This window comes from Lampetra fluviatilis, chromosome 59 (genome assembly GCF_964198595.1).
Source record: "Lampetra fluviatilis chromosome 59, kcLamFluv1.1, whole genome shotgun sequence".
NCBI lineage: Eukaryota > Metazoa > Chordata > Hyperoartia > Petromyzontiformes > Petromyzontidae > Lampetra > Lampetra fluviatilis.
The window spans coordinates 1,173,029-1,317,207 of NC_136333.1; the positions used below are offsets into that span (position 1 = coordinate 1,173,029).

Sequence of the window (144,179 nt, forward strand, 5' to 3'; positions counted from 1 at the left end):
ACACCGGACAAGCCGACCAAGGAACCTCCGAAACAGGCATGTCGGCACGCACCAGACACTCGGCAAGGCTTTACACCTCACCCACCACCTGTGTTGCGCGATCCTATTGTTGTTGTTAAAGAAAGGCCATCGACGGGGCCTTGTCATTCAGTTACGCAGTGGCGCAAATTGGCACGGAGAGTTGTCGCGGCCGCTACGGGTTCGTCCACTGTACCGGGGTCCATACAAGGTGTGGACGTGCGCATTTTGGTCGACTCGGGAGCGTCTGCGACTATTATATCGGATGTCATTTTCCATCTGTTGGGCATTCCGCCGGGGGCTGTGCGTCCGGTTTATGGGTCTTGCGTCGCTGCGAACGGGGGTAGTATGGGTATCGTGGGCCAGGTGGATGCTAAGATATCTATAGGGGATGTGTCGGCTTCGGGCGTTGTGTTAATATCGAGATCTTTGGCGGTTCCTTGCTTACTAGGCACGGATTTTTTGGCTAAGATGCCCATTTTGATTAAAATCAATGAGAATTGTATTGAATTGCCGGGGGGCCATCGAATCTCGTTTCTGCCGTCGCCCTGGGGGCGACCTGCTTCGGCCGTACAGGTGCAGGCGCTGTCCGTCGCATCTGTGGACATCCCACCTGGTTCACAGATGCTTATACCCTTGCGGTATCGGAAGCCCCTGCCCAATCGGCTAGGAGCATTAGGGGTCTTGTTGTCACCATCCGCCACGATAACAACGGGATTGGCGTTAGTTGGGGCACAGACCATCGTCCGGCCGGATCAATTACCGGTTTTACAGGTGCTTAATGCGGGGGTGGAAAACATCCGTGTTCCGGCCGGTACGGTTGTGGCACATGCCACTACGGCGTTTGCGACGCACGATTGTCCGCATCGCCGGGGTGTGGTCGCTGGTGTTTCCGAGCCAAGGGGTTCGGATAATCGTTGGATCGCTACCTTATGTGACGAAAATTCTTCCCTGTCCGTGGGGCAACGTGATGCGCTGCGTAAATTGTTGCTGACGTATTCGGATGTGTTCAGCTCCGACGATTTGGATTTGGGACGCACATCGTTGCTTTCCCATCACATTGAGACGGGCGACGCTGCCCCTATTCGGTTAAATTCGCATCGGATGAGTCCAGCGGAGCGAGAACACGTTCGGGGGGCGGTGGAAGACATGTTGGCTGCGGACATTATATCGCCATCTAACAGCCCATGGGGCGCTCCTGTGGTCTTGGTTAAGAAAAAGGATGGCAACTTGCGATTTTGTGTCGATTTCCGGAAATTGAATAAGATATCGGTGGCAGATGCGTACCCCCTGCCGCGTATGGACGACTCCCTTGACGCATTGTCGGGGGCTAAGTTCTTTTCCACACTGGACCTCTCTTCGGGATTTTGGCAGCTTCCCCTTGACGAGTCCTCACGGGAGAAAACCGCATTCCGTACGCCGCAGGGGTTATTTCAATTCAACTGCCTCCCGATGGGATTGAATGCGGCCCCTGCTACATTTCAAAGATTGATGGAGCTCGTTTTGACGGGGTTGCAGTGGGAGACGTGTCTTATATATTTGGACGATATTATTGTGTTCAGCCGCACATTTGAGGAACATTTAACGCGGCTGGAGACAGTGTTCACGAGGATGCGCTCTGCCAATTTGAAATTAAAACCAAAGAAATGCCACCTACTGCAACGGTCCGTCCGTTATTTGGGGCACATTGTGAGTGCAGAGGGGGTGTCCACGGATCCGGAAAAGACGGCGTGTGTCCGGGATTGGCCGACTCCGGCCTCTGTGGGGGATGTTCGGCGGTTTTTGGGATTTGCCTCGTATTACCGAAGATTTGTGCCGGGGTTTGCGACGATTGCGAGGCCCTTGCATCTCCTTACGGGTAAAGGACGGAAATTTGTTTGGGGAGAGCCGGAAGAGGCGGCCTTTCGGAGTCTGCGTGATCTATTGGCTACGGCCCCGACATTGGATTATCCCGATTTTGATCGCCCTTTCATTCTTGATACGGACGCGAGTGACACAGGTATTGGGGCGGTATTATCACAGTCTAAAGGGGGCGTAGAGCGCGTCGTGGCGTATGGTAGCCGAGTCTTGTCGCCTGCGGAAACACGCTACTGTGTCACTCGTAGAGAACTTTTGGCGGTTGTTTTTTTCCTACGGCAATTTCGACCGTACCTTTACGGTCGTTCTTTTATTGTGCGTACGGATCATGCGGCCTTGCAATATGCACTTAAAATGGACCAGCCATCGGGACAGTGGGCACGTTGGTTGGACACGCTGCAGGAATTTTCCTTCCAAATTCAACATCGGAAGGGAGTGCGCCATGCGAACGCTGACGCACAGATTACCAGGGCGCGCCCCATGTAAATGTGCGTCGGGGACGCATAGGTGTTCGCCGATTCTGAACCCCCCTCAGCCGCTTTCGTTGGCCGTCGGGAAGTCGGATACTCCGATGGAACCGGGACCGACTGATGGGGTTTTGAATCTGCCGCGGTCTGTCTGGATTCGGGAACAGATGATGGACGAGTCGTTGTTGTCCATGCGGAAGCGGTCTATGAGGGACAATGGGAGTCCGAGTTCGGCTGTGGGGCCGCGAACCGCTCTCCGAGATGGTCTGCTTATGTGGCAAGAAAGGTTCCAGGAAAGCTGGCGTGTGGTGGTACCAACGTCCTTGCGATTTGAGTTGATTAGAACTCTCCATTGTGACACACTATTGCATTTAGGGGTGCAGAAGACCTTGTTGACGTTACAACGTCATTATTTTTGGCACGGCATGGCGACAGATGTCGTAGGGCACGTGCGCGCGTGCCCTGAATGCGCCCGGCGTAAGCCGCCTAAACATCCTTACGTGCCGCCTCTCCAGTCGATTCAGGTGTCTCGAGTCAATGAATTGGTGGCACTGGACATATTGGGACCCTTCCCACCATCGGCGAGGGGAAATAAATATTTGCTGGTAGGGGTTGAGTATCTCTCCCGTTGGCCGATGGCCTGGCCGTTGCCCGATCAGTCGGCCGCGGCCATCACCGACGCCTTTTTGTTTGGGTACATTATGGACAAGGGGGCGCCGGAGAGACTCCTCACGGACCAGGGCCGAAATTTCTCTTCTAAATTATTGGCTGAAGTGTGCGCAGGCCTTGGGACTAAGAAGATACGGACATCTCCATACCATCCGCAGACGGATGGTATGGTTGAGCGGCTGAACAGGACATTGTCTGCCATGCTTTGCCATACTGTGAGTGAACAGCAATCGGATTGGGATCTGCACATCCCCGGAGTGCTTTCGGCGTACAGGATGACGCCCCATGCGGCTACAGGGTATTCGCCGTTTTACCTTATGTATGGTCGGGAAAACGTGCCTCCGGTGGATGTGCAATTGGGTACTGGGGTGAAGGGACCTCGTAAACCACTCCCTGAATACATTCAAGACACGGTTCGCCGGGTTACGGAGGCGCGGGAAAACGCCCGCGTGGCTACGGCCAAAGCCCAGGCCCGGAACGAGCGGTATGCTCGGCGGTCTGAGGGGGAGTGCCCCTGGAAGGTGGGAGACCTGGCCTGGCTCCATTGCCCGCAGGTGCGGCCGGGGACCTCTCCTAAATTGCACAAACCTTGGCATGGTCCTGTGCGCCTCATTGAGGTTCCCAATCCACAGTCGGCGCGCGTTCAGTTTGGTTCTCGCCGTTGGGTTGTTCATACGTCGCGGTTGAAACCATATGTTGCTCCCCTACGTGATGCGTCATCTCCCAATGTTGCCTTGCCGGGGTCTGTTGCTGCTGACTCTGACTCTTCCCCGCCTGCGTCCATTGATCTTGCTAGAGCGCCTGTCGTACCTGTTCCAGACAGGCCGACCGTGACACCGCGGGGGAGGAGTGGGCCTGTTCGGAGGGCGCCTGCCAGGGCTGCGGGACCTTCAAGCCCGGCGACCCTTCCGACCCCGCTGCAGGCGCATTCGCGGAATACGACCAAGACTGATTCGTCAGGGACACGAGACGTCGGTGGACTTCCAATCGCAGCAGGGGAATTACCCCCTGTCATTCCTCGTGTTCCATCGCGTCCCCGTTCTACAAGTGGGCCGCCGACCGTCCGGGACGGGCCGGCGACCCGCACTCGTTCCAAATCGCTTACGTTTCGTTGATTGTATGTTGTTATTGTTCTTGTTCTTGCCGTCGTATTTATCGCATGCTTTCGTACGTTCGTCGATGTTACTTGTGTGTTGTTCTTGTTGTTATATTGCATGCTTAGTGTCCTTTAAGGGGGAAGGTCGGTTCACCGCATTACGCTTTGGTGTTGTTCAGCCGAGGTCGGCTGGGTTTTTTCTATGGGGGAGGGTGGTGTAATGCGGGCGAAAGCGACCTTCCGGATGTGACGTCACGAGGAGGCGGAGCCAGGTGACGTGGGTGAAAGGTAGGGGGTCCTTAAGCGGGTAAACCGGAAGGAGAAGGCAGTCGGGGTGTGAATGGAAAGGTGTGGGGCCACGCGGGCGTACGAGCCGAGGGGGCACCGTCAGAAGCGGGAGCCAACCCTGGGAACAGTAGGGAGCTACTGGGAGGTGTAAAGCTGCAGACAGAGATAGGCAGTAAGGCTGTGTGTGAGGGGCAGCGGGGTGGCTGCCAAGAGTCGCAGGAGCGACGAGAAGGCGAGACAGCACGAGGCTGTCAGAGCCGCAGCAGGAACAGCCAAGGGGGCTGTGTGAGAGTACAGCAGCGGAGCTGCTGTGGGGCTGCAAGAGCGACAAGAACAGCAGCGGGGCTGCTGATGTGGACTGGAGTGACATCGGAACCAGCACAGAGAGAATAAGAGAGACAGCCGTGTGGGAACGCAGTACGGACCGAATAAAGGACACTGAGCCAGAGATCGTGGTCAAGTCTTTTATTACATAGGTGTAGATGCCACTGGTTCTTTACGTTCTGTAGATGTAGATGCAGCTGGTTTTTCACGTTCTGCAGATGTACAGTGAGGGAAAAAAGTATTTGATCCCCTGCTGATTTTGTACGTTTGCCCACTGACAAAGAAATGATCAGAAAGATTTCTGGCTCCCAGGTGTCTTTTATACAGGTAACGAGCTGAGATTAGGAGCACGCTCTTAAAGGGAGTGCTCCTAATCTCAGCTTGTTACCTGTATAAAATACACCTGTTCACAGAAGCAATCAATCAATCAGATTCCAAACTCTCCACCATGGCCAAGACCAAAGAGCTCTCCAAGGATGTCAGGGACAAGATTGTAGACCTACACAAGACTGGAATGGGCTACAAGACCATCGCCACGCAGCTTGGTGAGAAGGTGACAACAGTTGGTGCGATTATTCGCAAATGGAAGAAACACAAAAGAACTGCCAATCTCCCTCGGCCTGGGGCTCCATGCAGAACTACACGGGAGGATCTTGTCAATGATTTCAAGGCAGCTGGGACCATAGTCATCAAGAAAACAGTTGGTAACACACTATGCCGTGAAGGACTGAAATCCTGCAGTGCCCGCAAGGTCCCCCTGCTCAAGAAAGCACATGTACATGCCCGTCTGAAGTTTGCCAATGAACATCTGATTGATTCAGAGGACAACTGGGTGAAAGTGTTGTGGTCAGATGAGACCAAAATGGAGCTCTTTGGCATCGTCTCAACTCGCCGTGTTTGGAGGAGGAGGAATGCTGCCTATGACCCCAAGAACACCATCCCCACCGTCAAACATGGAGGTGGAAACATTATGCTTTGGGGGTGTTTTTCTGCTAAGGGGCAGGACAACTTCACCACATCAAAGGGACGATGGACGGGGCCATGTACCGTCAAATCTTGGGTGAGAACCTCCTTCCCTCAGCCAGGGCATTGAAAATGGGTCGTGGATGGGTATTCCAGCATGACAATGACCCAAAACACACGGCCAAGGCAACAAAGGAGTGGCTCAAGAAGAAGCACATTAAGGTCCTGGAGTGGCCAGCCAGTCTCCAGACCTTAATCCCATAGAAAATCTGTGGAGGGAGCTGAAGGTTCGAGTTGCCAAACGTCAGCCTCGAAACCTTAATGACTTGGAGAAGATCTGCAAAGAGGAGTGGGACAAAATCCCTCCTGAGATGTGTGCAAACCTGGTGGCCACCTACAAGAAACGTCTGACCTCTGTGATTGCCAACAAGCGTTTTGCCACAAAGTACTAAGCCATGTTTTGCAGAGGGGTCAAATACTTATTTCCCTCATTGAAATGCAAATCAATTTATAACATTTTTGACATGCGTTTTTCTGGATTTTGTTGTTGTTATTCTGTCTCTCACTGTTCAAATAAACCTGCCATTAAAATTATAGACTGAGCATTTCTTTGTCAGTGGGCAAACGTACAAAATCAGCGGGGGATCAAATGCTTTTTTCCCTCACTGTGTGAAGGCCGGCACGGCACACGAGGGGGTGGGTGTCCAGCACTACGCTCGGCCGCCTTCGTCTCCCCAGTGGCGATGTTTACTACACAGCGCACCAGGTACTCATTTGAGGCTGAGTCGACCTAGGGGAGGCTCAGGACCAGTTCAGATAATCGTCACCGGTGTTGGCCGTGAGCGGGAATCGAACTCGGGTTGCTGGGTTCGCATCCTCGCGTGCTAACACAAAATACACACACACACAGACACATACAGGCACATACACAATATACAGACATGCACAAAATACACACACAGGCACACACACAATATACAGACACACACAGGCACACACACAATATACACACACACAGGCACACACAAAATACACACACACACAGGCACACACAAAATACACACACACACAGGCACACACAAAATACACACACACAGGCACACACAAAATACACACACACACAGGCACACACAAAATACACACACACAGGCACACACGTAATATACAGACACACACAGGCACACACACAATATACAGACACACACAAATACACACACACACAGGCACACACACAGGCACACACACAATATACAGACACACACAACAACACACACACAATATACAGACACACACAATACACACACAATATATACAACACACACAATATACAGACACAATATACAGACACACACAATACACACACAATATATACAACACACACAATATACAGACACAATATACAGACACAATATACAGACACACACAATATACAGACACAATATACAACAAACACAATATACCGACACACAATATACAGACACAATATACAGACACACACACACTACACACACACATCAACAACAGACCGAGGCAAGCCCCCCCCCCCATTCCCCCCACCCCCCGGCGTGACGTCACAAACGAGCCGTGACGTGACGCGCTGTGACGGCTCGCGCTTGTCCAGCGGCAGGGCGCGTCGCTTCGGCCGAACGTCGACGACGGCGGAAGGGGGCCGAGGGCTCCCCACGAGCCCCCCCCCCTACCCCCCTACCCCCCCCTACCCCCCCCTACCCCCCTCTAGCCTAGCACCTGGGCCCCTCTACCCCCTCTACCACCTCCTCCCACACCACCCCCCAAACCTCTTCGTCTTTGACCGCCCGATATTGTAAACAAAATGACGGAAAGTGCACTCGGACGCCTTGCAAGGCTGTCCTCCCTAATGGAGCATCTTCGCCAGTTAGAAACATTTCGGCTGGCCTGCCTACGATCCATCCTGGGTTTAACCTGCAGGCTGGATTGTGTGAGGAGCTCACAAATCCATCGGTGAGCTCCTCCGGCAGGCAAGGCTGCGTTGGCTGGGTCCTGTAGCCCGCATGCCCAGCCACCGCATGCCTGAACAGCTTTTGTTCGGCCGGATCGTTTGGGCTAAACGGGCGCGGCACGGGCTAGAGAAGAGATGGAGTGACGTGGTACAGGAGGACGTGGAGCTGAGTGGACTTGCCGATGACTGGTACCAGCGGTGTCAAGATCGGCCTCTGTGGAGGAGGCTTGTGAAGGACGCTACTGAGCAGTTGGAGGCAGTCGCCCTCCAACAACAACGGAGGGCGGAGGCGCGACGCTCACAACATCGTGGCTAAAACACGGCAAGCAGGCACAGTAGGGGGCACAGGTGGTGCATCAGCCAGTCATCTTGGTCATCTCGGTCAGTCGACCCGTGGCACCTGGGTCTGCCCCGTGACCTTCTGCCAGCGGGCGTTCGACACTTCACGTGGCCTCAAGGTGCACATGGCCTGGCACAAGTGTCGTGGTGACGTCACCGCCACTTAGTGGCGAATGGCGGTTGTTGTTGTTGTGAGTGTGAGGAGTGAGGTCGGTCTGTTCTCTCTCCCCCTGTTCCGCGTGGGGTTTCCTCCGGATTCTCCGATTTCCTCCCCTGACCCCCCCCCCCATCCCCAGTGCGACTTCAATTGAGCAGCAACCTCCTGTAGCGTCGAGGGGGAGCCGAACCCCCTGGCTCGCCAGCATAAGGCAGTACAGCAAGTGGACGAATCGCCATCGGTTTATTCCATCTTGCACGGAGTGGAGGGGGGGGGATTGAGTGTTGCTCCCTTGCGCGAGGGTGGTTTCCTCCTGCTCCAACTGCCCCGCGTGAATCACAAAGGCGGCTTCGTGATTAAGCGGAGCTGAAAACATCTCATGAGTAAACAACCCCTAGGTGCTGGCAGCAGTGGGAGCCTCCTGAAAAAGAGTAATTGGACTCAGTGTGACTCTCCTCGCTCGATAGAAGACGAGATGAGTATTAGCCTGAAAAAGAGTTGTTAGCCAAGGCAAGTCCTCACCGTTCCCATCGCTACTGGTGTCGTGCGGTTGGTGACAGCACGTAGAGCTGCTGCACTGAGCTCGCACCCTGCACCCCCCCTTCACCCTGCCTACTCACCCCCTCCTCACCCCACCACTCACCCCCCCCTTCACCCTGCCTACTCACCCCCTCCTCACCCCACCACTCACCCCCCCTTCACCCTGCCTACTCACCCCCTCCTCACCCCACCACTCACCCCCCCCTTCACCCTGCCTACTCACCCCCTCCTCACCCCACCACTCACCCCCCCCCTTCACCCTGCCTACTCACCCCCTCCTCACCCCCCCCTTCACCCTGCCTACTCACCCCCTCCTCACCCCACCACTCACCCCCCCCTTCACCCTGCCTACTCACCCCCTCCTCACCCCCCCCTTCACCCTGCCTACTCACCCCCTCCTCACCCCACCACTCACCCCCCCCTTCACCCTGCCTACTCACCCCCTCCTCACCCCACCACTCACCCCACCACTCACCCCCCCCTTCACCCCCCCTTCACCCTGCCTACTCACCCCCTCCTCACCCTACCACTCACCCCCCCCTCTTCACCCCCCCCTTCACCCTACCACTCACCCCCCCCCCCCTTCACCCCCCCCTTCAACCTACCACTCACCCCCCCCTTCACCCCCCCCTTCACCCTGCCTACTCACCCCCTCCTCACCCAACCACTCACCCCCCTTCACCCCCCCCTTCTCCCCTCCCACTCACACCCCCCTTGACCCCCCTTCACCCCCCTTCACCCCCCCCTTCTCCCCTCCCACTCACACCCCCCTTGACCCCCCTTCACCCCCCTTCACCCCCTTCACCCCCCCCTTCTCCCCTCCCACTCACACCCCCCTTGACCCCCCTTCACCCCCCTTCACCCCCCCCCCTTTACCCCGCCACCCGCACCTCAAAACCACTTCGCCGCGTGTGTACAATGCAACCAGCAGCGTGATTGGTGCACCTAGCCTGGCACGCAGGCACACACATGCACACACGTATGACAACGTGCAGCGTGGTGCACCTAGCCTGGCACGCAGGCACACACACGCATTCGTAGTCGTATATACACAAATACAAAGATCGCCCATATAGCCTTAACAGAATGTTGGGGGCAAGTGCTGTTAGCTAGTAGCAGCTATGAAGGCCGGCACGGCACACGACCGGTGGTTGGTCATCACCACGCCAGGCCGCCTTTGTCTCCCCAGTGACGATGCTTACACATCGCACCTGCTCTTCAGTTGAGGCTGAGTCGACCTAGGGGAGACCCAGGACCAAATAGATGTTGCTTTGAGCATGCGGTGGCTTGGCATGCGGGCTACATGACTCATCCAATGGATACTCGTTCGCCGGAGGAGCTCACTGATGGGACTGCACACAATCCAGCCCGGTCAAACCTGGGATGGATCGTAGGTAGGCCACCTTGAATGTTTAAAATCGGCGCAGATGTGCCTTGAGAGGGCTCCACGTTTCGCAAGCATTGAGAAGGGAGGGGGGCATGACCGTGGTCGAGAAGACCCGGAGCTTCGTGTGGAGCGACAGGCCAATGGAGCTTCCACGCAGCAGCGTTAGGCAGCCGATACAAAGATAATACCGCCCGACTGATTCGGAGTGAGACCTTGGCTGTCAAACCGGAGCTGGGTCAAGAGCAAACTGCCCATGTACGAAAGCGTCTGCACTCTCCCCACATCTGTCCCATCACTCATGGACTGCCCGATCACTCATGGGGAGTTGACGGAGGGGGGAGCATTCGATGACATAAAACACCTGGGCAGGTGCTTTGATTTTGTGGGACTGATGGTAAACAGTGTGGGGGCCAGAGGACATTCCTGTCGCATCATCCCAAGGGGAACACACAGACACACACATCCATGACACACACCCATGGCACACACACACCCATGGCACACACACACATCCATGATATACACCCATCAATGACATAGAAAAAAAATAATAATAAAAAAAGAAAAAAATTCTTAGTTTTCTATCTACGTGACTTTACCGAATGAACCAAAGAATATGAAAAACAAAGATCCCCCGTGTAGCCTTAACATACCGTTGGGGCAAGTGTATAAGCGAGCACCCACAGCCGCCTTTGTCTCCCCAGTGGCGATATTTTTACACACCGCACCAGGTACTAATTTGAGGCTGAGTCGACCTAGGGGAGGCTCATTACCGGTTCAGATAATCGTCACCGGTGTTGGCCGTGAGCGGGAATCGAACTCGGGTCACCGGGTTCGCAGCGCTAACCGCTACACCACCGCTCCCCCTATGCATCCATACAAAGACAAAGATCCCCGTATAGGTTCAACAGACTGTTGGGGCAAGTGCTGTTAGCGAGCACCTTCTACACTAATGCACACACATACACACACACACACAACACACACACACACACACGACACACACACACACATACGAGGCCTTCATCCAGCAGTGGACAGAGCAAGACCTGGCTATGATCGAAAGTGGAGGGGTTGATGGGACGGCCCCTCCCCTCGTTACGGGGGGGGGGGGGTTTAAGGGGGATCAAAAGGTATGCGGCCTTTGAGGATCTCAAGGTTTCAGGGTCGAGATCTGACACAGACGCACACAAAGACAAAGATGCTACCCCACTCGTATAGCCTTAACAGACGGTAAGGGCAAGAGCAGTTGGCGAGCAGCTCCTATGAAGGCCGGGACGGTACACGAGGTGGTGATGTGGCCAGTACCACGCCCGGCCGCCTTTGTCTCCCCAGTGACGATGTTTACACACTGCGCCGGGTACTCATTTGAGTCTACGTCTACCTGACACACACACACATACACAGTTTGTGTTTAAAGATGATGATGGCGATGATGATGATGGTGATGATGGTGGTGATGGTGGTGATGATGATGATGGTGGTGATGATGATGGTGGTGATGATGATGGTGATGATGGTCATGGTGATGGTCATGGTGATGATGATGGTGATGATGATGGTGGTGATGATGGTAGCAATGATGGTGATGATGATGATGGTTCTGATGGTCATGGTGATGGCAATGATGATGATGGTGATGATGATGGTAGCAATGATGGTGATGATGATGGTTCTGATGGTCATGATGATGGCAATGATGATGATGGTGATGATGATGGTCATGGTGATGATGATGAATAATCCGGCGTCAATCCACTGCATGGGGTTGCCGCGTGAGGTTTTTTGTTTTCTGACCACACTTCACCACGCCGGTCAGTGCCGGAGCTGTTTGCCCCCTGCTGAGCTTGCAAGCTCCCTGCTGCTGAACCCTGATGACCCACGCGGAGGAGGTTAAACCAAAACTCATAGGCGGAGTTTGACTTCTATATTTGGGGGGGGCGAGGTGGGGGGATATAATTAATGAATTGCGTTTACAAAACATCTTCATTGTAAACGGTTGAAATTTTTTTTAATGAAGGTGACCAGTTTGGGAGAGGCTTTACCCCACCCCCCGTGCCCCCCCCCGCAAACTCCGCCCATGCCCAAACTATAAACTATTCTAGATTTGAAACTTTCGTGACTGCAAGGATTCATACTCTTAGTTCTTTCGGTAAAGTCACGTAGGTAAAAAAATGAAATTATTTTTTTTTAAATTAATTTTAATTTCATTTTTAAACTATTGTTTTTATTTTAACCAGGTAAGCTCCCCACTTTAGCGGCCACGTGCAGCTCTTTGTCGGAAGCGGAACTGGTCACCGCAAAACGGCAGCTCAACGAAAGCGGAGCTCATCATCGTCATCAGCGTGTGGACATTTACAGCAGCAGCAGCGACGACGGCGGCAAAACAAATTGAAAAAATCCTGATGTTGATTCTTAATGTGGAGGGTTCACACCTGAAGGGCACCGGAGAAAAATCCACGCGACCACGGGGAGAAAGAGAGAGGCACCTCAAACTCCAAATATACAGCTGCAGGCGTCAGGGTCGGGATCGAACCCACGACCTCCTGTACACCAGGCGAGGTAGTTAACATCTCCTAGCCACCGGGTTGCTGAATGAATTCCGTAACCTCGGAGTGACGTGGTGCAATGGGCAGTGTTGAGTCTATGGGCAGTGTTAGTCTATGGGTAGTGTTGAGTCTATGGCTAGTGTTGAGTCTATGGGTAGTGTTAGTCTATGGGTAGTGTTAGTCTATGGGTAGTGTTGAGTCTATGGGCAGTGTTGAATCTATGGGCAGTGTTGAGTCTATGGGCAGTGTTGAGTCTATGGGCAGTGTTGAGTCTATGGGCAGTGTTAGTCTATGGGTAGTGTTGAGTCTATGGCTAGTGTTGACTCTATGGGTAGTGTTAGTCTATGGGTAGTGTTAGTCTATGGGTAGTGTTGAGTCTATGGGCAGTGTTGAATCTATGGGCAGTGTTGAGTCTATGGGCAGTGTTGAGTCTATGGGCAGTGTTGAGTCTATGGGCAGTGTTGAGTCTATGGGTAGTGTTGAGTCTATGGGCAGTGTTGAGTCTATGGGCAGTGTTGAGTCTATGGGTAGTGTTGAGTCTATGGGTAGTGTTGAGTCTATGGGCAGTCTTCTTGGTTCTTTCGGTAAAGTCACGTAGAAGGGAAATAATAGAATAATAAAATAATAACAATAATAAAACATAATATAATAATTCTCACGACGTTTCGGCCACAACGCAAGCAGCCGTCCTCAGGGGAAGAACAGGTCTGAATGAGCACCACCATCCTTGGCAGCGTATATTTAAGCTGGGTTGGAGGGGGAAGGGCGCCTTGACAAAGGAATTTGCATAATTTGCATATCAAGAGGAATTTAGCATATTTATGGGAAATGCAGATATGGGATTAGTCACTACTTGTGGAATGCGTAGGAGGTGGGGGGGGGTCTCAAAGTCATATTATGCCCGTGCATTATGTAGGATTAGCAGCATCAAAGGGAGGGAGTAGGGTTAGCAGTAATAAAGAGAAGGAATTTTAATAGTAAGGAGCTGCAGCAGCTAAACCACCACGTAAAAAAACTAAAATATAAACTACATCAGTATCATCAATATACTAAATATACTCTCCAATAAGCTGAGCTACTAACAGTAAGTCATACATTACAATTCTATGTCGCAAAAAATATAATATGCCTCCAGCTAAAATTTTTTAGCTGGAGGCATATTACACGGGTCCACCCCGTAATATATACTGCCATAGACAAACCCAACATTAAATGATATACTGCATTACTATACACCACCCTATACCTTAGACTATACATTGTAATATTACACTATGTATTATTCTACCCACCCTACTGTATACCACATTGCTGTATATTCACTATACAATTACAATACTATATATTACGTTATACATTATATTAAACATTACACTTTGATGCTATTTATTATTATACAATCTGCTATACACTATACTATTGACCATCGCGTGAAAGGTACTAAGAGGAAGCAACGAAATATGTAAATGGGAGAGTGGTGGTTGGAGACTTGCAGCGGAGCAAAGAATCCATTCCCTGCGGAGAACACAAGATACATAGTCAATGCCAGTGAGTGGACTGCGGTCTGAAAGTCACCGTAAACGTGAACATAATCAGTTAAGATCCGAAATGGTTTATTACGTCCTTCCAATGATTTCTGAGCCAAAATCCATCTTCTCGATTGAAATTGTCTCTGTGTTTGTATATGTGGATCGCCTCATGCACGAATCTCTCATGGTAGCCAGATGGCTTGCAGAGAACCTCTGTCTTGGAGAAGTCAATGTCATGTGAGCCCACGGCTGAGGTGTTTGTCCTACCGTGTTTCAGGTCTGCTTTATGTTCACGGATGCGGTCCAAGACATGTCGTTTGGTTTCTCCAATGTAACTGCTACCACAGAGGCAACTTAGTTTGTAGACGCCAGGGTACTGTATGTCTGAAACCACATATTTTACAGACGGGACCAGATCACGGATTTTATGTACTGTATTGAATCAGACCTGGATCTTGTGTTTAATCAGGATTTTGGAGATATTTTTTGTGACCCCAGCAATGTAGGGTAAGGTGATGGTTTTGAAAGGCTCCTCAACAGGATCCTTCTTGATGGTTGGAGTGATGGCTTTGCGGATTGTGTAGTCGGAGTAACCATTAGCCTTAAGGGCTTGGCGTACGTGTTTGAGTTCACTGGCAATGTGTTCCTGGTCGGAGATGCATTGGGCTCTATGGTATAGAGTCTTGATGAGGGAATTCTTCCGGGATGGATGGTGGTGGGAATCCGGTTTTAGGTAAGCATCCGTATGGGTGGCTTTCCTGTAGACAGAGTGGCTCATTGAACCATCAGGTCTCCTTTTAATTAGGACATCCAAAAAGGGTAGCTTGCCATCTTTTTCGACTTCCATGGTAAATCTGATGGCTGGGTGTATGGAATTGATGTGGTCGAGGAATTGGTCTAGAGCAGGCCAGCCATGTGGCCAGATGACAAGAGTGTCATCTACGTATCTCTTCCATAAGGTCGGGTGTAGAGTGGCAGTCTGGATTGCGTCAGTCTCAAATTTCTCCATGAACACGTTGGCTACAATCGGAGATAGGGGGGAGCCCATTGGGGTGCCCTCAGTTTGTTTGTAGAAAGTTCCATTCCAGGTGAAGTATGTATTGGTTAAGCAGTGTCTCACCAAGCGGGGTACCTCGGTATTCAGTCCTTGATGAACCAAGTCTTCAATGATTGCGATGGTGTCAGGTACAGGAACTTTGGTGAATAAGGAAACCACATCAAAACTGACAAGCAGGTCGTCTGGGGACAGGGAAATTCCCTTGATTGTCGATACCAAGTCAGTAGAGTTTAGTACCGCAGAGGTGGTTTTTCCAGTGAAAGGCCGCAGGATTTCAGACAATAAACGAGCCAGTTTGTAGGTGGGGGAGTTGATAGTAGAAACGATGGGACGTGCGCCGCTCTTTCTCCAGCTGAGCTATCGCAGACGCCGGATCTCCAATCGCCCCCCCACCCTGCAGCTAACCACTATGCCACCGCTCTCCCACGCACGTTCACATTCATCCACAGTCCTCTATCAACAAACTCGACACATTTGCCAAAAATCACCGTGGCCATAAAAGTGAATGTCGTGGTTATGTGGTGGGCGACAACTCTGGCAATGATCCTTCTGCAAATTACACCAAAAGCAAAGATCCCCCGTGTAACCTGTAACAGGCTGTTGGGGCAAGTGCCCTTCAGCACCTATGAAGGCCGGCATTGCACACGAGGGGGTGGGTGGTCAGCACCACGCCCGGCTGCCTTTGTCTCCCCAGTGGCGATATGTATTACTCACCGCTACACCAAGTACTCATTTGAGGCTGAAGCAACCTAGGGGAGGTAGAGGACCGATTTGACCTCCCCCCCCATCGTCACACGGCATCACAAAAAGTCAGACCTTCCCTCAAATATGACGTCACAAAGCTCTGCCCCCCCCCCCAAAAAAATAAAACACGCTTTAAATCGTTTTAAACTATTGTCATTGTAGTGCGTATTTAATGTGGCGCCGCACTCTGATGTTGTAGGAGAAAACATTTATCAAAAGTATATTTAATTAGGTAGAACGTGTTGTCTATAGTTATTTAAATTTGCGCCGTCACATTTCTCAAGCCCCCCCCCCCCTTCACACATTGACCCCCCCCCCCAGTTGCGTGACGTCATTTATGGACGGTCCCTAATCGTCACTGGTGTTGGCAGTGGCAGAGTATCCTAGTAGCAAAAGTAGTCACAAATCCTACAGGCCCCGCACTTTCAAGGGCCCCGCGCTAAATGCTTTCAAGTTATCAATTCCGGTTCAGTGATTCTGCACTTGCTCTATTACTATAGTACTATACTGCCTTAAACTTTTATAAACGACTGGATGTTTAAGGTTAGCGATTTATATTATTATCTGGCTGTATAGCAAATGAAAAAATACTTTACTACACAGGTAAATAATTGTGTTTTAACATTTACGTGTTTTTGTATTTAGGGAATCTTTATCACATATGCTACAGGCCCCACACTAGCTTAATCCGGCACTGGGTGTTGGCCGTGAGCGGGAATCAAACCCGGGTCGCTAGGTTCGTAGCGCAGCGCGCTAACCACTACACTACTGCTCCCCACAACATACGTACACACACACTATAACACATACGTACATACACACACGCATAATACAGATGTAGTTTGGTAGAACGACACTACTGTATTGGCTCGGTACGGGGGCTGTAGGCAGGTGTCATTGGGGATGGTGTCGGGCCGTGACACTCTGCGTGAATCCAACAGGACACGTGACCGGATAAAGGGGGGCCAGGGGCCCCAGGGGGGTCACGTGGTTGGGGTTCGGGCCTTGCCGAAGGATTGGGAAGGGGGGCGTGGCCTGGGGCGGAGCCGGCCACGTGGAGTGGTTAATAGCGGGGTGTGGACGGAGAGCTGGGCTGTTCTGTGCTGTTCTGCTGCTGTTCTGCTGCAGGGTCATCTCTGGGATGAAGCTCTCTGGTCTCCGCTAGTGGACCAGGCAGCGTGTTGGGCTGTCCTGGTCCAGTGATGTCGTACCCGCACGGAGATGTAGTACCGCACGGAGCCAGGGCCGCCGGATGGGGGGGAGCCCCTGTCGACATGCGCGTCGACTCGGGGTGGTGGCGACCAGGGTGACGGTGGCACGCGACAGACGGACGAGCAGCGGCGGCCAAGATCGTCGTCTCGTTCCAGAGGCGGCCGTGTCACCTGCTACAATTGCGGCCACCCGGGGCATGTGTCATCGGGCTGTCGCGTACCACAACGGCGTCTCCCAGCATCGCCGCCATCCTACGCTTCCCTAGATCCTGAGGCGAGTCGCAACGCACTCCGCACTCGACCCCTGGCCTCATCTCACCCATCTAGGCACTTCGGCTCGCGTCCCGGTCGCGCGTCGGTACTGGGAGTCCTATTCGTAATTGCGAGGTTCGTCAGCTTCGACCAGATCAGTGGTCGGAGCTGGCCCATCGAGTGGTAGCAGCGGCCGCGGGTTCATCTGCCGTGCTTGGGTTTATTGAGGGTGTGGAAATTAGGATGCTCGTTGACACAGGTGCATCGGCAACTATCATCTCAGAGTTAATTTACAATGTTTTGCCCCCCAAGTGTCAGGTTCTAGACCCTGTTGATGCACCGTGTTTCGCCGCTAACAGCGGCTCATTCGGTATTATCGGTCGCATTACGGTCGAGGTGCGCATCGCTGACATTCTTGTCTCCGCGTCCCTGGCTGTTCCATGTTCACTGGGAACCGGATTCCTATCTAAAGCCTGATTCCCACCACCATCTGGCCCAGAATCGTTCCCTCATCAAAACAGTACACCATAGGGCCCACTGCATCTCCGACCAGCGCCACCTAGCCAGTGAACTGGAGCACGTACACCAAGCCCCCAAAATGAATGGATACTCAGACCGCACAATCTGCAAAGCTGTATCCCCAACCACGGGGAGACAACCATCTGAGGACCCAATCAAAACCATCACCTTGCCACACATAGCAGGAGTATAGCAGGTGTTACCAAAAATAATTCCCAAATCTTAAACAAACAAAAGATCCAAGTCCGATTCAATAGAGTACACAAAATCCGTGATTTGATCCCATCTGTGAAGAATGTAATTCCTGACATGCAATACCCTGGTGTCTACAAACCAAGTTGTGTCTGCGGCAGCAGTTACATCGGGGAAACGAAACGACATGTCTCGGACCGTGTTCGTGAACACAAGGCAGATTTGAAACACGGCAGAACCAATACCTCTGTCGTGGCTGATCATTGTTATAATGCAGTGGGCTCGCATGATATTGTTTTTTCCCAGACCAAGGTACTCTGCAAACCTTCGGGCTACCATCAAAGATTTGTCCATGAAGCCATCCAGATATATAAACACAGAGACAATTTCAACCGAGAAGATGGGTATAAGCTGAGCAATCATTGGAAGGACGTCATTAACCAAGCAGAGTCGTCACTTGCTGTGGTGCTTCCATCCTTCCTGCCGTTTGGCTGTTGTCTCCGACTGAGTTGCATTGCCCTGTTGGGTGCCTCTGCATTAACGGGCTGGGGTCTCACTAACATAGCCACCTCTGCTCACTTAGCCTCGATGTATCGATGGTTCTGGCTGTGTGATGGGCTGTGTCTCTCACTGGCGCGACCACCGTTGCGGTGGTTCTCTTGTGTTGACGCGCTTGCCTCTCACAGCGCAGTTGGCAGCGCCGCAGCTTGTTACACATAGGCATGACATTAACTTGTTAATCTCCCTAATCTATCTGCCTAATCTCTCCCATCAACATAGTGCTAATCTCCCATTAACACTGCTGCTGTGCGCATATACGGGAACGATACTCTTATGTGGCGACGGAAGCTCATTTACTTTCACATGCTAATCTCTCTCCCTAATCTCTCTCTCCCTAATCTCCCCCATGAACACAACTGACGTGCTTGCGTACGGGGATGGAACTCCTTTCCAGCTCGGACTCCGCTTTCTTGCCCTTGGCCAACATATATGGCCTCTTGTTGTAACAGCTCTCTCGCTGTGTTCTTCCTTGTTCAGCAGCTCCATTGCTGGATTATTTTTTCCGCCTGAGGATGATCGCTGGTGTTGCGATCGAAACGTCGTGATATAATTTTTTTTATTTTATTTTTCTACCTACGTGACTATACCGAAAGAACCAAAGAGTATGCGACTGTTGAATCTAACAAAACGTTGCTGTTGAATCCACCATTCAGGCAGCGATTTAATCCACCAACAAGCAACTATTTAATCCACAAATATATACCCACTCTTTATTACACCAAAACGAGATGTGGCTCTTTAATTCACCAACACGCTGCTTTTCAATCCACCAACATATAAACTCTTTAATTCACCAACACCGGACTCTTTAATCCTCCAACACGCGACTCTTTAACGCACCAACAAGGTGCTCTTTAATCCACAAAAACGCACTTCTTTAATCCACTTACACAATACTCTTTAATCCATCAACACTAGACTATTTAATCCACCTACACAATACTCTTTAATCCATCAACACTAGACTATTTAATCCACCAACACAATACTCTTTAATCCACGAACACGAGACTCTTTAATCCACCAACAGGGGGCGCTTTAGTCCACCAAAATAAACTCTTTAATTCACGAACCCAATACTCTTTAATCCACCAACACAACACTCTTTCATTCACGAACACAACACTCTTTAATCCACCAACACAACACTCTTTAATGCACTAACACAATAATCTTTAATCCACCAACACAACACTCTTTAATGCACTAACACAATAATCTTTAATCGACCAACACAATACTCTTTAATCCACCAACACAACACTCTTTAATGCACTAACACAATAATCTTTAATCGACCAACACAATACTCTTTAATCCACCGACATGCTGCTGTTTAATCCACCAACACGTGGCCCTTCAATCCAGCAACATTATACTCTTTAATACACCAAAACGCAATTCTTTAATCCACCAAAACTCTGCTTTTCAATCCACCAACACGGGTCTCTTTAATATACCAACAGGCAGTGCTATAATCCACCAACACAGGACTCCATCAACACGAGACTCTTTAATCCACCAAAACACGACTTTATAATCCACGATCCTCCAACACACTGCTCTTCACTTCATCAACACGCGGCACTTTATTCAACCAACACAGCTCTCATTAATCCACCAACATATCGACTCTTTAATCCATCAACATGCGACTCTTCATTCCACCAACACACCCCTCTTGAATTCACTGATACGCAACTCTTTATGGCACCAACACGCGGCTCTTTAATCCACCAACACGAGACTTTAATCCACAAACATGCTGCTGTTTAATCCACAAACACATGAATATTTAATCCACCAACACTGGACTCTTTAATCCACCAACATGCTGCTCTTTAATCCACCAAGATGCAACTCTTTAACCCACCAACATGCTGCTCCTTAATCCACCAACATGTAACTCTTTAATCCACCAGCACGAGACTTCAATCCACCAACACGATGCCTCCACTGCAAAAATCTCGTGCAGGTGTTATAGACAGGTCAAAGGCTGCCGCCATTTGGACGTATGCCCGCTGGAGAGTTGACCGATCACCTTCCAGGATGGCCCGGACCTCCACCAACGCATCGTCGTCGAGGGCCGTCGGCAGGGCTTGCAGGGCCTCCTATTCAGTCCACCCAACAGATAGTTTCGAAGCGATGATGGAACACCATCCAATCGCCTCCCGCCGCCCCAAACTCCCGAATGGGAGGCAGCCATCATGGTCGGCACGCGGCTCTTTGAATCGCCGCCTTAACGTCGTCCCACGTCCCGCTCTAAATAGTGCCTGCCTGCCACGCCATGCCCTCCGCGGGCAAAATGGCGCCCGGCAACCGCGTGGTCTCCACCGCAGGAATCGCCGCTGCAGGCGGCAGCTCTGACACCTCTCCCGGCCCACCCTCAGCGACGCCCTCCGACAACGCCGTTCCCTCTGCTGGCGAAATGGCGGTAGGCAACCGCGTTGTCTCTGCCGCGGGAACCACTGATGCCGGTAGCAGCTACAGCGAACTTTGCGGCCCAAAATGGCCGCCGCCGGCCCCACCGTGCCCTCTGTGGGCAAAATGGTGGCCGGCAACCTCGTGGTCTCCGCAGGAGGCAGCTCCGACGCCCCCCGCGGCCCCACCTCAGTGGCGACAGCTGACAACGCCGTGCTCTTTATGGGAGAATTGGAGGTCGTCAAACACATGGTCTCCGCCGCGGGAACTGTTGCTGCCGGTGGCAGCTCCGGCGAGCCCCACGGCCCACACCAAATGGCACCCACCAGCCCCACCGTGTCCTCTGTGGGCGAGATGGCGGTCGGCAACTGTGTGGAGTGAGACCCCACGCACGGAGCACGGCGCGGGGCGGTGCGCGTTAACGACCTCCAATTAGCGATCGCTCTCAGCCTCATTAGCAGCGTGACATAGCGGGGGGATGCGACCCCCCCAGCCCCCCCCCCCCACCGCCCCCTCCCCTCACCAGCTCCCATTCTATCCCAGTCGGCGCACGGCGCCTCCCTCATTACCAGGAGGAGACCCCCCCCCCCCCCCGTGCTGCGTGCAATCGGGGCCGGGAGTCAAACCATAGCGGGCAGGGTGGGGCGGTGGCGGTGGTGGTGGTAGTCCACATTGCCAATCAGAATCATTATTTAGACTGGAGGAGGGAGGTGGGAGGTAACCCGATGAGCTATGAAGCTCTTTGTTAACAGATGTCCAGTAGAGGCACGGGGTCAGCAAGTTATATCGTGGCGCTCCAGAATCCGGACTGGAGCGTAGACAGAGAGAGGCACAGAGAGAGATAGAGGCCACGTTAAGCAGTGAGTTTATCAAAATCTTTATTGAGACTGGAGGAGGAGGAATCTGATGAGCTACACAGCTGTTTTGTTAACAGATGTCCAGTAGGGGTCCGAAAGGTGATCGCACTGCACACGAACTGCTCATGAAGCGTCCACACCAGAGGTTGCAACCGGGTACCCGATACCCGTACCCTACCCGATACCCGGCTACCTGTACCCGGCCGGGTACGGGTACCCGTTTGCGACCCTGGTGCGGCTGGGTACGGGTAGGCCGTGAGTCACTGGTGAGTCACCGTTTGTCACTCATTTCCCAACGTCTCGTCTCTTCTCACAATTCAAGTTCCTAGAATCAACCAACCCGCGCCTGGAACATGGCTTCATCCCAGAGGTCGCAATCGGGTACCCGATACCCGTACCCTACCCGTACCCGGCCGGGTACGGGTAGCTGGGTATCAGGTAGGGTACGGGTACCCGTTTGCGACCCTGGTGCGGCCGGGTACAGGTACGGGTAAGGAATCAAAACCCGTTTGCGACCTCTGGTCCACACACAACACGGGAGGCGAGCGCACGGGACCAGGGACTCGAACCCAGGCCTGCTGCGCTGTGAGGATGCGGGATGGTCACTGCTGCTGTACTGCCCGGCAGACCCCAGCGGCTAAACATGAGAAGTCACTCCCGTGCATCGTTATCCATCCCGCGCACGTCTGTGACTCCACGTCATACGTTTTGTTAGCTCGATAACAGATGTGTTTTTTTGGGTTAGATCGCGTAAATATATAAATGTTGTGTCGTTAAACCCGCCACCACCCGACGCAGCCAATTAGTGAGGTTTGTCACGTAAATGGAACTGGGCCAATTCGTTACGAGTACAGCACTAACCAGTGTGTTGGAAAGTAAATCCACAACATGACAATTTGAGTACGACGTTTCGCCAGTAAATACAACGAGCTTGATCAGGCGACAGCCAGACTTGTGGAGAAGATCCTCCTCCAACACACCAGCGTGGAACGAGACAGGAGGAAGATGTCTCCACGAATCTGGCTGCCGCCTGATGATGCCGGTTGTAATTACTGGTGAAACGTCGTACTCTGATTGTAATTTTTGCGGATTTACTCTCCAACACACCGGTTAGTGCTGTACTAGTGTAATGTGAGGATATATCCGGGTTGCTGATGGATCACACCTCGTTACGATGATTGGCTCTACCGGTCCTGGCCCATAGCCAATGGGGGGAAGTCTAGGGGCGTGGCCCTGACGTAATGGGAAGGTGACATCTGTAAGTAGAGGATTGGTTCTGCTGGCTTTAGCCACAGCGAATGGGGGGACAAGTCAGGGGCGCGGTCCTGGGAACGTACGATGGAGTCTAGAAGATTCCATAGAGGCTAACCAAGATTGGTGGAAAGGTACCACGTGACCCGGGTATTAAAAGGGGTGGAGACGGACAACATGTGGTCAGATCTGGAACGAACGGAGGGTGAGGCCACACTGCAACGGGGTCCAGGCTGCCACGTGGCCGCGCGTGTCTCTCTCTCTCTCCCTCTCACGCTGTCTGTCAGCAGCGTGAAGGAGTGTTGTGAACGAAAGACAAATAAAGACCGGATTCCAGAAGTCGCTTCCACGACCTTTATTACACTAGTATCGATTTGGCACACTCGGTTTACGTAACAAACCTTACTAATTGGCTGCCTCGGGTGATGGCGGGTTTAACGACACATAACCCAAAAAAAACTGTGCTGTGGTTGATATTGGTAGCAAAAGCCTCCTCCTATGTGTTGAACGGATTTTGTTAGGTTTTTTTATGACTTCCACTTGTTCATCATCAGCTACGCGGCCGTCCGACACAGGAATGCACCATCACCAGCACTAATCACGCGCAACCTCGTGGGCCGGTTTCGACATTCAGCGCCTCATCATCATCAGCAGCAGCAACAGCAGTGGCAGGAGCCGGGGCATGGTCGGGCCGTCGCTTGAGTCAATGCTGGCGACGTGCCCAGATGTCTATAGGGGAGGGCGCTGCTCAGAGGTCGCAAACGGGGTTTGATTCCTTACCCGTACCCATACCCGGCCGCACCAGGGTCGCAAACGGGTACCCGTACCCGTACCCGGCCGGGTTAGGGTAGCCGAGTATCGGGTAGGGTACGGGTATCGGGTACCCGGTTGCGACCTCTGGCGCTGCTCCCCGTTAGATATGGGTCCCAGTTCGACGCTACGTTACGTAACGCGCAACAATGGTGATGCTGTGCTGAGATGAAAGGTGGTGGGTGGTGGGTAGTTGGGTGGCGGGAGGCAGCGATTTGATGGTGGAGGTTAGGGGGCACATTGGCGGTGGGTAGGGTTCAGGCTTTGAGGTTAGGGGGTTTTAAATTGTAGCTATGGTTTAAGGTTAGGGGTAGAAGTTTGATAGATTGGGGGGGGGGGGGGGATGGTCAGAGTTAGGACTCACTGGATGGGGGTTCGGGTAAAGGGGGTTAGAGTCGGAGTAAGGGGGCTCCGAATGGGTTCAGGGTCAGAGCCAGGGTCCGGGTTCAACCGAGGGAATGTGACCATGGCGGTAGAGACGGAAGGAAGACAAAGTTGGCGTGTTGTGGGGTTGAAAGCGTTGGGGGGATTTGGGGGGGTGTGGTGGGGAATGGGGGAAAGCGTTGGGGGGGGGACACACCAGGGTGGGTTAGGGTGAGCGTCATCGCCTGGTGAAGCTGTTGCTGATGCTGGGTGTTGGTGTTGTTGTTATTGTAATCGCCGGCGAAACTTTATGGTGCTCAAATCGTAAATGGTGTTGTGGGGTTAACTCTCTCCAACACACAGCCGGTGTAGTCCTGAACCAGTCAACTCATCGGCACGTCTTTGTTTACGTGACGAACCACTTACTAATCGGCTGCGCCGGGTGGTGGCGGGTTTAACGACACATTTTATGTTTGCGCGATCTTATCGCCCCAAAAAAAACTCAATTATGAAAAATGTTGGTCGCTAAAGTGTGTGTGTTACATTTTGGAGTTCGGGCTCGAGGTTGAGGGCTACGGTTAAGGGCTACGGGATCTGGCTATAGGTTCGGACTAGGGGTTGAGGACTAGGGGTGAGGACTAGGGGTTGAGGACTAGGGGTTGAGGGATAGGGGTTGAGGGATAAGGGTTAGTGCTAGGGGTTGAGGACTAGGGGTTGGGGCTAGGGGTTGAGGACTAGGGGTTGGGGCTAGGGGTTGAGGACTAGGGGTTGGGGCTAGGGGTTGGGGCTAGGGGTTGGGGCTAGGAGTTTGGGCTAGGGGTCTGGGCTAGGGGTCTGGGCTAGGAGTTTGGGCTAGGGGTCTGGGCTAGGAGTTTGGGCTAGGGGTCTGGGCTAGGAGTTTGGGCTAGGGGTTTGGGCTAGGGGTTTGGGCTAGGGGTTTGGGCTAGGGGTTTGGGCTAGGGGTTCGGGCTAGAAGTTCGGGCTAGCAGTTCGGGCTCGCGGTTTCGGCTATGGGTCCAGGCTAGGGGTTGGGGCTAGGGGTTGGGGCTAGGAGTTTGGGCTAGGGCTTCTGGATAAGGGTTCGGGGTCAAGTCGGGTTGGAGAATGATGGGGTGTGAACATCTCGCCACGGTTGCGAGATGTTGACTACCTCGCCTGGTCTACAGGAGGCCGTGGGTTCGATCCCGACCCTGACGACGCCTGCTGCTGCTCTACAGCAGGAGTTTGCTCGTGTCTCTCTCTCTCTCCCCGTAGTCGCGTGTATTTTTCTTCGGGTTCCTCCGGTTTTTCCCATCCACATTTAGAATCGACGCCCCGCGTTTAAGGGTATTTTTGGCTGCTGCTATAAATTCCCACATAATGATGATGGTGATGATGATAAGCCCACTTCGTTGAGCTATCGTTTTTGATAGCCAGGTGGTGTCTGTAAAAGAGCTAAATATAGCAGCTCAGCCTTACCTGGTAAAAAAAAAATAACAAAAATCGTTTCGTTTTAGATTTGTCGCCAGTACTGCGGTGATGAAAGCGGGGGGGGTGGGTGGGTGGGAGGTGGGGGTCACCTGCAGACCCCCTCCCCCTGACCCCCCAGACGGTGACTGGGGGTAAGGGGGTGGGGCACGTGACCAACACGTGGACGCGGAGCGCACGTGTTGCGGTGACGGTGACGATGATGATGATGATAGGGATGATGATGGTTGACGATGCCGGTGGTGACGTGTTGTTGAGCGTGGAGGTGAGTGCGCGTGTTCCCTACGTGCCAATTAAGTGTTTAGCGGCACACGGTGCGTGTGTGTGTGGGTGGGTGTCACCGCCGTTTGTGTGTGTGTGTGTCACCCCGGTGTGGGTGGGTGTGTGTCACCACCGTCTGTGTGGGTGGGTGTCATTTGAAGATGTTATAGGGACTGGCTGAGCGCGCGTGTGTGCGTGTGTGTGTCACCACCGTCTTTGTGTGTGTGTCACCACTGTGTGTGTGTCACCACTGTGTGTGTGTGTCACCCCCGTCTGTGTGTGTGTGTCACCACTGTGTGTGTGTGTCACTGTGTGTGTGTGTGTCACCACTGTGTGTGTGTGTCACCCCCGTCTGTGTGTGTGTGTCACCACTGTGTGTGTGTGTCACTGTGTGTGTGTGTGTCACCACTGTGTGTGTGTGCCACCACTGTGTGTGTGTGTGTCACCACTGTGTGTGTGTGTCACTGTGTGTGTGTGTCACCACTGTGTGTGTGTGCCACCACTGTGTGTGTGTGTGTCACCCCCGTCTGTGTGCGTGTGTGTCACCCCTGTCTGTGTGTGCGTGTGTGTCACCCCTGTCTGTGTGTGCGTGTGTGTCACCACTGTGTGTGTGTGTCACCACTGTGTGTGTGTGTGTCACTGTGTGTGTGTGTGTCACTGTGTGTGTGTGTGTCACTGTGTGTGTGTGTCACCACTGTGTGTGAGTGCCACCACTGTGTGTGTGTGTGTCACCCCCGTCTGTGTGCGTGTGTGTCACCCCTGTCTGTGTGTGCGTGTGTGTCACCCCTGTCTGTGTGTGCGTGTGTGTCACCACTGTGTGTGTGTCCTGTAATTCGTGTAAAAATATCGCGGGCCCCGGGTCTAAATATACGGGGAGGGCGCGTGTGGGCACGCACACGCACGCACGCTACAAAGACAAAGATCCCCCGTATAGCCCGCAACAACAACAGACTGCTGTTGGGGGCAAGTGCTGATGGTGAGCGCATATGACGGCCACAATGGGGATTCATGTTTATTCCCGCCACGCCCGGCTCTGCTTTGTCTACTCACTTAAGGCTGAGTCGACCTAGGGGAGGCTCAGGCAGGACCCGGTTCAGATAATCGTCATTGGTGTTGGTGGCCGTGGGCCGGAATCGAACTCGGGTTGCCGGGAGCGCAGCACAGCGCGCTAACCGCTGCACCACCACTCCCCACCACAACACACACACACCGAGACAAAAGACAAATATCTCCCGTGTAGCCTTAGCAGACTGTTGGGACAAGTGCTTTTAGCGAGCACCTATGCACAGACACACACACGCAGACACAGAGATACACACACAGACACAGACATACGCATACACACACACAGACACACACACAGCCACACACACAGACACACACGGACATACGCGTACGGACATACGCGTACACACAGACACACACACAGACACACACAGACAGACACACACAGACACATACAGACACATACAGACACAGACACACACAGATATACGTGTACACACAGACACACGCAGACACACGCAGACACACACACGTACACACACACACAGACAAACACACACACATACACACACGCAGACATACACACACACAGAAAAACACACACGTACACACACACACGTACACACAGACACACAGACACATACACACACACAGACAAACACACACAACAACAACAAACGCCATTCGCCACTAAGTGGTGGTGACGTCACCACGACGCTTGTGCCAGGCCATGTGCATCTTGAGGCCACGTGAAGTGTCGAACACCCGCTGGCAGGAGGTCACGGGGCAGACCCAGGTGCCACGGGTCGACTGACCGAGATGACCCAGATGACTGGCTGATGCACCACCTGTGCCCCTACTGTGCCAAACCCACACAGACACACACACAGACACACACACAGCCACACACACACACAGACACACACACACGTACACACACACACGTACACACAGACACACACACAGACACACACACAGACACACACGTACACACACACAAACACACACACAGACACACACATACACACACAGACACACACACACGTACATACACGTACACACACACAAACACACACACACAGACAGACACACGCACATACACGCGCATTCATGCAACAACAACAACAACAGTAGCCGTCACCCTCCTCCACTAAGTGGCGGTGATGTCACCACGGCGCTCGTGCCAGGCTAGGTGCACTCATAAATATACACGGTACACACATGTATATACACAAACACAGATACAGAGATATGCACTCCTCGTCAGCAGTGACACCTCGTCAGGAGTGACGTCATAGTGACACCTCGTCATAGTGACACCTCGTCAGCGGTGACACCTCGTCAGCGGTGACACCTCGTCAGTAGTGACACCTCGTCAGCGGTGACACCTCGTCAGCGGTGACACCTCGTCAGTAGTGACACCTCGTCAGGAGTGACGTCATAGTGACACCTCGTCAGTGGTGACACCTCGTCAGCGGTGACACCTCGTCAGGAGTGACGTCATAGTGACACCTCGTCAGTAGTGACACCTCGTCAGGAGTGACGTCATAGTGACACCTCGTCATAGTGACACCTCGTCAGCGGTGACACCTCGTCAGGAGTGACACCTCGTCAGTAGTGACGTCATAGTGACACCTCGTCAGTAGTGACACCTCGTCAGTAGTGACGTCATAGTGACACCTCGTCAGCGGTGACACCTCGTCAGGAGTGACACCTCGTCAGTAGTGACGTCATAGTGACACCTCGTCAGTAGTGACACCTCGTCAGTAGTGACGTCATAGTGACACCTCGTCAGTAGTGACACCTCGTCAGCGGTGACACCTCGTCAGGAGTGACACCTCGTCAGTAGTGACGTCATAGTGACACCTCGTCAGTAGTGACACCTCGTCAGTAGTGACGTCATAGTGACACCTCATCAGCGGTGACACCTCGTCAGTAGTGACGTCATAGTGACACCTCGTCAGGCACCCACGAATCATTGCGATCGCCCACGTGGGGAGAGCGTCATCCAGCAGCGGATCGTCCACGACGCCTGATGACAGCGATGACGACGACCTCTTGCCACCTCTTCACACCTCACCCTTACACCTCGTCACCATCCCAGCCCCCCCCCCACCTCATCATAAACCAGCAGCGGCACATCGTCAATCGGTAGGGACACCTCGTCAAACGTCGTCAATTCACTGCGTGGAGGTCACGCTGCCCCCCCCCTCTCCACCCCTCCCCCCTCTCTCCCCTCCTTCCTTTCTACCCCCCCTCTCCCCCCCTCTCTACCCCCCCTCTCCTCCCCCCGCCCCCCACCCTCTACCCCCCCCCCCCGCGTGGTCGCGATAATGACAGAGTGTGGGCAGAGCGAGTGAGTAAGTGAATGATGTTCACAACTCACCGTCTCTCCCCCAGTGACTCCCTCTCTCCTGTCTCTCTCCCCCAGTGACTCTCTCCCTCTTCCTCCTCCCACTCTCTGCCCCCCCCCTCCCCCCCAATCTCCCACTCAGTCTCACACTCGTGTCTCTCTCCCACTCTCCCACTCCCCCAATCTCCCACTCAGTCTCCCTCTCCTCCCACACCTCCCCCTAACCTCTCTCTCTCTCTCTGCTATCGCCCCTATTGCTCTCCTCGTCTCAGCCACCTCATCTCTCTCGGGCTCCCACCCACCGCGGATGTCCTCGGCCCGGCATAGTAACGTCCCGTATCGTGCGCTGTTTTGCCATGCGTCCCCCGCTACTGGATGCGTAAACTCCATTTGCCTAATCCCGAAATCATAGGTATCATCATCGTCACGATCAGCAGCAGCATCATCATCATCACGATCATCACGATCATCAGCATCATCATCACGATCATCATCAGCGGCGACCACCACCCCATCCCGGAGCGAGAGAAGAGGCGGATGAAGTGTGTGGTGCAGTGCTGGTGGTGAGCAGGGAGTTTGAAGGTAAGACACACACACACATACACACACATACACGCACACACACAGACACACACAACAACAACCGCCATTCGCGGTGACGTCACCACGACTCTTGTGCCAGGCCATGTGCACCTTGAGGCCACGATGAAGTGTCGAACGCCCGCTGGCAGGAGGTCACAAGGCAGACCCAGCAGGTGCCACGGGTCGACTGACTGAGATGATCGAGATGACTGGCTCATGCACCACCTGTGCCCCCTACTGTGCCAACTTGCTGTGCTTTATCCACCCGGCGCTCCGCTCGTTGTTGTGAGCGTCGTTCCTCCGCCCTCCGTTGTTGCTGGAGGGCGACTGCCTCCAACTGCCCAGTAGCGTCCTTCACGAGCCTCCTCCACAGAGGCCGATCTTGACACCGCTGGTACCAGTCATCGGCAAGTCCACTCAGCTCTACGTCCTCCTGTATCACATCACTCCATCTCTTCTCTAGCCCGTGCCGCGCCCGTTTAGCCCACTCGATCCGGCTGAACAAAAGCTGTTTCGGCATGCGGTGGCTGGGCATGCGGGCTACATGACCCAGCCAACGCAGCCTTGCCTGCCGGAGGAGCTCACCGATGGGACTTTGCCCAGATCTTTCAAGGATTTGTGAGCTCCTCACACAATCCAGCCTGGTTAAACCCAGGATGGATCGTAGGCAGGCCAGCGTAAATGTTTCCAACCGGCGAAGATGCTCCATTAGGGGGATCCACGTTTCGCAAGCGTAGAGAAGGGAGGGAATGACTGTGGCCGAGAAGACTTGAAGCTTCGTGCGGAGCGACAGACCAGGTAGCTTCCACACAGCGTTACGCAACCGATGAAAAGATATTGCCGCTCGACTAATTCGGAGTGAGACCTCTGCTGTTAAACTGGAGCCGGTCATAAGCACACTGCCCAGGTATGGGAAACTCTCCACTACTGCCCCATCACCGATTGGGAATTCTGCGGATGGAGTGTCCGATGGTACAAAATACTCAGGCAGGTGCTTAGTTTGGGTGGGGCTGATGGTAAGGCCCCACAGACATACACACGCACACACACAGACAGGCACGCGCACAAACACACACACACAGACACACACAGACACGAGCAAAAACACACAAACACACACACACACAGACACAGACACACGCACAGACAAACACACAGACACGCGCACACAAACACACACACAGGCACAAACACACACACACACGCGCACAAACACACGCGCACAAACACACACATACACGCGCACGAACACACACAAGCGCACATACACGCGCACAAACACACACACTTACACGCGCACAAACACACACAAACACACACACACACATATACACGCACAAACACACACACACGCACAAACACACACAGACACACGCACAAACACACACAGACACACGCACGAACACACAAACACAAACGCGCACAAACACACACAGACACGCGCATGAACACACACACGCGCACAAACACACACACATACACGCGCACAAACACACACACGCGCACAAACACACACACAGACACGCGCGCACACACACAGACACGCGCACAAACACACACAGACACACGCACACACAGACACACGCACACACAGACACACGCACAAACACACACACACAGACACGCGCACAAACACACACGCACAGACACACACACACAGACACTCGCACACAAACACACACACACAGACACACGCCAAGCACACACAGACACACGCACACACAGACACACGCACACACAGACACACGCACAAACACACACACAGACACGCGCACAAACACACACGCACGCGCGCGCGCGCTTATGTACAACGCAAAGGCAAAGCTCCCCCGCATAGGCTACGTGTGCTGCTGGGGCAAGTGCCTTGAGCGTAGGGTTCGCGAACGTCGGTTTTGGACGTGTTTTTTACATTACCGATTTCGCCCCACGCGGAGAAATGTCGAGTGAGAATCAGAGCATTGTGACCGCTTTCATTGAGCGAGCCACCCGAGTCGGCCTGCGACCCAGAGGGCCACGGTTTGACTCCATCTCCGGGCGCGGCAGTTGGAACCACGTTGAGGCGGGCGGGATTGGGGGGTGGGGGGAGTGGGGCGGGGGGTGGGGGGAGTGGGGCGGGGGGGGGCGATTTTTTAAAACTCAGCCAGCGACGTGCCACGGACGGGTTCGAGCACAGATAAGTCAATCGGTGCCGTTTCATTTCATTTAATTTATTTAATTTATTTGGTATAGTCATGTGAGCCATTCGGCTCTTGAATCGGGTGCAACCGCAACAAACAAAAAACACATGAACAAGAAAACATCTCAAAGTGAATATGCGCAAACAGAAAAGTTCAGGAAAAACTGCAAAGTCTTCCAGATAAAAAAGCACCGTACACCAAAGCTGTGTGCAAAAACCCCAGTGGGATGTAAGTCAAACAACAGCAACAACAACCACAAGACAACTTAGATTAAAGCCATCATTCTAACTCCGTACAACAACAAACGAACATGGCCAAACCAAAACACTTTTAGAAATCACCAAAAATAAAAGCCATAAGCAATGTGACAGTGTTCATAGGAACTGTGATCGGAATTCGGTGAAGTGTCGTGTTCCCCAAACCTCTTCCACGACATCTGCCCACCTCTTCCACGACGTCTCGTGGACAAGTAGGCCAAGTACCCTGCCTTTATCTCGAGCTGCTTCAAGTGCAGCTTCCTTACAGCCAGCAGTGGAGTGAGCAAGGCGGCGTATTTGCAGGGCTGTGCCTCTCCAACTCTTAACTGCGTAGCGAGGGCGAATGATGGTACATCAACTCAATAATATAAATAATCCCAATAATCTAAATAATCTCAGTAATCGAAATAATCTAAATCATCTCAATAATCACAATGATCTAAATAATCCAAATAATCTCAATAATCACAATAATCTAAATAATCTCAATAATCACAATGATCTAAATAATCAAAATAATCTCAATAATCACAATAATCTAAATAATCTCAATAATCACAATGATCTAAATAATCAAAATAATCTCAATAATCTGAATAATCTCAATAACTCAATGATCTCAATAATCTAAGTAATCTAAATAATCTCAATCATCTAAATCATCTCAATAACCTAAATAATCGAAATAATCTCGATAATATCAATCATCTCAGTAATCTAAATATTCTCAGTAATCTAAATCATCTCAATAATCACAATGATCTAAATAATATAAATAATCTCAGTAATTTAAATGAGCTCAATAATCACAATGATCTAAATAATAAAAATAATCAAAAAATCTGAATAATATAAATAATCTCAATAATCTAAATAATATAAAAAAAATTAATAATGTAAATAATCTCAATAAACTAAATCATCCCAATAATCTACATAATCTCAATAAATTCAATGATCTCAATAATCTAAGTAATCTTAATCATCTCAATTATCTAAATCATCTCAATAACCTAAATAATCGAAATAATCTCGATAATATCAATCATCTCAGTAATCTAAATATTCTCAGTAATCTAAATCATCTCAATAATCACAATGATCTAAATAATCAAAATATTAATCTCAATAATCTAAATATTCTCAATCTAATTATTATTTAAATAATCTCAATAATAGATAATCTCAACAATACAAATAATGTAAATAATATAAATTATCTCAATTATTTAAATAATCTCAATAATCTAAATGATATCAATCATTTAAATAATGTAAATACTTTTAATCATCTCAATAATCTCAATAAACTAAATCATCCCAATAATCTAAATAATCTCAATAATCTAAGTAATCTAAATCATCTCAATAATCGAAATATTCTCAATTATCTAAATAATAATCGAAATAATCGAAATAATATCAATAATCTCAATAATATCAATGATCTCAATAATCTAAATATTATCAATAATATAAATTATCTAAATAATCTCAACTACCCCAATGATCTCATACCGCCGTGCGTTTTTTGCACGAGCTGGTGACATTCATTGCAGACAATCCGCTAGGAACGGGTTACCGGTTATGAACTTTCAGAAACCGGTGATTGACTTTGTAAGCGCTGACGCAGTTAACGTTGTCCTTTAAGAGCCCGAGTAGAGAGACAGAGACAGCCACGGAGAGAACGAGACACAGGGAGACGGTGGCATAGACACAGAGACACACGTGGACAGAGGGACATGCAGAGAGAGACACGGAGAGAGAGAGAGAGAGAGCGAGGCGGGGAGACACAGACAGACAGAGACAGCCATGGAGAGAGAGACACACAGAGAGAGAGAGAGAGGCGGGGAGACACAGACAGACAGAGACAGCCATGGAGAGATAGAGACACAGGGAGACGGTGGCATTGAGACAGAGACACACGCGCACAGAGGGACATGCAGAGAGAGAGACACGGAGAGAGAGAGAGAGGCGGGGAGACACAGACAGACAGAGACAGCCACGGAGAGATACAGACACGGGGACACAGGGAGACGGTGGCATTGAGACAGAGACACACGTGGACAGAGGGACATGCAGAGAGAGACACAAAGAGAGAGAGGCGGGGAGACACAGACAGACAGAGACAGCCATGGAGAGATAGAGACACAGGGAGATGGTGGCATAGACACAGAGACACACGCGCACAGAGGGACATACAGAGAGAGACACACAGAGAGACACACAACACAGATGCAGCGAGACCCGGAGAGAGAGGGATGGAGGCACAGACACGTGGACTAAGAGACACGCAGAGCCTGAAAGAGACACTGAGACAGAGATACGGACACAGCGACATTGAGACGCATCGGGCTGAAGATGCGGAGTAGGTTAAACAGGCAGCACAGACAGAGAACAAGTAAACCCGTAAAAACAAAGTTTTTCACTATAAATCCTTTATATGCGTGGCATCGGGGCGGCTAGAGTCCTCTCGTCCTCTGGCTTGAGATGGCTGCCACCTATGGGTCAGATGATTGTCTGGCAGCATTAAACAATTGGTAATTAAATATTTACAATTTTTTCCCTAAACAGTGTAAAATTTTGGAATTTTTTTTTCACGAAAATGCATTGTCACGCACAACGAGTCTGTGTGCAAAATGTCAGCTCGATTGGATCACGGGAAGTGGGTTAAAAAACGACCGAAAGATATGCACGGTCCTAAGCAAGCAAGCGAACTTAATAAAAAGGATTAAAAAAGAAAGACGCACACACACTGGAGCCATGCACTTTACATCGAGATTTAAAACTAATTTCTTTAGAGCTGCTTGTTGTTGTGTTCCGTTTGTTGTCCTTCCCCCGCACGTCCGATTATCACGGTCGAATACGTCCGGTGCGAAAGAAGTTCAACATACATACGTACAGGTGCAAGCGCTAATCTGAACCCCAACCCTGATTTGGGCGTCGCGGTGGCTAGGAGATGTTAACTCCCTCGCCTGGTATGCAAGGAGGTCGTGGGTTCAATCCCGACTCTGACGCCTGCTGCATGTTTGGAGTTTGTGGTGTCTCTCTCATCATCATCATCATCATCATCACGGTGGCTAGGAGATGTTAACTACCTCGCCTGGTATGCAGGAGGTCGTGGGTTCGATCCCGACCCTGACGCCTGCTGCTGATATAGAGTTTGTGGTGTCTCTCATCATCATCATCATCACGGTGGCTAGGAGATGTTAACTACCTCGCCTGGTATGCAGGAGTTCGTGGGTTCGATCCCGACCCTGACGCCTGCTGCTGCTATAGAGTTTGTGGTGTCTCTCCCATCATCATCATCATTACGGTGGATAGGAGATGTTAACTACCTCGCCTGGTCTACAGGTGGTCGTGATTTCGATCCCAACCCTCACACCTGCTGTATACATGTGGAGTTTGCGAGTGTGTGTCTATCTCTCTCTCTCTTTATGGTCGCGCGTATTTTTCTCTGGGTCCTCCGGCTTTCCCCTCCACATTTAGAATCAACATCGCCACGAGTATTTGACTGCAAATACATTTCATGCGCGATGATGATGATCAACTACTTCGTTGAGATTTCATTTGTGATTGCTACATAACAAAAAATAGCTGGTACAATTGTAAATGTTGTGGGTTTACTCTCCAACACACAACCGGTTGGTGATGAACTAGTAACGAATTGGCCACGATTTGTTAACGTAATGAACCCATTACTAAGTGGCTGTGTCGGGTGGTGGCGGGTTTAATGACACATTCATATTTACCCGATCTAACCCTCCCAAAAAAAAACTCTATTATGGACATTTAAAAAAAATCGTTTAATCCCTTTAGCTTTCTAGCTAAATGGACCTGTTCTTCACCTGAGGACGGCTAATTGCGTTGTGGCCGAAACGTCGTGAGAATTATTTTATTATGTTTTATTTTTATTATTTTATTATTTCCCTTCTACGTGACTTTACCGAAAGAACCAAGAATATGAATCCCTGCAGTCACGAAAGCTTTACATCGAAACTTAACTAATGGTTTATTTTTTTATCTTACAAGGTAAAGTCCATTGAGTTATTAACTTCTTTTTCAAAAGCGACATGGCCACACATTTTACAACTCAACTAGTTTTAATTTTAGCAGGTAAAGGCACCACTTAGCGGCTATATAGCACTTCATTAGAATCGACCCGTCTATCACAAATCGGATGAGCTATGAAGCTCTTCTCCACAGCTGTCCAGTAAATGATAGCTCAACAAAGTGGCTCATCATCATCATCACCACGTGGAAATGTTCAGCAGCCAAATCACTCTAATCCCGTGACGTTGATTCTAAACGTGGAGTGAAAAACCGGAGGACCCGAGAGAAAAATCCACGCGACCACGGGGAGAGAGAGAGAGACACTCAAACTCCGAATATACAGCAGGCGTCAGGGTCGGGATCGAACCAAAGATCTCTTGCATACCAGGCGATGTAGTTGACATCTCCTAGCCACCGTGATGATGATGAGAGAGAGAGACACACAAACTCCGAATATACAGCAGGCGTCAGGGTCGGGATCGAACCAAAGATCTCCTGCATACCAGGCGAGGTAGTTAACATCTCCTAGCCACCATGATGATGATGAGAGAGAGAGACACACAAACTCCGAATATACAGCAGGCGTCAAGGTCGGGATCGAACCAAAGATCTCTTGCAACCAGGCGATGTAGTTGACATCTCCTAGCCACCGTGATGATGATGAGAGAGAGAGACACTCAAACTCCGAATATACAGCAGGCGTCAGGGTCGGGATCGAACCAAAGATCTCCTGCATACCAGGCGAGGTAGTAAACATCTCCTTGCCTCCGTGGCGCCCATTGTGGGGAGTTACCTACTTGCTGTACTGTCATCCTGTACTGCCACGTGGATGTTCTCGCGTGTGCTGTGATCTCTGAGCGGTCCACCAACCCCGACAACTCCAACACCCGGTGATTTCCACCTTGTGGCTCTGATATTATGAAGCCACTGGAGCTTTGTACTTTTGAAACAATTTCGTTTGACGAACTAATTTCTTGAGGAGAACAGTTTTTTTCGTGTTTAGTTTGTTGTACTTCACCGCACGTTCGATTAGCACCGTTGGCTACGTAGGGTGCGAAAGAAGTTCAACATACTTACTGCCCACAGACTCAACACTGCCCACAGACTCAACACTGCCCACAGACTCAACACTGCCCACAGACTCAACACTGCCCACTGACTCAACACTACCCATAGACTCAACACTGCCCACAGACTCAACACTGCCCACAGACTCAACACTGCCCACAGACTCAACACTGCCCACAGACTCAACACTGCCCACAGACTCAACACTGCCCACAGACTCAACACTGCCCACAGACTCAACACTGCCCACTGACTCAACACTACCCATAGACTCAACACTGCCCACAGACTCAACACTGCCCACAGACTCAACTCAACACTGCCCACAGACTCAACACTGCCCACAGACTCAACACTGCCCACAGACTCAACACTGCCCACAGACTCAACACTGCCCATAGACTCAACACTGCCCACAGACTCAACACTGCCCACAGACTCAACACTACCCACAGACTCAACACTGCCCACAGACTCAACACTACCCACAGACTCAACACTGCCCACAGACTCAACACTGCCCACAGACTCAACACTGTCCATAGACTCAACACTGTCCATAGACTCAACATTGCTCATAGACTCAATACGGCCCACAGATTCAAAAATTCCCATAGACTCAACACTGCCCACAGACTCAACACTGTCCATAGACTCAACACTGTCCATGGACTCAACACTGCCCATAGACTCAGCATTACCCATAGACTCAACACTGGTCAAAGACTCAACACTGCTCATAGACTCAATAGTGCCCATAGACTCAACACTGCTCATAGAATTGAAGCTTTCGTGACTGCAGGAATTACTATACTCATTGGTTCTTTCGGTAAAGTAACATATGTAGAAATACATTAAAAATAAAATCAAAATAAATCACGACGTTTCGAACGCAACACAAGCGCTCGTCCTCAGGTGAAAATGGCGTAGACCACACAGCGAGGGAACACACCGAGAGACATGACACACAGAGTACACAGAGAACGGCAAACTGCACGAGGCAATTACAGCAAGAAGATGTGAGACACAAACTCAGCACACCTTAGAAATATAATGCGATGCAACCCAGTTGGCCAACAGCACTGTTAGACACTGAACCTGGTTGAGCACGTATTTCAAAAGGCTGCTAAATCTTGTGTTCATCTTCTAGGTTGAACACTCCAATTCATGGTGAAGCGTTGAGCTTCTCAGCTTCTCAGCTCAATGGCCTCTATGTGAGTCTATGGGTCTCTATGTGAGTCTATGGGCCTCTATTTGAGTCTATGGGTCTCTATGTGAGTCTACGGTTCTCTATGTGAGTCTATGAGTCTCTATGTGAGTCTATGGGCCTCTGTGAGTTTATGGGTCTCTGTGTGAGTCTATGGGTCTCTATGTGAGTCTATGGGTCTCTGTGTGAGTTTATGGGTCTCTGTGTGAGTCTATGGGTCTCCATGTGAATCTATGGGCCTCTATGTGAGTCTATGGGTCTCTGTGTGAGTATATGGGTCTCTATGTGGGTCTACTAGTCTCTATGTGAGTCTATGGGTCTCTATATGAGTCTATGGGTCTCTATGTGAGTCTATGGGTCTCTATGTGAGTCTATGGGTCTCTATATGAGTCGGTGGGTCTTTATGGGGGTTTATATACAAGTCTATGGGTCTCTATGTGAGTCTACGGGTCTCTATGTGAGTCTATGGGTCTCTATGTGAGTCTATGGGTCTCTGTGTGAGTCTATGGGTCTCTATGTGAGTCTACAGGTCTCTGTGTGAGTCCACACGTCCAGAGTTACCACCGCGAGGCCTCTGGGACAAGTCACGTGACACCTCCTCCTCCTGCTGCTGAGCCAGCCACGTGGACTGAGTTGAGACCCCGTGCCCGGGGTTGTGACTCGTCAAGTCGCCAGGGTCTCGGGACGAGGGGGGGGGTGAGGGGGGGGGGGGCTCTCCTCAGGATGAATCTGGGCCCTTGTTTCACTCAAAGGCTGTGGAACCAATGTGGATGTCACGGCCGATAGAACCCCGACACCACCGCCTGCTTCATCTGCCCCCCCACCCCGACTCATGATCGGCCCCTACCCCCTCATTATACGGGTCTCTATGCAAGCCTATGGGTCTTCATGTGAGTCTATAGATCTCTGTGCGAGTCTGTGGGTTTAAAAGCAAGTCTCTGGGTCGCTATGCGAGGCTATGGGTCTTTATGTGAGTCTATAGATCTCTGTGCGAGTCTGTGGGTTTAAAAGCAAGTCTCTGGGTCGCTATGCGAGTCTATGGGTCTCTGTGTGAGTCTGTTGGCTTCTATGCAAGCCTATGGGTCTTTATGTGAGTCTATGGATCTCTGTGCGAGTCTGTGGGTTTCTAAGCAAGTCTATGGGTTTCTATGTGAGTCTACGGACCCTGTGCGAGTCTGTGGGTCTCTATGTGTGTCTATGGGTGTCTGTGCGGTTATATGAGTCTCTTCGCGAGTCTATGGGTCTCTATGCGAGTCTATGGGTCTCTATGTGAGTCTATAGGTGTCTATACGGGGATATGATTCTCTTTGCGAGTCTATGAGTCTCTATGCGACTATATGGGTGTCTATGCGAGTCTATGGGCCTCTGTGTGAGTCTATGGGCCTCTGTGTGATTCTATGGGTCTTTGTGTGAGTCTATGGGTCTCTGTGTGAGTCTATGGGCCTGTGTGATTCTATGGGCCTCTGGCTGATTCTATGAGCCTCTGTGTGAGTCTATGGGTCTCTATGTGAGTCTATGGGCCTCTATGTGAGTAGTAGTATCAGCAGCAGCAGCAGTAGTAGTCGTGGTGGTGGTGGTGGTGACACTTCGCGTCGACTGCATCGCAGTGGACGTTAAAGATCCCGTGAGCGCGTTTGCAAGAGAGACGTCATCGTGGTGCGATGACGTCACGGCAGCGCAACTATTTTATTTGTTGTTGTTGTTGTTGCGATATTTGAAAGCTGCACCCGAAAATTCTCACAACTCAGTTCCGAATTCTCACAACTCAGCGGCATCATCAACATCAGCAGTGTCAGCAGCATCAACATCAGCAGCATCATCAACATCAGCAGCAGCATCAGCAACATCAACATCAGCAGTAGCAGCATCAACATCATCAGCAGCATCATCAGCATCAGCAGCATCAACATCATCAACAACAGCAGCAGCATCAACATCAGCAGCATCAGCAGCATCAACATCAGCAGCATAATAAGCATAAGCAACATCATCAGCATCAGCAGCATCAACAGCATCAACATCATCAGCAGCATCAGCATCAGCAGCATCATCAGCAGCATCAACATTATCATCAGCAGCATCAACATCATCAGCAGCATCATCAGCTTTAGCAGCATCAGCATCAACATCATCAACATCATCATCAGCAGCATCATCATCAGCATCAGCAACATCATCAGCATCAGCAGCATCATCAACATCAGCATCAGCAGCATCAACATCAGCAGCATAATCAGCATCAGCAGCATCAGCAGCACCATCAGCAGCATCAACATCAACATCAGCATCATCAGCAGCAGCAGCAGCAGCATCATCATCATCAGCAATCGTCGCCACGCGTCCCGGCATCAGGCTCGCGCCCCGGGTCACTCTTGCGAACGAGACTCACCACCCTGGTCTCTCTCTCGCTCTGAATTCTCAACGAGTTAAACAAAAGTCGACTTTGAACGTAAACGCGACGTTATCCTGCGCACGAGGCGGCTCCCCTCGATCAAACGCCCGTGGTGTTGGAGGTGTGCAAATGTTAGCATCGTCGTCGTCATCGTCATCATCGTCGCCATCATTGTCATCATCGTCATCATTCTCTGAATCATCATCACCATCATTATCATAGTTATCATCATCACCACCATCATCATCACCATCATGATCCTCATCATCATCACCATCATCATTATCATCGTCATCATCATCGTCATCCTCATTGCCATCATCATCCTCATCATCATCACCATCATCACCATCATCATCGTCATCATCATCACCATCATCACCACCATCATCATCATCACCATCATGATCCTCATCATCATCACCATCACCATCATGATCCTCATCATCTTCACCATCATCATTATCATCGTCATCATCATCGTCATCCTCATTGCCATCATCATCCTCATCATCATCACCATCATCACCATCATCATCGTCATCATCATCACCATCATCATCACCATCATCATCATCACCATCATGATCCTCATCATCATCACCATCACCATCATGATCCTCATCATCATCACCATCATCACCACCATCATCACCATCATGATCCTCATCATCTTCACCATCATCATTATCATCGTCATCATCATCGTCATCCTCATTGCCATCATCATCCTCATCATCATCACCATCATCACCATCATCATCGTCATCATCACCATCATCACCACCATCATCATCATCACCATCATGATCCTCATCATCATCACCATCATGATCCTCATCATCATCACCATCATCACCATCATCATCATCACCATCATCATCATCGTCATCATCACCATCATCACCATCATCACCATCATCATCATCACCATCATCATCATCACCATCATCATCACCATCATCATCGTCATCATCACACCCTCTGCAGGAGATCCTCTGCAGGGCTTTCGCTCCAGCAGTGAGTCGAGGCGCTGTGACTGCGGCCATCCAGAACAGAGACCCACAAAGTTACTAAGGACGCCGTGACCCGACCCACAGCAGCTCCTAACGGCGGTGACCCGTGGCGTGGTGACCTGTGACCTGGTGACCTGTGACGTGGTGACCTGTGACCTGTGGCCACCGTCTGAATGTGACATTGAAGCGGCTGCAGCGCTCCCTGGCTCCTCCTCCTCCTCATCTTCCACCTCCTCCACCTCCTCCACCACCTCCTCCACCTCCTCCTCCTCCTCATCCTCCACCTCCTCCACCACCTCCTCCACTTCCTCCACCACCTCCTCCACCTCCTCATCCAACTCCACCTCCTCCTCATCCTCCTCCTCATCCTCCACCTCCTCCTCTTCCTTATCCTACTCCTCCTCGTCGTCCTCTTCCACCACCTCCTCATCCACCTCCTCCACCCCTCCTCTTCGTCATCTTCCTCCACCTCCTCCTCTACCTCTTCCACCTACTCCACCTCCTCCTCCACCTACTCCTTCTCCAATGCCTCCTTTACCTCCTCCTCTACCTCCTCCTCCACCTCCTCCTCCACCTCCTCCACCCCTCCTCCTCGTCATCTTCCTCTTCCTCCACCTCCTCCACCTACTCCTTCTCCAATGCCTCCTCTACCTCCTCCTCTACCTCCTCCTCCTCCACCTCCTCCACCTCCTCCTTCTCCAATGCCACCTCTACCTCCTCCACCTCTTCCTCCTCCCCCTCCTCCTCCTGCCGCCACTGCTGCCCGTGCGAGCGAGGGGGGTTCAGAACGAGCCGCGGTTACAATCGTGCTCGCTCATCCTCGTCTCGTCAGAGTGGTTGTGTGCGTGAGAGGCGCTGGGGCGGGGGGGGGATCTTCACAGCTCATCGCATTCCTCTTCATCCAGTCTCGATATGGTCAACAAAGGTAGTCGTGATAAAACATAATAATAATAATAAGGAGGGCACAGAGAATGAAACGTCATTGGTTTTCTGCAGCCTCCTCAGATCCCTCGTGCTCGGGTCTAAATAAATATTCTGATGATTCTCAAGTCCCGGGGAACGTGAAACGCGCCAGTTGGGGGGGGGGGGGGGTGTGGGGGGGCTTGAGGGTCCCCTCGACCACCCTACAAACAGGCGTGACTGGGGGGGGGGGAGGGGGGTCCCGTAGGGGTGATTGGGGGGTAGTGAGGGAGGTGATGGTAGGGGTGGTGGGGTGAGTGGTGGGGCTGTGGAGAGAGAAGACATTTCATGGAGTTGCTACATCCGCGTGAACATTGATTTTGGGCAAATCTTGCGGTTCTGGCCCGGGGGGTGGGGGGGGGGCTGTGAGGTGGGGGGCTCCGTGCCGCAAAGAGGATGGGGGGGGGGAGATGGGAACAATCGCGTCTACAATGGTGGCCTCTGTTTGCCCAGACGGGGACTCGCACAGACTCAAGGCGCTACACGCAGGAGCGGCCTGCCGCTGAGAGAGAGACGCACAGACTCACACAGAGACACAGAGAGATACATAGAGACCCATAGACTCACATAGAGACCCACAGACTCGCACAGAGACACAGAGAGATACATAGAGACCCATGAACTCGCACAGAGACACAGAGAGATACATAGAGACCTATAGGCTCACACAGAGACCCACAAACTCACACAGAGAGCTCCATAGAGACCCATAGACTCACATAGAGACACAGAGAGATACATAGAGACCCATAGACTCACACAGAGACCCACAGAGAGATACATAGAGACCCATAGACTCGCACAGAGATACAAAGAGATACATAAAGAACCATAGACTCACACAGAGACCCACAGAGAGATGCATAGAGACCTATAGACTCGCACAGAGACACAAAGAGATACATAAAGAACCATAGACTCACATAGAGACACAGAGAGATACATAGAGACCCATGGACTCACATAGAGACCCATAGACTCACACAGAGAGCTCCATAGAGACCCATGAACTCACATAGAGACGCACAGACTCACACAGAGACACAGAGAGCTCCATAGAGACCCATAGACTCACATAGAGACCCACAGAGAGCTCCATAGAGAGCCATGGACTCACATAGAGACCCACAGACTCACACAGAGACACATAGACTCACCGAGAATCCCATAGACTCACATAAAGACCCATAGACTCACATAGAGACCCACAGACTCACACAGAGAGCTCCATAGAGACCCATGGACTCACATAGAGACCCACATATTCACACAGTGACTCAGAGAGATACATAGACAACCATAGACTCACACAGAGACACAGAGAGCTCCATAGAGACCCATAGACTCGCATAGAGACCCACAGAGAGCTACATAGAGACCTATAGACTCACATAGAGACCCAAAGACTCGCACAGAGACACGGAGAGATACATAGAGAACCATAGACTCACATAGAGAACCACAGAGAGCTCCATAGAGACTAATGGACTCACATAGAGACCCACAGACTCACACAGAGATACAAAGAAATACATAGAGAACCATAAACTCATACAGAGACCCACAGACTCACACAGAGACACAAAGAAATACATAGAGAACCATAAACTCACACAGAGACCCATAGACTCACACAGAGACCCATAGACTCACACTGAGACACATAGACTCACATAGAGATACAAAGAAATACATAGAGAACCATAAACTCACACAGAGACCCATAGACTCACACAGAGACCCATAGACTCACACAGGGACCCACACACTCACACAGAGACCTATAGACTCACATAGAGACCAATAGACTCACATAGAGACCTATAGACTCACATAGAGACACATAGACTCGCAGAGAGACCCATAGACTCGCACAGATACACATAGACTCGCATAGAGACCCATAGACTCACATAGAGACCCATAGACTCACACAGAGACCCATAGACTCACACAGAGACCCATAGACTCACATAGAGACCAATAGACTCACATATAGACCCGTAGACTCACATAGAGACCTATAGAAACACATAGACTCACACAGAGACCCATAGACTCACATAGAGACCAATAGACTCACATAGAGACCCGTAGACTCACATAGAGACCTATAGAAACACACAGAGTGCCATAGACTCACATAGAGACCCGTAGACTCACATAGAGACCCATAGACTCACACAGAGTGCCATAGACTCACACAGAGACCCATAGACTCACATAGAGACACATAGACTCGCAGAGAGACCCATAGACTCACATAGAGACACATAGACTCGCATAGAGACCCATAGACTCACATAGAGACCCATAGACTCACATAGAGACCCACAGACTCACACAGAGGCCCATAGACTCACACAGAGACCCACAGACTCACACAGAGGCCCATAGACTCACATAGAGACCCATAGACTCACAAAGACCCATAGACTCACATAGAGACCAATAGACTCACATAGAGACCCGTAGACTCACATAGAGACCTATAGAAACACATAGAGACCCATAGACTCACACAGAGACACATAGACTCACACAGAGGCCCATAGACTCACACAGAGTGCCATAGACTCACACGGAGACCCATAGAATAAATTAAATAGACACAGATATTGAGATACTTAGAGACCCATAGACTCACTTGGAGATCCACAAACTCACACGGAGAAAGAGACAGATACATAGAGACCCATAGACTCCCATAGAGACCCATAGACTCCCACAGAGACCCATGGACTCACCTAGAGACCCATAGACTCACCCAGAGACCCATAGACTCCCACAGAGACCCATAAATGTACATAGAGACCCAAGGACACATAGAGATCCACGTCTTGCATGACAGTCAATACACTCTCTCTCTCTCTCACTGTGGCAAGATGTTAACCCCCCTCGCCTGGTATACAGGATGTCTGCTCGATATTTAGAGTTTGCGTGTCTCTCTATCTCCCCGTGGTGGCTTGGATGTTTTTTTCCGGGTCCTCTGGTCCCCCCCCCCCTGCACATTTAGAATCAAAATCACGCATCGAGGGTATTTGGGTGCTTATTTTGACATTTCCCACCGCTTTGTTGAGCTATCATCTGTGATAGCCAGGGCCGCTTGGACAAACGAGCTACATCGCAGCTCATTGGGGCATTAACTGGGCAAATTAAAAAAAGTTGGTTTTTAAATAGTTCATAACTTCTTGCGTGGGTGTTTTTTTAATGTTACACGCTTTCTATTAACTCACTTTGTTGTTGTATCCTCAAATATTGTAACTCAATTTGAACCCACTTCCCAATGTGGTATCGACTGCAAACTTGGTATACTTATGTCATACTGATGACAATACTATATTCTATCATACATTTTTTATTTATTTTTTAAACATGATCTTTTTTAATATGGTATGTTTCGCCTTGGGTCTAATTGTCCACGCTCAACTGACGTTGTCTGTCAATCACCACGGCCCCTTACGTTGTGGCAAGCTTCGGGCCACTTCCTGGAGTCGTGGAGTTCTCCATTAGGAGTAGGGTACATTTCATTAAAGCGTGTTTTTTAAAGTATTTTTAAAATATTACTTATTTCCTGCCACACTACTCTCTGTCTCGAGGCCGGCTGCGTGAAAAGGCGACTGAAATCAACATTGGGGGGTTGAACGTGGTGAGTTTGAAGTGCGCTCGTATTGATGCCTTCACGTCTCAAAGGGCGTGGAGGTGTGATCACATTTCTTACTTCAGTTTTTAGCGTCGTGCTAAGGATGTCAATGGGAACGTCCGGTTCACTTTCTAACTTAGACGATTAATCATTGCTCATCCTGATTACAACTTGCCGCACTTTGCACATCCACTGATGGATGAAGGCCTCGCCGTGCCGTCTCGCTCACGGGGGCCTTCTTTGACCATACTTCACCGCGCTGGTCACTGCCAGGTTGGTGGCGGTGGGTGAGTGAGAGCCTCGGAACATCGCTCACCGCCCATCTGAGCCCTAGCTGGGGATTGAACTCGGGCGCCGTGGGGCTCACGGCGGGCGGTGCGCAAACTCAAGTCGCCATCGTCACGGTCGTCATCATCAGCAGCAGCAGCAGCATCATCATCAGCAGCATCATCATCAGCATCATCATCAGCATCATCATCAGCAGCAGCAGCAGCATCAGCAGCAGCATCATCATCACCATCAGCATCATCATCATCAGCATCATCATCAGCATCATCATCAGCATCATCATCAGCATCATCATCATCAGCAGCAGCAGCATCAGCAGCATCATCATCATCAGCATCATCATCAGCATCATCATCATCATCAGCAGCAGCATCATCATCAGCATCATCATCATCAGCAGCAGCAGCCATTATCTATCCACTGCTGAATGAGAGGCCCTGCCTTGTCGGTTCGACAATCCGAATGTCCCACCCTCGCTGACATCTCTGCGTCAGACTTCCTCCTCCACCTCCTCCTCCTTAACCTCCTCCACCACCTCCACCACCTCCATCCTCTAACTCCTCCTCGACCACCACCTCCACCACCTCCTCCACCACCTCCTCCACCTCCTCTTCCACCACCTCCTTCACCCCCCTCCTCCTCCATCTCCACCACCTCCACCACCTCCACCCCCCTCCTCCACCTCCTCCCACCTCCACCCCCCACCACCGCACGCTTTAACGTCGGCATTTTTTTTATTTCACGATCCCGCTACGAGGGTGGCGTTTGGAAAAAAAAGTAATTCCCTCGCAACAAAAACGAACAAAAAACGAACAAAAAACGACAAAAAAAACGAACAAAAAACGGACAAATTTGCGCGGCAGAGATAACAACGACGCCACCGCTGCCATCGTCCCGTTGGGGACGTTCTCAGCACCCCCCCCCCCCCCACACACAGCCGTGGGGGGCCACCACGGGGACCCACAAAGAGGAAGGGGAATCGCCCCACCCCTCAACCCCCCCCCTCGAATCCCCCCCAACCCCCCCCCCCTCGAACCCCCCCTCGAACCCCCCCTCGAACCCCCCCAACACCCCCCCCCCTCGAACCCCCCCCAACCGCCTCCTTCGAACCCCCCCAACCCCACCCCCCCTCGAACCCTCCACCCCTCCTCCTCCCCCCCTATCCCCCCCCAAACAATCCCCCCAACCCCCCCTCGAATCCCCCCTCGAACCCCTTTACCCCACAACTCTCCCAACCTGCCCCCCAACCCCCCCCCCCCTCTACCACTAGGGCAGCGTTCCCAAAACGGCCCCAAGCTGCACCTTGCGTGGGGGGGGGGGGGGGTGGTGGGGGTGGGGGGCATCGCGACCACGGCCTATCCACTAATGCCTGAGAGCCTGAAAGCCAGAGGTCGCAACCTGCTACCCGTACCCGGCCGAGTACGGGTGCCCGTTTGCGACCCTGGTGCGGCTGGGTACGGGTAGGCCGTGAGTCACTGGTGAGTCACCGTTTGTCACTCATTTCCCAACGTTTTGTCTCTTCTCACAATTCAAGTTCCTAGAATCAACCCACCCGCGCCTGCAACATGGCTTCATCCCAGAGGTCGCAATCGGGTACCCAATACCCGTACCCTACCCGTACCCGGCCGGGTTGTTGTGGGTTTTACTCTCCAACCGGTGAGCGCTGAGCTCGGGACGAATTGGCCACGTGTTGTTCACGTGGCAACCCCCTTGAACGAATTGGCTTGTGTGTCGGGTGGTGGTGGCAGGTTCTAACGACGACACAGTAAATGTTTACAAGATCTGACCCAACAAACAAACCTCGATTATGGATAATCGATCATCATCCTCACACGCGACGCACACAAAGCGCTCGTCGCACAATGATCCGCGATGACCTCGCTGATCTGAGCGTGAACCTTCACCAAGCGCCACAACTCCGGTGGTCATCGCAGCAGCAGCAGCAGCCGTCGAACAAAGACGGTGGTCACGATGCGTTTTGCGGCCGTCTGGAACGCTCTGCCCTTAGCGATATTAGGAAGCCACTGGAGCTATGCACTTTTAAATCATGTAGATTCCCACTATACACTACACTATACACTACTATACACTACACTATATACTACACTACTATACACTACACTACTATACACTACACTATACACTACACTACTATACACTACACTACTATACACGACACTTATAGACTACACTACTATACCCATTTACACTACACTACTATACACTACACTATTATACACTACACTACTATACACTACACTACTATACACTACACTATACACTACACTACTATACACTACACTATACACTATACTACTATACACTACACTATTATCCACTACACTATACACCACTATACACTACACTATTATACACTATACACTACACTATACACTGCACTATTATACACTACACTATACACTGCACTACTATACACTACACTACTATACACTACACTACTATACACTACACTATACACCACTATACACTACACTACTATACACACAACTATACACTACACTACTATACACTACACTATACACAACACTACTGTACACTACACTACTATACACTACACTACTATACACTACACTACTATACACGACACTATACACTACACTATACACTACACTAATATACACTACAATACAGCACACTACTATACACTACACTATACACTACACTACTATACACTACACTATACACTACACTACTATACACTACACTATACCCTACTATACACTACACTATACACTACACTATACACTACTATACACTACACTATACACTACACTATAAACTACTATACACTACACTATACACTACACTATACACTACACTATACACTACACTATAAACTACTATACACTACACTATACACTACTATACACTACATTATACACTACTATACACTACACTACATTACTATACACTACACTATACACTACACTACACACTGCACTACTATACACTACACTATACACTACACTATACACTACACTATACACTAATATACACTATGCTACTATACATTACACTATACACTACTATACACTACACTACTATACACTACACTATACACTACACTATACACTACACGATACACTACTATACACTACACTATACACTACACTATACACTACACTATACACTAATATACACTATGCTACTATACATTACACTATACACTACTATACACTACACTACTATACACTACACTATACACTACACTATACACTACTACACTATACACTACTATACACTACACTATACACTACACTATACACTACACTACTATACACTACACTATACACTACACTATACACTACACTATAAACTACACTTTTGGCTAACCAATCGAGCAAAGACGGTGGTGACCACATCGCGCGGCGCTTTCAGATTCACTTCTGCGGCCGTCTGGAACGCTCTTACCCCCGATATAAAGAAGCCGCTGTGAGCTTTGATGTGATGCATTTTAAATCGTCATCGTCTAGATTGAAAAAAAATTAACCCGTAAAAACAAAGTTTTTCACTATAAATCCTTTATATGCGTGGCATCGGTTTTATTTTATTATTCATTTCTGTTTTTCTTGAGTAAGAGTTTCATTTTTATCACATTGGTATTTTAAATTAAATATGAAAAAAAAATTCCTAAAAAGTGGAACATTTTGGAATTTTTTTTCACGAAAATAAATTGTCACGCACAACGAGTCGGTGTGCAAAATGTCAGCTCGATTGGATCACGGGAAGTGGGTTAAAAAAACGACCGAAAGATTTGCACGGTCGTAAGCGCGCAAGCAAGCAAGCAAGTGAACTTAATATAAAGGATTTTAAAAAACGAATTCCTTCATCACTGCTTGTTGTGTTTAGTGTGTTGTCCTCTACGCGCACCTATTACGATGTTAAAGAAGTTCGAGATAGACACCTGATGCAAAGATCAATGCATCGCTTCTACAAACGAGCTGATTGCATCGCTCTGGGATTGCGTGCCGAGTGAGATGGAGCCACAATCTGGGACTCGGTCTTGGAGCGGACTGCATCCGGGTCTTTATTCATACTGCAGGAGAAATCCGATGAGCTATAAAGCGCTTTCGTCACAGATGTCTCAGTCAGGGGCTCGGGTCAAAACGTTACTGACAACAAACGCAACACAAACAACACGATGGGAGTGAAAAGTATATGAAAAGTAAATAAACAACTTTAAACAACATATGCGAATGAAACTAAACTACGTTATGTCTTGCTCGGTAAAGCCCACAGAGCTATGAACTGATACTGGTAGGAACCTCCTGATTACACCAGCCCACAGGGGATTATTGTGTCCGTCCGTCGTGCAGGGAGGGGCTGGGTGGGGAGGGAGGGGCTGGGTGGGGAGAGGAGGGTGGGTAGGGGCTGGGTGGGGAGGGATGGGCTTGGTGGGGAGGGTGGGGATGGGCTGGATGGGGAGGGTGGGGAGGGGCTGGGTGGGGAGGGTGGGGCTGGGTGTGGAGGGGCTGGGTGGGGAGGGTGGGGCTGAGTGGGCCTGGGTGGGGAGAGGGGGGAGGGGCTGGGTGGGGAGGGTGGGGAGGGGCTGCGTGGGGAGGGTGGGGCTGGGTGGGGGGTGGGAGGGGTGGGGCTGGGTGGGGAGGGGCTGGTCACCCCGTGGTGCCCTTATAAAACTCAACGTTTAACCTACTCACGCCGGCTTGTGCCCGCCCTCACAGTCGGCCATATTTGCGGAATACACCACGCCGCCGTTGACCCTGCAGGCCATTGACCGAGCGGGAGGGGCGGGAGGGGCGGGGGGAGCGGGGGGGACTCCGCGTCTGTCCTTGGCGCTCGCTTGATGCATCCTCTCTGCACAGATAGCGGCAGTAATGACAGAGGCGCACGCGTGTGTGCGTGTGTGTCACGTGTGTGTGTGTGGTAGTAGTAGTGGTGGTAGTGGTAGTGGTGGTAGTGGTAGTGGTGGTAGTAGTGGTAGTGGTGGTAGTAGTGGTGGTAGTGGTAGTAGTGGTGGTGGTGGTAGTGGTAGTAGTGGTGGTAGTAGTGGTAGTAGTGGTAGTAGTGGTGGTAGTGGTGGTGGTAGTGGTGGTAGTGGTGATAGTAGTAGTGGTAGTAGTAGTGTTAGTGGTAGTAGTGGTGGTAGTAGTAGTGGTAGTAGTAGTGGTAGTGGTGGTAGTAGTGGTGGTAGTAGTGGTGGTAGTGGTAGTGGTGGTAGTGGTGGTAGTGGTGGTAGTAGTAGTGGTAGTAGTAGTGTTAGTGGTAGTAGTGGTGGTAGTAGTGGTGGTAGTGGTGGTAGTAGTGGTGGTAGTAGTAGTGGTAGTAGTGGTGGTAGTAGTGGTGGTAGTGGTGGTAGTAGTGGTGGTAGTGGTAGTAGTGGTAGTAGTGGTAGTGGTGGTAGTGGTAGTAGTAGTAGTGGTAGTAGTAGTGTTAGTGGTAGTAGTGGTGGTAGTGGTAGTAGTAGTGGTGGTAGTAGTAGTGGTAGTGGTGGTAGTAGTGGTGGTAGTGGTGGTGGTAGTGGTGGTAGTGGTGGCAGTGGTGGTAGTAGTGGTGGTGTAGAAGGTGCAAAGTCGCAATGTCCCGATCCACCAATACGAATGCGACATCCTGGCGATGATGATCCACTACTCCCACTACTGCTCTTGACGCGGTTGTCTGGGTAGTGTTGAGTCTATGTCTGTGGCCTGATCACCTGAATGTGAAACGGTGTAGTCGATGCTCTCAATCTACGTCAGCAGCCGTACCAACGAAGAGGAATTGACGATTATCTGAACCCTTTCTGGGCCTCCCCTAGGTCGACTCAGCCTCAAACGAGTAACTGGTGCGGTGTGTAGAACAAAAGCATTGGGGAGACAAAGGCGGCCGGGTGTGGTGTTGGCCGCATTTGCCCCGACAGTCTTTGTATGGATGTGTGGATGTTTAACTTCTTTCGCACCGTACGTAGCCAACTTTGGTGATCGGAGGTTCAGTGCTGAGTCTATGGGTAGTGTTGAGTTTATTGTGCAGTGTTGAGTCTATTGTGCAGTGTTGAGTCAATGTGCAGTGTTGATTCTATGGGAATTTTTGAATCTGTGGGCGGTATTGAGTCTATGAGCAGTGTTGGGTCTGGGTAGTGTTGAGTCTATGGGTAGTGTTGAGTCATTGGGCAGTGTTGAGTCTATTGTGCAGTGTTGAGTCTATGGGCAGTGTTGAGTCTATGGTGCAGTGTTGAGTCTATGGGCAGTGTTGAGTCTATTGTGCAGTGTTGAGTCTATGGTGCAGTGTTGAGTCTATGGGCAGTGTTGAGTCTATTGTGCAGTGTTGAGTCTATGGGCAGTGTTGAGTCTATGGGCAGTGTTGAGTCTGGGTAGTGTTGAGTCTATGGGTAGTGTTGAGTCTATGGGCAGTGTTTAGTCTATTGTGCAGTGTTGAGTCTATGTGCAGTGTTGAGTCTATGGGCAGTGTTGAGTCTATGGGCAGTGTTGAGTCTGGGTAGTGTTGAGTCTATGGGTAGTGTTGAGTCTATGGTACAGTGTTGAGTGTCTGGGTAGTGTTGAGTCTATAGCAATGTCTATGGGTAGTGTTGAGTCTATGGGCAGTGTTGAGTCTATTGTGCAGTGTTGAGTTTATGGGCAGTGTTGAGTCTATGGGCAGTGTTGAGTCTATGGGCAGTGTTGAGTCTATGGGCAGTGCTGAGTCTATAGGCAGTGTTGAGTCTATGGGCAGTGCTGAGTCTATGGGTAGTGTTGATTCTATGGGAATTTTTGAATCTGTGGGCGGTATTGAGTCTATGGGCAGTGTTGAGTCGATGGGCAGTGTTGAGTCTATGGGCAGTGTTGAGTCTGGGTAGTGTTGAGTCTATGGGTAGTATTGAGTCTATGGGCAGTGTTGAGTCTATGGGCAGTGTTGAGTCTGGGTAGTGTTGAGTCTATGGGTAGTGTTGAGTCTATGGTACAGTGTTGAGTCTATGGGCAGTGTTGAGTGTCTGGGTAGTGTTGAGTCTATGGTACAGTGTTGAGTCTATGGGCAGTGTTGAGTCTATGGTGCAGTGTTGAGTCTATGGGCAGTGTTGAGTCTATGGTGCAGTGGTGAGTCTATGGGCAGTGTTGTGTCTATGGTACAGTGTTGAGTATATGGGCAGTGTTGAGTCTGGGTAGTGTTGAGTCTATGGTACAGTGTTGAGTCTATGGGCAGTGTTGAGTCTATGGTGCAGTGTTGAGTCTATGGGCAGTGTTGAGTCTATGGGCAGTGTTGAGTCTATGGGCAGTGTTGAGTCTGGGTAGTGTTGAGTCTATGGGTAGTATTGAGTCTATGGGCAGTGTTGAGTCTATGGGCAGTGTTGAGTCTGGGTAGTGTTGAGTCTATGGGTAGTGTTGAGTCTATGGGCAGTGTTGAGTCTATGGGCAGTGTTGAGTCTATAGGTAGTGTTAGTCTATGGGCAGTGTTGAGTCTATGTGCTGTGTTGAGTCTATGGGCAGTGTTGAGTCTATGGGCAGTGTTGAGTCTATGGGCAGTGTTGAGTCTATGGGCAGTGTTGAGTCTACGGGCAGTGTTGAGTCTACGGGCAGTGTTGAGTCTATGGGCAGTGTTAGTCTTTGAGCAGTGTGTATGTTGAACTTTTTTCGCACCGTACGTAGCTAACCATACTAATTGGATGTGCGGGGGAAGGACAACAAACTACAGTATACACAAACAGCAGTTACTTGTGTATCTATGTGTGCGATAGTGTGTGTGTCTCTGTGTGTGTCCGAGATGACTGGCTGATGCACCACCTGTGCCCCCTACTGTAGCAGCACAGCAAGTTGGTACAGTAGGGGGCACAGGTGGTGCATCAGCCAGTCATCTCGGTCATCTCGGTCAGTCGACCCGTGGCACCTGGGTCTGCACCGTGACCTCCTGCCAGCGGGCGTTCGACACTTCACGTGGCCTCAAGGTGCACATGGCCTGGCACAAGCGTCGTGGTGACGTCACCGCCACTTAGTGGCGAATGGCGGTTGTTGTTGTCTGTGTGCGTCTCTGTGTGTGTCTGTGTGTCTCTGTGTATGTGTGTATCTGTGTGTGTGTCTCTGTGTTATATATTTATGTTTAAGTCGTGGTTTCGTGGTTTAGCCACTGTGGTGGTCACAGACGCCATTAGGGGAGAGGCCAATGGGCATTGGCCCTCCCCCCATAGCAATGTCCACGACAGTGTTGCCCGTCCGGCACCACGAGGAGGTAGGGGGTTGGAGCATCTTCGCCGGTTGGAACCATTTAGGCTGGCCTGCCTACGATCCATCCTGGGTTTAACCAGGCTGGATTGTGTGAGGAGCTCACAAATCCTTGAAAGATCTGGTCAAAATCCAATCGGTGAGCTCCTCCGGCAGGCAAGGCTGCGTTGGCTGGGTCATGTAGCCCGCATGCCCAGCCACCGCATGCCTAAACAGCTTTTGTTCGGCCGGATCGTTTGGGCTAAACGGGTGCGGCACGGGCTAGAGAAGAGATGGAGTGATGTGGTACAAGAGGACGTGGAACTGAGTGGACTTGCCGATGACTGGTACCAGCGGTGTCAAGATCGGCCTCAGTGGAGGAGGCTCGTGAAGGACTTTACTGGGCATTTGGAGGCAGTCGCCCTCCAACAACAACGGAGGGTGGAGGAGCGACGCTCACAACAACGAGCGGAGCGCCGGGTGGCTAAAGCACAGCAAGTTGGTACAGTAGGGGGCCAGTCATCTCGGTCATCTCGGTCAGTCGACCCGTGGCACCTGCTGGGTCTGCCCCGTGACCTCCTGCCAGCGGGCGTTCGACACTTCACGTGGCCTCAAGGTGCACTTGGCCTCGCACAAGCGTCGTGGTGACGTCACCGCCACTTAGTGGCGAATGGCGGTTGTTGTTGTTGTCTCTGTGTGTGTCTCTGTGTGTGTGTCTCTGTGTGTGTGTCTCTGTTTGTCTCTGTGTGTGTCTCTGTGTATGTGTGTCTCTGTGTGTGTTTGTCTCAGTCCATGCTGTTTGTAATTCCACTGCTGGATGAACACCTCCCCACGCTGTTGACCATACTTCACCACGCTGGTCTCTGTGGCTTTCTTTTCAGAAGCGACCGGGTTTATCACAAATGATCGCCAAATTACGTGGCTTATCATGGTGGAAATTCACTGGAGACAAACACTCTAGACGCGTGGTGAAGTTGATTCTAAATGTGAGGATGAACAAAACCGGAGGACCCGGAGAAAAATCCACGCGACCACGGGGAGAGAGACACACAAACTCTATAGCAGCAGCAGGCGTCAGGGTCGGGATCGAACCCACGACCTCCTGTACACCAGGCGAGGTAGTCAACATCTCCCTTAGTTGTTGTCTCTGTGTTGTTGTCCCTGTGTTGTTGTTGTCTCTTAGTTGTTGTTGTCTCTGTGTTGTTGTCCCTGTGTTGTTGTTGTTGTCTCTGTGTTGTTATTGTTGTTGTTGTCTCTTAGTTGTTGTTGTCTCTGTGTTGTTGTCCCTGTGTTGTTGTTGTTGTCTCAGTGTTGTTGTCTCTGAGTTGTTATTGTTGTTGTTGTCTCTTAGTTGTTGTTGTTGTCTCTGTGTGTGGTTGCAGGCTCGAGTTGGGTGCAGCGGGTGAAGGAGACTCCCTCACCCCACGTGGTGCAGCAGCCCACGTGGTGCAGCACCCCACGTGGTGCAGCAGCCCACGTGGTGCAGCAGCCCACGTGGTGCAGCAGCCCACGTGGTGCAGCACCCCACGTGGTGCAGCACCCCACGTGGTGCAGCAGCCCACGTGGTGCAGCAGCCCACGTGGTGCAGCAGCCCACGTGGTGCAGCACCCCACGTGGTGCAGCAGCCCAGGCGGGAGCCATGGGGAGGAAGAAGATCCAGATCGCTCGCATCAACGACGAGCGCAACCGGCAGGTGCAGAAGGGTGCAGCAGGGTGCAGCAGGGAGCAGCAAGGGGCAGCAGGGTGGGAGAGTGTGCAGCAGGGTGCAGCAGGGAGCAGCAGGGTGGGAGAATGTGCAGCAGGGTGCAGCAGGGTGCAGCAGGGTGCTGCAGGGTGCAGCAGGGGGCAGCAGGGCGCAGCAGGGGGCAGCAGGGTGCAGCAAGGGGCAGCAGGGTGGGAGAAAGTGCAGCAGGGTGGGGAGAAAGTGCAGCAGGGTGCAGCGGGGTGGGAGAAAGTGCATCAGGGTGCAACAGGGTGCAGCAGGGTGGGAGAATGTGCAGCAGGGTGCAGCAGGGTGCAGCAGGGTGGGAGAATGTGCAGCAGGGTGCAGCGGGGTGCGAGAGACGTGGAGTCCCAGGGGGTGTCTATGGGAGTGGGTGGGTCTCTGTTAGAGGCTGCCGGTGTGAGTCTGCATGTTGGACTTCTTTAGTGCCGTACGTAGCCACACGCGCTAACCGGAGGCGCGGGGGGGGGGGGGGACAACAACACAAACAACAACAACAGTCAGTTCTAAAGAAAGAGTTTGTCAATCTCGATGATGATGATGATGATTACAAAGTGCAGCAGAGCTCCTAACATGGGAAGGAAGAGCGTTCCAGACGGCCACTGAAGAGCTTCTGAAAGCACCGTATTTGCTCGATGATTCGCCAAAAAGTGTAGTGTATAGTGTAGTGTATAGTGTAGTGTATAGTGTAGTGTATAGTAGTGTAGAGTAGTGTATAGTAGTGTAGTGTATAGTGTAGTGTATAGTGTAGTGTATAGTGTAGTGTATAGTAGTGTAGTGTATAGTAGTGTAGTGTATAGTAGTGTAGAGTAGTGTATAGTAGTGTAGTGTATAGTGTAGTGTATAGTGTAGTGTATAGTAGTGTAGTGTATGGTGTAGTGTATAGTGTAGTGTGTAGTAGTGTAGTGTATAGTAGTGTAGTGTATAGTAGTGTAGAGTAGTGTATAGTAGTGTAGTGTATAGTGTAGTGTATAGTGTAGTGTATAGTGTAGTGTATAGTAGTGTAGTGTATAGTGTAGTGTATAGTAGTGTAGTGTGTAGTGTATAGTAGTGTAGTGTATAGTTGTGTAGTGTATAGTTGTGTAGTGTGTAGTAGTGTATAGTAGTGTCGTTTATAGTGCAGTGTATAGTAGTATAGTAGTGTAGTATGTATAGTAGTGTAGGGTATGGTAATGTAGTGAAAAGTAGTGTAGTGTGTCTAGAAGTGTTGTGTATAGTCTAATGTATAGTAGTGTAGTGTATAGTAGTATCTCGCAGTGTATAGTAATGTAGTGTATAGTAGTGTAGTGCATAGTGTAGTGTATAGTGTAGTGTATAGTGTAGTGTATTTTGGAGATCTAGATGATTTAAAAGTGCAATAGCTCCCAGCGGCTTCCTCATATCGGTAAGAGCAGAGCGTTCCAGACGGCCGCAAAAGCGGCCGTGGCCACCGTCGATGTTGCAGCTAAAAGCCGCCGCCGCTGCTGTTGCTGCTGTTGTTGTTCAGAACGTAACGCTCTCTTGTAAGCGGAATGAAAGGGCGGCCCGGCCATGAAACCCGCGCGATTCTCTCCGCCCCTGTCCCCCCCACCACCACCGCCCCTGTCCCCACCACCGCCACCACCACCGCCACCACCACCGCCACCACCGCCACCACCACCGCCACCGCCACCACCACCGCAACCGCCACCACCACCACCGCCACCACCACCGCCACCACCACCGCCACCACCCCCACCACCGCCACCACCACCACCGCCACCGCCACCACCGCCACCGACACCGCCACCACCACCACCACCACCCCCACCACCGCCACCACCACCGCCACCACCACCACCACCGCCACCACCACCACCCCCACCGACACCGCCACCACCACCCCCACCACCCCCACCACCGCCACCACCACCGCCACCACCCCCACCACCACCGCCACCACCACCACCACCGCCACCACCCCCACCACCGCCACCACCACCGCCACCACCACCGCCACCGCCACCGCCACCACCGCCACCACCACCGCCACCACCACCGCCACCGCTACCACCACCGCCATCGCCACCACCACCACCACCGCCACCACCCCCACCACCACCGCCACCACCACCGCCACCACCACCGCCACCGCTACCACCACCGCCACCACCACCGCCACCGCCACCACCACCCCCACCGCCACCGCCACCGCTACCGCCACCGCCACCGCCACCGCCGCCACCGCCACCGCCACCGCCACCGCCACCGCTACCACCACCGCCACCACCACCACCGCCACCACCACCGCCACCACGTGTATTTGTGTCGCCGGCTCGCCGATCCGTCACGGCGACTCCGTGCGAGGCTCCCCCCGCGCCGCTCCGCCAAGAACTGTGAAGTGCTGAGTTCTCCTAAATAGTCGCCTGGAGGTCTCCCCACTCAGCCCCCCCACACCCCCCCCCCCACCACCCACCACCACCCCGCCACCACCACCACTCCCCACCCCCCCCACCACCACCACTCCCCACCCACAGCCCCCCACCACCACCACTTCCCACACCCCCCCCACCACCACCACTCCCCCAGCCACCCACCACTCTCCGCACCCACCAACCACTCCCCACCCACCAACCCCCTCACCCACCAACCACTCCACCCACCAACCACTCCACCCCACCACCACTCCCCCCCACCACCATTCCCCCCAGCCACCCACCACCCCCCTCACCCACCACCCCCCTCACCCACCAACCACTCCACCCACCAACCACTCCACCCACCTACCAATCCCAACCACCACTCTCCGCACCCACCAACCACCCCCCCCCCCACCATTCCCATCCACGAACCACTCCACCCACCAACCACTCCCCCCCCACCACTCCCACCCACCACTCCCCACCCACCCACCCACCATTCCCATCCACCACTCCCACCCACCACTCCCCCCACTCACCAATCCCACCCACCACTCCCCCTGCCCCCACCCACCACCCCCCCACCCCCCCACCCACCCCTCACCACCCACCACTCCCACCCACCCCTCACCACCCACCACTCCCACCCACCCCTCACCACCCACCACTCTCCCCCACCCCTCACCACCCACCACTCCCCCCCATCCCTCACCACCCACCACTCCCACCCACCCCTCACCACCCACCACTCCCACCCACCCCTCACCACCCACCACTCTCCCCCACCCCTCACCACCCACCACTCCCCCCCATCCATCACCACCCACCACTCCCACCCACCCCTCACCACCCACCACTCCCACCCATCCCTCACCACTCACCACTCCCACCCCTCACCACCCACCACTCCCACCCACCCCTCACCACCCACCACTCCCACCCACCCCTCACCACCCACCACTCTCCCCCACCCCTCACCACCCACCACTCCCACCCACCCCTCACCACCCACCACTCCCACCCACCCCTCACCACCCACCACTCCCACCCACCCCTCACCACCCACCACTCTCCCCCACCCCTCACCACCCACCACTCCCCCCCATCCCTCACCACCCACCACTCCCACCCACCCCTCACCACCCACCACTCCCACCCACCCCTCACCACCCACCACTCCCACCCACCCCTCACCACCCACCACTCCCCCCCACCCCTCCCCACCCACCCACCACTCCCCCCCCCACCCCTCACCACCCACCACTCCCACCCACCCCTCACCACCCACCACTCCCACCCACCCCTCACCACCCACCACTCCCCCCCCACCCCTCACCACCCACCACTCCCACCCACCTGGAGCGAGGTAGATTGTGAAATTGGGAACTCTCCTTACTTAAACTGTTCACTCAACTTTGACCAGGTTAGGCCCCACTGAGCCACACAGTTTTATTTCAGAAGTGTCCGTGGCTGTCACGAGTGATAACTCAACGATGTGGGATCATCATCATCATTGTGTGGGAATGTATAGCAGCAGACAGATCCTCTTTCACGGGGCGGAATCGATTCTAACCCGTGGAAGGGAAAAAACCGGAGGACCGAGAGAAAAATCCACGCGACCACAGGGAGAGAGAGAGAGACACGCAAACTCCAAATATACAGCAGCAGGCATCAGGGTCGGGATCGAACTCACGACCTCCTGCGTACCAGGCGAGGTAGTTAACATCTCCTAGCCACCGTGATGATGATGAGAGAGAGAGACACGCAAACTCCAAATATACAGCAGCAGGCATCAGGGTCGGGATCGAACCCACGACCTCCTGCACACCAGGCGAGCGAGTTAACATCTCCTAGCCACCGGGAGGGATAGAGTGTTTCCCCCTCGCACTAGAAGTGGGTGGGTGTTCTCCGGCTTCCCGCTTGAACAATGAATACACTCGTCGCTAATTGACTGAAAATATGTCACAACAACAATACAAACAAGGCACGAACCCTCCTGGGGGGACACAAGAAGAGCACCACGTGACTGTCTTCAGGAAGGTCCTGGCTGTTGCTGCTGCTGCCAATGCAGCAACATCCAGAAAAAATTAACCCGTAAAAGCAAAGTTTTTCACTATAAATCCTTTATATGCGTGGCGGCTAGAGTCCTCTCGTCCTCTGGCTTGAGATGGCTGCCACCTATGGGTCAGATGATTGCCTGCCACCATTAAGCAATTGGTAATTAAATATAAAAAAGAAAATTCCTAAAAAGTGTAAAGTTATGGAAAAAAAATTTCACGAAAATAAATTGTCACGCACAACGAGTCTGTGTGCAAAATGTCAGCTCGATTGGATCACGGGAAGTGGGTTTAAAAACTACCGAAAGATTTGCACGGTCGTAAGCGCGCAAGCAAGCGCGCAAGCAAGCAAGTGAACTTAATATAAAGGATTAAAAAAAAGTTTCCGGCAATAAGCAAAGAACCTCCATGTCCACGACAATGGTCAGCGAGTGAAGGATGATGGAGGGAGGAAAGTCTGTGGAGAAACACCCAACACCGCTGCAGGAATACACCGTCAGCGACTACCCCGCTCCGACAGACACTCACAATCCTCCGATCAGGTTCTCAACCTACCGAGGATATTTCCTGGGTGCTCCTTGAATTGTATCCGGGACACGCGGTGGAAGATGTTTGGGACGATCTCTCCACCGATTGGGACATTGACGCGTGTCCGGTTTGTGACTGGTGGTGGTGGTGGTGGTGCGGCGTCTCTGACCATGTCAACACAGCCGTCAACAGACTGCCCCCAGTCGGATCGTTCATCGACGATCTGAATCAAATCCACGCGGCGGCATCTCCTCGAGTGGTCGAATGGGATCTCAAATGTTGACATCGATTTGTAATCCCCAAAAGCGCCATAGCAGCGAAGAAGGCTGCACAATAATAATAACATCATCACAACAAACCAGAAACACCACAACGACAACAACAACAGCACAACGAGAGACAGCATCACAATAAGGCTCCGGGTTTGGTGTTGTTTGATTTGTGGAGCGGTGGAATGTTCCACCAAAGCAGTGAAAACATTGAATGTTGATGCGCCTCCTCGTCCTCGTCCTCCACCACCTCCCCATCCTCCTCATCCTCCTCATCCTCCTCCTCCCCATCCTCCTCAACCTCCACCACCTCCTCATCCTCCTCCTCCTCGTCCTCCACCACCTCCTCATCCTCCTCATCCTCCTCATCATCCTCGTCCTCCACCACCTCCTCATCCTCATCCTCCTCATCATCCTCGTCCTCCACCACCTCCTCATCCTCATCCTCCTCCTCGTCCTCCACCACCTCCTCATCCTCCTCATCCTCCTCATCATCCTCGTCCTCCACCACCTCCTCATCCTCCTCATCCTCCTCATCCTCCTCGTCCTCCACCACCTCCTCATCCTCCTCATCCTCCTCATCCTCCTCCTCCCCATCCTCCTCAACCTCCACCACCTCCTCATCCTCCTCATCCTCATCCTCGTCCTCCACCACCTCCTCATCCTCCTCATCCTCCTCATCCTCCTCGTCCTCCACCACCTCCTCATCCTCCTCATCCTCCTCATCCTCCTCATCCCCATCCTCCTCAACCTCCACCACCTCCTCATCCTCCTCATCCTCATCCTCCTCCTCGTCCTCCACCACCTCCTCATCCTCCTCATCCTCCTCATCCTCCTCATCCTCCTCCTCCCCATCCTCCTCAACCTCCACCACCTCCTCATCCTCCTCATCCTCCTCCTCGTCCTCCACCACCTCCTCATCCTCCTCATCCTCCTCATCATCCTCGTCCTCCACCACCTCCTCATCCTCCTCATCCTCCTCCTCGTCCTCCACCACCTCCTCCCCATCCTCCTCATCCTCCTCATCCTCCCCATCCTCCTCATCCTCCTCATCCTCCTCCTCCCCATCCTCCTCAACCTCCACCACCTCCTCATCCTCCTCCTCCTCGTCCTCCACCACCTCCTCATCCTCCTCATCCTCCTCATCCTCCTCACCCTCCTCCTCCTCAACCTCCACCACCTCCTCATCCTCCTCCTCGTCCTCCACCACCTCCTCATCCTCCTCATCCTCCTCATCATCCTCGTCCTCCACCACCTCCTCATCCTCATCCTCCTCATCATCCTCGTCCTCCACCACCTCCTCATCCTCATCCTCATCCTCCTCCTCGTCCTCCACCACCTCCTCATCCTCCTCATCCTCCTCATCATCCTCGTCCTCCACCACCTCCTCATCCTCCTCATCCTCCTCATCCTCCTCGTCCTCCACCACCTCCTCATCCTCCTCATCCTCCTCCTCCCCATCCTCCTCAACCTCCACCACCTCCTCATCCTCCTCATCCTCATCCTCGTCCTCCACCACCTCCTCATCCTCCTCATCCTCCTCATCCTCCTCGTCCTCCACCACCTCCTCATCCTCCTCATCCTCCTCATCCTCCTCATCCCCATCCTCCTCAACCTCCACCACCTCCTCATCCTCCTCATCCTCATCCTCCTCCTCGTCCTCCACCACCTCCTCATCCTCCTCATCCTCCTCATCCTCCTCATCCTCCTCCTCCCCATCCTCCTCAACCTCCACCACCTCCTCATCCTCCTCATCCTCCTCCTCGTCCTCCACCACCTCCTCATCCTCCTCATCCTCCTCATCATCCTCGTCCTCCACCACCTCCTCATCCTCCTCATCCTCCTCCTCGTCCTCCACCACCTCCTCCCCATCCTCCTCATCCTCCTCATCCTCCTCATCCTCCTCATCATCCTCGTCCTCCACCACCTCCTCATCCTCCTCATCCTCCTCCTCGTCCTCCACCACCTCATCCTCCTCATCCTCCTCCTCCTCCTCCTCGTCCTCCACCACCTCCTCATCCTCCACCTCCCTATCCTCTGAAACCGCGGCGATTCCCCCCCCCCCCCAATAACCACCACCACCATCACGTGACGCCCAACAGCTCGGGGCCTCAATCGAACACTTTGTCCGTCTGTCCTCCGCCGGAGCCGCGGAATTGGTGGAAAGGGAAAAGAACAAAAATGATAAACGAGTGGGTTGGGCTGGGCTGGGTGGGGTGGGCTGGGCTGGGTGGGGTGGGGTGGGGTGGGCTGGGTGGGGTGGGGTGGGCTGGGTGGGGTGGGGTGGGCTGGGTGGGGTGGGGTGGGCTGGGTGGGGTGGGGTGGGGTGGGTGGGGTGGGGTGGGCTGGGTGGGGTGGGTGGGGTGGGGTGGAGAGACACACAGAGGAGATTAAGACAGAGAGAAGAAAGGCGGCGTGAATGGATTGAGCACGGAAGGGTTTTTTTTTATTTATTCTTCTTCTGCCGACGCTGCTTAGAAGTGGCCGGGAATTGACCCACGTGGGCCTTGACGAAAGCGACGAGGCGGTTATTGAAGAGGAACCCTCAAAGGACGAGGGAGGGGGGGGGCAGTCACGATGCGGGGAAGGACCCTTGGAACACCCTCGTGTTGTTGTTGTTGGTTTGTTTGTTTGTGCAGTCAGGGTTTGGAGTCGAGGGTGAGTAAGATTTGTCCATCGAGTTGAATGTCACCCACAATCGAGGTTGTTTTTTGGGATCGATCGCGTAAGAATGAAATGTGTCGTTAAGCCCGCCACCACCTGACACAGCCAATCAGTGAGGGGTTTGTGACGTCAACGAAACGTGGACAATGCGTTACTAGTTCAGTACACACAGCTCCTGTGTGGTGGAGAGTTAAACCCACTGCTTGCATTTACAATTCGAGTACCGGGACGTTTCGCCGGTAATTGCAACAACAACAACAACAAGCAGCAGCATCAGGCGACAGCCAGAGTCGGAGAGAATTCCTCCTGCTGCTGTTTCCGTCTTAAGTAGAGGAGGGATAATGTTCGAGTCCGTTTTTGTTTCTGCGTCTCCGTCGTCTGCCCCAAGCGGTGCAGACGAGCCTTCGCTGGCAACATCACTCGCTATCGATGGCACCAACGTCATCATCGCCGCTATCAACACGATCATCGCAATCACCAAGATCATCGCAATCAGCAACGTCATCACCACTATCACCAAGTTCATCGCAATCAGCAACGTCATCATCACTATCACCAAGATCATCGCAATCAGCAACATCATCACTATCACCAAGATCATCGCAATCAGCAACGTCATCACTATCACCAAGATCACCGCAATCAGCAACGTCATCATCACTATCACCAAGATCACCGCAATCAGCAACATCATCATCACTATCACCAAGATCATCGCAATCAGCAACATCATCATCACTATCACCAAGATCACCGCAATCAGCAACGTCATCATCACTATCACCAAGATCATCACAATCAGCAACGTCATCATCACTATCACCAAGATCACCGCAATCAGCAACATCATCACCACTATCACCAAGATCACCGCAATCAGCAACATCATCATCACTATCACCAAGATCACCGCAATCAGCAACATCATCACCACTATCACCAAGATCACCGCAATCAGCAACATCATCACCACTATCACCAAGATCATCGCAATCAGCAACATCATCATCACTATCACCAAGATCACCGCAATCAGCAACATCATCACCACTATCACCAAGATCACCGCAATCAGCAACATCATCACCACTATCACCAAGATCATCGCAATCAGCAACATCATCATCACTATCACCAAGATCACCGCAATCAGCAACATCATCACCACTATCACCAAGATCACCGCAATCAGCAACATCATCACCACTATCACCAAGATCACCGCAATCAGCAACATCATCATCACTATCACCAAGATCACCGCAATCAGCAACATCATCACCACTATCACCAAGATCATCGCAATCAGCAACATCATCACTATCACCAAGATCACCGCAATCAGCAACATCATCATCACTATCACCAAGATCATCGCAATCAGCAACGTCATCATCACTATCACCAAGATCATCGCAATCAGCAACATCATCATCACTATCACCAAGATCACCGCAATCAGCAACGTCATCATCACTATCACCAAGATCATCGCAATCAGCAACATCATCATCACTATCACCAAGATCACCGCAATCAGCAACATCATCATCACTATCACCAAGATCATCGCAATCAGCAACATCATCATCACTATCACCAAGATCATCGCAATCAGCAACATCATCATCACTATCACCAAGATCATCGCAATCAGCAACATCATCATCACTATCACCAAGATCACCGCAATCAGCAACATCATCATCACTATCACCAAGTTCATCGCAATCAGCAACGTCATCATCACTATCACCAAGTTCATCGCAATCAGCAACATGATCATCACTATCACCAAGATGACCGCAATCAGCAACGTCATCATCACTATCACCAAGATCATTGCAATCAGCAACGTCATCACCACTATCACCAAGATCATTGCAATCAGCAACGTCATCATCATCATCTCTTAATTTTCAACACCAAAATCCTCGTCACTATCATCTGGTGGAGCCCTGAAGCGTGACCTCGTGTCAAGGTCGGTTAGGTGGGGGGGGGCATAACAGAAACGACGTTCAATGGACGTTAGAAACGCTGAGCAGCGGCGCTAAGTTGCAGGGCTTGTCGAGGGGGTGAGGGTGGCCATTGCGTTGTCACACAAAAAAAAACGGACGAAAGAAAAGAGTTCCAGCGACGAAGCGACTAGAAATCAGAGCTCCTGAAAGTGAAGGGAGAGCGGAGACAGCCGGAGAGACGTTACGTCGTGGTTACCGTGTTGATGTCCGTGATCATGATCACGGCTCGCCATCTCAACGGGCTAGCGAGGGCATCCCCAGTGGCAACTGGCTCTGTTCGAAACGAGCCATTGTGTTTCGTTTGTTGTCGTTGACACGGAAACTCCGATTAGCACGGGTAGCTATGCAGACTCAACACTGCCCATAGACTCAGCACTGCCCATAGACTCAACACTACCCATAGACTCAATACTGCCCATAGACTCAACACTGCCCATAGACTCAACACTACCCATAGACTCAACACTACCCATAGACTCAACACTGCCCATAGACTCAACACTGCCCATTGACTCAACACTGCCCATAGACTCAACACTGCCCATAGACTCAACACTGCCCATAGACTCAACACTACCCATAGACTCAACACTGCCCATAGACTAACACTACCCATAGACTCAACACTACCCATAGACTCAACACTACCCATAGACTCAACACTGCCCATAGACTAACACTACCCATAGACTCAACACTACCCATAGACTCAACACTGCCCATAGACTCAACACTGCCCATAGACTTAACACTGCCCATAGACTCAACACTGCCCATAGACTCAACACTGCCCATAGACTCAACACTGCCCATAGACTCAACACTGCCCATAGACTCAACACTGCCCATAGACTCAACACTGCCCATAGACTCAACACTGCCCATAGACTCAACACTGCCCATAGACTCAACACTGCCCATAGACTCAACACTGCCCATAGACTCAACACTGCCCATAGACTCAACACTGCCCATAGACTCAACACTGCCCATAGACTCAACACTGCCCATAGATTCAACACTGCCCATAGACTCAACACTGCCCATAGACTCAACACTGCCCATAGACTCAACACTGTCCATAGACTCAACACTGCCCATAGACTCAACACTGCCCATAGACTCAACACTGCCCATAGATTCAACACTGCCCATAGACTCAACACTGCCCATAGATTCAACACTGCCCATAGACTCAACACTACCCATAGACTCAACACTACCCATAGACTCAACACTGCCCATAGACTCAACACTGCCCATAGACTCAACACTGCCCATAGATTCAACACTGCCCATAGACTCAACACTGCCCATAGATTCAACACTGCCCATAGACTCAACACTGCCCATAGACTCAACACTACCCATAAACTCAACACTGCCCATAGACTCAACACTGCCCATATACTCAACACTGCCCATAGATTCAACACTGCCCATAGGCTCAACACTGCCCATAGACTCAACACTGCCCATAGACTCAACACTGCCCATAGACTAACACTACCCATAGACTCAACACTACCCATAGACTAACACTACCCATAGACTAACACTACCCATTGACTCAACACTGCCCATAGACTCAACACTGCCCATAGACTCAACACTGCCCATAGACTCAACACTGCCCATAGACTCAACACTGCCCATAGACTCAACACTACCCATAAACTCAACACTACACATAGACTCACCACTGCCCATAGACTCAACACTACCCATAGACTAAACACTGCCCATTGACTCAAGACTGCCAATAGACTCAGCACTGCCCATAGACTCAACACTGCCCATTGACTCAAGACTGCCCATAGACTCAACACTACCCATGGACTCAACACTGCCCATAGACTAACACTGCCCATAGACTAACACTGCCCATAGACTCAACACTACCCATAAACTCAACACTACACATAGACTCACCACTGCCCATAGACTCAACACTACCCATAGACTAAACACTGCCCATTGACTCAAGACTGCCAATAGACTCAGCACTGCCCATAGACTCAACACTGCACATTGACTCAAGACTGCCCATAGACTCAACACTGACCCATGGACTCAACACTGCCCATAGACTAACACTGCCCATAGACTAACACTGCCCATAGACTCAACACTGCCCATAGACTCAACACTACCCATAGACTCAACACTACCCATAGACTCAACACTGCCCATAGACTCAACACTACCCATAGACTCAACACTACCCATAGACTAACACTACCCATAGACTCAACACTGCCCATAGACTCAACACTACCCATAGACTCAACACTACCCATAGACTCAACACTGCCCATAGACTCAACACTACCCATAGACTCAACACTACCCATAGACTCAACACTACCCATAGACTCAACACTGCCCATAGACTCAACACTGCAAATAGACTCAACACTACCCATAGACTCAACACTACCCATAGACTCAACACTGCCCATAGACTCAACACTACCCATAGACTCAACACTACCCATAGACTCAACACTGCCCATAGACTCAGCACTACCCATAGACTCAACACTACCCATAGACTCAACACTACCCATAGACTCAACACTGCCCATAGACTCAACACTGCCCATAGACTCAACACTAACCCATAGACTCAACACTACCCATAGACTCAACACTGCCCATAGACTCAACACTGCCCATAGACTCAACACTAACCCATAGACTCAACACTACCCATAGACTCAACACTGCCCATAGACTCAGCACTACCCATAGACTCAACACTGCCCATAGACTCAACACTGCCCATAGACTCAACACTAACCCATAGACTCAACACTGCCCATAGACTCAACACTACCCATAGACTCAGCACTACCCATAGACTCAACACTGCCCATAGACTCAACACTGCCCATAGACTCAACACTGCCCATAGACTCAACACTGCCCATAGACTCAACACTACCCATAGACTCAACACTACCCATAAATTCAACACTGCCCATAGACTCAACACTACCCATAGACTCAACACTGCCCATAGACTCAACACTGCCCATAGACTCAACACTACCCATAAACTCAACACTGCCCATAGACTCAACACTGCCCATAGACTCAACACTGCCCATAGATTCAACACTTCCCATAGGCTCAACACTGCCCATAGACTCAACACTGCCCATAGACTCAACACTGCCCATAGACTAACACTACCCATAGACTCAACACTACCCATAGACTAACACTACCCATAGACTCAACACTGCCCATAGACTCAACACTGCCCATAGACTCAACACTGCCCATAGACTCAACACTGCCCATAGACTCAACACTACCCATAAACTCAACACTACACATAGACTCACCACTGCCCATAGACTCAACACTACCCATAGACTAAACACTGCCCATTGACTCAAGACTGCCAATAGACTCAGCACTGCCCATAGACTCAACACTGCCCATAGACTCAACACTGCCCATAGACTCAACACTACCCATAGACTCAGCACTGCACCATAGACTCAACACTGCCCATAGATTCAACACTGCCCATAGACTCAAGACTGCCCATAGACTCAACACTAACCCATAGACTCAACACTACCCATAGACTCAACACTGCCCATAGACTCAGCACTACCCATAGACTCAACACTGCCCATAGACTCAACACTGCCCATAGACTCAACACTAACCCATAGACTCAACACTGCCCATAGACTCAACACTACCCATAGACTCAGCACTACCCATAGACTCAACACTGCCCATAGACTCAACACTGCCCATAGACTCAACACTGCCCATAGACTCAACACTGCCCATAGACTCAACACTACCCATAGACTCAACACTACCCATAAATTCAACACTGCCCATAGACTCAACACTACCCATAGACTCAACACTGCCCATAGACTCAACACTGCCCATAGACTCAACACTACCCATAAACTCAACACTGCCCATAGACTCAACACTGCCCATAGACTCAACACTGCCCATAGATTCAACACTTCCCATAGGCTCAACACTGCCCATAGACTCAACACTGCCCATAGACTCAACACTGCCCATAGACTAACACTACCCATAGACTCAACACTACCCATAGACTAACACTACCCATAGACTCAACACTGCCCATAGACTCAACACTGCCCATAGACTCAACACTGCCCATAGACTCAACACTGCCCATAGACTCAACACTACCCATAAACTCAACACTACACATAGACTCACCACTGCCCATAGACTCAACACTACCCATAGACTAAACACTGCCCATTGACTCAAGACTGCCAATAGACTCAGCACTGCCCATAGACTCAACACTGCCCATAGACTCAACACTGCCCATAGACTCAACACTACCCATAGACTCAGCACTGCACCATAGACTCAACACTGCCCATAGATTCAACACTGCCCATAGACTCAAGACTGCCCATAGACTCAACACTAACCCATAGACTCAACACTACCCATAGACTCAACACTGCCCATAGACTCAGCACTACCCATAGACTCAACACTGCCCATAGACTCAACACTGCCCATAGACTCAACACTAACCCATAGACTCAACACTGCCCATAGACTCAACACTACCCATAGACTCAGCACTACCCATAGACTCAACACTGCCCATAGACTCAACACTGCCCATAGACTCAACACTGCCCATAGACTCAACACTGCCCATAGACTCAACACTACCCATAGACTCAACACTACCCATAAATTCAACACTGCCCATAGACTCAACACTACCCATAGACTCAACACTGCCCATAGACTCAACACTGCCCATAGACTCAACACTACCCATAAACTCAACACTGCCCATAGACTCAACACTGCCCATAGACTCAACACTGCCCATAGATTCAACACTTCCCATAGGCTCAACACTGCCCATAGACTCAACACTGCCCATAGACTCAACACTGCCCATAGACTCAACACTACCCATAGACTCAACACTACCCATAAATTCAACACTGCCCATAGACTCAACACTACCCATAGACTCAACACTGCCCATAGACTCAACACTGCCCATAGACTCAACACTACCCATAAACTCAACACTGCCCATAGACTCAACACTGCCCATAGACTCAACACTGCCCATAGATTCAACACTTCCCATAGGCTCAACACTGCCCATAGACTCAACACTGCCCATAGACTCAACACTGCCCATAGACTAACACTACCCATAGACTCAGCACTGCACCATAGACTCAACACTGCCCATAGATTCAACACTGCCCATAGACTCAAGACTGCCCATAGACTCAACACTGCCCATAGACTCAGCACTGCCCATAGACTCAGCACTGCCCATAGACTCAGCACTGCCCATAGACTCAACACTGCCCATAGACTCACTGCACCTCCGACTGGCAACAAACACACATCATGAGAGGGTGCTGTGGTTGCAGGATGTGATTTCCCTCACCTGGTCGTGGGTTCGATCCCGACCCTGATGCCTGCTGCTGTATATTTGTAGTTTGCATTGTCCCTCTTTCTCTCTCCGTGGCCACGTGTCTTTTTCCCTGAGTCCTCCGGACTTCCCCTCCACGTGTAGAATGTGAGTATTTAGCTGCGTTCAACGTCCACGTGATGATCAGCCACTTCGTTGAGCTACCATTGGTGATAGCCAGCTGCGTCTGTGTGTGATTGCTGTAGTGGGGAGCGGTGGTGTAGCGGTTAGCGCCCTGCGCTACGAACCCGGCGACTCGGAGTTCGATTCCTGCTCGCCGCCATCAATACCGGTGACGATTACCTGAACCGGTCCTGGGCCTCCCCTAGGTAGACTCAGCCTTTGACGAGTGCCTGCTACGGTGTGTCGTATATTGCACCGCTGGGGAGAAAAACGCGGGCCGACGTTTGTGGCGCTGGCCACCCACCTCCTCGTGTGCCGTGTCGGCCTGCACAGGTGCTCGCTAACAGCACTTTCCCCAACAGTCTGTTAAGGCTACATGGGGGATGTTTGTCTTTGTGATCGCTATAGAAAAACATTATTTCTGTTGACCAGTGGCTGGTGGTCGGTGGTGGTGGTGGTGGTAGCGGTGGTGGTGGTGGTGGTGGAGGTGGTGATGGTAGCCGATGGCCTTTGGCGGTCGTGGTGGTGGCGGCGGTGGTGGTGGTGGCGGTGGCAGTGGCCATTGGTGGTGGTGGTGGCCGGTGCCGGTGGCGGTGGCGGTGGTGGCGATGGCGGTGGCAGTGGCAGTGGCGGTGGCGGTGGTCGTTGTGGCGGTGGTGGCGGTGGTGGTGGTGGCGATAGGTGGCGGTGGCGCCTAACGGACCGGTGCCCTTCGCCCTCCCCCCGGTGCCAGGTGACGTTCACGAAGCGCAAGTTCGGGCTCATGAAGAAGGCGTACGAGCTGAGCGTGCTGTGCGACTGCGAGATCGCGCTCATCATCTTCAACAGCGCCAGCAAGCTCTTCCAGTACGCGAGCACCGACATGGACAAGGTGCTGCTCAAGTACACCGAGTACAGCGAGCCGCACGAGAGCCGCACCAACTCCGACATCCTGGAGGTGCGTCAACGTACGACACCGCGCCTCAATGTGCCACACCGCGCCACACCACCTCACTGCGCAACGCCACATCACCACACCTCAATGTGCCACACCACACCACGTCACACCACCTCACTGCACCACGTCACACCACGCCACACCACCGCACCTCAATGTGCCACACCACGTCACGCCACCTCAATGCACCGCACAACACCACGCCACCACACCTCAATGTGCCACACCGCGCCACACCACCTCAATGCACCACGTCACACCACGCCACACCACCTCACTGCGCCACGTCACACCACGCCACACCACCTCACTGCGCCACGCCACATCACCACACCTCAATGCACCACGTCACACCACGCCACACCACCGCACCTCAATGTGCCACACCACATCACACCACCCAAATGTGCCTCACCACACCACCGCACCTCAATGTGCCACACCACGTCACACCACCTCACTGCACCACGTCACACCACCGCACCTCAATGCCCCCACGCCTCCACGCTGCATTCTGGGTCAGGGTGGTCATGGCAGCGGCATGGACACCGTGCAGGGCGGGGGGGGTGGGATTTGTAGCGTGCGCGGTGCCGCGGGTCTACGGCGGCGGCGGCGAGCGATGCTGCTGCTGCTGCTGGTGGCTGGTGGTCGTGAGTGTGAGTGGGGAGGGGGTAGATGAGTGGCCTTAATTGTGGGTTGGGGGGGGTCAGGGGGTCAGGGAAAAGGTGGGGAATTAATGGGGCCCGTGACTTTTCATCTTTGCACTTTTTAATTTCTTCTGGCGAGACGCAGTTCACGCTTGCAAATGAGACGGCATCCTGAGGGGGCGATGCGATCAATGTGCAGAGCGCCTCCACAGCGCTTTGTTTTCTCCTGATCGGCCTCTCTTCGCAACAGGACGAGCTAACGGTCCTGAGGAGCTTCCTCGCCGAACATTACTGAACTCAACTATTTCTCACCATTGGAACCTCATTTTCCAGTAAAAAATATGATAATAGTTGTTTTACCCTTCTATCTGGCAACAAAACTGACACCTTTTTTTTTACAAGGAGTCATGTTTGCATAGACCACAATACCTGCAGTCATAATGCATCATCTGGTTCAACCCATGTGAGACTAGGCTCTAAGGAAAGCTGTCTCGGGTGTGGGCCAATCAACTTCAAGGACAGTGCATACATTATCAGCGTTATGTTTTTGTTTGCATTATGACTGCAGGTATTGTGGTCTATGCAAACATGACTCCTTGTAAAAAAAGGTGTCAGTTTTGTTGCCAGATAGAAGGGTAAAAAACCAATTATCAACTATTTCTGTTATTTTACCACGTGTAAGGAACCAACCACTGAACTATGCAGCTCTTAGTGACGTGGTTATCACAAATGCGAGCTCGACAAAGTGGATTGTGATCATCGTGTGGACATTTGTAGCAGCCAAATTCTCTAAACGCGCGATGTCGATGTTGAGTGTGGAGGGGGAAAGCCGGAGGACCCAGAGGAAAATCCACGCGATCCACGGGGAGAGAGAGAGACACCACAAACTCCAAATGTAAAGCAGCGGGCGTCAGGGTCGGAATCGAACCCACGCCTTCCTGCATACCAGGCGAGGCAGTCAACATTGTATAGCCACCGTGATAATGATGATGAGAGAGAGACACGGAAACTCCAAATATACAGCAGCAGGCGTCAGGGTCGGAATCGAACCCACGCCCTCCTGCACACCAGGCGAGGCAGTTAATATCTCCTAGCCACCGTGATGGTGATGAGAGAGACGCAAACGCCAAATACACAGCAGCAGACGTCAGTGTCGGGATCGAACCCACGACCTCCTGCATACCAGGCGAGGGAGTTAACATCTCTTAGCCACCGTGGTGATGATGATGAGAGAGAGACACGCAAACTCCAAATATACAACAGCAGGGACACACAGATAGAGAGACACAACAGAGAGAGACACAGAGAGAGAACCACAGAGACACAGAGAGAGAGAGAGACAAAGAGAACGACACAGAGAGAGACACACAGAGAGAGAGACACACAGAGAGAGACACACACACAGAGAGAGAGAGACTGCATTCCTTTCATCCCCGCATCACCGTGACTCACACAGAGGGCCCCGTTACGTAAACAGCTGAAGGCGCAGGCCGTGAAATTCCTTGCTCACGCCTGCTGCTGCTGTGTGGGTCTCCGCCGCCTTAGGGAGCTCTGGAGAGCCCCCCACCCCCCCCCCGTAGCGAATCTTGGCCTACTCCTCCTCGCTGGCTAGAGGTCTCGGAAGAGTACCCACACTCCCCCCCCACCCCCCAGAGGTCGCAACCGGGTACCCGATACCCGTACCCTACCTGATACCCGGCTACCCGTACCCGTACCCGGCAGGGTGAGTCACCGTTTGTCACTCATTTCCCAACGTCTTGTCTCTTCTCACAATTCAAGTTCCTAGAATCAACCCACCCGCGCCTGCAACGTGGCTTCATCCCAGAGGTCGCAATCAGATACCCGTACCCTACCCGGGTAGGGTACGGGTACGGCCGGGTACGGGTACCCGTTTGCGACCCTGGTGCGGCCGGGTACGGGTACGGGTAAGGAATCAAAACCCGTTTGCGACCTCTGCCCCCCCCCCCCCCCCACACGCGCAAGTAGCTGATGAGCCCGCTGTGTGGAGTCCACACTGACACCGCTGCTGGCTGGATCGAGACGCTGGCAGACGGAGTGGAGTGGGGGGGGGGGGGGGTTGGGGGGGGAGTGGGGGGGGGGGTTGGGGGGGGTGTTCTCCCCCCATTTGTTTCACTGCCGCGCCGGGAGATGGAAACGAACCGTCGACCTCTGGATCGCAAGCTCCACCAGCCGGGAGATGGAGTGATGAAGTGAGCGCGAGGTGCAGGGGGTTGCCGCGAGAGGCGGATTCATAATTCACCAGCAGTGGATCAAACCCTGGCTGCCGTTGCTATCTGTGATGACGGTGATCATTTTAGCGAAATGTTAACTCCCTCGCCTGGTGCGCAGGAGGTCGTGGGTTTGATCCCGACCCTGACGCCTGCTGCTGTATATTTGGAGTTTGTGTGTCTCTTTCTCTCATCATCATCACGGTGGCTAGGAGATGTTGACTACCTCGCCTGGTACGCAGGAGGTCGTGGGTTCGATCCCAACCCTGACGCCTGCTGCTGTGTATTTGGAGTTTGTGTGTCTGTCTCTCTCTCATCATCATCACGGTGGCTAGGAGATGTTAACTACCTCGCCTGGTCTACAGGAGGTCGTGGGTTTGATCCCGACCCTGACGCCTGCTGCTGTATATTTGGAGTTTGCCTGTCTCTCATCATCATCACGTTGGCTAGGAGATGTTAACTACCTCGCCTGGTGCGCAGGAGGTCGTGGGTTCGATCCCAACCCTGACGCCTGCTGCTGTATATTTGGAGTTTGCGTGTCTCTCTCTCCCCGTGGTCGCGTTGATTTTTCTCCGGGTCCTCCGTTTTTTCCCCCCTCCACATTTGGCATCAACATCACGCGTTTCGAGAGCATTTGGCTGCTGCTAAACATTTCCACGTGATGAAGAAGATGATGATGAGGATGGAGATGATGAAGGAGATGATGAAGGAGATGATGATGATGATGATGGAGATGATGAAGATGATGATGATGAGGATGGAGATGATGAAGGAGATGATGAAGAAGATGATGATGATGATGATGATGGAGATGGAGATGATGAAGATGATGATGATGAGCGCCACTTTGTTGAGCTCTCATTTACGGTGGCACAGCTCCGCTTCAGAAAAATAGCTCCACACCATCTCGGCGGGGCCTTACATGTGAAGTATTGGAAAATGACGGCAGGAAACTCCTTGACGGGAACACACTTCTTTTATTAAATCTTGACTTGTAACAATACAACGCGTGGCCTCTCTTCTTCACACCGCACTTCTCTTGACTCAGGATTCTGTGCTGCCGGCTCTCTGTGCCTCGTGTAGACTCCGCGCCTCGGCTACACTCCTCTCTCGCCTCGTGTAGACTCTGCGCCTCTGCTACACTCTCCTCTCTCGCCTCGTGTAGACTTTGCCTCTCTCTCGCTGGCTACACCGTATGCATACTCGGCTCGTGCAGACCGTTCTCTCTCGCTGGCTACACCGTATGCATACTCGGCTCGTGCAGACCGTTCTCTCTCGCTGGCTACACACTACACATTACTCAGCTCGTGTAGACCGTTCTATCTCGCTGGCTACACACTATACATTACTCAGCTCGTGTAGACCGTTCTATCTCGCTGGCTACACACTATACATTACTCAGCTCGTGTAGACCGTTCTATCTCGCTGGCTACACACTATACATTACTCAGCTCGTGTAGACCTTTCTCTCTCGCTGGCTACACACTATACCTTACTCTCTTCTACTCTCCATTACTCTCCTCTCCGGGCTCTATCTCTACACCTTCGTCTTCATTCTTAGATGGTTCCACTTCTGCCCCTTGCTCCTCTGTGCATCACCTTATATACCCCTTCTTCCCGGGAGACGGAGCGGATGCGGACCTCAACGTCGGCACCGCTCCTCCGTTACCCAATCCCCACGCGCTATCCCCACGATCCGGTTCCGCTCAGCGCGTGTTTCCACTCTCCGACCAATCACACCGCGCTGCTACCCGATCACTCCCTCTGGGCGCGTCACCGGCACACAGCCAATCAGCAGCACTACCCCCACCCGCGCACTGACGCCTGCTCCTCCCCGTCAGCGCGCGTCACCACACACACACCCGTACATACGCGCTGGCACACGACATATACCCCCAGCGCGTATCACCACTACATCACCCCCTCCCACATAGCTCGCAGCCGGCCCGGCTGCTAACAACAACCAACCACGACGATAAAACGACAACCAACAAAAAAAAAACCCCATAACCCCCCGAGTGTGCCCCGTAACATAACACAACAACAACAACAACAAGAATAACTATGTACAGATTGACAATGAACGCGAAAAGTCAACAATAACACGATACGAGCAAATTCGAAACGAACGCGCCCCACGTCCCTGCGACTACACGCAGTGACGAGGCGCTCCAACTGCCCCGACTCCTCACGAGGCAGGTCATGCAAAGTAGCACGACCTGGCGCGAGTCCGTCTGGCTGGTCCATCGTATGGGGCGGGACACTGACGACCGTCCGGCGGTTCCGGCCGCTCCAGACGGCGCGGAACGGGCCTGAAAGGGCCGGCCCCGCCGCGGAGATCCGGCCGCCGGTGATCGGCAGCTGTCAGTTCCGAGACACCTGGGAGCAGATCAGGCGACAATACGTGTGGATCAGGCAGAGACATTTCCCCCTCTGGGTCGCCGGTCACGTCACACGCCCGGCCATCACGACACAAGGGGAGGCCATATGGAGGCGAGAACGGTTTCAGTCGGGAGGGGTGAACGTACCACCGGCGCTTTCCCCACTTTATCTGAACGCACTGGGGCCGTGCAACGCGCACGACCTCCACGGGTCCCCTCCACGGTCTCAACAATTTAGGCGACGTAGCCAAGGGTGCCTGAGGGCAATGCAGCCAGGCCCTGTCACCTGGTTTCCATTCGTGCATGGACACCTTCCGTGCCCGCAACCGTTCATTAGCAATTTGGCGAGCCCGCGAATTAAGCCGTGCGGCCTCCCTCGCCTCTGTCAGCTTATGAATATTAAACTTAATATGTTCTGCCAAATTAGAATTAGTTCGTGGAGCGGACAGGCCAAGTTGCGTTTCTATTGGCGGGTCAGCTTCCCGACCGTACATCAAATAGAATGGGGAAAACCCCGTAGCTGCATGGGGGGCCATTCTATACGCGGCAAGGACTCCCGGGACCTGCAGGTCCCAATCTACATGTGCCTCGCACACCTGCTGGCACAGCATGGAAGTCAAGGTTTTGTGGAGTCTCTCCACCATCCCGTCAGTCTGCGGGTGGTACGGGGAGGTACGCACCTTCTTGGTACCCAACAGATCGCACACCTCTTGCAACAATTTACTCGAAAATTTTTTACCTTGGTCGGTCAGCAGGCGTTCGGGAGCCCCCTTGTCCAGGACATAGCCCTGGACGAAGGCATCCGTCACAGCCGCTGCCGACTGGTTAGCGAGAGGCCACGCCATAGGCCATCGGGTAAAGTATTCGACCCCCACTAACAAATATTTATTCCCTCTCGGCGTGACTGGGAAGGGCCCCAAAATATCGAGTGCAACGAGCTCGTTGGTACGCGAGACCTGAATAGATTGCAGCGGTGGATTAGCTGCCACGGCCGGTGGTTTACGCCTGGCGCACTCAACGCACCCCTTCAGAATATGCACCACATCACTTCCCATTCCCGGCCAGTAATAGTCACGCTGAAGCAGGGCAAGCGTCTTGTTAACTCCCAAGTGCAAGAGGCGTTCGTGTGCCGCCAAGACAACCCTCCCCCTCACAGCGGAAGGCACCACGAGTGCGTTCCGCCGGGACAAACTGTCCCATTTCAATAACACGCCCCGCTCAAGTACATAGGAGCCGGTACGCTCCTGGTCCCCCTCGGGACCCCCAACCTTGCGGCGCAATGCTAGCAGCGAGCTGTCCGCCATCTGGAGGCGGCCCCATTCGCTGAGCGACAGCGAGAGCAGCGAGTCCCGACCCTGAGAGGCAGTGGAATCATCCCCACTCGGTGCGCCCGCTGTCGCAGCCAGTGCCCCCATCTCCCCCGCAAGCGTCGGTTTACAGCGCGCCGATCCCGACAAACACGCGCATTCATCACAAGGCAACAACCGCGACAAGCAATCGGCATTCGTGTGTCGCAACCCCTTACGGTACGTAGTCGTAAACTGATAGTCCTGGAGGACTTCCAACCAACGCGACAACTGGCCCGAGGGCTGGGCGACCCTCAATGAATACTGTAGCGCCGCGTGGTCCGTTCGGACTGTAAAGTGACGACCATACAGATATGGCCTAAACTGCTGCACAAAAAAAACAATGGCAAGCAGCTCGCGACGGGTGACACAGTAGCGCTGCTCCGCCGGAGACAACACCCTACTACCGTAGGCGACAACTCTTTCGACACCCCCAACGACTTGGGATAGCACCCCCCCAATGCCCGTGTTGCTAGCATCCGTGTCCAGCAAAAAGGGACTGGCAAAATCGGGATAACACAAGGGTGGGGCACCCACCAAGGCGTCCCGGAGGGAGCGAAACGCGGCCTCCTCCTCCGGTCCCCATTTGAACTTCACTCCCTTCGCCGTTAGAGCGTGCAAGGGTTTTGCAATAGTGGCGAAGTGCTCAACGAACCGCCGATAATAAGAAGCAAACCCGATGAAACTACGCACGTCGGAAACGGACGTAGGTGTCGGCCACGAACCGACACAATCCGTCTTCGCGGGATCGGTGGAGATCCCCGAAGAATCGACAATGTGACCCAAGTATCTAACGGACCTACGAAGGAGGTGACATTTGGCCGGTTTAAATTTCAACTTAGCCGATCGCATTCGCAAGAACACCCCTCTCAATCGCCGGAGGTGTTCCTCAAACGTTTTACTGAAAACAATGACATCGTCCATATAAATCAAGCATGTATCCCACTGCAAGCCCGACAAAACCAGCTCCATAAGTCGCTGAAACGTCGCTGGAGAGGAGTGAAGTCCCATGGGTAACCGGTTAAACTGGAACAGCCCCCCTGGAGTCCGAAATGCTGTCTTAGGTTTCGACTCTTCGTCGAGCGGCAACTGCCAAAACCCCGATAACAAATCAAGAGTCGAAAAATATCGCGCACCAGACAATGCATCGAGGGACTCATCCATCCTGGGGAGCGGATACGCGTCAGCCACAGAGATCTTATTCAGGCGACGGAAATCAACGCAGAATCGCAGGGACCCGTCCTGCTTCTTAACCAGCACAATAGGCGCTCCCCACGGGCTAGAGGAGGGTGAAATAATATCGGCTTCTAGCATATCGTTAACAGCCGACTGAACATGTTCCTTCTCCACGGGACTCAGTCGGAAGGGATTTAGCCTGACCGGCGCCGCATCGCCCGTTTCAATGTGATGGTGCAACAAATCCGTGCACCCAATGTCATACTTATGTTTACTGAATACATCAGAGAATTCAATGAGCAACTCGCGCAGCGCACCCAACTGCGCCGCCGACAAATCGTCCGAGGCGGCACATAACGAATGGACCCACTCAAGGTCTTCCCTTGGCTCAACGTTCCGCGCGGGGCTCGAGCCCACCTGCGCAACCAACCCATCATCCCCAGGAACCTGCGCCGCGTGAGCCAGCACGGTGCCCTGCGGGATGACAGCTGGTCGCGACCCCGCGTTCAAAACCATCACAAACGGATCCCTGTCAGCCCGCACCAAAGTGTGAGCCACCGATAAATCAAGACCCCCGACAGCCTTGTTAGAAGGACCCAAAAGCATACTCTGTCCCGAAGCCTCCCTCACCCATGGTTTTCGCAACCGGAGGGGAATCAACATCTGTGAACCCGGGGGCACTTGCACTGTCTGCGTCGCCACCGCTTGTATCGTAGCGCACGCCGTCCGAATGTCAGTAGGGCCCGTCAAAAATGAAATCCGGCGACCCGATGGCAGTTCAATGCATCGTTGATCGATAAGAATTTTAATGGGCATTTTAGCCAAAAAGTCAGTGCCCAAAAGACACGGAACTGCCAAAGAAGACGAAACGAAAACGGGTCCCGATAATTTGATATCTCCAATGCAAATGGACGCCCTAACCTGACCGATAATGCCCAACGATCCCCCATTAGCGGCGTAAAATGGCACATCCACTGGAAGCAGCGGACGACATTGGACTGGAAGAATATTATAAATGAGGTCCGATATAATAGTTGCCGATGCCCCCGTGTCCACTAACACCCTAATCTCAACCCCATCAATAGATCCCGTAACAACGGACGAACCCGCCGAAGCAGCCACAATTCTATGCCCCAATTCCGCCCATTCAATGTCTCCCTGGTCCCGGCCGAACCCCCCTCGCCGAACCGAATCCCCGAACCTTAACCGGCCCTCCTCCGCCGCAACGCGGCGTCCCATGTGTGCCGAATAAACAGGCCGAGCGTGTGAGGTGCCGCGACTTGCCGGGGATTGTAGAGATGACTTGGGCTCTCGGTCGTCGTCCAGCCGAGCTCCCATGGCGCGCTGCCGCGGAGCGCGGCACCCGGACGCCACGTGGCCCCGGAGGCCGCAGTTATAGCACGTGACGAGGGTCGGAGTAGATCTTGGTTGCTCCGACTTTCGGCCCGATCGCAGAGGCGACCGGGCCCCCGGCCTCCAGTCCCCTGGTCGTCCCGTGGCGAACGCCTCCTCTCGTGGGCTGACGACTTGGGGTTCGGCGACCACCAACCCCGGGGCTGCGACGACAGCAGCGTTGCAACCAACGCCTTGCTTCCGTTGTAGGGCCTCGTGCGCTTGAATACTCGTGGCGACTCTCAAAGAAGAAATATCAATGTCGTCAGCTGTGTTGATAGGGACCCCCAGGTCCTGCGCCAACTTGAGCAGCTGCTCCAAAACCATCGCGTCTTGGCCCTCCTCGTCCATCCGAGGGAACGCAGCATCAGCAAGAGCCAGCAACGCCGTGCGATAGGCCAGCGCGGTCTCCGTGGCCGCTTTCCGTCTTGCGTAGAACTGATGGCGGCATGTAGAGGGAGGCCCGTAGACCCTGGCCAACAAACCCAGCGCATCCTTCAGCGTGGAGCGGTCCGACTTCCGTGCAGCCCTGAAGGCCGCGAGCGCATCGTCGTCCAGCATGGCGGGCAATGCCCGCAGCGCCGTAGCATCGGACCACGCTGACATCTCTTGATGCGCCAAAAACCTTCGCTGAAATTGGCCCCAGTCTCCGCCTTCCGCCTTGAAGGCTGACAACGTGGGCAGGCGCTGCTGAAAAATGAAGTCATCCGCCTCGTGGTTCCTCTCCGCCTGTCCGTCGGTGTCTAAGATGGCGGCTCCAGCAGCAGACGTAAGATGGCGGACCCCCTCGCGCGCTGATGACGTCGATGCGCGCGCTTGGGAACCCACCACCACGTGGCGCTCGCCGTTCCCGCCAAAAGTAGGCCCAGGCGCAATGGCGGGAATCCCCCATTCGTTTTGGCGGGAATCTGCGGGGCGACCTTGTAAAATGTCCCCCACCGTCCCCGCTCCTCCCGACGAGCTGATCTCCGCCAAGATGGACGCGGCGGCGAGCAGCAGCTCCGCCAGTCGGGAGTGCGCCTCACGAAGCCCGGCGTCTGTCCCCGGTCGCTCGGCCGGCGCCGTCGACGGACCCTGCAGCGTGGGCAAGTCCTCTTCCTCACCCCCCGCCACCAGCGGCTCCGAGTCGTCCAGGTCTTCCTCGCGGTCAATCCCGTGGGTCCTACGGGTCTTCCTCGTCTCCATACTTGGAAGCCCGTTTCACTTCTGACGCCAGATGAAGTATTGGAAAATGACGGCAGGAAACTCCTTGACGGGAACACACTTCTTTTATTAAATCTTGACTTGTAACAATACAACGCGTGGCCTCTCTTCTTCACACCGCACTTCTCTTGACTCAGGATTCTGTGCTGCCGGCTCTCTGTGCCTCGTGTAGACTCCGCGCCTCGGCTACACTCCTCTCTCGCCTCGTGTAGACTCTGCGCCTCTGCTACACTCTCCTCTCTCGCCTCGTGTAGACTTTGCCTCTCTCTCGCTGGCTACACCGTATGCATACTCGGCTCGTGCAGACCGTTCTCTCTCGCTGGCTACACCGTATGCATACTCGGCTCGTGCAGACCGTTCTCTCTCGCTGGCTACACACTACACATTACTCAGCTCGTGTAGACCGTTCTATCTCGCTGGCTACACACTATACATTACTCAGCTCGTGTAGACCGTTCTATCTCGCTGGCTACACACTATACATTACTCAGCTCGTGTAGACCGTTCTATCTCGCTGGCTACACACTATACATTACTCAGCTCGTGTAGACCTTTCTCTCTCGCTGGCTACACACTATACCTTACTCTCTTCTACTCTCCATTACTCTCCTCTCCGGGCTCTATCTCTACACCTTCGTCTTCATTCTTAGATGGTTCCACTTCTGCCCCTTGCTCCTCTGTGCATCACCTTATATACCCCTTCTTCCCGGGAGACGGAGCGGATGCGGACCTCAACGTCGGCACCGCTCCTCCGTTACCCAATCCCCACGCGCTATCCCCACGATCCGGTTCCGCTCAGCGCGTGTTTCCACTCTCCGACCAATCACACCGCGCTGCTACCCGATCACTCCCTCTGGGCGCGTCACCGGCACACAGCCAATCAGCAGCACTACCCCCACCCGCGCACTGACGCCTGCTCCTCCCCGTCAGCGCGCGTCACCACACACACACCCGTACATACGCGCTGGCACACGACATATACCCCCAGCGCGTATCACCACTACACATGGTAAAATAAACAATAGTTTAGCTTATCATAATGTACATATACACGTATCTCTCTCTACGCGCACACACGTGGGCCGTGTCTCTCATCTCTGTGTGTGTGTGGCAAGCTGCACGGATCTGTGGAGCGGAACGGATGGTTTTCTTTGACGTAAAAATAGCCGCAGCGTGGGTTCTGCGGTGGAGGGCATCGCCAGCCCCCACGGCGTCAACAGGACGTGACGGGCGAGAGACGTGGGCCCGTGGTGGTGGTGGTGGTTGTGGTGTTAGTGGTGGTAGTGGTGTTAGTGGTTGTGGTGGTGGTGTTAGTGGTGGTGGTTGTGTTGGTGGTAGTGGTGGTGGTAGTGGTGGTGGTGGTAGTGGTGGTGGTGGTTGTGGTGGTGGTGGTTGTGGTGGTGTTGGTGGTAGTGGTGGTGGTAGTGGTGGTGGTGGTTGTGGTGGTGGTGGTTGTGGTGTTAGTGGTGTTAGTGGTTGTGGTGGTGGTGTTAGTGGTTGTGGTGCTGGTGGTGGTGGTAGTGGTGGTGGTGGTGTTAGTGGTTGTGGTGGTGTTGGTGGTGGTGGTGTTAGTGGTGGTGGTGGTGTTAGTGGTAGTGGTGGTGATGGTGGTTGTGGTGTTAGTGGTGTTAGTGGTGGTAGTGGTGTTAGTGGTTGTGGTGGTGGTGTTAGTGGTGGTGGTTGTGTTGGTGGTAGTGGTGGTGGTAGTGGTGGTGGTGGTAGTGGTGGTGGTAGTGGTGGTGGTTGTGGTGGTGGTGGTTGTGGTGTTAGTGGTGTTAGTGGTTGTGGTGGTGGTGTTAGTGGTTGTGGTGGTGGTGTTGGTGGTGTTAGTGGTGTTAGTGGTGATGGTGTTGGTGGTGTTAGTGGTTGTGGTGGTGGTGGTGTTGTTAGTTGTGGTGGTGTTGTTAGTTGTGGTGTTGGTGGTGGTGGTGGTGGTTGTGGTAGTGGTGGTGGTGTTGGTGGTGGTGGTGTTGGTGGTGGTGTTGGTGGTTGTGGTGTTGGTGGTGGTAGTGGTGGTGTTTTTGGTGATGGTGTTGGTGGTGTTAGTGGTTGTGGTGGTGGTGTTGTTGGTTGTGGTGGTGGTGGTGTTGGTGGTGGTGGTGGTTGTAGTGGTGGTGGTGGTGGTGGTTGTGGTGGTGGTGTTGGTGGTGGTGGTGTTGGTGGTAGTGGTGGTGTTAGTGGTTGTGGTGGTGGTGTTGATGGTGGTGGTGGTGTTGGTGGTGGTAGTTGTGGTGGTGGTGTTGGTGGTGTTAATGGCGGTGTTGGGTGTGGTCTTGGTGGTGGTGGTGTTGGTGGTGGTAGTAGTGGTATTGGTGGTGGTGTTGTGTGTGGTCTTGGTGGTGTTAGTGGTGGTGGTGGTAGTGGTATTAGTGGTGGTGGTCTTGGTGGTGGTGATGGTGTTAGTGGTGGTGTTGGTGCTGCTGTTGGTGGTGTTTGTGGTGGTGTTGGTGGTGGTCGTGGTGTTAGTGGGGGTGATGGTGTTGGTGTTAATGGTGGTGTTTGTGGTGGTGGTGTTAGTGGTGTTAGTGGTGGTGTTAGTGGTGGTGTTGGTGTTGGTGGTGGTAGTGGTGTTAGTGGGGGTGGTGGTGGTGTTGGTGGTGTTGTTGGTGTTGGTGGTGGTGTTCGTGGTGGTGGTGGTGCTGGTGGTGGTGCTGATTGGTGGTGCTGGTGGTGTTGGTGGTGGTGGTGCTGATTGGTGGTGCTGGTGGTGTTGGTGGTGGTGGTGCTGATTGGTGGTGCTGGTGGTGTTGGTGGTGGTGGTGCTGATTGGTGGTGCTGGTAGTGGTGGTGGTGGTGTTAGTGGTGGTTGTTCAGAGCGGTCCCTCTCCTCCTCCATCCTCCGAGTGAGCGCGCGTGGTCGCCGTGGCAACGCGAATTTGTCCACGACAACCCCCCTCCCCCCTCCCCCCTCCCCCCTCCTCCCTCCCCCCTCCCCCCTCCCCCCTCCCCCCCTCCCCCCTCCCCCCTCCCACCTCCCCCCCTCCCCCCTCCCCCCTCCCCCCTCCCCGCCCCCCCACCCCCCCGATCGGCGCTCGGGTGGGGGAGGAGGTGGCGATGGTCAGGGGCCAGAGGTCAGAGGTCAGGGGCCAGAGGTCAGGGGCACCACTATGGGGGGTTGGGGTATAGTGGCTAAAGTCGGCCCCAAGGGGGGGGGGGGGGCGGGGTACACCCCCCCTTGTCAGGAAAAGTTAATAACAAAAATTACATTCCAATAATGATTCACAAATGCCAACCAATAAAACATTGTTTACAAATAATAACAATTTAAAAACAAAAATTTGCCCGAAAATACACACAAGTGTCAAATAAAGCCTGCTCAGGCTATATTTGTTGTGGTGCTGCTGGTGGTGCTAGTGGTGGTGCTGGTGGTGCTGGTGGTGCTAGTGGTGGTGCTGGTGGTGGTGGCCCTAATGGTGGTGGTGCTGGTGGCCCTGATGGTGGTGGTGGTGCTGGTGGTAGTGGCGGTTGTGGTGATGGCGGTGGTGGCGGTGGTGGCTGTGATGATGGTGGTGGTGGTGGCGGTTGTGGTGTTGATGATGGTGGTGCTGGTGCTACTGGTGGTGGTGCTGGTGCTACTGGTGGTGCTAGTGGTGGTGGTGGTGCGGTTGTGGTGGTGGTGGCCCTGATGGTGGTGGTGCTGGTGGTGATGGTTGTGGTGATGGCGGTGGTGGCGGTGATGATGGTGGTGGTGCTGGTGCTACTGGTGGTGCTGGTGGTGCTGGTGGTGGTGCTGGTGGTGGTAGTTTACAGCTGCGTGCTGGTGCTTGTGACTGAACGCCAGACTGTGGTTTGCTGCCTGATTCGGCACGTGCGCTCTCGCCTGATGATGCTGGGAGTGAATGACCACGCTGAGAGAGTGAATGACCACGTTGAGAGAGTGAATGACCACGCTGAGAGAGTGAATGTCCACGCTGAGTGAGTGAATGACCACGTTGAGAGAGTGAATGACCACGCTGAGGGGAGTGAATGACCACGCTGAGAGAGTGAATGGCCACGCTGAGAGAGTGAATGACCACGCTGAAACAGTGAATGACCACGCTGAGAGAGAGTGAATGACCACGCCGAGGGAGTGAATGACCACGCTGAGAGAGTGAATGGCCACGCTGAGAGAGTGAATGACCACGCCGAGAGAGTGAATGACCACGCCGAGGGAGTGAATGACCACGCTGAGAGAGTGAATGGCCACGCTGAGAGAGTGAATGACCACGCTGAAACAGTGAATGACCACGCTGAGAGAGAGTGAATGACCACGCCGAGGGAGTGAATGACCACGCTGAGTGAGTGAATGACCACGCCGAGAGAGTGAATGACCACGCCGAGGGAGTGAATGACCACGTTGAGAGAGTGAATGACCACGCCGAGGGAGTGAATGACCACGCTGAGTGAGTGAATGACCACGCTGAGAGAGTGAATGACCACGCCGAGAGAGTGAATGACCACGCTGAGAGAGTGAATGACCACGCTGAGTGAGTGAATTTCCACGATGAGAGAGTGAATGACCACGCTGAGGGAGTGAATGACCACGCTGAGGGAGTGAATGACCACGCTGAGAGAGTGAATGACCACGCTGAGTGAGTGAATTTCCACGATGAGAGAGTGAATGACCACGCTGAGTGAGTGAATTTCCACGCTGAGAGAGTGAATGACCACGCTGAGAGAGTGAATGACCACGCTGAGAGAGTGAATGACCAGGCTGAGTGAGTGAATGACCACGCTGAGAGAGTGAATGACCACGCTGAGGGAGTGAATGACCACGCTGAGTGAGTGAATGACCACGCTGAGAGAGTGAATGACCACTCTGAGAGAGTGAATTTCCACGCTGAGTGAGTGAATGACCACGCAGAGTGAGTGAATTTCCACGCCGAGAGAGTGAATTTCCACGCTGAGAGAGTGAATGACCACGCTGAGAGAGTGAATGACCACGCTGAGAGAGTGAATGACCACGCTGAGGGAGTGAATGACCACGCTGAGAGAGTGAATGGCCAAGCTGAGGGAGTGAATGACCACGCTGAGAGAGTGAATGACCACGCTGAGAGAGTGAATGGCTACGCCGAGAGAGTGAATGACCACGCTGAGAGAGTGAATGACCACGCTGAGGGAGTGAATGACCACGCTGAGAGAGTGAATGGCTACGCCGAGAGAGTGAATGACCACGCTGAGAGAGTGAATGACCACGCTGAGAGAGTGAATGACCACGCTGAGAGAGTGAATGACCACGCTGAGAGAGTGAATGGCTACGCCGAGAGAGTGAATGACCACGCTGAGTGAGTGAATGACCACGCTGAGGGAGTGAATGACCACGCTGAGAGAGTGAATGACCACGCTGAGGGAGTGAATGACCACGCTGAGGGAGTGAATGACCACGCTGAGAGAGTGAATGACCACGCTGAGAGAGTGAATGACCACGCTGAGGGAGTGAATGACCACGCTGAGAGAGTGAATGACCACGCTGAGGGAGTGAATGACCACGCTGAGAGAGTGAATGACCACGCTGAGGGAGTGAATGACCACGCTGAGAGAGTGAATGACCACGCTGAGAGAGTGAATGACAACGCTGAGGGAGTGAATTTCCATGCTGAGGGAGTGAATTTACACGCTGAGAGAGTGAATGACCACCCTGAGGGAGTGAATGACGACGCTGAGATAGTGAATGACCACGCAGAGTGAGTGAATAACCACGCTGAGTGAGTGAATGACCACGCTGAGTGAGTGAATGACCACGCAGAGTGAGTGAATAACCACGCTGAGTGAGTGAATGACCACGCTGAGAGAGTGAATGACCACGCTGAGAGAGTGAATGACCAGGCTGAGTGAGTGAATGACCAGGCTGAGTGAGTGAATGACCACGCTGAGTGAGTGAATGACCACGCTGAGTGAGTGAATGACCACGCTGAGTGAGTGAATGACCACGCTGAGAGAGTGAATGACCAGGCTGAGTGAGTGAATGACCACGCTGAGTGAGTGAATGACCACGCTGAGTGAGTGAATGACCACGCTGAGAGAGTGAATGACCAGGCTGAGTGAGTGAATGACCACGCTGAGTGAGTGAATGACCACGCTGAGTGAGTGAATGACCACGCTGAGGGAGTGAATGACCACGCTGAGTGAGTGAATGACCACGCTGAGAGAGTGAATGACCAGGCTGAGTGAGTGAATGACCACGCTGAGTGAGTGAATGACCACGCAGAGGGAGTGAATAACCACGCTGAGTGAGTGAATTTTCACGCTGAGAGAGCGACTTTACACACAGAAGGAGTGAATGACCACGCTGAGAGTGAATTTCCACGCTCAGAGAGTGAATAACCACGCCGAGTGAGTGAATTTCCACGCTGAGGGAGTGAATGACCACGCCGAGTGAGTGAATGTCCGCGCTGAGAGAGTGAATGTCCGCGCTGAGTGAGTGAATAACCACGCTGAGAGAGTGAATTTCCACGCTGAGAGAGTGAATGACCACGCTGAGAGAGTGAATTTCCACGCTGAGAGAGTGAATGACCACGCTGAGAGAGTGAATTTCCACGCTGAGAGAGTGAATGACCACGCTGAGAGAGTGAATTTCCACGCCGAGTGAGTGAATGACGTGATGGTCTACGCTCCTTGACGAGTTCCGGGGTGAGGCATTTTTCTGTGGTACGTCATCCAAATGTCCACCGTACATCCATCGAACGTCCATTGAACGTCCACCGAACGTCCACCGAACGTCCACCCCCCCCCCCCTTGTCCACAGACGCTGAGGAGGAAGGGCTTGAACGGCGGCGAGAGTCCCGAGGGAGAGGAGGAGGCGGCGGCGATGGCGGCGATGGCGTCGTCGTCGCCCCGGGGAGCCGACGAGCGCTTCCGCAGGATCAACGAGGAGTTTGACGCCATGATGCGTCGCCAGGGCCTCTGCGTGAGTGCCTCGCACAGAGACCCATAGACTCACACAGAGACCCATAGAGTCACATAGAGACCCGTAGACTCACATAGAGACCCGTAGACTCACATAGAGACCCGTAGACTCACATAGAGACCCGTAGACTCACATAGAGACCCGTAGACTCACATAGAGACCCATAGAGTCACATAGAGACCCGTAGACTCACATAGAGACCCGTAGACTCACATAGAGACCCATAGAGTCACATAGAAACCCATAGACTCACATAGAGACCCATAGAGTCACATAGAGACCCATAGACTCACATAGAGACCCGTAGACTCACATAGAGACCCGTAGACTCACATAGAGACCCGTAGACTCACATAGAGACCCGTAGACTCACATAGAGACCCGTAGACTCACATAGAGACCCATAGAGTCACATAGAGACCCATAGACTCACACAGAGACACATAGACTCACACAGAGACCCGTAGACTAACATAGAGACCCGTAGAGTCACATAGAGACCCGTAGAGTCACACAGAGACCCATAGACTCACATAGAGACCCATAGACTCACATAGAGACCCATAGACTAACACAGAGACCCATAGACTCACACAGAGACACATAGACTCACATAGAGACCCATAGACTCACATAGAGACCCATAGACTCACACAGAGACCCGTAGACTCACACAGAGACTCATAGACTCACACAGAGACCCATAGACTCACACAGAGACTCATAGACTCACACAGAGACTCATAGACTCACACAGAGACCCATAGACTCACACAGAGACTCATAGACTCACACAGAGACACATAGACTCACACAGAGACCCGTAGACTCACATAGAGACCCGTAGAGTCACATAGAGACCCGTAGAGTCACACAGAGACCCATAGACTCACATAGAGACCCATAGACTCACATAGAGACCCATAGACTTACTTAGACACCCATACACTCACATAGAGATGCGTGGACACGCATGGAGACCCATAGACTAACATAGAGACCCATAGACTCACATAGAGACCCATAGACTCACACAGAGACCCGTAGACTCACACAGAGACCCGTAGACTCACATAGAGACCCATAGACTCACACAGAGACCCATAGACTCACATAGAGACCCATAGACTCACATAGAGACCCATAGACTCACACAGAGACACATAGACTCACACAGAGACACATAGACTCACATAGAGACCCATAGACTCACACAGAGACTCATAGACTCACACAGAGACACATAGACTCACACAGAGACTCATAGACTCACACAGAGACACATAGACTCACACAGAGACACATAGACTCACACAGAGACTCACAGACTCACACAGAGACACATAGACTCACACAGAGACACATAGACTCACATAGAGACCCATAGACTCACATAGAGACCCATAGACTAACACAGAGACCCATAGACTCACACAGAGACACATAGACTCACATAGAGACCCATAGACTCACATAGAGACCCATAGACTCACACAGAGACCCGTAGACTCACACAGAGACTCATAGACTCACACAGAGACCCATAGACTCACACAGAGACTCATAGACTCACACAGAGACTCATAGACTCACACAGAGACCCATAGACTCACACAGAGACTCATAGACTCACACAGAGACACATAGACTCACACAGAGACCCGTAGACTCACATAGAGACCCGTAGAGTCACATAGAGACCCGTAGAGTCACACAGAGACCCATAGACTCACATAGAGACCCATAGACTCACATAGAGACCCATAGACTTACTTAGACACCCATACACTCACATAGAGATGCGTGGACACGCATGGAGACCCATAGACTAACATAGAGACCCATAGACTCACATAGAGACCCATAGACTCACACAGAGACCCGTAGACTCACACAGAGACCCGTAGACTCACATAGAGACCCATAGACTCACACAGAGACCCATAGACTCACATAGAGACCCATAGACTCACATAGAGACCCATAGACTCACACAGAGACACATAGACTCACACAGAGACACATAGACTCACATAGAGACCCATAGACTCACACAGAGACTCATAGACTCACACAGAGACACATAGACTCACACAGAGACTCATAGACTCACACAGAGACACATAGACTCACACAGAGACACATAGACTCACACAGAGACTCACAGACTCACACAGAGACACATAGACTCACACAGAGACACATAGACTCACACAGAGACTCATAGACTCACACAGAGACCCATAGACTCACACAGAGACTCATAGACTCACACAGAGACTCATAGACTCGCACAGAGACCCATAGACTCACACAGAGACTCATAGACTCACATAGAGACCCATAGACTCACATAGAGACCCATAGACTCACACAGAGACACATAGACTCACACAGAGACACATAGACTCACATAGAGACCCATAGACTCACACAGAGACTCATAGACTCACACAGAGACACATAGACTCACACAGAGACTCATAGACTCACACAGAGACACATAGACTCACACAGAGACACATAGACTCACACAGAGACACATAGACTCACACAGAGACACATAGACTCACACAGAGACACATAGACTCACACAGAGACTCACAGACTCACACAGAGATACATAGACTCACACAGAGACACATAGACTCACACAGAGACTCATAGACTCACACAGAGACCCATAGACTCACACAGAGACTCATAGACTCACACAGAGACTCATAGACTCACACAGAGACCCGTAGAGTCACATAGAGACCCGTAGAGTCACACAGAGACCCATAGACTCACATAGAGACCCATAGACTCACATAGAGACCCATAGACTTACTTAGACACCCATACACTCACATAGAGATGCGTGGACACGCATGGAGACCCATAGACTAACATAGAGACCCATAGACTCACATAGAGGCCCATAGACTTACTTAGACACCCATAGACTCGCATAGAGACCCATAGAGTCACATAGAGATGCGTGGACTCGCATGGAGACCCATTTATTCATAGAGCCCTATAGATACATCGAGACCCATAAACTCACATAGAGACCCATAGAGTCGCATAGAGACCCATAGACTCACATAGAGACCCATAGACTCACATAGAGACCCATAGACTCACATAGAGACCCATAGACTCACATAGAAACCCATAAAACCATACAAAATGACCCATACGTAGAGACCCATAGATTCATAGAGCCCTAAAGATACATAGAGATCTGTGGACTCGCATAGAGACCCATAGACTCACCACCTCGCCCCCCTCACCACCTCGCCCCCCTCACCACCTCGCCCCCCTCACCACCTCGCCCCGCTCACCTCGCTCCGACCGGTACCAACCAAAACCGCATGCCCAGTTGTCAACAACAACGAAACTCTCCATGCCAATCACTCAGCACGGGGTGGTGGGGGGCAACAAGCAACAGCAGCAGCAGCAACCGCAGCAAGTGGCAGTATCAGCAACAGCAGCAGCAGTATCAGCAGCAAGCAGCAGCAAGCAGAAACAGCAGCAAGCAGCAAGTATCAGCAAAAGCAGCAACAGCAGCAGTAGCAGCAACAGCAGTAGCAACAACAGCAGCAGAAACAGCAACAGCAGCAAGCAGCAGTAACAGCAGCAAGCAGCACTAACAGCAGTATCAGCAGCATCAGCAGTAGCAGCAACAGCAGCAGCAACAGCAGCAGCAACAGCAGTAGCAAGCAGCAGTAGCAGCAGCATCAGCAGTAGCAGCAACAGCAGTAGCAGCAACAGCAGCAACAGTAGCAGCAGCAGCAGCATCATCAGCAGCAGCAGTAGCAGCAGCATCGCCCCCTGCTGCGAGCGAGTGTCAGGACTCCCTCCTCGGCATGGGGGTGTTGCGGCTCCCGCGGGGTGTACAACGAGCCGCTGGGTGTGTATCGATGCGGTTGTTCCAAGGCAGTAGCCGTGCAGTCAACATTGGGGGGGAACAAATCTTACAGGGGGTCCCAACCCAGAACAAGTATAACCCGTAAAAACAAAGTTTTTCACTATAAATCCTTTATATGCGTGGCGGCTAGAGTCCTCTCGTCCTCTGGCTTGAGATGGCTGCCACCTATGGGTCAGATGATTGCATTGCACCATTAAGCAATTGGTAATTAAATATTATATTTTTGTCCTAAAAAGTGTAAAATTTTGGGAAAAAAAATTCACGAACATTAATTGTCACGCACAACGAGTCTGTGTGGAAAATTTCAGCTCGATTGGATCACGGGAAGTGGGTTAAAAAACGACCGAAAGATTTGCACGGTCGTAAGCAAGCAAGCAAGCGAACTTAATATGAAGGATTTAAAAATAACTAAGTTTGAAAACTCATTTCCTGCCTAATATATAAAAAAATGCACTCACACATGGGATGGACTTTTGATTTATTTTTGACAATAATGTCTAATAGTGTATTATATTACATTTTTTTACCATTTCCTGTGTCAGTGTATGTAATGGCAGAGATTATGGATTAATAAAGTACAACCATAACCGCAATCATATAAACAGAAATCGATGCTTTGATTTATATGAAGAACACAAGTCCAGATATAGTGGCCAACGTTTAGCAAACTGTTGTTTTTATTTACATAGCAATTAATTTTAATAGCAATATATTGGGGGGGACATTTTGAGCATATTTCAATTGGGGGGGGGATGTGTCCCCCCAATATAGATGAGAATGACGGCATTGGATTCATCTTCTTGGTTCTTTCGGTAAAGTCACGTAGAAGGGAAGTAATAAAATAATAAAAATAAAACATAATAAAACAATTCTCACGACGTTTCGGCCACAACGCAAGCAGCCGTCCTCAGGTGAAAACCAGGTCTGTCTGTCAAAGTCTCCACGTTCCTGTGACGGGGGCGAGTCTGACGATTGGACACATGCCGTGTATGAACGCGTTTAAACAAATTCTGCTTGATGATGATGATAAAAATAATCGGTCTGGGTAATGATCATTATTGGTCTGGGTAATAAAGGGTGACGTCCCTCTCTCCGTGTCTGTCTCCGTGTGTGATTGTCTATCTGCCTGCCTCTGTGTCTCTCTGTCATTTTGTCTCTCTGTGTCTCTCCGTGTCTCTCTCCGTGTGTGACTGTCCATCTGCCTGCCTCTGTCTCTCTGTCTCTCTGTCAGTGTGTCTCTCTGTGTCTCTCCGTGTCTCTCTCCGTGTGTGACTGTCCATCTGCCTGCCTCTGTCTCTCTGTCTCTCTGTCATTTTGTCTCTCCGTGTGTCTCTGTCTCTCTGCCTCTCTCCGTGATTTTGTCTCTCTGTGTTTATGCATCTCTATCTCTGTCCATTTGTCTCTCTGCGTCCATGTGCCTCTGCGTCTGTCTCTCTGTGATTGTCTCTCTGTGATTGTCTCTCTGTGATTGCGTCTCTCTGTGATTGCGTCTCTCTGTGATTGTCTTTCTGCGTCTGTCTCTCTGTGATTGTCTCTCTGTGATTGTCTCTCTGTGATTGCGTCTCTCTGTGATTGCGTCTCTCTGTGATTGTCTTTCTGCGTCTGTCTCTCTGTGATTGTGTCTCTCTGCGTCTCCTCTGTGTCCGCAGGGCGCGGGACCCCCGGGTCCCTACCCTCTAGGGGGTCCCCACTCCTCGGCATCCCCCTACCCAGGGGGACACCCGGCCACCGCGGGGTGCGGAGACGGAGGAGGAGGTGGAGGAGGTGGAGGTGGAGGTGGAGGTGGAGGTGGTGGAGGTGGAGGTGGAGGAGGAGGTGGAGGAGGAGGTGGAGGTGGAGGAGGAGGTGGAGGAGGAGGAGGCTCTCCCATTCACGGGGGGCAGCTGGCCCCTCACCGGCACCACTCTTCATCGCCCCAGCTGCTGCCCCCGCCAAGGCCAGCCAGTGCAGGTGAGGAGGCGAGTGCAGGTGATAGGTGAGCGCAATGTGAGGAGGCGAGCGCAAGGTGAGGTGAGCGCAGGTGATAAGTGAGCGCAGGTGAGGAGGCGAGTGCAGGTGATAGGTGAGCGCAGGTGATAGGTGAGCACAGGTGATAGGTGAGCGCAATGTGAGGAGGCGAGCGCAAGGTGAGGTGAGCGCAGGTGAGCGCAGGTGATAGGTGAGCGCAAGGTGAGGAGGCGAGTGCAGGTGATAGGTGAGCGCAGGTGATAGGTGAGCGCAGGTGATAAGTGAGCGCAGGTGAGGAGGCGAGTGCAGGTGATAGGTGAGCGCAGGTGATAGGTGAGCACAGGTGATAAGTGAGCGCAGGTGAGGAGGCGAGTGCAAGGTGAGGTGAGCGCAGGTGAGCGCAGGTGATAGGTGAGCGCAAGGTGAGGAGACGAGCGCAAGATGAGGTGAGCGCAGGTGATAGGTGAGCGCAGGTGAGGAGGCGAGCGCAAGGTGAGGTGAGCGCAGGTGAGTGCAGGTGATAGGTGAGCGCAGGTGAGGAGACGAGCGCAAGGTGAGGTGAGCGCAGGTGATAGGTGAGCGCAGGTGAGGAGGCGAGCGCAAGGTGAGGTGAGCGCAGGTGAGCGCAGGTGATAGGTGAGCGCAGGTGAGGAGGCGAGCGCAAGGTGAGGTAAGCGCAGGTGAGCGCAGGTGATAGGTGAGCGCAGGTGAGGAGACGAGCGCAAGGTGAGGTGAGCGCAGGTGATAGGTGAGCGCAGGTGAGGAGGCGAGCGCAAGGTGAGGTGAGCGCAGGTGAGCGCAGGTGATAGGTGAATGCAGGTGAGGAGGCGAGCGCAAGGTGAGGTGAGCGCAGGTGATAAGTGAGCGCAGGTGAGGAGGCGAGTGCAAGGTGAGGTGAGCGCAGGTGAGCGCAGGTGATAGGTGAGCGCAAGGTGAGGAGACGAGCGCAAGATGAGGTGAGCGCAGGTGATAGGTGAGCGCAGGTGAGGAGGCGAGCGCAAGGTGAGGTGAGCGCAGGTGAGTGCAGGTGATAGGTGAGCGCAGGTGAGGAGACGAGCGCAAGGTGAGGTGAGCGCAGGTGATAGGTGAGCGCAGGTGAGGAGGCGAGCGCAAGGTGAGGTGAGCGCAGGTGAGCGCAGGTGATAGGTGAGCGCAGGTGAGGAGGCGAGCGCAAGGTGAGGTGAGCGCAGGTGAGCGCAGGTGATAGGTGAGCGCAGGTGAGGAGACGAGCGCAAGGTGAGGTGAGCGCAGGTGATAGGTGAGCGCAGGTGAGGAGGCGAGCGCAAGGTGAGGTGAGCGCAGGTGAGCGCAGGTGATAGGTGAATGCAGGTGAGGAGGCGAGCGCAAGGTGAGGTGAGCACAGGTGAGCGCAGGTGATAGGTGAGCGCAGGTGAGGAGACGAGCGCAAGGTGAGGTGAGCGCAGGTGATAGGTGAGCGCAGGTGAGGAGGCGAGCGCAAGGTGAGGTGAGCGCAGGTGAGCGCAGGTGATAGGTGAATGCAGGTGAGGAGGCGAGCGCAAGGTGAGGTGAGCGCAGGTGAGCGCAGGTGATAGGTGAGCGCAATGTGAGGAGGCGAGCGCAAGGTGAGGTGAGCGCAGGTGAGCGCAGGTGATAGGTGAGCGCAGGTGAGGAGACGAGCGCAAGGTGAGGTGAGCGCAGGTGATAGGTGAGCGCAGGTGAGGAGGCGAGTGCAAGGTGAGGTGAGCGCAGGTGAGCGCAGGTGATAGGTGAGCGCAATGTGAGGAGGCGAGCGCAAGGTGAGGTGAGCGCAGGTGAGCGCAGGTGATAGGTGAGTGCAGGTGAGGAGACGAGCGCAAGGTGAGGTGAGCGCAGGTGATAGGTGAGCGCAGGTGAGGAGGCGAGCGCAAGGTGAGGTGAGCGCAGGTGAGCGCAGGTGATAGGTGAGCGCAGGTGAGGAGGCGAGCGCAAGGTGAGGTGAGCGCAGGTGATAGGTGAGCGCAGGTGAGGAGGCGAGCGCAAGGTGAGGTGAGCGCAGGTGAGCGCAGGTGATAGGTGAGCGCAGGTGAGGAGGCGAGCGCAAGGTGAGGTGAGCGCAGGTGAGCGCAAGTGAGGAGGCGGATCACCACGCCTGGTGCCACACAGGGGCAGCTGAGTGCAGGTGGGGGGGGTCCCCTAGGCTTACAAAATAATCCTACAGCTGCGTAGGGGAACGACTGAGACGTGAAGTCTCCATGCTGCTCTAGAGGGTAGCAGCAGCAGCAGTGGTGGTGATGATGTTGTGGTGCAGCAGTGATGATGATGATGTTGTGGTGCAGCAGTGATGATGATGATGTTGTAGTCCAGCAGTGATGATGATGATGATGTTGTGGTGCAGCAGTGATGATGATGATGATGTTGTGGTGCAGCAGTGATGATGATGATGTTGTGGTGCAGCAGTGATGATGATGATGTTGTGGTGCAGCAGTGATGATGATGATGTTGTAGTCCAGCAGTGATGATGATGATGATGTTGTGGTGCAGCAGTGATGATGATGTTGTTGTTGTGGTGCAGCAGTGATGATGATGATGATGTTGTTGTGCAGCAGTGATGATGATGATGTTGTAGTCCAGCAGTGATGATGATGATGATGTTGTGGTGCAGCAGTGATGATGATGATGATGTTGTGGTGCAGCAGTGATGATGATGATGATGTTGTGGTGCAGCAGTGATGATGATGATGTTGTAGTCCAGCAGTGATGATGATGATGATGTTGTGGTGCAGCAGTGATGATGATGATGATGTTGTGGTGCAGCAGTGATGATGATGATGATGTTGTGGTGCAGCAGTGATGATGATGATGTTGTGGTGCAGCAGTGGTGATGATGATGTTGTGGTGCAGCAGTGATGATGATGATGTTGTGGTGCAGCAGTGATGATGATGTTGTTGTTGTGGTGCAGCAGTGATGATGATGATGATGTTGTGGTGCAGCAGTGATGATGATGATGTTGTAGTCCAGCAGTGATGATGATGATGATGTTGTGGTGCAGCAGTGATGATGATGATGATGTTGTGGTGCAGCAGTGATGATGATGATGATGTTGTGGTGCAGCAGTGATGATGATGATGATGTTGTGGTGCAGCAGTGATGATGATGATGTTGTAGTCCAGCAGTGATGATGATGATGATGTTGTGGTGCAGCAGTGATGATGATGATGATGTTGTGGTGCAGCAGTGATGATGATGATGATGTTGTGGTGCAGCAGTGATGATGATGATGTTGTGGTGCAGCAGTGGTGATGATGATGTTGTGGTGCAGCAGTGATGATGATGATGTTGTGGTGCAGCAGTGATGATGATGATGTTGTGGTGCAGCAGTGATGATGATGATGATGTTGTGGTGCAGCAGTGATGATGATGATGTTGTAGTCCAGCAGTGATGATGATGATGATGTTGTGGTGCAGCAGTGATGATGATGATGTTGTGGTGCAGCAGTGATGATGATGATGTTGTGGTGCAGCAGTGATGATGATGATGTTGTGGTGCAGCAGTGATGATGATGATGATGTTGTGGTGCAGCAGTGATGATGATGATGATGTTGTGGTGCAGCAGTGATGATGATGATGTTGTGGTGCAGCAGTGATGATGATGATGATGTTGTGGTGCAGCAGTGATGATGATGATGTGGTTCAGCAGTGATGATGATGATGTTGTTGTGGTGCAGCAGTGATGATGATGTTGTTGTGGTCCATCAGTGATGATGATGATGTTGTGGTGCAGCAGTGATGATGATGATGTGGTTCAGCAGTGATGATGATGATGATGTTGTGGTGCAGCAGTGATGATGATGATGTTGTTGTGGTCCATCAGTGATGATGATGATGTTGTGGTGCAGCAGTGATGATGATGATGATGTTGTGGTGCAGCAGTGATGATGATGATGTGGTTCAGCAGTGATGATGATGATGTTGTTGTGGTGCAGCAGTGATGATGATGTTGTTGTGGTCCATCAGTGATGATGATGATGATGTTGTGGTGCAGCAGTGATGATGTTGATGTTGTGGTGCAGCAGTGATGATGATGATGATGTTGTGGTGCAGCAGTGATGATGATGATGATGTTGTGGTGCAGCAGTGATGATGATGATGATGATGTTGTTGTGGTGCAGCAGTGATGATGATGATGTTGTTGTGGTCCATCAGTGATGATGATGATGATGATGTTGTGGTGCAGCAGTGATGATGTTGATGTTGTGGTCCAGCAGTGATGATGATGATGATGTTGTGGTGCAGCAGTGATGATGATGATGTTGTGGTGCAGCAGTGATGATGATGATGATGTTGTGGTGCAGCAGTGATGATGATGATGTTGTGGTGCAGCAGTGATGATGATGATGATGTTGTGGTGCAGCAGTGATGATGATGATGATGATGTGGTGCAGCAGTGATGATGATGATGTTGTTGTGGTGCAGCAGTGATGATGATGATGTTGTGGTGCAGCAGTGATGATGATGTTGTAGTCCAGCAGTGATGATGATGATGATGTTGTGGTGCAGCAGTGATGATGATGATGATGTTGTGGTGCAGCAGTGATGATGATGATGTTGTAGTCCAGCAGTGATGATGATGATGTTGTGGTGCAGCAGTGATGATGATGATGATGTTGTGGTCCATCAGTGATGATGATGATGTTGTGGTGCAGCAGTGATGATGATGATGTTGTGGTGCAGCAGTGATGATGATGATGATGTTGTGGTGCAGCAGTGATGATGATGATGATGTTGTGGTGCAGCAGTGATGATGATGATGATGATGTTGTGGTCCATCAGTGATGATGATGATGATGTTGTGGTGCAGCAGTGATGATGATGATGATGATGTTGTGGTCCATTAGTGATGATGATGATGATGTTGTGGTGCAGCAGTGATGATGATGATGATGATGTTGTGGTGCAGCAGTGATGATGATGATGTTGTGGTGCAGCAGTGATGATGATGATGTTGTGGTGCAGCAGTGATGATGATGATGTTGTGGTGCAGCAGTGATGATGATGATGATGTTGTGGTGCAGCAGTGATGATGATGATGTTGTGGTGCAGCAGTGATGATGATGATGATGTTGTGGTGCAGCAGTGATGATGATGATGAAGTTGTGGTGCAGCAGTGATGATGATGATGATGTTGTGGTGCAGCAGTGATGATGATGATGTTGTTGTGGTCCATCAGTGATGATGATGATGATGTTGTGGTGCAGCAGTGATGATGTTGATGTTGTGGTGCAGCAGTGATGATGATGATGATGTTGTGGTGCAGCAGTGATGATGATGATGATGTTGTGGTGCAGCAGTGATGATGATGATGATGTTGTTGTGGTGCAGCAGTGATGATGATGATGTTGTGGTGCAGCAGTGATGATGATGATGATGTTGTGGTGCAGCAGTGATGATGTTGATGTTGTGGTCCAGCAGTGATGATGATGATGATGTTGTGGTGCAGCAGTGATGATGATGATGTTGTGGTGCAGCAGTGATGATGATGATGATGATGTTGTGCAGCAGTGATGATGATGATGATGTTGTTGTGCAGCAGTGATGATGATGATGATGTTGTTGTGCAGCAGTGATGATGATGATGATGATGATGTGGTGCAGCAGTGATGATGATGATGTTGTTGTGCAGCAGTGATGGTGATGATGATGTTGTGGTGCAGCAGTGATGATGATGATGTTGTGGTGCAGCAGTGATGATGATGATGTTGTTGTGCAGCAGTGATGGTGATGATGATGTTGTGGTGCAGCAGTGATGATGATGATGTTGTGGTGCAGCAGTGATGATGATGATGATGATGTTGAGGTCCAGCAGTGATGATGATGATGTTGTGGTGCAGCAGTGATGATGATGATGATGTTGTTGTGCAGCAGTGATGATGATGATGATGATGTGGTGCAGCAGTGATGGTGATGATGATGTTGAGGTCCAGCAGTGATGATGATGATGATGATGTGGTGCAGCAGTGATGATGATGATGTTGTGCAGCAGTGATGATGATGTTGTTGTGCAGCAGTGATGATGATGATGTTGAGGTCCAGCAGTGATGGTGATGATGATGTTGTGCAGCAGTGATGATGATGATGATGTTGTTGTGCAGCAGTGATGATGATGATGTTGTGGTGCAGCAGTGATGATGATGTTGTGGTGCAGCAGTGATGATGATGATGTTGTGGTGCAGCAGTGATGGTGATGATGATGTTGTGGTGCAGCAGTGATGATGATGATGATGATGTTGTTGTGCAGCAGTGATGATGATGATGATGTTGTGGTGCAGCAGTGATGATGATGTGGTGCAGCAGTGATCATGATGATGATGTTGTGGTGCAGCAGTGATGATGATGATGTTGTTGTGGTGCAGCAGTGATGATGATGATGTTGATGTTGTGGTGCAGCAGTGATGGTGATGTTGTTGAGGTCCAGCAGTGATGATGATGATGTTGTGGTGCAGCAGTGATGATGATGATGTTGATGTTGTGGTGCAGCAGTGGTGATGATGTTGTTGAGGTCCAGCAGTGATGATGATGATGTTGTGGTGCAGCAGTGATGATGATGATGATGTTGTTGTTGTGGTGCAGCAGTGGTGATGATGTTGTTGAGGTCCAGCAGTGATGATGATGATGTTGTGGTGCAGCAGTGATGATGATGATGATGTTGTGGTGCAGCAGTGATGATGATGCTGTGGTGCAGCAGTGATGATGATGATGATGTTGTGGTGCAGCAGTGATGATGATGATGTTGTGGTGCAGCAGTGATGATGATGATGTTGTGGTGCAGCAGTGATGATGATGTTGAGGTCCAGCAGTGATGATGATGATGTGGTGCAGCAGTGATGATGATGTTGTGGTGCAGCAGTGATGATGATGTTGTGGTGCAGCAGTGATGATGATGATGATGTGGTCCAGCAGTGATGATGATGTTGTGGTGCAGCAGTGATGATGATGTTGTGGTGCAGCAGTGATGATGATGATGATGTGGTCCAGCAGTGATGATGATGATGATGATGTTGTTGAGGTGCAGCAGTGATGATGATGATGATGTTGTGGTGCAGCAGTGATGATGATGATGATGTTGTGGTGCAGCAGTGATGATGATGATGATGATGTTGTGGTGCAGCAGTGATGATGATGATGTTGTGGTGCAGCAGTGATGATGATGATGTTGTTGAGGTGCAGCAGTGATGATGATGATGATGATGTGGTTCAGCAGCAGTGATGATGATGATGTTGAGGTGCAGCAGTGATGATGATGATGATGTTGTTGTGCAGCAGTGATGATGATGATGATGATGATGATGATGATGTTGTGCAGCAGTGATGATGATGATGATGATGTTGTGGTCCAGCAGTGATGATGATGATGATGATGTGGTCCAGCAGTGATGATGATGATGTTGAGGTGCAGCAGTGATGATGATGATGTTGTGGTGCAGCAGTGATGATGATGATGTTGTTGAGGTGCAGCAGTGATGGTGATGTGGTTCAGCAGTGATGATGATGATGATGTTGTGGTTCAGCAGCAGTGATGATGATGATGTTGAGGTGCAGCAGTGATGATGATGATGATGATGTTGTTGTGCAGCAGTGATGATGATGATGATGATGTGGTGCAGCAGTGATGATGATGATGATGATGATGTTGTTGTGCAGCAGTGATGATGATGATGATGTGGTGCAGCAGTGATGATGATAATGTTGAGGTGCAGCAGTGATGATGATGATGTTGTGGTGCAGCAGTGATGATGATGATGTTGTTGAGGTGCAGCAGTGATGGTGATGTGGTTCAGCAGTGATGATGATGATGATGTTGTGGTTCAGCAGCAGTGATGATGATGATGTTGAGGTGCAGCAGTGATGATGATGATGATGTTGTGGTGCAGCAGTGATGATGATGTTGTGGTGCAGCAGTGATGATGATGATGTTGTGGTCCAGCAGTGATGATGATGATGTGGTGCAGCAGTGATGATGATGATGTTGTGGTGCAGCAGTGATGATGATGGTGATGATGTTGATGATGATGATGTTGTTGTTGTGGTGCAGCAGTGATGATGATGATGTTGTGGTGCAGCAGTGATGATGATGGTGATGATGAGGTCCAGCAGTGATGATGATGTTGTGGTGCAGCAGTGATGATGATGATGGTGATGATGATGATGATGATGTTGAGGTGCAGCAGTGATGATGATGGTGATGATGATGATGTTGAGGTGCAGCAGTGATGATGATGATGATGGTGATGATGATGATGTTGTGGTGCAGCAGTGATGATGATGGTGATGATGATGATGTTGTGGTGCAGCAGTGATGATGATGATGTTGATGATGATGATGTTGTGGTGCAGCAGTGATGATGATGGTGATGTCCAGTAGCTCAGTGCCCATGTGGAGAGTCAGCTGCTGGTCACGACGAGAGGGCTTCAGCAAAGACAGAGAGGGAGAGAGTTCCTGTCGCTTCGCTGTTCCTCCTCCTCCTACGTTGAAGGAGTGCAGATTCAGTTTCATCAATTAGGTGTAGCCCTGTGAGCCATTCGGCTCTTGAATCGGGTGCAACCGCAACAAACAAAAAACAAAAACATGAACAAGAAAACATCTTAAAGTGACTATGCGCAAACAGAAAAATCCAGTAAAAAACTGCAAAGTCCTCCAGAATAAAAGCACCGTACACCAACGCTCTGTGCAAAAATCCCAGTGGGATGCAAGTCAAACAACAACAACCACCACAAGACAACTTAGACCACAGTGGTCTCTATGGGTTTACTAAAGGGTCTCTATGGGTCTCTATGGGTTTACTAGAGGGTCTATATGAGTTTTGATGGGTTCATTATCCGGTCTCTATGGGTTTACTAAAGGGTCTCTATGGGTTTACTAAAGGGTCTCTATGGGTCTCTATGGGTTTACTAAAGGGTCTCTATGGGTTTACTAAAGTGTTTCTATGGGTCTCTATACGTTTATTATCCGGTCTCTATGGGTCTCTATGGGTCTCTATGGGTTTACTAAAGGGTCTCTATGGGTTTACTAAATGGTCTCTATAGGTCTCTATGGGTCTCTATGGGTTTACTAAAGGGTCTCTATGGGTCTCTATGGGTTTGCTAAAGGGTCTCTATGGGTCTCTATGAGTTTACTAAAGGGTCTCTATGGGTCTCTATGGGTCTCTATAGGTTTACTAAAGGGTCTCTATGGGTCTCTATGGGTTTACTAAAGGGTCTCTATGAGTCTCTATGGGTCTCGATGGGTTTGCTAAAGGGTCTCTATAGGTCTCTATGGGTTTGCTAAAGGGTCTCTATGGGGTTATATGGGTTTACTAAAGGGTCTTTATGGGTCTCTATGGGTTTACTAAAGGGTATCTATGGGTCTCTATGGGTTTACTAAATGGTCTCTATGGGTCTCTATGGATTTACTAAAGGGTCTCTATGGGTCTCTATGGGTTTACTAAAGGGTCTCTATGGGGTTATATGGGTTTACTAAAGGGTATCTATGGGTCTCTATGGGTTTACTAAAGGGTCTCTATGGGTCTCTATGGGTTTACTAAAGGGTCTCTATGGGTCTCTATGGGTTTACTAAAGGGTCTCTATGGGTCTCTATGGGTTTACTAAAGGGTCTCTATGGGTCTCTATGGGTTTACTAAAGGGTCTCTATGGGTTAACTAAAGGGTCTCTATGGGGTAATATGGGTTTACTAAAGGGTCTCTATGGGTCTCTATGGGTCTCTATGGGTTTACTAAAGGGTCTCTATGGGTCTCTATGGGTCTCTAGGGGTTTACTAAAGGGTCTCTATGGGTCTCTATTGGTCTCTATGAGTTTACTAAAGGGTCTCTATGGGTCTCTATGGGTTTACTAAAGGGTCTCTATGGGTCTCTATGGGTTTACTAAAGGGTCTCTATGGGTTTACTAAAGGGTCTCTATAGGTTTACTAAATGTTCTCTATGGGTCTCTGTGGGTTTACTAAAAGGTCTCTATGAGTCTCTATGAGTCTCTATGGGTCTCTATGGGTTTACTAAAAGGTCTCTATGCGTCTCTATGGGTCTCTATGGGTTTACTATAGGGTCTCTATGGGTCTTTATGGGTCTCTATGGGTCTCTATGGGTTTACTAAAGGGTCTCTATGGGTCTCTATGGGTTTACTAAAGTGTTGAGTCTATGGGCAGTGTTGAGTCTATGGGCAGTGTTGAGTCTATGGGCAGTGTTGAGTCTATGGGCAGTGTTGAGCAGAGGTGTGGACTCGAGTCATGTGACTTGGACTCGAGTCAGACTCGAGTCATGAATTTGATGACTTGCGACTCGACTTGGACTTGCATAACAATGACTTTGTCCCACCTATGAGATGTGGACTCGAGTCATGTGACTTGGACTCGAGTCAGACTCGAGTCATGAATTTGATGACTTGCGACTCGACTTGGACTTGCATAACAATGACTTTGTCCCACCTCTGGTGTTGAGTCTATGGGTAGTGTTGAGTCTATGTGTAGTGTTGAGTCTATGGGCAGTGTTGAGTCTATGGGCAGTGTTGAGTCTATGGGCAGTGTTGAGTCTATGGGCAGTGTTGAGTCTATGGGTAGTGTTGAGTCTATGGGCAGTGTTGAGTCTATGGGTAGTGTTGAGTCTATGTGTAGTGTTGAGTCTATGGGCAGTGTTGAGTCTATGGGCAGTGTTGAGTCTATGGGCAGTGTTGAGTCTATGGGCAGTGTTGAGTCTATGGGTAGTGTTGAGTCTATGGGCAGTGTTGAGTCTATGGGCAGTGTTGAGTCTATGGGTAGTGTTGAGTCTATGGGTAGTGTTGAGTCTATGGGCAGTGTTGAGTCTATGGGCAGTGTTGAGTCTATGGGCAGTGTTGAGTCTATGGGTAGTGTTGAGTCTATGGGTAGTGTTGAGTCTATGGGCAGTGTTGAGTCTATGGGTAGTGTTGAGTCTATGGGTAGTGTTGAGTCTATGGGTAGTGTTGAGTCTATGGGCAGTGTTGAGTCTATGGGCAGTGTTGAGTCTATGGGCAGTGTTGAGTCTATGGGCAGTGTTGAGTCTATGGGCAGTGTTGAGTCTATGGGCAGTGTTGAGTCTGTGGGCAGTGTTGAGTCTATGGGCAGTGTTGAGTCTATGGGCAGTCTTGAGTCTATGGGTAGTGTTGAGTCTATGGGCAGTGTTGAGTCTATGGGCAGTGTTGAGTCTATGGGCAGTGTTGAGTCTATGGGCAGTGTTGAGTCTATGGGCAGTGTTGAGTCTATGGGCAGTGTTGAGTCTATGGGCAGTGTTGAGTCTATGGGTAGTGTTGAGTCTATGGGCAGTGTTAGTCTGTGGGCAGTGTTAGTCTGTGGGCAGTGTTAGTCTGTGAGCTGTACGTATGTTGAACTTCTTTCGCACCGTACGTGGCGCCCACCGTGCTAATCGGAGGCGCGTGGGGAAGGACAACCAACGTGCACAGTGAACGAGGGCCATTACCCGAAACGTCGCCCATTATGTACTTATCCTATTAAGGCCACGTGCGCGCGTGCGGTGCTGTTGTGGATGCTGTTGCCGCTGCTGCTGCTGTTGTTGTTCACGGGGAACGCGTTAAGTTGTTGTTGTTGGACTGTGTCCGTGCACCGCCACCACTGGGATTTTTGCACACAGCGTTGTAATACGGTGGGTTTTTTCGATTTAAAGCTTTTGTGACTGCAGGGATTCATCTTCTTGGTTCTTTCGGTAAAGTCACGTAGAATGGAAATAATAAAATAATAAAAATAAAACATTATAAAATAATTCTCACGACGTTTCGGCCACAACGCAAGCAGCCGTCCTCAGGTGGAGAACAGGTGTTTCATTCAGACGCTGTCTTCTCGACAGACCTGTTCTCCACCTGAAGACGGCTGTTTGCGTTGTGGCCGGAACGTCGTGAGAATTATTTTATTATGTTTTATTTTTATTTTTTCATTATTTCCATTCTACGTGACTTTACCGAAAGAACCAAGAAGACGGTGGTTTTTTGTCTTTCTGGAAGATTTGCTGGTTTATCCCCAGGATGTTTCTGTCGCTTTAAGATGTCCTCTGTTTATATTTTGTCTGTTGCGGTTGCCCCCGACTCAAGAAAAGCCGCATGGCTCACAGGGCTCAAGGGGCCATACCTATAGTAGTAGGTTTTTACCCTTTTAAACTGGTACAAAACTGACACCTTTATTCAAGGCATCATGTTTGCAATGACCACAACACAAGTAGTCAAAAAAGCAAACAAAAAGAAGCAACTCTGATAATGATAATAATATGCACTGTCCTTGAAGTTGATTGGTCCACACCCGAGACGGCTTTCTTTAGAGCCTAGTCCCCATTGGTGTTAGACCAGATGACACCAGAAGGCGTACAACTCAAACACAGTGCAATATCAGAGTATTGAGAGCTCGGGGTAAGTATTTACACTATGAGATCTCTTTTACCAGTCCTTTTTTGACTACTGCTTTTTGACTACTTGTGTTGTGGTCATTGCAAACATGATGCCTTGAATAAAGGTGTCAGTTTTGTACCAGTTTAAAAGGGTAAAACCCTACTATTATATTTTGCCACTGGTAAAAGAGATCTCATAGGGGTTATACCTAATCAATACAACTTTTAAAAAAAACTTGAAAAACTTGAACCGGCAGCCATCGCACGAACCATCTCACCGTGACATCGTTTGGGCACCCCTCGTGCTGACACGCGGTACTACGTCTCCATCAGCGTCACCGCACTTTGCGTGTTGTGATGCGTGCGGTCTATGACCACAAGGGGGCGGTCGTGCAGTAGGGTCAGGCCGCTACGAACCCGGCCTCCCGACTTCTGTTCCCGCTCACGGCCACCAACACCGGTTGACGATTATCTGGAACCGGTCCCGGGCCTCCCCCTAGGTCGACTCAGCCTCAAATGAGTACCTGGTGCGGTGTGAACATCGCCACTGGGGGAGACAAAGGCGGTCGGGCGTGGTGCTGGCCACCCACCCCTTCGTGTGCCGTTCCGGCCTTCATAGGTGCTCGCTAACAGCACTTGCCCCGACATTCTGTTCAGGCTACACGGGGGATCTTTGTCTTTGTCTGTCACCACGAGAGGGCATTGTCGCATTAATAATAGGAACACGGTTCTCATGAAATTTCCTTTTAGTTATTGCCGTCATCTTCACCGTGACCAGTGTGGTGAAGTATGGACAAACACCCCCCCCCCCCCGCCACCACAGCCCGCAGTTGCGTATGGAGGCTGTCGTCATCCAGCAGTGGAGTGAGGGAGGTGGCCCTGTGCGTCTCTAAGACTGGTCAACAACAAAAAACAAATTCTGGCCTGGACTTTTGCAGCTGTTTTAGACTAATTTCAGGGTGCTGATTCCAAATCTGCGGGCTCGGGTTCAGGCGGCGAGCGGCTGGTGGGGTTTAACGAGGGCACAGGGCTCAGATTCATCATTTTAATAATAATTAATTATTATTAATGAATTATTATTATTATAAATTATTGTAATTAGACTGGTCAACAAAAAAAAACATTTTTTTCTGGCCTGGACTTTTGCAGCTGTTTTAGACTAATTTCAGGGTGCCGATTCCAAATCTGATCTCAGATTTGCTCTATCACATCTCATTTTTATGCTGTCGGCATACCCCATTTTCATTGATTTTATCCGAAATTAACTCTGTCACTTATGATTGCAAGTTGTTGCGAGTCAGCGACTGCTTTAGTGTTAAAATATGGCGCTGTATTTTTAGGATAGTGTGTTTATAATATCATTTTATGTAGATATCCACGTTTATTTAATATTTTTCTTCTGCGGTTTTTATTGAAAATGCAATATTTGATATCTCAAAAAACCTGATGTGATAGACAAAAACTGATGCCAGATTTGGAATCAGCACCCCAAAATTACTTTAAAACCTTAAATTTCGATTTAAAGCTTTCGTGACTGCAGGGAATCATCTTCTTGGTTCTTTCGGTAAAGTCACGTAGAAGGGAAATGAGACATTCAGACTCTGCCTTCTCGACACACCTGTTCTCCACCTGAAGACGGCTGCTTGCGTTGTGGCCGAAACGTCGTGAGAATTATTTTATCATGTTTTATTTTTATTACCTTAAAACCGTTGGAATACATTATGCCAGAAAAAGTGTGTTGACCAGTGTAATTCGTCCGAGGCGTTCGTTTGAGGACGACCACCGAGGAGATGGAGCGGTGACTACATCGGCAGCCCCCCGCTGGATCGCTTCGTCGCGGGGATCGTGAGACGTGGCCTTCGAGGAGGCCTTCATCCAGCAGTGGATGGGCCATGCGTGACGATTATGACGATGATGTCACGTGCTCAATTCCCTTTGTTTCCCCAGGCAACGGATATTTGGGCGCGTCCTCGCACCGAGGCATCATGGGTAGCGGCCAGGCGCCGGGAGGGATTCTGGGAAAATCGGCGACTCCCCCCGGGACGGGATTGGGTGCCGGAGGGAGGAGGCTGGACTCGGGGAGATCGCACGGACCAATCGGCAAGCAGCCTGCCATGTCCCTCATGCTGGTGAGATTGCTTAGACGAGCAGCACTACAGCGGTCGGCGTTTTTGCCATTTCCAATGCTGGGCGAACATGTTTGGAACGTCTTCTTGGTTCTTTCGGTAAAGTCACGTAGAAGAGATGTCACCCGCCGACAGAAACCACCCTCGTGTAAGATGCCCTCGGGAGCTCTGGATGGCGCGTTCACACACCGTCCAGATCCCGTGCACGGATCTCACACCCGGCAGCCACTCTAAATCCCCCTCGTCGTATCCCCATTATCACGGCCAAACCCCGAGTGGCGCAAGCTGCTGTTGGTATAACCGCCTGTGTTGCGAGCGGCGATTGTTGTTGCTTTGAGTGAGTGTGTGTGGCACCCGGCGCATCTACCAGTCATCTCTATCAGCCGACCCACGGCAGCTGCTGGGTCTGTCCCGAGACCTCATGCGCCTTGCCAGGCACAGGCCCCGTGGTGAGGTACCGTCACTTAGTGGCGAATGGCGGGGTGTTGGTATTGGTGTAGCACCGCATGCCCAAGCAGCTTTTGTTCTGCCGGATAGATGGGGGGTTAAACGGGCACGGCACTGGCTGGAGAAGAGATGGACTGATGTTGTACAGGAAGATGTAGAGCTGAGTGGATGACTGGTACCAGCGGTGTCAAGATCTGCCTCTGTGGAGGAGGCTCGTGAAGGACGCTGCTGGGCAGTGGGAGGCAGTCGCCCTCCAGCAACAACGGAGAGCAGAGGAGCGACGCTCACAACAACGAGCGGAGCACCGGGTGGCTAAAACACAGCAATTTGGCACAGTAGGAGGCACAGCTGGTACATCTGCCAGTCACCTCTGCCAGTCAACTCCTGGCACCTGGGTCTGTCCTGTGACCTCCTGCCAGCGGGCCTTGGACACTTCACATGGCCTCATAGTGCACCTAGGCTGGCACAAAGGGCCGTGGTGGCGTCACCGCCACTTAGTGGTGAACGGCGGTTGTTGTTGTTGTTGTTGTGTACCTGTTCAGAACCAGCGGGTGAGCTGTGGCCAAGGAGTGCAGGGGCTCATGTCTGGATACGCGGGCAGCTACAGTAGTGGTGAGTGGCTGTTCACGTGTTCGCACACGCGCGCGCGCGTACACACGTGAACACGCACACGCACGCACACACGCGCACGCACATAAACACGCACACACGTGCCAGCACGTGAACATGCACACGCACACGTCAACACTCACGCGAGCACACGGGAACACGCACACTCTCGTGCGCACACGTGAACATGCACACGCACGGACGCGTGAACACTCACGCGAGCACACGTGAACATGCACACGCACGCACACGTCAACACTCATGCGCGCACACGGGAACACGCACACGTGCACACGCGTGAACACTCACGCACGCACGCGAGCACGCGTGAACACTCACGCGAGCACACGTGAACACGCACACACGCGCAACCCTTTCTCCTATAAGGCCGCGGTAGTAGTTGTTGCCTTCCTGAACTAAAATCGCGTGATCATAAACAAAATATAACTATGGGGGGGCAAAGCACGGTCCGCGATAACACGTGAGATGCGTAATGCAGGGACGAGCAAAGACTGAGGGCACGTGGAGTAGCGTCTAGAAGCATCCAGCAGCATCCCAGGGCTTAATTCTAGATTTGAAGCTTTCGTGACTGCAAGGAATCATCTTCTTAGGTTTTTTCGGTAAAGTCACGTAGAAAGTAAAATAAAATAAAAACAAAAATCACGACGTTTCGGAGGCAACACAAGTCTCCGTCATCAGGTGGGACCGTCACAGCCAGATTAGCTGTATCAAGTGTACATATACAGCTAATCTGGCTGTGACGGTCCCACCTGATGACGGAGACTTGTGTTGCCTCCGAAACGTCGTGATTTTTGTTTTTATTTTATTTTACTTTCTACGTGACTTTACCGAAAAAACCTAAGAAGATCATCCCAGGGCTGCAACCCAGTTCCGTTCACTCGATCGCGTTACATTCAATTCGCATCCCGCGTTATAAAAGAAAACGTGCTCCGTAATGCATTCATCATCGTGTTATATCAATCCAATTCGCGTTGTGAAAACCACGCGGCGTTGTAGGAGAACAAGACTGTGATTGGTATTGATATTCATAGAGTGCCTTCACATGACGTGGAATAAAACAATGAGGTTGACCGGGGGGCATGCGAGGATTGAGGAATGGGTGAAAGCAGCGATGGAGGGGTGCGTAGGGATCAAGACAGGGCTACAGGGGAGGGTTGAGGGGCGAGGGGGAAGAGGAATGGGGGGTGGAGAATAGGTGGTGAGGCTTTAAGAGAGGAGCGGGAGGAGGTTAAGGAGGGGGAATGCTTCGTGTACAGGGAATGTGTTGAGTCTGTGGGCAGTGTTGAGTCTATGGGCAGTGTTGAGTCTATGGGCAGTGTTGAGTCTATGAGCAGTGCTGAGTCTATGGGCAGTGCTGAGTCTATGGGCAGTGTTGAGTCTATGGGCAGTGTTGAGTTTATGGGCAGTGTTGAGTCTTTGGGCAGTGTTGAGTCTACGGGCAGTGTTGAATCTATGGTCAGTGTTGAGTCTACGGGCAGTGTTGAGTCTATGGGCAGTGTTGAGTCTATGGGTAGTGTTGAGTCTATGGGGCAGTGTTGAGTCTATGGTGCAGTGTTGAGTCTATGGGTAGCAGTGTTGAGTCTATGGGCAGTGTTGAGTCTACGTTCAGTGTTGAGTCTATGGTGCAGTGTTGAGTCTATGGGTAGCAGTGTTGAGTCTATGGGTAGCGTTGAGTCTATGGGCAGTATTGAGTCTATGGGCAGTAATGAGTCTATGGGTAGTGTTGAGTCTATGGGCAGTATGAATGTTGAACTTCTTTCGCACCAACAGCGTTAATCGGGAGTTGATAAGAGGGGGCGAGATTCTGCGGCGTGGTGCCTTCACCGTCAAGCGCTGATACCCGTCTGCTCTCCCCTGTGTCGCCCGCCGTCGCGTTCCAACAATCTTGAGGGCAAGGAAAACATTCCGAGCGCAGACGAATCGTCGGACTGGGGATCATCGGACTCGGGACCACGTGCGGCAAAGTTGCCACTGCACAGAGGCCACGACCGCGACATAAACGCGGAGCGGCACTGTCCCGTCGCTCGCAATCGCGACGCCAAGCAAAGCGATGTAGCAATACAAATTATTACAGTTCGCGATGAAGCAATACAAATTATTAAAGTTCGTGATGGAGTAATAAACATTATTACAGTTCGTGCGCGCCTACACGTCGAGGTGTACACGTCACAGCGTACACGTCACAGCGTTCACGTCATCGCGTACACGTCATCACATACACGTCACAGCGTACACGTCACCGCGTACACGTCACTGCGTACACGTCACAGCGTACACGTCATCACGTACACGTCACAGCGTACACGTCATCACGTACACGTCACAGCGTACGCGTCACAGCGTACACGTCACCGCGTACACGTCACCACATACACGTCACAGCGTACACGTCACCGCGTACACGTCACCGCGTACACGTCACAGCGTACACGTCATCACGTACACGTCACAGCGTACGCGTCACAGCGTACGCGTGCTCAGACACGCGCACGTGGGAGCGGGGGCACAGCGGTGACGGTTATCTGAACAGGCCCTGGGGCCTCCCCTAGGTCGATTCGGCCTCGAGTGAGTCCCTGGTGCGGCGTGTGAACATCGCCACTGGGGAGACAAAGGCGGCCGGGCGCGATGCTGCCAGCTGTTGGCACTTGCCCCCCACGGTCTGCAAGCCTACACGGGGGATCTTTACTTTGATTCCGCCGCGTGTGTTTCAGACTTCCTGCTGTCGACGGGCGAGCTGTCCCCGCTGGCTGGGTTCCCCTCTCCCCCCGGGGGGCCTCACGTCTCCGTGCCAGGCTGGGTGCACACCCAGCAGACCTCTCACAACCCCGCGGCGCTCAACACCCTCGCGTGAGACAACGGGACCCCAGGCGACTCACATAAAGACCCGTAGACTCACACAGAGACCCGTAGACTCACACAGAGACCCGTAGACTCACACAGAGACCCGTAGACTGACATAGAGACCCGTAGACTCACATAGAGACCCATAGATTCACATAGAGACCCATAGACTCACATAGAGACCCATAGACGCACACAGAGTCCCATAAATTCACGGAGACCCATAAACTCACAGAGACTCATAGACTCACATAGAGACCCACAGACTCAGAGAGCCATAAACTTACAGAGAGACCCATAGACTCACACAGAGACCCGTAGGCTCACACAGAGACCCGTAAACTCACATAGAGACCCATAGACTCACACAGAGACCCGTAGACTCACACAGAGACCCGTAGACTCACACAGAGACCCATAGACTCACATAGAGACCCATAGACTCACATAGAAACCCGTAGACTCACAGAGAGACCCGTAGACTCACAGAGAGACCCGTAGAATCACAGATACCCGTAGACTCATCGAGGTCCCGAAATATCACACGATTTAAATATTGTGCTCCATCAATAAAACAATGAAACATTCAATGTATTGTCTCTGCGGAATATAAACAACATACCAAAGGGGCAGGGGGTCGGGGGAGATCCACTGGCAGCCAATAACGATGATTACGACGATGACGACGGTGATGACGATGACGATGATTATGACGATGATGATGACAATGATGGTGACAATGATGACGACGGTGATGACGGTGATGAGGACGACGATGATGATGATGACAATCATGATGACGACAATGATGACAATGATGACGACGATGACGACGATGATGACAATAACAACGATGAAGACGATGATGACGACGACGACGATGATGACGACGATGATGATCACGACGACAATGACGATGATGACATCAATCATGACGATGATGACGACTATAACGACGATGATGATGACGATGATGATGACAATCATGATGACAATGACGACGATGATGACGACGATAACGACGATGATGACGATGATGATCACGACGACATTGACGATGATGACGTCAATCATGACGATGATGACGACGATAACGACGATGACGACGATGCCGCTTGTCCTCCCGGTGCAGGTCGTGCGCCAGCAGCCTGTCCCACCACCCAGCGCTGCCTCACCACATCAGCATCAAGGCCGAGCCGCAGTCCCCACCACCACCACCACCGCCGCCACCACCGCGTGACCTCTCCACCCCGGCCACGCAGAGCTCCTGCCGCTCCTCCCCGGTGGCGCCACCCCAGACGGCGCCGCCGGCTCACGCCGCCAGCCTGAGCAGCCCCGGGCTGGGACCGGCGGGGTTCGCAGCGGCGCGCTCACCCCACGGCGGCGGCGGCGGCGGCGGCGGTGATTCGTGTGATGAAGATCGGCAATACCACCAGCAGCAACAGCACCATCACCATCACCAGCAGCAGCAGCAGCAGGACCTCCGGCACCCTCCGTTTGACGACTGTGAGGCTACTGCGGCGAAACGGGTTCATCTGGACGTGTGGAACGTCTGATGGGATGACCGATGGTGTGGAGGTGGGGGGGTCGTGGTGTGGGCAACCCCATCGGGAAGCCTCCGTGTAGACAGGACACTGTCTCCGATCACCCCCCCCTCCCCCTCCCGTTTTTCTCACAAATCCACGGGGTGGAATTGTTTTCTTTCTCATTTTCATTTTCGAGAGTTTGCAGATTGAGAATCGGCTCAGAGGTCACGTGCTGAGCTGGCGCCCCATCAGAGCGTGGGTTTGAAATCCAGGATATGGCCGCCCTGTGATTAAACCAGGTTCTCAGGTGTGGTCTCAGCCTGCCCACCAGCGACTCGGGTAGGGACCCATAGACTGAGATAGACACCCATAGACTCACACAGAGACCAATAGACTCACATAGGAGACCAATAGACTCACATAGGAGACCAATAGACTCACACAGAGACCCATAGACTCACACAGAGACCAATAGACTCACATAGGAGACCAATAGACTCACACAGAGACCCATAGACTCACACAGAGACCCATAGACTCACACAGAGACCCATAGACTCACATAGGAGACCCATAGACTCACACAGAGACCCATAGACTCACACAGAGACCCATAGACTCACATGGGAGACCAATAGGCTCACATAGAGACCCATAGACTCACGTACAGACCAATATAATAACATAGAGATCCATAGATTCACATAGAGACCCATAGACTCACACAGAGACCCATAGACTCACACAGAGACCCATAGACTCACACAGAGACCCATAGACTCACATAGGAGACCCATAGACTCACACAGAGACCCATAGACTCACACAGAGACCCATATGCTCACATAGAGACCCATAGACTCACATAGGAGACCCATAGACTCACACAGAGACCCATAGACTCACACAGAGACCCATAGACTCACATAGGAGACCAATAGACTCACACAGAGACCCATAGACTCACACAGAGACCCATAGACTCACACAGAGACCCATAGACTCACATGGGAGACCAATAGGCTCACATAGAGACCCATAGACTCACGTAGAGACCAATATAATAACATAGAGATCCATAGATTCACATAGAGACCCATAGACTCACACAGAGACCCATAGACTCACACAGAGACCCATAGACTCACATAGGAGACCCATAGACTCACACAGAGACCCATAGACTCACACAGAGACCCATATGCTCACATAGAGACCCATAGACTCACATAGGAGACCCATAGACTCACACAGAGACCCATAGACTCACACAGAGACCCATAGACTCACATAGGAGACCAATAGACTCACACAGAGACCCATAGACTCACACAAAGACCCATAGACTCACACAGAGACCAATAGACTCACATAGGAGACCAATAGACTCACATAGGAGACCCATAGACTCACACAGAGACCCATAGACTCACACAGAGACCCATAGACTCACACAGAGACCCATAGACTCACATAGGAGACCAATAGGCTCACATAGAGACCCATAGACTCACGTAGAGACCAATATAATAACATAGAGATCCATAGATTCACATAGAGACCCATAGACTCACACAGAGATCCATAGACTCACACAGAGACCCATAGACTCACATAGGAGACCCATAGACTCACACAGAGACCCATAGACTCACACAGAGACCCATAGGCTCACATAGAGACCCATAGACTCACATAGGAGACCCATAGACTCACACAGAGACCAATAGACTCACATGGAGACCCGTAGACTCACACAGAGACTAATAGACTCACGTGGAGTGTGCAGACACATATACTGTACTCACATAGACTGATTTGCGATTAAATCGGCTTCTCAAGTGGAGCGAGTTGATGGTTTCAGTCCGTTCCCTAATGTCTACTCGCAAAACATAAAAACCCGATCACATTCAAATGTGTTTTTCAGTTGGGTGAAATTCCGAACTCTGAGAATTGAAAATTATTCCGCTTTGACTGCGGCGCGACGGATGCGGGTTAAGAGAAAGGTCACTCGATGGGACCTCGGTAGGCAGTAGCCGCCCCGACCCCCGTGGTGACATCTCCAGCCACAGGGTCACCTGCCTCTCGCGATCTCTGAGAGGTCCCGATGGTCACCCCGGGGGTACGCGGTAGTGTAGCGGTGAGCGCGCTGCGCTATGAACCCGGCGACACGGGTTCGATTCCCGCTCACGGCCAACACCAGTGACGATTATCTGAACCGGTCCCGGGCCTCCCCTAGGTCGACTCAGCCTCAAATGAGTACCTGGTGCGGTGTGTAAGCATCGCCACTGGGGAGACAAAGGCGGTCGGGCGTGGTGTTGGCCACCCACCCCCTCGTGTGCTGTACCTGCCTTCATAGGTGCTCGCTAACAGCACTTGCCCCTACAGTCTGTTAAGGCTATATGGGGGATCTTTGTTGTTATTGCGGTTCTCTGCCATCACGTGGTGATTCTATTCCAGGGTGGCATCGATTCTCTCAGAACATACGTTACAGTCTTGTTCTTCAACAACGCGTTAGTACAGGGACTGCTTTACTTACGAACATTCGACTTACGAAATTTCAGCTGTTCAGACCGAGAGTCGTAATTTCCACCGCCGTGCAATAGATGGCGGTGGTGGTGGCATCTACATCGGCAGAACATGAAGAGGCAGTGGCATCTACATCTGCAGGAGATCAAACAACTTTTAAAGCCATTCCCCGTGTTTAGTGTACATGCCGTACAACACATTTGAAATCGACAGGAGTAAAGTTGGACTTACGAAACACATCGACTTACGAACAGACTTCTGGAACGTAACTCGTTCGTAGGTAGAGGAGTCCCTGTAGTTGTGTTCCTGAAGAACGCCACGTTATGGAAAATCGCGTTATCATGAATAATATATAACATAGGGCAAAGCACAGTCCGCGATAACACGTGAGATGCGTACGCAGGCCGAACAAGGACTGAGGGACGTGGGGTAGCATCTAGAAGCATCCAGCAGTATCCCAGTGCCTCGTGTAATGCTACGCCGAGGCAGCCGTACAAACCGCTTGTTCCTACTCGCGCTGCAACGTAGTTCTGTTCACTCCATCGCGTTATATACAATTCGCATCCCGCGTTACAAAAAGTATACTGTTACCTAACACATTCATCATCGCGTTATATCCAAATCGCGCTATGAAAACTACGCGGCTTTATAGAACAGACTGTATGTTGAACTTCTTTTGCACCGTACATAGCCGACCGTGATAATCGGAGGTGCAATATTGAGTCTATGGGTAGTGTTGAGTCTATGGGCAGTATTGAGTCTATGGGTAGTGTTGAGTCTATGGGTAGTGTTGAGTCTATGGGCAGTGTTGAGTCTATGGGCAGTGTTGAGTCTATGGGCAGTGTTGAGTCTACGGGCAGTGTTGAGTCTACGGGCAGTGTTGAGTCTATGGGCAGTGTTGAGTCTACGGGCAGTGTTGAGTCTATGGGTAGTGTTGAGTCTATGGGTAGTGTTGAGTCTATGGGTAGTGTTGAGTCTATGGGCAGTGTTGAGTCTATGTGCTGTGTTGAGTCTATGTGCAGTGTTGAGTCTATGGGCAGTGTTGAGTCTATGGGTAGTGTTGAGTCTATGGGCAGTGTTGAGTCTATGGGCAGTGTTGAGTCTATGTGCTGTGTTGAGTCTATGGGCAGTGTTGAGTCTATGGGTAGTGTTGAGTCTATGGGTAGTGTTGAGTCTATGGGTAGTGTTGAGTCTATGGGCAGTGTTGAGTCTATGTGCAGTGTTGAGTCTATGTGCAGTGTTGAGTCTATGGGCAGTGTTGAGTCTATGGGCAGTGTTGAGTCTATGGGCAGTGTTGAGTCTACGGGCAGTGTTGAGTCTATGGAGAGTGTTGAGTCTATGGGTAGTGTTGAGTCTATGGGTAGTGTTGAGTCTATGGGCAGTGTTGAGTCTATGGAGAGTGTTGAGTCTATGGGCAGTGTTAGGTCTATAGTGCAGTATGCCACCTATGTATGTTGAACTTATTTCGCATGTACAGTATGTAGCCAACGGTGCTAATCGGAGGTGTGGGGGGGATAGGACAACAAACTAAACGCAAAAATCAGTTCTAAAGAAGTGAGTATCGGAAGGAAGAGCATTCCAGACGGCCGCAGAAGTGCCTCTGAAAGCACCAGGCGATACAGTGACCCGTCTTCCTCCGACGGTTCGCCAAAAGCTCTCGCCAATAAGACTCCACATCTCGGTGTCTTGAAACCAACTTGAAACTCGGGGTTGAGCGGTTACTTTGCTTCAGACAATCACTGAAAGAAACTAAGGCCATTCCAGTGTGTGCGTGTACGGTATGCTGAACTTTTTCGCACCACCACCACCGTACGTTGCCAAACCGTGCTAATCGGAGGTGCGGGGCAATTGGACATTTCAGTTTTCAGTTTAATTCATTAGGTATAGCCCTGTGAGCCAGGCGGCTCTTGACTCGGGTGCAACCACAACAAACAAAAACATGAACAAGAAACATCTTAAAGTGACGCGCAACAGAAAAATCCAGGAAAAAACAGCAAAATCTTCCAGAAAAAGCACCGTATATCAATGCTGTGTGCAAAAATCCCAGTGGGATGCAAGTCAAACAATAACCACCATAAGACAATTTAGATTAAAGTTATCAGGCTAACTCTGTACTTCAACAAACAAACATGGCTAAACCAAACATTTTCGAAATCACCAAAATAAAGCTATAAAAGCAATGTAACAGCGATCATCGTGACTGTGATTCAAATTTTACAATAAACGATATACACATAACATGTACGACCAAACTTTGCAGCCACAGCTGGCAGCATGAGTCACTCCATAACAGCAGTAGGAGCATCAGTATCAGTATCAACATTTTCCAATGCACCTTTAAAGATCAGCACACTAGAATCAAAACTCAGTGTCATACTTTGCAGCGGTCATCCGGAGCGACGTGAAAGCTAAATGCAAAGAGCAGTTCTAAAGAAATGCGTTTGTCAATCTAGAGCAGTGGTTCTTCTTAACCTGGGATGCACCACGCACCCTTGGGGGTGCAAGATGCCCTTTCTGGGGATGCGAGACATGGCCACATGATAATTGGTTGTTTACCCTTCTATCTGGTAATAAAACTGACACCTTTTTTACAAGGAGTCATGTTTGCATAGACCACAATACCTGCAGCCATAATGCAAACAAAAAACATAACTATGATAATATATGCACTGTCCTTGAAGTTGATTTGTTTGCATTATGGCTGCAGGTATTGTGGTCTATGCAAACATGACTCCTTGTAAAAAAGGTGTGAGTTTTGTTGCCAGATAGAAGGGTAACAAACCAATTATCATATTTTTTACTGGCAAATGAGGTTCCAATGGTGTACATGGCCACATGTTTTTAAATCCTTTATATTAAGTTCACTTGCTTGCTTGCTTAGGACCGGGCAAATCTTTCGGTCGTTTTTTAACCCACTTCCCGTGAACCAATCGAGCTGACATTTTCCACACAGACTCGTTGTGCGTGACAATTAATGTTCGTGGAAAAAAAATTCTAAAATTTTACACTTTTTAGGACAAAAATATAATATTTAATTACCAATTGCTTTATGGTGCAATGCAATCATCTGACCCATAGGTGGCAGCCATCTCAAGCCAGAGGACGAGAGGACTCTAGCCGCCACGCATATAAAGGATTTATAGTGAAAAACTTTGTTTTTACGGGTTATACTTGTTTTAAAGGTAAATCATCCAAAAACAAATAAAGCACGGGCACATAAATACAACTACTTTCATCTTCTTGGTTCTTTCGGTAAAGTCACGTAGAAGGGAAATAATAAAATAATAAAAATTTAATTGTAAAAATAAAACATAATAATATACAATTTTTTAATAATAAAAATAAAACATAATAAAATACAATTTAAAAATAATAAAAAATTAAACATAATAAAATTAAATTCTCACGACGTTTTGTCCTCTTTCCGACAGACCTGTTCTTCACCTGAGGACGGCTGCTTGCGTTGTGGCCGAAACGTCGTGAGAATTGTATTTTATTATGTTTTATTTTTATTATTTTATTATTTCCCTTCTACGTGATGACTTTACCGAAAGAACCAAGAAGATGAATCCCTGCAGTCACGAAAGCTTTAAATCGAAATACAACATCTTTGTTTCATAAAACATGTGTGTTAACATTATACCTTTTTTACGATAGAGAATCAAAGGGGTGCAAGGCGGCAGTAAAAGTTAAGAACAACTGATCTCGATGATGAAAGCAACTTGAATCTCCGGGTGAGCGATTACTTTCTTTCAGACAATCTTTGAAAGAAACTGCTATTTATTTGCTATTTGATTTTTACCATGCAAGGCCCCACTGAGTTGATACGTAGCTCTTTTTCAGAAGCTGGCCACCACAAATGACAGCTCAACGAAGTGGGCTCATCATCATCATCATTACGTGGGAATGTATAGTGGCAGCCAAATACAATCTAAACGTGTGATGTTGAGGCTAAATGTGGGGGGGGGGGGAAATCCGGAGGACCCGGAGAAAAATCCACGCGACCACGGGGAAAGAAAGACACGCAAACTTCAAATATACAGCAGCAAGCGTCTGAGTCGGGTTCGAACCGACGACCTCCTGTTATACCAGGCGAGGTAGTTAACATCTCCTAGCCACCAATTAAGGCCATTCCCAGTGGTTACAGGAGAGGCGTCGCAGGTTAAGGTTTCCGGGTGAAGGTTTGCGCCCTTCCAAGGCTGCCTTCAACCCCATCCATCCCCAGTTGACCTTCTGCAGCCTGCCCTAGAGGGGCAAAGACAAAGATCCCCCGTATAGCCTTAACAGACTGTAGGGGCAAGTGCTGTTAGCGAGCACTTATGAAGGCCGCAACGGTACACGAGGGGGTGGGTGGCCAGCACCACGCGAGACCGCCTTTGTCTCCCTAGTGGCGATGTTTACACACCGCACCAGGTACTCATTTGAGGCTGAGTCGACCTAGGGGAGGCCAGGGACCGGTTTAGATAATCGTCACTGGTGTTGGCCGTGAGCGGGAATCGAACTCGTGTCGCCGGGTTCATAGCGCAGCGCGCTAACCGCTGCACCACCGCTCCCTCTAGAGGGGCACCACCACCCCTAGTGGCAGCCGTGGCTAGTCAGGGCCACCACGGTCGATGTTTAACCCCAGAGAGAGGGCACTATGGAGTTGAAATCTCGGGTTGAGGCATCGTGGATGGACCCTGAGTGGTTGTCAATGTGCTCTAGGGGGGTGGTTGGATGATGATGGTGATTAGGTATGGGGTAGTAGTGTAGCTAGCGTGGGGAGCACGGGGCGGCTGAGACGTTTTCAACAACAGTATAAATATAACAACTTCTTCTTGGTTCTTTCGGTAAAGTCACGTAAAAGGGAGGACGGCTGCTTGCGTTGTGGCCGAAACGTCGTGAGAATTGTATTTTATTATGTTTTATTTTTATTATTTTATTACTTCCCTTCTACGTGACTTTACCGAAAGAACCAAGAAGATGAATCCCTGCAGTCACGAAAGCTTTAAATCGAAATATAACAACTTGTTTAAACTCGGGGTTTTAAGAATTTTATTATTTTATCGAACATGCTTTCATTAACGTTTCACGGTTTATTTTAATTAAAGGTAGAGCATCGTTTTGGGGAAGTCCCCACCTCTACCGATTGCCAGCAACAAACAGCACTATTATTAAAGTTTGCAAGTGGCATAGGAACTCGTTTTAAGTGTTAGAGAAAACACTGTTGCCATGGAAACGCCAAAGCCTTAGCTAGGCCTGAGGAGTGCACCAGGCCCAACCACGCGTTCCAAGAGACAAATGGGGTCAACGTTGCTAATGTACAACGAATACGATCTCTATACATTTGTGTACTTTATTTTCACACCATTTTTATTGGGTGTTTGTTTAATAACGTGTTACAAGGTACGTTTCGGTTTATCGTCTTCGATGTTTGATTTCGATTGGCATCAACATGGCTCGGTGCTTTCTGCCACAGCGGTCAAACTATCGAGAGAGAGAAAACACGTAATAATGTTTTGTAATGGATACGCTAAAAGTGTTATTATTGTCGTCATAATTCGTTTTCGCGTCGGAGATACTTAAGGCACTGCTTGTCATGATGATCTTATTGTTGCGACTCTCTGAGTGGATGCGACTGTTCGCATCAACGACAGGGTACAATGTGGGGTTACACGGGACCCAACTTTAGTCTTGTATTTAAAGCATAAACCTAAGCAGCTTCTGTTTGGCCGCATAGAGGGGGCTAAATGGGCACGACACCGGCTGGAGAAGAGATGGAGCTGATACGGTACGGGAGGATGTGGAGCTGAGTGGACTTGTCGATGACCGGTACCAGCGGTGTCAAGATCGGCCTCCATGGAGGAGGCTCGTGAAGGACGCTACTGCCCAGTTGGAGGCAGTCGCCCTCCAGCAACAACGGAGGGCAGAGGAACGACGCTCACAACAACGAGCGGAGCACCGGGCGGATAAAGCACAGGGCATCTACCGGTCATCTCAGTCAGTCGACCCATGGCACTTGTAGGGTCTGTCCCGAGACCTCCTGCCAGCGAGCCTTGGACACTTCACGTGGCCCCAAAGTGCACCTAGCCTGGCACAAGCGCCGTGGTGACATCGCCGCCACTTAGTGGCGAATGGCGGCTGTTGTTGTGGAGGTGATGTTGGTTGTTATTATTGTGTGGGGGAGAGGTTAATGTAGCGGTTAACGCGCTATGAATCCGGCGACCCGGTGACGATTATCTGAACCAGTTCTGCGGCCTCCCCTTAGGTCGACTCAGCCTCAAATGAGTACCTGGTGCAGTGTGCAGTAAGCATCGCCTCTGTGGTTAGTATTATTAGGGGGCGTTGTGGGTGATGAACTCATGTCTGCACCCTCCCCCTCATCCCTCCCCCTCCATTCCCCCCACCTCATCCCTCCTGCCCCCTGCACCCCCCCCAACCTCCGCCCCCCCCCCATCCCTCCACCCCATCGTTACCTCTCCCGCTCCCTCCATGCCCCCCACCCCACTCCAACCACCCCACCCCATCTTCCACCCCACCCCTGCACCCCCCCAACCTCCCCCCCCCGCCCCACCCCACTCCAACCACCCCACCCCATCTCCCACCCCGCCCCCTACATCCCCCCAACCCCCACCCCACCCCACTCCATCCACCCCACCCCATCTCCCACCCCACCCCCTGCACCCCCTCAACCTCCCCCCCGCCCCACCCCACTCCATCCACCCCACCCCATCTCCCACCCCACCCCCTCAACCTCCCCCCCGCCCCACCCCACTCCATCCACCCCACCCCATCTCCCACCCTACCCCCTGCACCCCCTCAACCTCCCCCCCGCCCCACTCCATCCACCCCACCCCATCTCCCACCCCACCCCCTCAACCTCCCCCCCGCCCCACCCCACTCCATCCACCCCACCCCATCTCCCACCCCCTACATCCCCCCAACCTCCACTACCCACCCCCTAAGCCCGCACTCACAAACGCGGCCGTGATTCGGGGTCCCGGTGTGTTGGCATCCGTCGACAGTCGGAGGAGAGGGGAATGTGGACAGGAGCCCAACCCAAGCTAACTTTAGCACCCGCCGCGGTGTCGCAACAGAATTTCATCACAACCTGGATTATGCTGCGTGGCGTTTGCGCGCGTGCGGAGGGGAGGGGGGAGCGGTGGCGCTGTGGTTAGCGCGTTGACGAATATCGTAGGTCAACTCGGCCACAAATGGGTAACCCCTTCATAGGCGCTGTGACTCGCCAACAGCACTTGACCCAACAGCTTTCAGAAAGGCCCTCCCAAGTGTTGCTGCTACACCTCCACCGCTCCTCCCTCCCTCCCATGATGTTTGTTGCGAAGTTCGTAATTTTAGAAAAAGAGTCTAGGGACTCCTCTACTTACGAACGAGTTAGGTGCCAGAGGTCTGTTCGTAAGTCGATGTGTTCGTGAGTCTTACTCCTGTCGATGCCAAACATGTTGTACGGCGTGTACACTAAACACGGGGAAGAATGGCTTTAAAAGTTGTAGATGCCACTGGTTCTTCACGTTCTGTAGATGCCACTGGTTCTTCACGTTCTGTAGATGTAGATGCCACTGGTTCTTCACGTTCTGCAGATGTAGATGCCACTGGTTCTTCACGTTCTGCAGATATAGATGCCACTGGTTCTTCACGTTATGTAGATGCAGATGCCACTGGTTCTTCACGTTCTGTAGATGCAGATTCCACTGGTTCTTCGCGTCCTGCAGATGTAGATGCCACTGGTTCTTCATGTTCTATAGATGTAGATGCCACTGGTTCTTCACGTTCTGTAGATGTAGATGCCACTGGTTCTTCACGTTCTGCAAATGTAGATGCCACCACCGCCGTCTATTGCGTGGCGGTTGAACTTACGACTCTGGACGTAGCTAGACGTACAGGCAGGTTTGTTCGTATCTCTGAAAGTTCGTAAGTCGAGTGTTCGTAAGTAGGGGAGTCCCCGTACAACCGTTGGCCCAGCTCCGAACTCGTCGCGATACGGGGCACATGGGCGCAGTGAAGCCAATCGATGGGCAGCTGCGCCCATCGAAGCACGCAACGACATTCCCTCGCTTCTGGTTTCCTATTTCAACCGGTGTCAGTTTACCTAGGGGGTGTGGCGGTGGGTTGGAGATGTATGCAACTGGCTCGGTAGTGGGTGGGTGGGTTCGGGCACAGGAGAATTGAGGTGGTGCCAAGGTCAGAAAAGGCGGTGGCAAGGGCATTAAAACTAACAAGCATTTTTATTTTATTTGCCGGATGCAAGACCCCACTGAGCTACCGTGTAGCTGTTTTCCAGAAGAGAGATGACCATCACAAACGATAACTCAACAAAGTGGAGCTTACAATCTTTATCACGTAAAGAAGTATAGTCGCAGTCGAATAGTCTGAATGCGTGAAGTTGACTCGAAATGTGGAGCGAAAGAAAACCCGGAGAACTCGGAGAAAAATCCACGCGGCCACGGGGAGAGAGCAAGAGATGCGCAAACTCGGGATCGAACCCACGGTCTCCTGTGCACCAGGCGAGGTAGTTAACATCTCCTATCCACCGTGGCGCCCCATTCACTAAGCCCGCGGGCTAGTGATTAGGGTGTGTGTGGCTATGTACAATAAAACGCATTCCTGCGGGGGAGCTGGTAGGAACGTTGGGTTGCTCGGTCAATGGCCTGCAGGGTCAACGGCGGCGTGGTGTATTCCGCAAATATGCCCGACTGTGAGGGCGGGCACAAGCCGGCGTGAGTAGGTTAAACATTGAGTTTTATAAGGGCACCACGGGGTGACCAGCCCCTCCCCACCCAGCCCCTCCCTCCCTCCCCACCCAGCCCCTCCCTCCCTCCCCACCCAGCCCCTCCCTCCCTCCCCACCCAGCCCCTCCTTCCCCACCCAGCCCCTCCCTCCCCACCCAGCCCCTCCCTCCCCACCCTCCCCTCCCCACCCAGCCCCTCCCTCCCCACCCAGCCCCTCCCTCCCCACCCTCCCCTCCCCACCCAGCCCCTCCCTGCACGACGGCCACAATAATCCCCTGTGAGCTGGTGTAACCAGGAGGTTCCTACCAGTATAAATGTCCACATGACGATGAGCCCACTTCATTGAGCTATCATTTGATAGGCCAAGGTCGCTTCTGAAAAAAGAGCTGAACAGCTCAGTGGGGTCTTAGCTGCTAAAATAAAACATAGTTTAGTTTTAAAAGTGGGCGAGGTGACTAGTGACTGGGGTGGCTGGGGGCTACGTTACGAGTGGAGTGACTGGTGACTGGGGTGGCTGGGGTGGTGTCCGGTCTACATCAATATAACGAAGAACAATGAAATGCCCGCTCGCCGTCGATGTTAACAATAAACGATGAAGCCATTCTCGCCGCCGCTGTTCTTCTTCTTCTTGTGTTGTGCGGCCGCGTCTCGTCGCATCGACCGCTCCGTGGAGCGCTTCACAACGCCGTGATGGTCATCGTCGGGAGCGGTTGTCACCCCGGAGCTCGACATCAGAATGCGGGGAACTCGGGTTCAGGCGGCGAGCGGCTGGTGGGGTGGGACGAGGCCACAGGGCTCAGATTCATCATTATTATTATAATTGTTAATTATTATAATTACTCTGTCTTCTTGGTTCTTTCGGTAAAGTCACGTAGAAGGGAAATAATAAAATAATAAAAATAAAACGTTATCAAATAATTCTCACGACGTTTCGGCTACAACGCAAGCAGCCGTCCTCAGGTGAAGAATGAAACACCACCAAGCTTGGAGCGTATATATAAGCTGGGTTGGAGGGGGAAGAAGAGCGCCTTGACAAAATATTTGCATATCAAGAGGAATTTAGCATATGTATGGGAAATGCGTAGGAGGTGGGCGGGGGGTTTCAAAGTCATATTATGCCCGTGCATTATGCAGGATTAGCAGCATCAAAGGGAGGGGATAGGGGGTCGCATTAACAAAGGGAAGAAATGTTAATAGTATGTAGCTGCAGTTACTACGTGACTTTACCGAAAGAACCAAGAAGATCAATCCATGCAGTCATGAAAGCTTTAAATCGATCATTGCACTGGTCAACAAAAAAAATTTCTGGCCTGGACTTTTGCAGCTGTTTTAGACTCATTTCAGGGTGTTGATTCCAAATCTGATTCTAGATTTGAAGCTTTCGAGACTGCAAGGATTCATATTCTTAGGTTTTTTTAGGTAAAGCCACGTAGGTAAAAAATTAAAATGAATAAAAGCCGCACCGAACCTCACAAAAAAAATATTCAGGGCCTACCTTGGCTCCTCCCACCCTCAACCAGTATATATACAAATACTGTGTTCTTGGAATTTCTCTCACTTGATACAGCTATCATGCTGTGACAGTTCCACCTGAAGACGGAAGCTCGTGTTGCCTCCGAAACGTCGTGATTTTTATTTTATTTTACTTTTATTAATTTTAATTTTTTACCTACGTGACTTTACGAAAAAACCTGAGAATCCAAATCTGATCTCAGATTTGCTCTATCACATCTCATTTTCATGCTATCGGCATACCCAATTTTCATTGATTTTACCCGAAATTAACTCTGTCACTTTGGATTGCAAGTTGTTGTGAGTCAGTGACTGCTTTAGTGTTAAAATATGGTGCTGTATTTTTAGGATAGTGTGTTTATAATATCATTTTATGTAGATATCCACATTTATTTAATATTTTTCTACTACAGTTTTTATTGAAAATGCAATATTTTATATCTCAAAAACCTGATGTGATAGACAAAAACTGATGCCAGATTTGGAATCAGCACCCCAAAATTACCTTACAAACCGTTGGAATACCTTATGCCAGAAAAGTGTGTTGACCAGTGTTCTAGATTTGAAGCTTTCGTGACTGCAAGGATTCATATTCTTATATTTTTTCGGTAAAGTCACGTAGGTAAAACATTAAAATTAATAAAAGTAAAATAAAATAAAAATCACGACGTTTCGGAGGCAACACAAGCTTCCGTCTTCATGTGGAACCGTCACAGCCACGACAGCTGTATCAAGTAAGCTGTCGAAAAAAACTAAGAATATTGACCAGTGATATCGGTCCCCACCACCGTTAGCCACGGTCCAGCATCGAACTCGGGGCTGCCGGGCCCGTTGGCGCGGTGGCGCTAACCGCAGCGCCACCGCTCCACGCACGCCTCTGCCTGCGTGTGGTGGACACAACGTTGGGCACGGTTCGTGTTCACTAGGGCAGAGTGTTCGGCACGGGTAGTGAACGCGTTGTTAGTGTAGCACACCGCCCTGCTTAACCTGGCCACCTGAGTTAAATATCCCTGGCGTCTGCGGTGACCGATAATTGATTATCGATTATCGGAACCCGCCCCGTGGGCTCGCACCCGGCGGCTCGGTCAACCCGCGCTGATCAATCGTGGTGAAGTATGGTCAAACAGACTGGCACTGGGGTGGGGGGGGTGGTCATTGCCTGGGTGGCGCTTCGAACGTCGTCACGACAATTTATTCCAAACCCGAGTGGATTGCCTGCACGGCCATCTGATATCTTCTAAATTTAACTCTTGCTATCCGATTATCTTTGCACGCACGCGCCTACACACACACACTGCACTGAGCTGCACAGACAGATTTATGACTCTGCTTTAAAGGTCAGTGTTGTGGGCGAATTCTTTTTTTCTTTCAATCCCGTAAAGTAACGCTTACACAAGTGTCTGTCCGGTCCAGGGAAGCCTGGGTGAGACACCGTTTGCGACTGAGTGCATCTGCAGACAGAGCGATGCCTTGACGTGTCCGAGTTCATGGCATCGACTAAAAATTAACCCGTAAAAACAAAGTTTTTCACTATAAATCCTTTATATGCGTGGCATCGGTTTTATTTTATTATTCATTTCTGTTTTTCTTGAGTAAGAGTTTCATTTTTATCACATCGGCATTTTAAATTAAATATAAGGAAAGTCGTATATAAGGATTATAAGGTTTTCAGTTTTTGTATGATTGTTTATATTGTACATTTTAGTTGTTTTCTTGAATAATTTTCTGTGTTTAGGAAAAATATATGATTGTGTTAGTGAAAAAAAAAAATTCCTAAAAAGTGGAACATTTTGGGAAAAAATTTTCTCACGAAAATAAATTGTCACGCACAACGAGTCTGTGTGCAAAATGTCAGCTCGATTGGATCACGGGAAGTGGGTTAAAAAACGACCGAAAGATTTGCACGGTCGTAAGCAAGCAAGCATGTAAACTTAATATAAAGGATTTTAAAACTAATTTACACGCGTGAAAAGGAGCTTTAGAGATCATCGGATTCCACCAGCATGAATGAACATTCCGATGATGATTGTGACCGTGGGAGCCCGTTCTTTTTGCCGACTGTCGCAGCGGTTGGTGGTACGGATCCCGGCGGCCGCCCTGGTTAATCGTGTGGTGCCTGCGTCTGAGCCGTGAGAACGCTCCGTCATGGAGGCTCTTTGGGTGAGATCGCATAAGTAACAATTATAAAACGTCGTACTCGATTTGTAAATGCTGTAAGTGGGTTTAACTCTGCAGACCCAATTACTAATGGGCTGTGTTGGGTGGCTATTATTCCCCACAGACTTTGCTTTTGTGCCCAGGACAGTGATATATTGTTAGGTTTTCTCGGTAAAGTCACGTAGGTAAAAAATATAAATTAATAAAAGTAAAATAAAAAATAAAATAAAAATCACGACGTTATTAATTTTAATTTTTTACCTACGTGGCTTTACCGAAAAATCCTAAGAATATTAATCCTTGCAGTCACGAAAGCTTCAAATCTAGGACAGTGATATTTTGAAATGTACCTATTTCCAATGAGAAAACGTGGTGTGCATTTGTGTCATTCCTTCACCTAAAGTCCTGGTCACAAAAGCAAAGCTTGTGGGGAATGATAGGCAATTAGAAAATAACACTTAGTACCCATGAACAAAAATCGTGTTACGTAGCGACATTATTGACACCTGGAATTTTGACATTTTTGTGAGCTGCTCACAGACGGGTCCGTGACACGCAGTCTGCTGGTGGCCCTGCTTGGCCCCAAGCCAGATTCAGATGTCACGTGGGGACAGCGTTATCAGTGGCCGCGGGTCTCTGGCTGCTTGGAGGCAGTGAGCACGCGGAGTCGGCGATGAAGCCACCCCTGGCTTGGACTAGAGAAGGACGGAGGGACCGAGTGGGATTCGAGAAGATACGGGGCAAGGCTGGGACGCCATTCAGACAGTGCCGGTTGAGAGTGAGCGAGCGACTGGGGCCATGAACAGGACTCGCCACTGCCCAGACACTTTAAACTAAGCTATAAACTAAACTATAAACTAAACTATAAACTAAACTATAAACTAAACTATAAACTAATCTAAAAACTAAACTATAAACTAAGCTATAAACTAAACTATGAACTAATCTAAAAAAAACATTCCCTGCTAGCAACGCAACTTGACCACGGGAGTCTCACTATGAGACATCTCCTTTACCAGTGGCAAAATATAGTAGTAGGTTTTTACCCTTTCGACTGGTACAAAACTGACACCTTTATACAAGGCATCATGTTTGCAATAACCGCAACACAAGCAGTCAAAATGCAAAAAAAAAAATTCATCAGAGTTGTTTCTTTTTGTTTGCATTTTGACTGCTTGTGTTGTGGTTATTGCAGGCATGATGCCTTGTATGGAGGTGTCAGTTTTGTACCAGTTTTAAGGGTAAAAACCTACTACTACACGGTAGTCTCGGTCGTAATGCGACCCAGTCTCCACCGGGGTTACCGCGACCCACGGAGACTATTTTACGACTATTTTTTATTTTACAAGGCAAGGCCCCACTCTCAGCTATGCAGCTCTTTTTCAGAAGTGATCTGGCTATCACAAATGAGAGCTCAACAAAGTGGCTTATCATCAACATCATCACCACCATGTGGATATTTTTAGCGGCCAAATCGTGTAATCGCGTGATTTTGATTCTAAATGTGGAGGGGGAAACTACGACAACGGGGAGAGAGAGAGAGAGAGACACGCAAACTCCAAATATACAGCAGCAGGCGTCAGGGTCAGGATCGAACCCACGACCTCCTGTATACCAGGCGAGGTAGTTAACATCTCCTAGTCACCGTGATGATGATGAGAGAGAGACAGACACGCAAACTACAAATATACAGCAGGCGTCAGGGTCAGGATCGAACCCACGACCTCCTGCAGACCAGGCGAGGTAGTTAACATCTCCTCGCCACCGTGGCGCGGTGTGATGACAGCCGGTGTTCGAGACTAAGAACGGAGCTGCGGTGGACGGAACGCGCCCCGAGATTCCGTCCACCATGGAGACGGAGCGGTGAATCCAGCCGGCGTGCAGGAGGTCGTGGATTCCATCTCTACCCTGAAACCTGCTGGATATTTGGAGTTTGCGGTGTGTGTGTCTCTCTCTCTCATCATCATCACGATGGCTAGGAGATGTTAACTACCTCGCCTGGTGTGCAGGAGGTCCTGGGTTCGATCCCAACCCTGACGCCTGCTGCTGTATATTTGGAATTTGCGTGTCTCTTTCTCCCCGTGCTCGCGTGGATTTTTCTCCGGGTTCTCCGGTTTTTTCCCCTCCACATTTACAATCAACGTCACGGGTTTAGACATATTTGGCTGCTAGCAATACATTTCCACGTGACGATGATGATGATAAGCCACACTTGGTTGAGCTGTCATTCGTGATCGCCAGGTCGCTTCTGAAAAACAGCCACAAAGCTCAGTGGGGCCTTATCAGTAAAATAAGGCTTTAAAATAAAGCTTTAAATCGAAATACAGTATACTGTAGGTAAATATGACTACTGCTTCACAACATCATTTACTGGTGGTCGAGAGCTTTCGGAAAATCTTCATCCAGCAGTGGATAGATCATGGCTGCTGCTGGATGATGATGACGACGATGATGATGACGACGATGACGATGATGATGACGATTATGACGATGATGACGATGATGATGATGACGATGATGACGATGATGACGACGATGACGATGATGACGACGATGATGATGACGATGACGATGATGACGACGATGACGACAATGATGACGATCATGATGCAAACTGGCCACAGCTAGCGAGTGACGATGTCCTCTCTCTCCGCTGCACTGACTCGGGGTCGTCGGTTTGCCTGACCCTGCCCTGGTGGGTCTGGCAGTGACGTTGTAAAGGCGGAATCGATGTCCCTGTGAAGCGAGATTAATGAGCAGGAGGACAACGACAAAGCCGTTTCGCGCTGGCCGAAGTGTCGATGACAATGTTGCCTCGGTGCCACGGTGCGACCACCAACCACCGGGTTTCGTGGCAAATTCGCTTCAGAGTGGAGCCCGTTCCTAAAACCAACATCGGCGTCGATGTCATCGTCAGCCGCGATGAAGCCACCGGAACAAACCGATGATGGCACGAAAGGAAAATGTTAACGAAACCCTCGAGTCGTGGTGCGACTGTGGCTCATCCAGAACAGGCCGTCACGACACAATGCCAAGAAGGAGACGTCACAGCGATGACGATACTCCACTGACTCCTGACGCCGTTGATAATGTTACTACGCCACCGATGATGTAGTTACTACGTCACTGATGATGTAGTTACTACGTCACTGATGATGTAGTTACTACACCACTGATAATGTAGTTACTACACCACTGATAATGTAGTCATTACACCACTGATAATGTAGTTACTACGCCACTGATAATGTAGTTACTACACCACTGATAATGTAGTTACTACACCACTGATAATGTAGTTACTACGTCACTGATAATGTAGTCACTACACCACTGATAATGTAGTCACTACGCCACTGATAATGTAGTCACTACACCACTGATAATGTAGTTACTACGCCACTGATAATGTAGTCACTACGCCACTGATAATGTAGTCACTACACCACTGATAATGTAGTTACTACGCCACTGATAATGTAGTCACTACACCACTGATAATGTAGTTACTACACCACTGATAATGTAGTTACTACACCACTGATAATGTAGTTACTACGTCAATGATAATGTAGTCACTACACCACTGATAATGTAGTCACTACGCCACTGATAATGTAGTCACTACACCACTGATAATGTAGTTACTACGCCACTGATAATGTAGTCACTACACCACTGATAATGTAGTCACTACACCACTGATAATGTAGTCACTACGCCACTGATAATGTAGTCACTACACCACTGATAATGTAGTTACTACGCCACTGATAATGTAGTTACTACACCACTGATAATGTAGTTACTACGTCACTGATAATGTAGTCACTACGCCACTGATGATGTAGTTACTACGCCACTGATGATGTAGTTACTACACCACTGATAATGTAGTTACTACGCCACTGATAATGTAGTCACTACACCACTGATAATGTAGTCACTACACCACTGATAATGTAGTCACTACGCCACTGATAATGTAGTCACTACACCACTGATAATGTAGTTACTACGCCACTGAAAATGTAGTCACTACACCACTGATAATGTAGTCACTACACCACTGATAATGTAGTCACTACGCCACTGATAATGTAGTCACTACACCACTGATAATGTAGTTACTACGCCACTAATAATGTAGTTACTACACCACTGATAATGTAGTTACTACGTCACTGATAATGTAGTCACTACGCCACTGATGATGTAGTTACTACGCCACTGATGATGTAGTTACTACGCCACTGATGATGTTGTTACTACACCACTGATAATGTAGTTACTACACCACTGATAATGTAGTTACTACACCACTGATAATGTAGTTACTACGCCACTGATGATGTTGTTACTACACCACTGATAATGTAGTTACTACACCACTGATAATGTAGTTACTACACCACTGATAATGTAGTTACTACGTCACTGATAATGTAGTTACTACGCCACTGATAATGTAGTTACTACACCACTGATAATGTAGTTACTACGCCACTGATAATGTAGTTACTACACCACTGATAATGTAGTTACTACACCACTGATGATGTAGTTACTACACCACTGATAATGTAGTTACTACGCCACTGATAATGTAGTTACTACACCACTGATAATGTTGTTACTACACCACTGATGATGTAGTCACTACGCCACTGATGATGTAGTTACTACGCCACTGATAATGTAGTTACTACGCCACTGATAATGTAGTTACTACACCACTGATAATGTAGTCACTACACCACTGATAATGTAGTTACTACGCCACTGATGATGTAGTTACTACACCACTGATAATGTTGTTACTACACCACTGATAATGTAGTCATTACACCACTGATAATGTAGTTACTACACCACTGATAATGTAGTTACTACACCACTGATAATGTAGTTACAACACCACTGATTATGTAGTTACTACACCACTGATAATGTAGTTACTACGCCACTGATAATGTAGTTACTACACCACTGATAATGTAGTTACTACACCACTGATAATGTAGTTACTACACCACTGATAATGTAGTTACTACGTCACTGATAATGTAGTCACTACACCACTGATAATGTAGTCACTACGCCACTGATAATGTAGTCACTACACCACTGATAATGTAGTTACTACGCCACTGATAATGTAGTCACTACGCCACTGATAATGTAGTCACTACACCACTGATAATGTAGTTACTACGCCACTGATAATGTAGTCACTACACCACTGATAATGTAGTTACTACACCACTGATAATGTAGTTACTACACCACTGATAATGTAGTTACTACGTCAATGATAATGTAGTCACTACACCACTGATAATGTAGTCACTACGCCACTGATAATGTAGTCACTACACCACTGATAATGTAGTTACTACGCCACTGATAATGTAGTCACTACACCACTGATAATGTAGTCACTACACCACTGATAATGTAGTCACTACGCCACTGATAATGTAGTCACTACACCACTGATAATGTAGTTACTACGCCACTGATAATGTAGTTACTACACCACTGATAATGTAGTTACTACGTCACTGATAATGTAGTCACTACGCCACTGATGATGTAGTTACTACGCCACTGATGATGTAGTTACTACACCACTGATAATGTAGTTACTACGCCACTGATAATGTAGTCACTACACCACTGATAATGTAGTCACTACACCACTGATAATGTAGTCACTACGCCACTGATAATGTAGTCACTACACCACTGATAATGTAGTTACTACGCCACTGATAATGTAGTCACTACACCACTGATAATGTAGTCACTACACCACTGATAATGTAGTCACTACGCCACTGATAATGTAGTCACTACACCACTGATAATGTAGTTACTACGCCACTGATAATGTAGTTACTACACCACTGATAATGTAGTTACTACGTCACTGATAATGTAGTCACTACGCCACTGATGATGTAGTTACTACGCCACTGATGATGTAGTTATTACGCCACTGATGATGTTGTTACTACACCACTGATAATGTAGTTACTACACCACTGATAATGTAGTTACTACACCACTGATAATGTAGTTACTACGCCACTGATGATGTTGTTACTACACCACTGATAATGTAGTTACTACACCACTGATAATGTAGTTACTACACCACTGATAATGTAGTTACTACGTCACTGATAATGTAGTTACTACGCCACTGATAATGTAGTTACTACACCACTGATAATGTAGTTACTACGCCACTGATAATGTAGTTACTACACCACTGATAATGTAGTTACTACACCACTGATAATGTAGTTACTACACCACTGATAATGTAGTTACTACACCACTGATGATGTAGTCACTACACCACTGATAATGTAGTTACTACACCACTGATAATGTAGTTACTACACCACTGATAATGTTGTTACTACACCACTGATGATGTAGTTACTACACCACTGATAATGTAGTTACTACGCCACTGATAATGTAGTTACTACACCACTGATAATGTTGTTACTACACCACTGATGATGTAGTCACTACGCCACTGATGATGTAGTTACTACGCCACTGATAATGTAGTTACTACGCCACTGATAATGTAGTTACTACACCACTGATAATGTAGTCACTACACCACTGATAATGTAGTTACTACGCCACTGATGATGTAGTTACTACACCACTGATAATGTTGTTACTACACCACTGATAATGTAGTCATTACACCACTGATAATGTAGTTACTACACCACTGATAATGTAGTTACTACACCACTGATAATGTAGTTACAACACCACTGATTATGTAGTTACTACACCACTGATAATGTAGTTACTACGCCACTGATAATGTAGTTACTACACCACTGATAATGTAGTTACAACACCACTGATAATGTAGTCACTACACCACTGATAATGTAGTTACTACGCCACTGATAATGTAGTTACTACACCACTGATAATGTAGTTACAACACCACTGATAATGTAGTCACTACACCACTGATAATGTAGTTACAACACCACTGATATTGTAGTTACAACACCACTGATAATGTAGTTACTACGCCACTGATAATGTAGTTACTACACCACTGATAATGTAGTTACAACACCACTGGTAATGTAGTTACTACACCACTGATAATGTAGTTACTACGCCACTGATAATGTTGTTACTACACCACTGATAATGTAGTTACAACACCACTGATAATGTAGTTACAACACCACTGATAATGTAGTTACTACACCACTGATAATGTAGTTACTACACCACTGATAATGTAGTTACAACACCACTGATAATGTAGTTACTACGCCACTGATAATGTTGTTACTACACCACTGATAATGTAGTTACAACACCACTGATGATGTAGTTACAACACCACTGATAATGTAGTTACTACACCACTGATAATGTAGTTACAACACCACTGATAATGTAGTTACTACACCACTGATAATGTAGTCACTACACCACTGATAATGTAGTTACTACACCACTGATAATGTAGTCACTACACCACTGATAATGTAGTCACTACACCACTGCTAATGTAGTCACTACGCCACTGATAATGTAGTTACTACACCACTGATAATGTAGTTACTACACCACTGATAATGTAGTTACTACACCACTGATAATGTAGTCACTACGCCACTGATAATGTAGTCACTACGCCACTGATAATGTAGTCACTACACCACTGATAATGTAGTTACTACACCACTGATAATGTAGTCACTACGACACTGATAATGTTGTTACAACACCACTGATAATGTAGTTACTACACCACTGATAATGTAGTTACTACACCACTGATAATGTAGTTACTACACCACTGATAATGTAGTTACTACGCCACTGATGATGTTGTTACTACACCACTGATAATGTAGTTACTACACCACTGATAATGTAGTTACTACACCACTGATAATGTAGTTACTACGTCACTAATAATGTAGTTACTACGCCACTGATAATGTAGTTACTACACCACTGATAATGTAGTTACTACGCCACTGATAATGTAGTTACTACACCACTGATAATGTAGTTACTACACCACTGATAATGTAGTTACTACACCACTGATAATGTAGTTACTACACCACTGATGATGTAGTCACTACACCACTGATAATGTAGTTACTACGCCACTGATAATGTAGTTACTACACCACTGATAATGTTGTTACTACACCACTGATGATGTAGTTACTACACCATTGATAATGTAGTTACTACGCCACTGATAATGTAGTTACTACACCACTGATAATGTTGTTACTACACCACTGATGATGTAGTCACTACGCCACTGATGATGTAGTTACTACGCCACTGATAATGTAGTTACTACGCCACTGATAATGTAGTTACTACACCACTGATAATGTAGTCACTACACCACTGATAATGTAGTTACTACGCCACTGATGATGTAGTTACTACACCACTGATAATGTGTTACTACACCACTGATAATGTAGTCACTACACCACTGATAATGTAGTTACTACACCACTGATAATGTAGTTACTACACCACTGATAATGTAGTTACAACACCACTGATTATGTAGTTACTACACCACTGATAATGTAGTTACTACGCCACTGATAATGTAGTTACTACACCACTGATAATGTAGTTACAACACCACTGATAATGTAGTCACTACACCACTGATAATGTAGTTACTACGCCACTGATAATGTAGTTACTACACCACTGATAATGTAGTTACAACACCACTGATAATGTAGTCACTACACCACTGATAATGTAGTTACAACACCACTGATAATGTAGTTACAACACCACTGATGATGTAGTCACTACGCCACTGATAATGTAGTTACTACACCACTGATAATGTAGTTACTACGCCACTGATAATGTAGTTACAACACCACTGATAATGTAGTTACAACACCACTGATAATGTAGTTACTACGCCACTGATAATGTAGTTACTACACCACTGATAATGTTGTTACTACACCACTGATGATGTAGTCACTACGCCACTGATGATGTAGTTACTACGCCACTGATAATGTAGTTACTACGCCACTGATAATGTAGTTACTACACCACTGATAATGTAGTCACTACACCACTGATAATGTAGTTACTACGCCACTGATGATGTAGTTACTACACCACTGATAATGTGTTACTACACCACTGATAATGTAGTCACTACACCACTGATAATGTAGTTACTACACCACTGATAATGTAGTTACTACACCACTGATAATGTAGTTACAACACCACTGATTATGTAGTTACTACACCACTGATAATGTAGTTACTACGCCACTGATAATGTAGTTACTACACCACTGATAATGTAGTTACAACACCACTGATAATGTAGTCACTACACCACTGATAATGTAGTTACTACGCCACTGATAATGTAGTTACTACACCACTGATAATGTAGTTACAACACCACTGATAATGTAGTCACTACACCACTGATAATGTAGTTACTACACCACTGATAATGTAGTTACAACACCACTGATGATGTAGTCACTACGCCACTGATATTGTAGTTACAACACCACTGATAATGTAGTTACTACGCCACTGATAATGTAGTTACTACACCACTGATAATGTAGTTACAACACCACTGGTAATGTAGTTACTACACCACTGATAATGTAGTTACTACGCCACTGATAATGTTGTTACTACACCACTGATAATGTAGTTACAACACCACTGATAATGTAGTTACAACACCACTGATAATGTAGTTACTACACCACTGATAATGTAGTTACTACACCACTGATAATGTAGTTACAACACCACTGATAATGTAGTTACTACGCCACTGATAATGTTGTTACTACACCACTGATAATGTAGTTACAACACCACTGATAATGTAGTTACAACACCACTGATAATGTAGTTACTACACCACTGATAATGTAGTTACAACACCACTGATAATGTAGTTACTACACCACTGATAATGTAGTCACTACACCACTGATAATGTAGTTACTACACCACTGATAATGTAGTCACTACACCACTGATAATGTAGTCACTACACCACTGCTAATGTAGTCACTACGCCACTGATAATGTAGTTACTACACCACTGATAATGTAGTTACTACACCACTGATAATGTAGTTACTACACCACTGATAATGTAGTCACTACGCCACTGATAATGTATTCACTACACCACTGATAATGTAGTCACTACGCCACTGATAATGTAGTCACTACGCCACTGATAATGTAGTCACTACACCACTGATAATGTAGTCACTACGACACTGATAATGTTGTTACAACACCACTGATAATGTAGTTACTACACCACTGATAATGTAGTTACTACACCACTGATAATGTAGTTACAACACCACTGATAATGTAGTTACTACACCACTGATAATGTAGTCACTACGCCACTGATAATGTAGTCACTACACCACTGATAATGTAGTTACTACGCCACTGATAATGTTGTTACTACACCACTGATAATGTAGTTACAACACCACTGATAATGTAGTTACTACACCACTGATAATGTAGTTACTACACCACTGATAATGTAGTTACAACACCACTGATAATGTAGTTACTACGTCACTGATAATGTAGTTACTAGGCCACTGATAATGTAGTTACTACACCACTGATAATGTAGTTACTAGGCCACTGATAATGTAGTTACTAGGCCACTGATAATGTAGTTACTACACCACTGATAATGTAGTTACTAGGCCACTGATAATGTAGTTACTACACCACTGATAATGTAGTTACTACGCCACTGATAATGTAGTCACTACACCACTGATAATGTAGTTACTACGCCACTGATAATGTAGTTACTACACCACTGATAATGTAGTTACTACGCCACTGATAATGTAGTCACTACACCACTGATAATGTAGTTACTACGCCACTGATAATGTAGTTACTACACCACTGATAATGTAGTTACTACACCACTGATAATGTAGTTACTACACCACTGATAATGTAGTTTCTACACCACTGATAATGTAGTTACTACACCACTGATAATGTTGTTACTACACCACTGATGATGTAGTTACTACACCACTGATAATGTAGTTACTACGCCACTGATAATGTAGTTACTACACCACTGATAATGTTGTTACTACACCACTGATGATGTAGTCACTACGCCACTGATGATGTAGTTACTACGCCACTGATAATGTAGTTACTACGCCACTGATAATGTAGTTACTACACCGCTGATAATGTAGTCACTACACCACTGATAATGTAGTTACTACGCCACTGATGATGTAGTTACTACACCACTGATAATGTTGTTACTACACCACTGATAATGTAGTCACTACACCACTGATAATGTAGTTACTACACCACTGATAATGTAGTTACTACACCACTGATAATGTAGTTACAACACCACTGATAATGTAGTTAATACACCACTGATAATGTAGTTACTACGCCACTGATAATGTAGTTACTACACCACTGATAATGTAGTTACAACACCACTGATAATGTAGTCACTACACCACTGATAATGTAGTTACTACGCCACTGATAATGTAGTTACTACACCACTGATAATGTAGTTACAACACCACTGATAATGTAGTCACTACACCACTGATAATGTAGTTACTACGCCACTGATAATGTTGTTACTACACCACTGATAATGTAGTTACAACACCACTGATAATGTAGTTACAACACCACTGATAATGTAGTTACTACACCACTGATAATGTAGTTACTACACCACTGATAATGTAGTTACTACGCCACTGATAATGTAGTTACAACACCACTGATAATGTAGTTACTACACCACTGATAATGTAGTTACTACGCCACTGATAATGTAGTTACAACACCACTGATAATGTAGTTACTACACCACTGATAATGTAGTTACTACGCCACTGATAATGTAGTTACTACACCACTGATAATGTAGTTACTACACCACTGATAATGTAGTTACTACGCCACTGATAATGTAGTTACAACACCACTGATAATGTAGTTACTACACCACTGATAATGTAGTCACTACACCACTGATAATGTAGTCACTACACCACTGATAATGTAGTCACTACACCACTGCTAATGTAGTCACTACGCCACTGATAATGTAGTTACTACACCACTGATAATGTAGTCACTACACCACTGATAATGTAGTCACTACACCACTGCTAATGTAGTCACTACGCCACTGATAATGTAGTTACTACACCACTGATAATGTAGTCACTACACCACTGATAATGTAGTCACTACGCCACTGATAATGTAGTCACTACGCCACTGATAATGTAGTCACTACGTCACTGATAATGTAGTCACTACACCACTGATAATGTAGTCACTACGACACTGATAATGTTGTTACAACACCACTGATAATGTAGTTACTACACCACTGATAATGTAGTTACTACACCACTGATAATGTAGTTACAACACCACTGATAATGTAGTTACTACACCACTGATAATGTAGTCACTACGCCACTGATAATGTAGTCACTACACCACTGATAATGTAGTTACTACGCCACTGATAATGTTGTTACTACACCACTGATAATGTAGTTACAACACCACTGATAATGTAGTTACTACACCACTGATAATGTAGTTACTACACCACTGATAATGTAGTAACAACACCACTGATAAT

The 144,179-nt window shown here is 50.4% G+C and overlaps 1 protein-coding gene across 1 annotated transcript; it reads left to right on the forward strand.

The window, feature by feature from the left end:
• The first annotated feature begins 29,676 nt into the window (after positions 1–29,676).
• LOC144950724 (myocyte-specific enhancer factor 2C-like) lies at positions 29,677–118,643 on the forward strand. Its single transcript, XM_078880797.1, has 9 exons — positions 29,677–30,067; positions 56,658–56,968; positions 73,254–73,457; positions 90,555–90,716; positions 96,282–96,582; positions 110,861–111,042; positions 112,029–112,098; positions 114,828–114,963; positions 116,090–118,643. The coding sequence occupies exons 2-9, from the start codon at positions 56,915–56,917 to the stop codon at positions 116,511–116,513; spliced, it is 1,533 nt and encodes a 510-aa protein (XP_078736923.1). The 5' UTR covers positions 29,677–30,067; positions 56,658–56,914; the 3' UTR covers positions 116,514–118,643.
• Positions 118,644–144,179: the final 25,536 nt, after the last annotated feature.

Bases quoted from the DNA above. Each gene is read 5' to 3' on its own strand.
- LOC144950724 (XM_078880797.1), top strand. From the start codon at position 56,915: ATGGGGAGGAAGAAGATCCAGATCGCTCGCATCAACGACGAGCGCAAC. The intron at 96,583-110,860 runs GTGAGGAGGCGA...TTGTTTCCCCAG, and splicing joins GCCAAGGCCAGCCAGTGCAG to GCAACGGATATTTGGGCGCG. The intron at 114,964-116,089 runs GTGAGACAACGG...CTCCCGGTGCAG, and splicing joins GCGGCGCTCAACACCCTCGC to GTCGTGCGCCAGCAGCCTGT.